The sequence below is a fragment of the Podarcis melisellensis genome (genome assembly GCF_964234715.1).
Source record: "Podarcis melisellensis genome assembly, chromosome: 3".
Lineage (NCBI taxonomy): Eukaryota > Metazoa > Chordata > Lepidosauria > Squamata > Lacertidae > Podarcis > Podarcis melisellensis.
The window spans coordinates 63,418,376-63,562,554 of record NC_138530.1 but is presented as its reverse complement, the minus strand read 5'-3'; the positions used below and the strand labels follow the sequence as shown (position 1 = coordinate 63,562,554).

The window sequence follows — 144,179 nt, the reverse complement described above, 5'->3', positions numbered from 1 at the left end:
GACCTCAACACGCAACAACAAAATAGCTCACCTTTTGGGGGCAGAATTAACTTACACAGAGGCTACAAACAAGGGATGGCTAGATTGCTAAACAAACAGTGCCCTTGTGTGATTTAATGTAACACATGAAATAACCACAAGCTCAAGAGAAGGAAATGTACCGGTATTTGATTTTCTTCAACAGAGAGGGGGAGATCATTCTGTCTGGCAAGCTGAAGTGCCTGCCCAGTTGGAATTATCACCTTAGCATGGTGTCAGATTCCTCTCTAACCACAAACATTACAGTGCCAATAATACAATATCAAATATAATTTACCAAGAACACCAACCTACCAAGAAGACAGAAAGCTGTAACTGGAATTAGTCAAACTTAATAGGTGACCCTTTGGGAGGAAGGTTGGGTTACAAATCTAAGCCAGGGGTTCCCAAAATGTGAGCTTAATTCAGATGGTCAGCAACATGTCTTTGGATTTGTGGTTGAAGATGATAGATGGCGCATTTATTGCATTAAATAGTCACATGCATTTTAATTGCAGTTTTATTGCTTCTTTTATTGTATATTAGGAAGCAATTAAAAATACAACAAAAAACCATACTGGGTGGTATTCACTGTAACTCCAATTCAGAGTAGACCCATTGAAAGTGATAAATATTCATTTCAGTGGGTCTGCTTTGAATCAAACTTAGTCAAAATTCTATAATCAACAATCCAAATAATATTCTAAAAACCAACAGCTACCTTAATAAAATCCTATTAATGAGAAGTCAACTGGAATAGGTGGGTCTTCAGAGCCATAAAAGAAACAAAAAAGATGTCTTATTATCTCAGCCATTTTGAAAGCTGTATGTGTTCATTAATAAGCAAGTTTTGCATCTACCATTTTAGGGCCAGGACATAACATAATTAGAGTTCTTTTGACTGTGTTCTTGCAGGCTGCACATATTGGCAGAGTCCTACTGGCACACTGGTTTTGTTGGACTGGTTTCTATTTTCCTATGAAGCTTCAGAAATGTTTTCCGGGTGTGATGAAATATTTTGAACACAAAGCATCTGCTGCCTGTGAACTTTTTTTAAAAGAAGGACTTCTAAGTCAATACACTTTTTAAACACAACTTTTAAAATTTGTGTTGTAAACCCTCTGTGACTTTAATAATTTCCTACTAACCTTGGAGAAAACACAGACTGCCAGCAGCTTTCTTGTGGCACAGGGCTCTTCCTAGTAGATTTATAAATGTTGCAGTAGTCAGCTAATGATGTGACCAATCATGGTAGTTTTTCATTCCTCTTTAAAAGTCCTTTATGAAACCCAGGCTTTTCTTCTATAGCAGTCAAAAAACATTCTTCTCCAAACTGTGTTGTGCCATTTAACACCTTGCCAGAATGGATGACTCACAAGCATCAAATTGCAGCCAAACCCTAACCCTCACATTTTCCTGTTCACATCAGACATGAGTATATACTTTAAATGTGTACATTGTTAGATGGTTATTAATGCTGCTATAGGATCTTTATAGTGTTGAGTACAATCATGAATGAATGCCTGCCTTGGACAGAGCACTCTGGATATCATTTAAACCTGCACCAGTGACTGAATATATTATTGAGATAACCAAATCTGCTGCTCCACAATTCACCAGCCTAGGAGATGAGTGATCAGGCAGTCAGCAAGTGACTCAGCTTCATTTATCCACACCTGAAGAGCTGGCTCACCTTTCTCCTGCACAACAAAATAGGTGCTGACTAAAAAGTTGGCAAGGGTGGGTGAGCACCTGTTGATAAGAGTACATGACACAGGTCACATTCAACCTACCTGTTGCTGTTGTATTAGCTATTCTTTGGCATATATTTGCAGGCACATCTGACATGGTATGCTTTCCTTCCACGTGATTTTTAATATGCAAGTCCTATATAACTCTTATGCCTGAATATGGAATGTAAACACAAATAAACGGCCTCGGCCCAGTATACCTGAAGGAGCTTCTCCATCCCCATTGTTCAGCCCGGACACTGAGGTCCAGCGCCAAGGGCCTTCTGGCGGTTCCCTCACTGTGAGGAGTGAGGTTGCAGGGAACCAGGCAGAGGGCCTTCTCAGTAGTGGCTCCCGCCCTGTGAACACTCTCCCATCAGATGTCAAGGAAATAAACAACTATCTGACTTTCAGAAGACATCTGAAGGCAACCCTGTATAGAGAAATGTTTAATGTCTAATGTTTTACGATTTTTTAATGTGCTGTAAGCCGCCCAGAAACCCAGCCAGATGGGCGGTGTATAAATAAAATTAATAATAATAATAATAATAATAATAATAATAATAATAATAAGAAGAAGAAGAAGAAGAAGAAGAAGAAGAAGAAGAAGACGACGACGACACTGGGAGAGGAGTGAATTTCAGACCCATCCCATCACACACACCCCTTCATCTGCTTGCACCTGGAACAGAGCCTTGTTGCTCAGAGAATTCTAAGTCTGCTCAGCCAAACATAGGTAGTTTCTGGCAAGAGATGGCCATGGGCCATACTTTCTTATACCACCTACCCAATGCAAAATTTGATTTTTAAAATAATCAAAGAAACATGAAAATTATATTTGAATATGTGTAATCCATGATATTATAATTATTTTAAGCTAGACTCCACTGGCAGCAACCAATCTTTGTGGGGCACCCACCCCAGAACTTGTGCCTGTGTTGGGACACCACCGGCACCTCCCTAGTTACCACTTATAATTTTTGCAAGTGTCTCTTACCCAACAGATTACCCTGAGGGGATGTAGCCCTTAAGAAAGAGAGAAATCCCCAACCTTGGTTTACTGAGAATTTCTCCATGTACACCAATTGTAATCTGAGCCAAATCTGCCCTCTAAAGGGTCAGTCCTTCTTCACAGCAAATTGTGCCTTTCCATCATCAGTTTGTAACAGAAAATCACCATTCGTTTTCTGTTTCAGTCTCTGAAGACAAATAGTGTAGGTAGAATGTGTAATTCCATTCAAATGTCATTGCTGCTATTCTCATCCTCAACATTGAGCTATGCACCTCAGTTTCCCAGTACAGTGTACGCTTGGGTTGCGAACGTGATCCGTGCGGGATGCACGTTCGCAACCCGCAGCATCCGCAACCCGCAGTGGCACGTCTGTGCACCTGCGGGTCACGATTTAGCTCTTCTGTGCATGCGCGACCGCCGAAACCCGGTATTAACTTGTTCCGGTACTTCCTGGTTTCTGCGGTTCGTAACCCAAAAAACCCGCAACCTGAAGCATCTGTAACCCGAGCTATGAGTGTAATGCCAATGGACTTCAGCACAGTGCTACATCGCATGTAATTGTAATTGTGTAGTGATACCTCGATTTAAGAACAGCCCTGTTTATGAACTCTTCAGTAGACGAACTCTGCAAAACCAGAAGTAGCGTTCCAGTTAGTGAACTTTACCTCAGACTAAGAACGGAATCCGAATGGTGGAAGGGCACCGGCGGCAGGAGGCCTCATTAGGGAAAGCGCGCCTCAGTTTAAGAACAGCTTTGGTTTAAGAACGGACTTCTGGAACAGATTAAATTCATAAACCGAGGCACTACTGTATTGGTGGATGCAACTGATATAAGAAAGCACAATTTTCTGATAGGTCAATTTCTTCTCAAGGCAATCAATTTTATGAGTTTTCTTCTTACTTGTTTAGTTGTTTGTTTTCAAAAAACCTTTCAGCACCCGTTTCTTGAATTTCTGCACTGCATCGCTGGATTAATCTCTCACACAAAGTCACCCAATATTAACAGTGACATGACGTGCTAGAAAGAGAATCGTGTTGACCTTTTCAAAGCATTAATCAGCTCTGCTTTCGAACAAAGGATGTTGAAAGATGCTGTTTTAAAAATGTGACTTCTGGAAGAGCTTTTGAACAGAAAGGAAATTGTACAAGATAATTTAACTGGTCAATAAACCTAGCGATGCGCTTGCTTTGCTCTTGAGGGATATCCATCTAAATGCTTTTGGAGTGGAAATGGTGTCAGGGGACACTTTTGTAGCTGTCTATGTGAAAAAGTGCCCTGCGATGCTTCATGCTTTATTCATCAGCTGAGACTTAACACCTCAGGATTCTATAAATTAAATATTAATTGTTTTTATAGGATCCCTAAAAACATGGTGTATTCATTAAGTCAGCTTGCACGTATCTAGTCTCCAAGGGGGAAACAATCTATCCCAATTCAGGATACTTTTGGGCCAGTTTAATCAGGCCAATCACTTTAGAATGGTAAGGCTAAAACCAATTAATGACAGAGATGGAGTCATGGGGAAAACACAGATACTCTAGTTAGTATAACAGGAGAAAACTTTTACAATTGGGGCTTAAGGTGGCTGTGTGTACTTTGTTTTGGAGGGCCGTGCTACAGTTAAAGAGCTGTCTGGTCCATGTCCTGTTTAAAGACATTGGGTGGCATCCAGTCTTAGTCATACTTCATTTCAATGGGCCTACTCTAACATTTCATTGGGTTTATTCTTGGCTTGACTAAGACTGGATCAAACCCAAGGAACCATAAGGGAGAGCACGGGCCTTGAACTTGTTAATCAGCAGTCACCTGGACAAGAGACTAGGCAGACACACAGGTGACCTTGTCTCAATCTTCATCACTATGGTTATATTTCTTCTATTTCTATTTGAATTTTAGTAATCATTTCTAAATGTTCATCTAGGCATATAAATTAGCATATGCAAACTTTATGCAAAATTTGCCCTATTTTGGTGGTATGTACCATCCTGTTGGTACTGCATGTGTTGAAAATAAAAATCCAGGAACACTTAAGTACAGCTTTGGATTTTATGGAGAACTATGACATAGTTCTGACTGGACAAGCTTCGTTAACTTCTGTTCTGTTTTCAAGCCCTGTTGAAAATATTAATAGCATCAATCCATCAGTAAAAGCCCAGAGAGATGTGGAAAAATAACTTGTATCTAGATGAACTTCCAGGCATAAATCTGATGCTAAAGAGAGAGACACAGCAGTGTCTTGTGAGGTGTTTATGTGTCTCTCTCTTTGGCTCTGTGTGTGGTCAGAGAATTGTGAAGAGATAGTCATCTCTATCCCTTACAAACTAGTTTGTAAGAGTGAGAATCTCCCACCTACAGTATGTGCTCTAAAAAGCTATTTCTCTCTCTCTTGACTAGTGTCAGGGAATACAAACTGTGGTAGTTTCATGTGGGTCCACTATGGAAGTGTACACTGAGCTCTAGTTCCATAAATCTCTTCCAAGATGGAAATGTCACTATGCATTTCTTTGAAATCTGGGGGGCAGGGGGTGGTACCATACACCATTGGCTCTGAAAGAATCTCTGTGAATGAGGGCAGAATCATGCTCACTGTAACATGCAACTGCTTTTTATTCTTCTGTCTGGAGTTTGGATTATAGCTCATCCAATTTCATTTTGAAAGGGCACTATGTTCTTTCCCTCTCACAAAAAAATTAATACTAGATAAGCCTGCTCATATTGAAAAACTGGTAATGCTTAAAAATAATAAAACAGAAGAAGAAAATGTTAAGTTCATGTCTCAGGGCAGGAGTAGGTATTTGAAACTTGTGGCTGTGGTTGACAAATGTACTCAGCATTTGCCAGCAGGGATGCTAAAAAAGAAGGGCTGTAGCTCATTGGTAGAGCAGCATCTGCTTATCATCATCATCATCATCATCATCATCATTATTACTATTACCCCTCCCATCTGACTGGGTGGCTTCCAACAGATATAAAAACATAATAAAACATCTATCATTAAATGCTTCCCTGTACAGAGAAAATGCTGCCTTCTGATGTCTTCTAAAAGTTGTCATTCTTTATCTTGTTGACATCTGATGGCAGGGTGTTCCACAGGATGGGTGCCACTACTGAGAAGGCCCTCTGCCTGTTTCTCTGTAACTCACTTCTAGCAGTGAGAGAACAACCAGAAGGTCCTCAGAGGTGGACCTCAGTGTTTGGGTTGAACAATGGGGGTGGAGACACTCCTTCAAGTATACAGGGCTGAGGCATGCAGAAGATTCCCAGTTCAGGTATGGCTGGGAAAGACTGCACTGACTCCACTGAGCAAGATGGATAAATAAGATTTTGTAAGATCATTTTGTAAGTTCAAGCTCTTTGTGTTCTTTGTCTCTGTGGCAAGCCAGCAAGCGACTGGACAAAGTAATGTGGGTGAAAGACGAGAGAATCAAGACAAGAGTGGAAATGCTGGTTCAAAATGTCATGATCAATCACACTGACCAAAACATTACTCAAGAAATAAAGCTGGCCATTGTCAATCCCAGGACACCTTTCAAATATTCTGAAGAAAGAGTGTGTTCTAAATAAATGAGAGTGCCAATCAATAGAAAAGCAAACAGAGACACTTCTTGAAAGGCAGGGGTTGAATGTGCAAAGAGAGAACATACATTTCAAACAGTGTAGAATCAGATGGAGGGCAAGATCTGACCTTTGGTAAAGGTTTTTCTGCTGTATGTTGGGAAGTAAATTAAATTTCCTTTGCTCTCCTGTACAACAGAACAAGATGGTCCAGCAGCAAAGATGCACAAATATTTATTGCCATTGGTAGACCTTTCCAGTGGCAATTTGCTTTGTTTACCAAAAATTAGAAGAGCATGAGAAAACAGCTTATCGGACTACCCTTCATACTTGCAAAGGTTACTAATTCTGGGGGGAGATGAAAATAAAACCAGAATTCATGTAGAAAGAAAGACAATTGTTTATCTCAAAAATGTTTGTGGAGAAAATATATTTATGCTTGTTGAACCTGAAATGCATCCGTAAAATGAAAGGTGTGGATTGATATTTGGGGGAAAGTTGATATAAGGCCAGAGTATTCTGTGCCATGTCATTGTTGCCGTAATAGTGTGTTACTGGTGAATACATACTAGATCATACCCACATCATTCCACCTTATTAGTTGTTCTGTGATGCTTCCTCAGTGTTTCCACATTACTGCCATCTTGTGAGCTACTCTTGTACTATAGCACAACAAAAGCAGGACAAAAATAATCTGGAACAAAATAAAAGTTACTGGGGTGGCGGAGTTTAACTGGAGATCCCAGTGCCAGCCATAGACTGAAAGAGTGGGAGGATGTGCTCATGTTCTGGAAGAGCTTTCCAGCAACTGAAAGGACCACAAGATCTCTGCTTTTTATGCTATCCTTGTATTCTAGTCTAGCAAAGAAATCCTGTTAAAATATCAACTTGGAATTTCTTTTATTGCCTACATTAATAATAATAATAATAATAATAATAATAATAATAATAATAATACCCTTGTCAAGAAAGATGCTGCTGTGGTTTACCATCCCATACTATACCAAATGTATTTGGGAGGGTGTTTTTAAGTTGTAGGAATACAGTCATGTATCCTAGTGTTTCACTTTTCTTGCAGCCACGGTCTTCCTTTGAGCAAGCTTAGAAGAACACAATCCTGTATTACGTCTTCCCCACTGGTTATGGGGGGCCCTCGGGCTGTTGTTGAACTATAACTCCCATCATCCCTAGTCATTGGCCATGCTTGCTGGGCTTATGGGAGTTGTAGCTCAGCAAAATTGGGCAGGCCCACTGTTTCCCCACACCTGCATTAAATTATGCTACCTGTCTGCTTCTTGTTCTTGTTCTTGTTATGCGCAAATACATTAGGGATAGTGTTTGTTTATAACCACAGGCAACTTGTTTACTGGCCCAGATGCAGCTTTAACTGAGATGAAAAGAAATTAAGATGATCTGGAGAAAGATACAGCAGAGGAGGAGCGGTGGGGAATCATCAGACTGAATCAGATCCTTCATTACAGGCTTCTCTAAAATAGTTTTGGAACATAATGCTGCACTAATCTTCTCCCTACAATCATATTTAAATTGCTTTTGATGTGACCAGAAAACATAATCAAAAGATTCCCTTTTCCTGTTCTTTTGACAAGCGCAGTAAAAAAATACAGCCTAGAAGCCCATGACGTACCATTAGCAAACAAGAAGTAATAAAAGCAATCAGCAATGCAGTCCTACAAAAGTCTACTCAGAAGTAAGTCCCACTGAGCTCAATGGGGCTTATATCCCATTGCAGGCTAAATGAATCCTCTTTATAAATGAAAAGCCTGATTCTGCATTGTCCAATAGACAATATCCTATGTTAGTCATATCAGAGGAGACACACCGAAATCAATGGACCTAAATGACAAGCTACAAAATAGTGAGCAAGCTTTTCGGTCCACCAAAATGCTTCATCAGGAAGGATGTTAACCAAAACAAGGGTTTTAAGACAGAAAAAAACAAAGAATTCTAGGCCCTGCAGTTTACCTTTCACAGATTTACAATTCCCAGTAACCCTTAACAAACTGCAGTATCCATAATTATTATTTTTTGGAAATGGACTTTAAAGCTATTGTGTGTTCAGTCTGTTCACACAATGTTGGACACAAGCCTATGTCTTTTACATATCGTATTTCCTGTGTGCATTTAAAGCACACAAACACAAAGAGAATCCTTGGAATTGTAGTTTTCTCCTGACAGAGATACAGTTCCCATGATTTGTGTGTGTGTGTGTGCGCGCGCGCTTTAAATGTATGGTGTGTACAGAGCCACTGTGAAAGTGTTGCATGGAATAGATATGTCACACTTACCATTCAGTTTTCTTGAATGGTCCCAGAACCACTGTTTCCTGTTTGGAATCACCTTCCAGTTTGTGTTGGTGTGCATTCACAGCAGTCTGAAACAAGTCCAGCTGATCTGGATTACAGCTTAATATTGTGACTGCAATGAAGCTGCTCAGACAGCACTACCCAGTCTGCCACTTTATTAATTTCTATCAGTTGAACTGGTTCATTTGGATTGTTTCCAGGTCAGCTGGAGAACCGAAAACAACCAACAAGATTATCTGTGGCTTGCAGGGATGAAAAGATGGATGAGCAGCCGTTTAAAGGATCCCCACACCGTAGAGTCATCATCTGCTGCAGGGAGCATATAGAAGTGTTTCTAAAAAGACTGTTAAGCATTCCACATGTGTTAATAGCAACTTCAGGGGGCAGTTTCCATGGGGACTCCAGCAGTATAAAGCCCCTATCCTGTGTTTCTGAGTCCTGATCCTGATCTTATTGGTGCTGCTGCTATTTATGAAGCAGAATCCTTAACTCATTAAATTGGTACTTGTGCATTTCAAATCACATCTAGCTTGAGCCTCACAACTACTTCTTGTGACTGCAACATTATCATTTGTAAGTATTTAAAGGCAGAGAGATACTGTTCTGCCAAAGATCACTCTATGAGCTATGTGGCTGAGAAGGAATCGGGTCTCATGGCCCAGCACCATCACTTGTATCTGTTGCTCAAAGCTGGATCCCAACTGGAAATAATATCTTAGATTATCCAATAACTCAGTAAATGTACAGGGGCTGGCACCTGATAAGAGAGTTCACTCCATCAAACCAACTAAAAGACAGAGAAAGTGGAAGGCCAAGGTAGGGCACATGAGACAGTCTGTGTACACATTACTATTTACTCTGACTCCAGTACACTCCCACTGCTGTTTGCAGATCACTAAACATGGTATTGATCACAATCGATACGTATCTTGTAGTTTATTGAGAAATACTGTGATCTGATGCTTTCCCCTCAAACCAGCTTCCAATCAATTTGAAAAGCAACCCATGAGGAAGCAGAAGTGTGTACATTTCAAATATATATTGTTTTGTGCAATGCCCTGATAGGTTATGAACCGTCCTGAGATCTGTGGATGAAGGATGGTATAATACTACTACTACTACTAATAGAAGGCTCTACTGAACAGGAGTTTGGAGGGTTGTAGGTCCAGGAAAACAACTCAGGTAATTGGGTAGTGGCATGCACAGCAATGTAAAACACTACAGTACTTGAAATGTACAGTGCTGGGGGAAGCAACCTTGCTCGTATCAATGATGATCTGGTTTATGTGGCAGTGTAAAACACTGTGTGTGTGTGTGTGTGTGTGTGTGTGTGAGAGAGAGAGAGAGAGAGAGAGAGAGAGAGAGAGAGAGAGAGAATATATAACTGTGGTACTAAAGGAACAAAAACATTAATAATGCCCTTTTGGTTGAGCTTTAAAAACCAGTTATTTCAAACCTCTGAGGTTTTCTAGATCTCAGCGGGCTAATCATGCTTAGTTTCTAGGAGGATACAGGCTCCCCTAGGATCCTAGGATCAGGAAATGTGTTTCAGTTTGTTGGAGTTTGTAAAATAGAAATTGTGTAAATTTCTGATTGAGTCCCCTGTGGGTTTCAGGGAATAGCAGGCTCTGATATCCCTAGTCTGCACTTACACATCAAATACCTGTGAATTAGAAGTCAGGTGCAGTGATGGTGCAGCTAATTTTAGACCCTGGATTCTGTGGTCAGGGGCGGGGTTTTGGACAGCCATCCCTATTAATTCTGTTGCAAAGAGCAAGAAAATGGCTTGCCAGTTCTATTGCATCTCAGTACCTTTGCACTTATTGGCCAGGACACTGAAAGGTAGGAACATAGGAAGCTGCTTTATACTGAGTCAGATCACTGTTCCACGTAGGTTAGTATTGTGAGGAATCTTCGGTCCTGCGGATGTTGCCATACGACAACTTCCATGAGCTCCACCAACAAGGCCAATTACCAGGGGTGATGTAGTCCAGTAACATCCAGAGGGCCAAATATTTCCCACATCTAGTCTACAGTACTGGTAGCAGATCTCCAGAGTTTCAGACAGGGGGCATTCCCAGTCCTAGCAGGAGATGATGGGGACTGCATTGGGTACCTTTGCAAGACAAAAATATGCTCTGTGGCTTAGCTCTGCCACTGTCGCCCTGAGCTGGTCAGGCCACCCTAGCCTCCCTTGTAGCTTGAGCCCTGGGTGGAACTTTTGATCACAGCTGCTGTCCTGCATGCACAAAAACAAGGGAGTTCTAAAGCATACAACATGCCAACCGTTTCTACAGTATTATATGCTTAGCAGCTGCAGGTCATTCAAGAATAAAAACAAGTAAGTCACTATGTATATTAGAGGAGAATTTTTTTAAAGAAAATGGTTTTGATTTCCCATCTCATCTGACAGCGGAAATGTGTTCACTGATGCAATATATTTCTGTTAAGTCTTTCCAAAACACCCTCCCCCTTCTATAAGGACTTAGGTGTCACCCAACTTAATTATTCCCTCCAAGCTCGGTTTCCATTGTAGGGCAAAGGGATAAAATGCATTTACTGATCACATCCCCAGTCATAGCAATTTAACACTTTCAACTTATCAAGGTAGGATTATGATGAAAGATACAAATTAACTGCAAACAGTTCTATTGCAATATGCGTTTATACTTTCAATATTTCTCTCTCCCCCCCCCCCTTGAAGATCTCAGAAAAGCATTATGTTTTCCATGAATCTAGAGGTGGGGAGGCTTAAACAGAACTGTCACCATTCCAGATCACTGTGGTTCACCACAAAAGCTCAGCTCCCTGCAGCCCAATCTGTTTTTCCACATTGGCAAAGATGACCAAGGAAACCCAAATCCGGTGCAAAAAGAAGTTGGCCTGGGAAGTTAGACACATTTGCATGCCCTTTTGTATTTTGCTATTTTTATTCCTTTGGACCAACCTTGGGCACATAGCCTATGAAACCAAGACTGACTCTACCTTTAGTTCAAGGGTGGCTAACCTTTTTTGGGCCAAAGGACTTATATGTCACTGGTGGATGTGGCCAAAAGTGGTAAGGATGTGGACACAGAGATACACAGCTGTTTCCTTAATTGATCCATGCAGAGCAGCTGAGGAAGGAGATTATTGCCCCCTCTCCACTCATCCATGGTTAATATAATTATCAGGGGTCCCTCCCCCATTTCACTTGCATCCCACCCCTAAAACTCTCACTACCTCCTTCCCTCCCTCCTTTTTGCTATATACATATAGCCATTCCACCCAAATCAGTGGAGTCTTGGGTGGCAGATCAGGCCCCATAACTGGTGGTTGGCCCCACCTTTTTAGTCAATAGGTAAAATAAATCTATCACCCAATGCTTTTAAAATATCTCTGGCTATTCTTTGAATCTAAGAGTTGGTCTCGGACCTTGTTTAATGTCTCTCCCACCCCTCCCAAAATAATTTATGCCCCTGTTTGTTTGGAGAGAGGGAGAAAAATCCATATATGGCAGATTAACCACCACTGCTGTGTTTACTTTGGAAAGACATTTAGGAGTTGCAGATCTCATTAGCATTTTCATTTGTTGTGGATCTGATCTGATCTTATTATCTCTGTCTCATATAATACTTGCAGCTTTTCCTTTAGAGAAAACTGTGGGGGTGTTAACCGAGTTTTGCCTTTTTAATACTTCCAAGGCATAATTGCCACAAGCTTTTCAGAGATCTGTGTGTCTGACTATTTCAAAAACACCAACACTAATATTCTGTTCATACTGGCCCTCATGTGTGAGAATCACATTGATCAGAAAGGAAAGTCTTTTGGTCTAAGCCTTCGTACACAGCTTGCTACAGCTTCCTTAGCAACAGAGTTCTGGTGCAGAATGGGGCCAGGATAAAATTTATAATGCTCAAATCCTCCCTGACATTTTGAAATGTTGTCCGCCTCATTGTGCACCGTACGACCTATGTGCTGGCACCAAGGGGTGCTGTTTTGTGCTTTCGCAGAACTCAATGTGAATTTTGCCATTGAAGTTTAATGGCACCACTAAAGCTTTGATTGGAAACAAGGTGAAAATACATGCTCCCACTGGTTTTCTATAGGGATAGGAAGGCTTGTTCTCCTTTTAAAGGTTCCCCCATTGTATCCTTTGTGAACTAACCATCCTTTTTATACCAGCTGAACCTTTTCCCGTGAAGTTTAGCACAATGCACTCACTGGCCTGACAATTAATGTTACACATTTAGAAGCACTCAAGTGGTTTTTCTCCTGCCATTTTGATAATGAACTATGGATGTTTCTGTATGGCGCCTTCCTTGGTTAGCTGTAAATAGCTAGCATGCTGAGCCACATCTCCTGGAGTCTCAGGCGGAAGTGGCTATAGTAACCTTCTAGTGTGTCGGTTGTTCCCAGTTGTCACAGCAAATGGAGCAGGGGCTTGCCAATCAGAAGGTCGGCGGTTCGAATCCCCGCAATGGGGTGAGCTCTCATTGCTCTGTCCCAGCTCCTGCCAACCTAGCAGCTCGAAAGCACATCAGTGCAAGTAGATAAATAGGTACTGCTGTGGCAGGAAGGTAAACAGCATTTCTGTGTGCTCTGGTTTTCATCACGGTGCACCATAAGCGATTTCGTCATGCTGGCCACATGACCCAGAAAGCTGTCTGTGGACAAATGCCGGCTCGCTCGGCCTGAAAAGCGAGATGAGCGCTGCAACCCCATAGTCACCTTTGACTGGACTTAACCGTCCAGGGGTCCTTTACCTTTTTTTTTACCCTGCCTTTGTTGTTGTTAAATCATTTAGTCGTGTCCGAATCTTTGTGTATTATACCTTGCCTTGGGTACACTCAAATACAGTGAGGTTCTCCACTGCATGTATACTAAATTGTTCTGGGTATGGATGAGTACCAATTTGCCTTCTTGGGCCTTTTCACACTTGCCATTTATAGTGGAATAGTTGCTATTTTTTCTGGATGTTTTTGCATGCTGCCACTCCAAAAATTGCTTTTTATTCTACTACTACAAAAAAGGAAAGCAACCACCCACCAGCATTTTCATTTGTGTGGCACGTGTACAAGCAGCGGCTTGGTTTCTGTGTGGAAGAGGTAGGAGTCGGTGGGCACACCCTGGGAGACATGCTTTTTTTGCACCACTTCCCTCCTCTGGTTGGCGTAAGCTGCCAGTGTGCAAGTTTAGTTCAGAGGAAAGGATATGGCAGATAGAGATCATGACATTGAGTCAAGGTACTGTATAGGCATTAAATTGGGCATTAAATTGGGGGCAGCCAATAAAGGGCTATCCCCATGCACATGCTCATAACTCTGACATTTACTTGTTTAAGGAACACAAGGATACTTAAGGGTGGTGAACTTTTCTCAGTCAAGGCACAACTTGCCACCAGTGTGGAAAGGAAAACCCCCCATTCACTCTCAGATAACAATGCCATGTGGCCAAACATCGACAAATGCATGCATAAGAATGTCAGGTCAAATAGAAACTATACCGATATAAATTGTAAGTGCAAAATAATTTGTAGCATTTATTCATAGTTCAGGGAAGCTGAGAAAGTCTGAGGGTCACAAATATCTCTTGGGGAGAAGGGACACTAAATTATTTTCGGTTAAAATAGTTTTTGCACATTTAGTATTCTTGGAGTTGCAGGTTTAAAAGGAAAGAAAATTGACAAAGAATGTGATGTTCCCAGACAGGGACTGAAGTATCGAGCGTTGCTGATTCACCGACTGGACAGTATGCTAATGCAATTAAAAATAATTTGAATAGCTTCTAAATCACAACCTCAATAAGTCCTTAACTAATCTTAATTCAAGGGTACTTCCAGGCAAGTCTTCTGTTATCTGGCTATATTAAGCTGGAAAGAAACCCTGGTCTAAAGAATGTTCCACAACGTGATATATAGATTCCTAATTAAAGGATCCTCTTAAAGATCATCTATATCTATGATTTAAGGTTTGTAGATGTAGGCCGTCCAGTGATGGTGAGCAATAGAGAGTTTTCTCTCTATGTTACTTCACCAGCTAACTATATTCTCCTGCATTTTTCAGAGAGAGGGAGACAGATAACCTGTTACAAAATATTGCAATACATCCCCAGTCCCTTCCAGGATTCATCTCTGTGTACAGCACTCCAGGGAATGGAGTTCCCCTGATCCCACTGATACTTATTACAAGCTGTTAGAGGCTTAAAGAAGACCATGTCCTCCTACTCCTGTTTTTCTGCCAGCTGTCATACTTCAGCATTCCAAGCAACCTCAGAGTTGACAGACGGTGGTTTTTTTAAATGTTTGTGTGTGTTTACAAAAGCCTTTTCCATTTAATTCACATACTTCTATCTTTCTTTATATCTAAGGTTTATTCTCAGTATGTGGGGGGGATGGGACGAGACACACACTACCTTATCTACTATTGTATAATATATTTGCCTAAGGCTGTCGTCATGCAGCAGTTTGTTTGGCTGTCAACAGTTGGTTCTGTGAACAGAACACTGCAGCAGCATCAGACAGCGTTGGCGGGTGGCTCCGTGAGCCATGGAGGAACAAACCAGAGCAGCTCCTCAGGAACCAAGGAGGGAAGCAGCAGGCAGCAGGAGAGAAGGAAATAGCTCCCTCAGCTTGTCATGCATATTCCTCCACAGCTTGCCTTGGCTGACTGCCACCAAGTGCCATAATGTCTTTCTTGTGGGAGAAGTTATGAGAGGAAGGGATAGGAGGCCTCGTAAACTCTAAGGGGAGTGGTGGGTGACTTGACAAGGTCTGGGGAAAACTGCAAGCAGCACGATCTCAAAAGTCTGAAAGAATCAACCCTTCTCACATTTCCCCCTTTGAATCTCTAATGTTGAGATTTGGACTGGTGGACCGGGTGACCCATTGCCAATTGGTGATTGACCAGTGGGCTGTCCTGCACATCTATCAAAAGGTGATCCAGAGTGTGGGCAACAAAAAGTTCTCCACCTCTAGTCTGATAGGTTATTAGGGAGGGCCATAGGAAATCCACACGCAGGGTTTGAGTATTTGGAGGACTCCCAATAGTCAGAGTCTTCCATGGGCAGCACCTGGAAAAGTCGGCCTGCATAGAGGTTGCATTGCTCAGTGGTAGAATTCAAGCTTTGCCTCCAAAAAGTCCCAAATTCAAACTCTGGCATCTCTAGGAAGAGCTGGGAAATATCCCTGCCTGAAATCCTGGGCAGCCTCTGCCATTCAGGGTGTGGGCAATACTCAGCTGGGTGGACCAAAAGTCTGAGTCTGTATAAGACAGCTTTCTATGTTACATTTTCCAGCTCCCTGCTGCTTTCCACTGTCTTGAGGCTCCCCTGCCTTTAATGAATGGTTTCCCTGTGGTATGGCTCCATTCCTGTCTCTCTTTCTGACCAAAGTCCTGTCCATTTTGGAAAAAGGTGCCAATATTACATTCACCCCAGTGATATAATGGGACATGACATCTCTTCCAGGTGTCTCTTTACCAGACTCACGCTAGCCATGCCAGGCCTGATATATACCTACCGTAATCTATGTGAGGCTACAAAGACATTGAGCTTAAAGTGAAAATCCAGGCAAGGCGACTCACTCAGTTTATCTGTTTTTCTTAAACATATAGACACAGGCAGGCAGGCAGGCAGGCACGCACACACACACACACACAGCAGCTCTTTAGGTCAGTCCATTTTCCTGTGGCATCATCTGTTCTGCCTGGTCAGTGTATTTCCTTATAATTACATTTGGCAGAGTTGCCTCAGATTGTGGAAGGCCTAAATATTAGGCAGGTCACGATTTCTCCAGGTTCCTAACATTAAATGGCTGAATACAGGTAATTTAGATGAACGGTTCTCAATTGATTTCAGTTTTGAATTCAATTCCTGCAAAAACTAAAGTGAACAAGCAGAGAAAGCTTCCATTCCAAGGAACATAATGTCCTCTCTTAAAAGTCCATTGTTCTCTACCACTGATGTGAAACGATCAAACTTGGCAGCACGGCACCTTTAAACAAACAGAAAATGAAGCATTGATATCCATTTAATATTTTTTGCTATTTAAAGCTTCAACAACAGCATAGCATCAGTAGCTCGCAGACTATGCTATGGGCTATTTATAGCTATTTATTCCTATCTATTTTTGATCCTATTGAGAACCATTCAAAAATCAAGCATGAGCAGAATTCAGTAGTCTACATCACAAATGTGTGTACACACACACATACATTGTTGGCAGAGCTGCTAGATGCTGGCAGCATTGGCAACAATTCATATATCGTTGAATAAAGGCTTAAAATAGATCTAGGAGCTTACACGTCAAGAGAATAAGAATTCTCTAAAATCGGAACCTGCGTAATCAGCAGGTCGCTTACCTGGAACATGTCTTTAGAAGCTGGATGTACCCTAATGGCATGAATGGCAATGACTGCTGCTTAATTAAGGCAGTTATTAGCATAAGCACTACTTAAAGAGAATACATTCAAATGGCGAGGCTATTAAGTGATGCTTCTCCAGGTGTACAGTTCTGAACTCTGATCTTTTCCATTAGTAAATTGCTAAAGTTTAAAGCTTATAGAAAGTCAGAGGCATGGGCAGTGAATCCCATGTAACTATCTGTGTTTGGTTACACAAAAACTAGTATAGGTACATCTTCATTGTGCAGGAGTTACTGATTCTGAGAAACCTGCTCAGTCTGTACTGTTGAGTACAGTGTTCACAGCCAGACTGTATGAAGTCTTTAAAATGCCCGTTCTGAATCACGGAATCTCAGGCACACATTCTCACACTCCTTTAGAATGAAAAGTGTGAAATTTCCTCTGAAAAGGAAACATGGTCACCATTTGCCTTATACAGTGGTACCTGGGGTTAAGTACTTAATTCGTTCTGGAGGTCCGTTCTTAACCTGGAACTGTTCTTAACCTGAAGCACCACTTTAGCTAATGGGACCTCCTGCTGCCACCGCGCCGCCGGAGCAGAATTTCTGTACTTATCCTGAAGCAAAGTTCTTAACCTGAAGCACTAACGGCGTCTGTAACCTGAAGCCTATGTAACCCGAGGTACCATTGTATATGAGTGAAACTGGCACCATAAGTTCATGGTTCTGAACTTTAGCAGTGCATATGTATCTTTAGGAGTGCCCAGAAGTAGATGCTAATTTATTTCTTATGATGTAATATGTGTATTCTAAAATAATAACAAAAACCCACATATTTTCTGAAGTGAAAGGTTTAAAAAAACCCTGTTTAAATTAAACATATTAATTATTTCAGTGGCATGGAATTTTAACAGAACTCCATTTCTACAAACCTTTCTTAGAGAAGTAGTATGACATGGCCCTGCTAATATTACCTTAGAAGTAATGTTGCTACAGGACGCAGGTGGTGCTGTGGTCTAAACCACAGAGCCTAGGGCTTGCCAATCAGAAGGTCGGCGGTTCAAATCCCCACAACAGGGTAAGCGCCCGTTGCTCGGTCCCAGCTCCTGCCCACCTAGCAGTTCAAAAGCATGTCAAAGTGCAAGTAGATAAATAGGTACCGCTCCCGCGGGAAAGTAAACAGCATTTCTGTGTGCTGCTCTGGTTCTCCAGAAGCAGCTTAGTCATGCTGGCCACATGACCCGGAAGCTGTACACTGGCTCCCTCGGCCAATAAAGCGAGATGAGCGCTGCAACCCCAGAGTCGGACACGACTGGACCTAATGGTCAGGGGTCCCTTTACCTTTAAGTGTTGCTACACTCAATGGGATTTGAGCTTTAGAAAATGAGCTTCGGATTGCTGTCTTTGCTTTGAATCTATCCTCCCAGTTCCTCATTCATTCTCTCCCCCCTCTTCTCTGGGGCTCATAAAAACATATTTACACACTGGAACATTTATTATGGAGACATGCCTTTCCCCCCTCTAGCTATTACACAAACTGACTCCAGTGTATCTTTATAGCTGCACCATGTTTTGACATTTTCAGAGCTTTCTGTGCCATTCTGCATATTATCTGATTCTCCAGGTTACTGCCTGTCAAGTGTGATGGACGGCATAATTAAAAATCCAAAGGCAGATATAAACTGACAAGCCTTTCCTGCCGGTATCTATTCTATCATATATATTAAATCTGTATCTTGCAGCATCATATGCAACAAGGAACCTTTTGCTTCAAATGTAGTACAAGGCAAAACTCTACAAAAAGGGTGATGCAAAGGAATTGCTTCGTGACAGAAGCCTGTCACTTGCTCCTGCTTTTACACCATCTTAATCAGCTTGTCTGTCATGACAGGCTATGGATGTTGCAATAAAGTGAGGGTTGTGACTTTCTGCTGTTCAGACATTGCCTGGAAAAGTTATACTGTGGCCCTGATCTAGAAATGTTTACAGCAGTAAACTATGTGCACATATTTCATACACTTACCTGCCAGTCAAATAGTTATTGTGGTCAGGTTTTTTTTATGAAACCAGTTCACCAGGGGTGGGAGGAGATATAGATTGTGTCTCCTTACTCCCCAAAGCCATTGATCAGTGCATAGGTATTTTGGAGGGCGACACAAGGGGTATTTGCCCACCCTAGAGAGGGCTGGTGCTATCTTTAGGCCAACAAGGCAGCAGCAGCCCAGGGCACAGACATATAAAAATATGTATATATGTATGTATGAATCCCAACTCACATAGCAATATACACAGTGTTACCTTAGCACTGCTGCTAAATGAAAACCAATGCTGCACTGTGGGATGAGAAAGGAAGGAGCATGTGGTTAGCTAGAAATATGTATCTTATTAAAAATTGGCTCATGCCTTTTGCCTGCCACGTTGCAATACTTGTGGAATTGATAAAATGAGCATCCATCTCATCAGAATGCATGCTATTCCAGACACGCAGGCAGTGCTCCTTTAGTCCAGTCAGTTTAAGCTAGAATAAAATAAAAAAATAATAATAGTAATAATAGCAATTTATTATTTATACCCCACCCATCTGGCTGGGTTTCCCCAGCCACTCTGGGCTGCTTCCAACAAAATATTAAAAATACAATAAAACATCAGACACTCCCTGTTTAGGGAAGCTTTTAATGTTTGATGGACTATTGTATTTTAATATTTTGTTGGAAGCCACCCAGAATAGCTGGGGGAACCCAGCAAGATGGGTGGGGTATAAATAATAATATATTTTATTATTATTATTATTATTATTATTATTATTATTATTATTATTATTATTATTATTTTCCTAAGCAGGGCTGCCTTCAGATGTCTTCTAAAAGTCAGATAGTTGCTTATTTTCTTGACATCTGATGGGAGGGCGTTCCACAGGGTAGTAGCAGCATTGCTGCAACCCACCTGGTGTGATCTTGTGACTCAGCTGTGGGTCCATATCCACTGGGTGAAGACCTATGCATTAGCCCGCTGAAATCCATAAGCTCAAATATGCCTAGCTCAGGGCTGCATAGTTCAGTTATTACACAGTATATAATATCTCTTATTAAAGGAAAAGGTCTAGACCTATTCTTTAATTCATGGAAATATTAATGAAATTATTTTTCAGTCAAAACTAATCAATATCTCAAACATCCAGTGTCATGGTAGAGAGCTGTTTTCTCCCCCTTATGAAATTGTAACTCGTGTATCTAATGAATGCATTTCAAACTAGGAAAGGAAAGAGGTACTTCATAATTACATGAATACTAAATTACATTTCTAGGAAAAATAATAATTCACTATTCAGAACTGGAACCATAAGCAAGGCATTATCATGGATGGCATAATTATTGTACCAGTCCTATGATCCTTCAACATTATTAAATTCAAAAAGTGAAAGAAAGCCTAGACATTAGCAAATGCCACAAAATTAACTAGATTAACTAGATACAAAGAATGAGATGTCTCTGTTTTAATTAACAAGAGGTGATTAAGTGAAAGATGCATCATAAGAGACATTTGTTATTTACAGGATGGGAGAAACTGGTGTAAAGAAGGTTTATCAACAGGTAGCAACTCTCAGTTGATGGAATGGCTCAGCAACGTGTTTTTAGGAAATGCACTGGTAACTTTCTGGGGTTTCTTATTAAATAACCAGACCACATTTTCCCCATCAGACCACTTAGCTCAGGGGTAGGGAATTTTGCCTGGTCAGAGGGTCATCTTAATCTCCTTAACCCAGGCAGGCCAAATTTGACAAGTGGGCATGTCAATCACCTGATGCCTTAGTGATATCAGATGATGCTGTGTTTTAAAGCCTCCAGATCTGGAGGCTTAAAGAGCCTCATGGGGATGCTTGGGAAAGAACTTTCAAACAAGCCTGTGCTCCTTTTTGAAACTCTGGTTTATGGAAGTTCAAATTGCTGCACCAAGAAGGCAAAGTGGTTTCCTTTGAATTTAACTCTGCTCTCCCCACCTTGACCAAAGAATGCTCCCACTGCCCACCAGCTGACAGGCGGGTCAGCATGCACCTTGCTCCAGCAAAGGAACAATCTGGACCTCTTGATGGTTCCTCAGATGGCCTTGAGGGCCAAATGGGCAGGTCTGGCAGGTCATGTTTGGCAGGTCATGATCTGGTCAACATGATCTGGCAGGTCATGTTTGGTCATCAGGCCAGAGGCTTTGCATCCCTGATCTAGTCTAGCACTTTGGTCCACCTGATCCTATATTCTGGGTTGACTCCAACTAAGAGTAGATTCATTGAAATTAATGGACCTATGTCCATTAATTTCACTGGATCTACTCAGAGTACAACTAACTGGATACAGGCCTGGGTTTCCAACTTCATTTCCCAATAGGGTGACCACTTACAAATTGATGATGTATATCCTTTTTTGGCAAACAGAAGACACTGGTTTGTATAAAGTTTGCATAGGCTGATATCTATTTATAGATGTACATATGGAAAAATTACTATAACTTAATCAGAGATACAGTACAATAGAGGGGAACAGTGTGATCAGTTGACTTGTGTATTTGCTGAGCCTGGTGTCAAGGTACCATCACTGGGCAACTTCAGGGCTCCTGATTTCCCTTCCTAGGGGTGTGCATCTTCCAGACTTCAAACAGAAGACACCTTCAAGTAAAGGACTCTCCTCTATAATGCATGGCGATGCTAGCACCCAGAAGTCACAAAGTATGAAGATAACAGCCAACTCCAGTTTTCCTACTACACAGCTTCTGTTACTTGAAAGTATATGGTTTTTCTGCATGCATTTTTCCACGTGTTCACCCTATGGTGCTAGCATAACTTCTAAGACTTGCAACCATGTGGTTGCATCTGATCTTATGGTTCTTTCTTAGCACCCTTACCAGGAAGGACAGTGCAGATTTTGTGTGAAAGATCCTAGGCAGCTGTGCTTGTCCATATGGTTTGGGGCCTCTAAAAGTTATACTACCTTTCCTTGAGCCCATAGAAAATGGTCTCTTCCTATAGGGCTAAGGTAATAGTTGAAGGATCTCCTATCATATTTAACACAACTAATGCAATATGCCCGTTTTCTTTTATTCCAGAAGATAAAACAGGGCATAAAGTGGGGAAAATGGATGAGGAAATTCACTTACAGTGTTTATAATGTTGTTATTCTGTTAATGGGGAGTGAGGGAATAAATAACTAGGATAAGCATTAAAAGAAAGGCATCAGGTAACATCAGACTTACAGAACATTTTTGCAGTCCCATGCAGGCATAACAAAGCTAGAGGTTCAGTGCTTGGTGGGTGTCAAATCTGTCCCCTTTCAAAAACATCCATGTTCCAGTTTAAATCAGTGTCCCTTGGCAGTACTTTGTAGTTTAAAGAAAGCCTGTTGGGAGATCCCTCTTGGCTCTCCTGCCACAATTAATAGCTCAGCTCCAAGCATTAGAGTAACAAGGGAGAGGAAACCTAAAACCTTTTAGCGCTATTCCTTACATTGTGAATAAATCACACTTACCATCCCACTGCCCTACAAAGCGACCCACATTTTCGCAAGTAATGATATACCACACACCTCCATCAAACTAGGCTGTTCTGATTTATTCCAGCTGACTCTCAGTTTCTACATTAAAACTGTGGGTTGGTTTTGTTTTGTTTGTTATATTTTGGATTTAACTTCAGTCTCAAAGGATTTGCCACAAAGGATTTCTAGTCTTACACCAGTTCTGATTTGCACAGTCTGTGAATTATTTCGCATTTCTCCTCTCTGATATATCACTAGATAATTATGAAAGTAAAAAGGAAATTATGCCAAGCATGACAGGTGTTTTCAAATACAAAATGAAGCATGTATTATAAAGCTTTTTCAGGCTATGCTATTCAATTACCCATGTTTCTGATTTTAGTGTGATGAACTTCTGGTGTTTACATGGGTAACAGCAGTGGAGACCAACTACCACATAAAACGTGAAGCCAGAAAATCTGTGTAACTTTTCAGGGATTTATTAGAATGTATGTAACTTAAGAACAGTAACATTATTTCAGGTTTTCCTTCTATGCTCACAGCAAAAAAAGGGAGGGGGGGAGAAATCCGAGAAGTAGTGAGTTCTGATCCTATGCAGACCTGGGGGGAAAGTCTGTGCCTCAACATTGTTCAGTCTCAGATTATTGACCTCCACTGCATTCAGGCACTTGTTCAGGGCAGTAATGACCTTTCCTGATTCAGATGTAACAACAGAGAAATATAGCTTGATTTCATCAACATACTGCTGATAGTGCATGGCAGATCTTCAAATGGCTTCTCCCAAAATCTTCATGTAGATTTTGAATAGCAGTGGAGACAAAATTTTAGGGGCCACAGGTGAGAGCTGAGTGCAGGCCAAAGGTGGACAAATTACCCCAGAGGCCCCCACCAGAGGTACTGCTTCTCCTCTAACACCAGATGGGGCTCATCAGCCTGAGAAGGTAGCCTATCTAGGAGACGAGCTAATGCACTCCATTTCTCAGGACAGATGTCTCACCACTCATAATAGCTCTGTTGAACAGCTACTTGAAGATGCAACACAAGCCACAAAGTAAACCTTCTTCATCACCATGCAGTAGATGTGACTGTGCACTCTAAGCACATGTCTGGTTGACTTCACATTAAGTCTTATGGCAGTTGTATTTTAGTCACCATCTAACCTGTTTCATAGCTCCATTCCTGGAGAACCAGGAAGCACTCATGCCAATGTGGTTGTAGTTCCATAGTGAGATTGTATTTATTTGGCCGATTCCTTTCTCATACCATCTCCAAAATAAAATCTAGATAAGTTGGTCTGTGATTTGAATTTTGGATCAAGAACTTTATGCAACAAATCTCAGACCAGAAACAAATCATTCTAAGGCAACTGAGGCTGCAGTCCTATACATATCTTCCTGGGAGTAAGCCCCACAAAACCCAATGCGGCTTACTTCCAACGAACCATGGGTATGATTCACTCTTAATCATTAATATTTCTCCAGCTCAGAAAAGTATTGTTGCATTTTTCCAGTACCAAATGTCAAGGTGCTTAATCTAGGTAAAAATAAAAGAGCTTTTCAAAAGGCAGCAGATTTATATTAATGTTGATTTAGTGACATTTCTAGTTCAGAATTTCATTACTCCTCTTTCATCTCTAGTTTTAAAATTGCCTTTCCAACTTTTTGGCGAGACACAATGTACATTCCAATCTCTGAAAAAATAACATCTTTCAGATAAAATACTTCACTCTAAATGTACATTTTACTTCCAAGCATTATCCATTCTAGACATTGCATTTGAAAGAGATCAGTATGGTTGCTTTCTGCATAATATAAATTCAGCCTATCCTCCTTAAAACAGGAAAATACTAAATCCAGGAACCAATGATAAATCAACCATCACTCTATTCCAGGGATGGGGAAGAAATCTGATTCCATTCAGTATTTAAAGCCAAAGCTTATCAAATTCGCACTTTTTGAAACAATACAAGAACTGAAACACAGCCATCCTTTGAAATTCACACTTATTTGAATTTGTGATTCCCAACCCAACAATGCTTACAACTGCATAAAAATGCATAAAAACGAATGTATTACGGATCATACAGAAATGCATTCTATTAGGAGGAGAAATTGCTTGCAAAAATGTGAACGTTGCATTCAAAAATGTATTTGTTAGGAGAAATTTGCACTAAAAGGTTAAATAATTTTCACGAGGACTTAAAAAAAATATAAATTCACAGATTGCTGCTGGAATGTGGAGAACTGAACTTAAGACTGGAAAAATGAAAAAGTGACAGAATCGAGATTGGAAGTTCCTTCCATCCTCCTCATGTACAGACCTTAGTTGCAAACTAAGATACACTGCAGGGGCACTGCCTCAGTCTCTACTAATGGCAAAGGCAGCAGAAATATGAAGTATTCTAGAACAAAAATAAGGAGTCTGGCTAAGACAGAATCAGGCCATTCCTCTAGACCTGCCTCTACCACACTGTGCTTCTGCCTGCTTCCTGGCTCTGAAGACCATAGGGTGAAAATGCCCCATCAGAGTAGGAATAAGCCCACACTATGCTTGGCTGCTGAAATGCTTACAAAACATGGCTGGCCACATAGGAAGGTGAAGGTGAATAGCAGAGAAAGGTTCCCAGCATTCTACAACTAATCATTCTGCAGCTTATAAAAAGAGCACCTGTTGAGCTAATAATTTGAAATTTGGCATATGAGAGCTACCTGCTGAGGTCTACAAATGTGCACATGTAAAAATGTTTTTATATATTTTTATCATGAGTTGAATAGGTGTCTTTGGGGGGGGGGGACTGAAGAACATAACACTTGCCACGGCAATGCAATTTCCATTCAGTGAATGTGTTCAAGAGGACTTTCAGAAGAGGAGGGCACACCTAAGACTTTTGTCAACAGACTTTCAACTAAGACTTGACCAACACAGTTAAAATAAAATCCCTCAGTTTATGAAATAGCTGTATGAAATGCAAACAGATGATATTTATAGTATTTTCAGAGGAAAGAGGCTTGGATTCTTGAAAGAATAACAAATTAGGGTTTTTTCCAAGGAAAATCTCCCCTCTGGCCCTGGGGGTGGGAGAAGTACCAATGGATAGCTGTCCAGACTGTCTGGAGCATTAGGGGAGAGTTTGTTTCATCATTACCTCTACTAGGCAAGTCTGGTGGCTGCTGATGTTTCTCAGTTCCCTCCATTTTCTGTGAACCAAAACCAATTCATTCTATGTGGCTCAAGTGTTTGCGACATGTGCCTTGTTAAAATTACCAAATTAAAATGCTCAGCAATTGGGAGGTGCCTATCTCTTTCCATCAAAGTAATCCCTTTTAAGTGGAAGTGCAATTTGTGCAGAGCATAAGGTCTCAAACTGTGTATTAGTGAACCTCTCAGACTATTTTGACCTTAGGCATTTTCAGACCAGAAAAAAAAAATTCCAGGCAGTGCTCCTGGTTATAGACCTTATTGTCTCCTCTTTTTTAAAAAATGAGTCACAGAAACGGAGGTGAACACCTGGGAAATTAAATCCTTTCTAGAACCTTCATGTCATGGTAGAAGTAGACAAAGCTCAAATGGCCCCAAAGTTACCCATTTCTAATGTCTGAAAGCAAGGGAATCTAGGATATCTAGCAACAGAAGGGAATCAGTTCTTTTTTTCAAAAGATTTGATGAAATCATGTCTGGAGTGTTGACAAAGATATATAAAGAGAATCAAAATTATATAAAGAGAATTCAAAGTTAATTTTGGTACAGGAACACTCTTCTTTATGTTCCTTCCAATGTTTATCTTTGAAATTTTATTTTTTTATTTTAGAATTTATATCTTGGCCATCACCATTGTATGGTGCCAGGATAGTTCACAATGTATGCATTACATAAAGACCAATTTATCACATTTAAATGCATTTAACATTCCGATTTAAAAGCTAATGTGCATGCTCCTGTACCTGTCACAATCCTAATAAATTAAAGCTTATTTTCAAAAGCCTTGCAGAAAAGAAGTGTTGTCAATGGGAAGTAAAACTTATCAGAAGTATTTCATGCGCTGTGTCAAGAGCTGCAGTGCTTTTGACCCAAGTGCTCCAATATTACAAAATATCGTGTCTTTAGACATTTTCTTTCCAATTCCCAGTCCTGAATAAATTAAAATGAGAAAGTAATAGCAGAAAGTAATAGCAAGATAGGTCCTTGGGCAAGGAGAAAAGAAAACTGTTTGAGTATGCATGAGAGTAGCTGACATTTTAAAGACTACGTTGGTTGTGACGTGATTGCAACAGGTTCGGTTTCCAAGATTAAGGTAAGCTGTGAGGGCTCCAACTATCACTTGGAAGCTACTTAATGTATAATTTAGCACCCACCAGAATGCAAGCGGCATTCCTTCAGGAAGCTGCAAGAAGCCACTTATTCTCTTCCAAGTCTAGGGAAACACATTTTCCTGAAGAATGTCTAGTGGAATGGGGAGATATGATGCAGTTTCATGTCTGAAGGTCAGGAGTTTCAGACAGGTGTTCTGCCAGCAGCCCCCACCCACTGCCTCCTTCACTTGCCTGAAAGATAAAACTATGTTTGACAACACTGAAACTGTAATGGATACAAAGCACCATCTCCCACACCAGTTCCTTAGCAACCCCAACTGCCGGCTTCAAAGATCTGCAAGCCTAATACTTGATAGCAGTAGTTGTTTTCTATCTAATGGGAGACACTAGTATGATCTAATGCAGTCCCTCAGACGCTGTACAGATTTATCCCTAGCAACTTTGTGGAGGTGCAAATTTGCGATCTCATCCGCCTACCTGTGCACCAGCATATTCAAGTACAGTGAATTAACTGTTCACCGTCGCTTCAGTATGCTGGCAGACTTTCTCCCCTTGGACTAGAATCATATAGCAGCAAGCCTGTGTTAAGAGAGCCCCTGCCAGTAAGCTGTATATAACCCCCTCTTTAATAAATCTCTGCAGAGCCTGAATGAGTAATCCAAGTTCAACTGACAATACTATGAAGGCTTCAGCTACATTGCCCTGAAAATTTAGGATAGCTGACTTTTTAGTTACAAGTCTCTTGAGAAAGCCTCCTTTTAGAAATAGGGCTGTTCTTGTTCTATATTTGAGACAGGGGGATTCTCTCTACCAAGCTATTTCCAGTGTTGTAAGGAAGCAGCATTACTTTTCTTGCGGGTAAGCAAGTTGTGAAAGTGCATTTCTGTGCTTGAAGGGTTTTCAGAAAGGGAAATGATCCTGCTTTTTAATTAACATCTGTCTCCCTAGATAGTTGTGCTTTCTCCGTCAATGTCTTTTTAATGTGCCTTGGAGTTAGCATTTGTAAGATGCACGAAGCAATCTCTTTTGCTGAGCTAAAGGCTCAGTGTTGCTATAGGGCTTATTTGAGCTGTGAAATAACTGAAATTAATTATAGGGGAAATGGTATCATTCTTGTTAACTTAAACCAATCAAATCTGAAGACAAATCTGGCAGATTTATTGAATGCATATAATGATGATGACCAGAAAAGACTAGGAAAAGGGGGAGAGGGGAATAGCTAGTAGGTTATTGACCCAATGGTGTCTGCCTGACCCAAGCTTGACTTCACAAGCCTTGCAAAGACACACTGCATTAACTGCCAGTCTTGCCTCCTCCCTATGATTCAAGTGGGCTGGCAACCTTTTTATTTATGGTACACATGCATCTTTATCCATATATATCCATACAATATTTTTTCCTCGGTAAATGTGTGGGCATGGGTGAATAGACGCAAACCACAGTGGTCCATTCTAGAGTGCCTGTATTTAGAAATCCTCTACCTTCACACTCAAAAACACAAAGGGCTTCAGAGGAACTTGCACACTTAGGGATGCTAATACACTGTGCAAGCATGTCCCTGCTTCCATCTTCCAGCTTGTGCATCCAAGTAAATTCCTGAACAGGGCTCTTGCTGAACCAGAATCTATTAGCTTCACAAGACATGGTAAAATGAAGGCGGTTTCTCTGTGCAAATCTCCAGTGATTTTGGTTTAACGATTGCTCAATTAAACGTTTCATAGCTATAAACCATCTTGTGTTGAAATCAATTCTCTGGTTTCTACAATCAAGCAGCAAGTCTCATTTCATGTGGCAAATGCTTGATAAAAAAGCAGCACGCTGTGGAAACCATTTGTATCTCTAAGTGAGCAGATTATTATTTTTTTTAAGTGAATGTCAAGTGTTACAAAGGTTTCCAGTGGAAAATATTTTGACATGCAAGATGCCATGAAACATCTGTTTAAATAACTAGCTGCCTCTCTTTCAAGTGTGTCTGCTCTTTAACTGGTTCTGATTATTGTGCACAGTTTGGGTGAGGACCGTAATATTTGGAGATGTGCCGTCCATTTTTATTTGTACTAAGGAGGGTTGCAGCTGTCTATTAATTGTTCTCACATTTCCTGGTGCATAAATTTCCAACTTATTTTTCAAAACAAAATTAACTGTGGAAGACGAACTGTGGCCTAGTTTGGGCTATAATTCAGTTCCAGTGACGTACATTGGACATGCCAAGATTTGAAACACGGTTGCCTTTAAACGTTTGGCTTTTTCAACCTGATGCTTATTGCTGATTGTAATTTAAAGTGACAGCGGTTCAAAATCTGGTCCCCTTAACATTTTATGAAGCCAGACATACTGAGACACCATCAGAAGCTCAAGGTTTTTCCCCCCATCTATGGAGCTCACATATCAAAATAATTCTTTACTTTGCTGAACCTTTATTTTCTAATGACTAATGTTCAATATTCACCAATTAATACTTTCATAATACAATACTTTATCTGTGTTAGGTTCAAGGAGAGTCTGCTACCCAGCTGATGCTGCACATAAAGTTAATTCTCATTGTTCCCCATTCAAGTTCAGGAGCAGCTGATGGTACAATGTCAAATACAACAGAGGAGAAACCATACTTTTGTGTTCACCCCTTTTAAAAATACTTATTATGTTGTTTCCTGCAGCAAGCCTTCTTTGTTGTACTCTGTTTTACTACAGATGAACCCAATGAAACTTTTAAACAGCTGTCACAAAGGACTAGTCACCCTGTGTAAATGCAATTTCAGTTGGACTTTTACTTGTCTTGCACACCTATATACCAACAATTCAACAGTTTCCATTTTCAAAGGCACGTAGATATTACAGGGACAGTGGGCAGCACTTGTGATATGACTGACCCAGGTGACCCCCATTCAAACATACACTCCCCCAAACTGCAGGACTGTTGTTGCTGTTGTTTTCCCCCAAAGCATGGCAGGAGACAGAAATGGGATTGAATGTGGCGAGGGCAACCACTGTTCTACAAATGCTACAGCCATCTCCAACCACAGATCTTCTTCTGAACTATAATGTATCTGGACTTGGGCATTTTTTCCTCTTTGCAAGTTTTCCTTTGGATGTTGCAGTGGAAACACAAGTCACTCACAGACTGAGGGGAGGTCCTTGAGCCACAACTTTCCTAGGAATACAGAAGCCCTGTGAAAAAAATAGAAGGACTATAACAGGGTTTGTTGTGGAGGAGTTGCTGTTTGTGCAGAGGTCTTTACAGAGTAATTTGCATAACATGTACAATTTAAAAAAAATGTACACAGATATTTTTAGATATTTTAAAAATATCTAAAATTAGGGACACAATATTGGAAAACTATAAAATAAGAATTGAAACATGGTGATAAATTGCTGGGTAAAGCTTGATAAACTTGGAACGCAGGAACGGGAGATGTGAGGAAGTCCAAAGAAGCGAAGAAAATATGGCTATTGTAAAGTTATATGTTATTTTGTCTTTTTTTTCCTTCTCTATTGTATTAAGAAAATCTTTAATAAATATCTTATAAAAAATATATTTAAAAATGTACACAAATGCAAAAGAAAGTTTCAAGATCCCACTGTCTGGGACTGTGATAAGATTACTATACATTACATACACTGCAAAAAAACCCCAAAAGGTGGGATAAGAACTGCTGGAAAGAGAAAATGATAATAGTAGGAGCTTTCAGACTGTATATTTATTGAGAATTCATCCTAATTCATCTGTATGGAGGTTATATGACATTCCCAGCTGTTGGGTTGCTATCCTGCACTTATCACTGAAGTTTCCCATCACTTTTCTTAGATAAACAAGGTGATAATTGCATTAGAAAGTGCAGGATGACAACCAAATTTTGTGCAAATAAACAGACTGTCTGGAAGTGCCCAGAATTTATTGAAAAAGCATTGCACTGGTTTTAAATGTAAGCTATCTGTATTTTTATAGGCTGCTGCATTTTTTTTAGCAAAATCAGCAGATATGCACAATATAGCTCAATTTCCGAGGAGACTTATATCCTTATGGGTTTCCTGAAAAGACAAATTAATGTATGTGAGCATTGAACAGATGGCATAGCAGATGCATAAGGGTTTGTCTTCCAGCCTTTGGCTGAATTGGGAACAATTAACAACAAAACATCCTTGGAGTTTCTTCATCCATTGAAGGACAGAATGATCAGAAAAAATACAATCCATTCGTCCTAGAAATTGTTTCCTTCACTGATGGGATGAGGGAGAAATATAAAATGCTCACTCTGCATTTTAATGTGAACCTATATTTCATTCACTTTTCCCAAAACAATATTTGAAACAAAACACGGTTATCTTTCCAAATTCAGATTTCTCCAAATTTTGCAGTGCAATTCTCCAAGCCCCCAAGAATCATTCAGAATGTATATTTTAGCGGGAGGTGTTTGTAAGAATGCCAATATTGCCAATATTAGTGAAAATGCATGTCCGGGAAATTGCTTGAACAAATGTCTATATTAGTAGAAATGCAAACAAAAATGCTGATAAAATTTCAGGAAAACTTATTTTTTTAGAAAAAAATCCAGACTGGTGCAAAAATGTGACAAGAGTGAAAGTATGAGAAATGAGAAAAATGGAAATTGACAGATTCATCCTCTCTGTTTATCACTGTCAGTGTACCCAGTGAGCAAGTGAGTGTGTGCGTCTAATTTCCTTAATAAGACGCAGCATCCTAACTACACTCTCTGAGGTTGAAACTGTCATTTTAAAATTCTGCAGGCAGTTAGCTGAAGCAGCTGAAAGTGTACAGGCAGAGGCAAGAACACAGCCATAAACAGGAAAATGTGTTATCAATCTTCATTCTCAGCATTAGGAGGAAAATAAGCTAGGCTGAACTGATCAACACTGATAGTCTACACTACTTGTCTCAATGTAGTTTGTGTAACTCTTAGTGCCACCAAGTGGCAAACACAAACAACAGTAATTTAAATAATATTTTGAGTGCCAATGTAGAATAGATTGAAGAGGGAAAAGCAGGTCCCTCTTGGAGTGTAATGCTGTAAACCCCCTCAGATTGTATAATTGTGTAAATAAACCATATATCTTAAAGACACTGCAGTTTCCATTATCCCTCATTCCAAGCAAACCAAACCCTGAACAATACCTGGAACCACCTGGGATCTCGCAGACTGGGAAGGGGTGCAAAAATATTATCAGAACACTTTCCCACATTACTTTGCCAATTTATGATTTAAGAAGATTGCCAGCTTAAGCTCTTTTAATAATCATTCCCTTCAGCCAAGGTTCCTGGGAACTGTAGTTTTAAGGACTATGGATCTGTAACGAAAATGGCCTTGGCTCAATATACCTGAAGAAGCATTTCCACCCTGGACACTGAGGTCCAGCTCCGAGGGTCTTCTGGCGGTTCCCTCCCTGCCAGAAGTGAGGTTACATGGAACCAGGCAGAGGTCCTTCTCGGTGGTGGCGCCTGCCCTGTGGAATGCCCTCCCATCAGATGTCAAGGAAAGAAACAACTACCTGACTTTTAGAAGACATGTGAAGGCAGCCCTGTTTAGGGAAGGTTTTAATGATGATGTGCTTTTATTTTATTGTGCTTTTAATTCTGTTAGGAGCCACCCAGAGTGGCTGGGGAAACCCAGCCATATGGACAAGGTATAAAAATTATTATAATAATTATTATTAATAATTATTATTTTAACAGAAGTGCTCCTAAACTAGAATTCCCTGGATTCCTCCAGGACACCGTGACAATTAGACTGCAACCACATAGACATCCACATTGGGGGGAAGAACAGTACAGTGGCCTTGCATTCAGACGTTCCCAGGTTCAATACAGTGGTACCTCTGGTTACAAACTAAATTCGTTCCAGAGGTCCGTTCTTAACCTGAAACTGTTCTTTACCTGAAGCACCACTTTAGCTAGTAGGGCCTCCAGCTGCCACCACACCACCGCCGTGCGATTTCTGTTCTCATCCTGAGGTAAAATTCTTAACCTGAGGTACTACTTCCGGGTTAGCGGAGTCTGTAACCCGAAGTGATTGTAACCCGAAGTACCACTGTATCTGGTATCAGCAGGTAGGGCTAGGAATGGCCCCTATCTGAAACCCTGAGAGCTGTAGTATTGTCAGTATAGACAATACTGAGCTAGATGGACCCAACAGTCTGACTCAGGATAAGGCAGCTTCCTATGTACCTGTAAATCCCATGGAGCATGGTTGGACTTCTTGTTAGACTAAGATTAGTATAAGCTTGCAGTGTTAAAAACATGCATAAGACAATGTGGATGTGTAGTGAATATCAGAATTAGAGATGCGAATAAAAATTGGGGGGGAAGGTGAATGGGGGGAGTGTTCCTAAATTTTTCCATATTCACACACACACACACACACACACACACAATATATAAATCTGGGTCTTCAGAATATCTAGTAAAATGAGTCTAAATCAGCCTTCTCCAACCCAGCACCCTCCAGTTGTTTTTGGCGAAAATGAATTTAATATAGCAAGGGGGAAAACAGCTATGGCTGAGAAAAGTTTGACTGTTTCCATGGAAACATATATAAGGTAACTAACACACACACACACACACACGTGTCACATCACAGTCTCTTCTGCAGTGTAACCACAAGACTGAAGAGAACGATGTTTTATAATTGTCAGAACTGGGAGCCTCTACCAGAAACTTTGTTGTTTATAAGGATTGATCATGCCGCTTTTGATTAAGTGTGGTGAAGTAGGAAGTGTTGCTTTGAAACAGAGCCTTTCTTCTTCTTGGATTCAAACAATAGAAGCCAAATCCTTGGGGAAATTGTGTTTTCCCTCTGCCTGGGAGCCTGATTATCGTGCAGTTTCTCCAAGGCCTTTCATATGCTGGTTGTTCAGGTTTGTCACGATGCCCACACATTATTTAGACACTGAATTTGCTGGTTGTAAGCAAGAACCTCAGCAGCAGGAAAACACTTAAAACCAGGATGAGGCTTCTTTTCTCCCTTTTTAGGGTTGCCACACATCCGGAATTTCCCAGACATATATGGAGCACAGCAGTCGGCAGCAGTGTCCTGGCAGAAATCAGGAAAAAATATCCAGGGAAATCTGGACATATGTCAGCTCATGTCGCAGTGTCATTGTTTTTCCTTTTTTAAAAAAAGGCTCAAAAATGGCAATTATGTTTGTGATTTCGCCAAAAAACTCAACAACTTTTCTGTCCAGATTTTCACTGTTTGAAATATGACAACCTAAACCAAATGTAGGACACACTGGTGCTTAACATAATTTTGGTATTTTTTATAAAACATACTGAACATACACAGCACCTCCCCCTCTGTTCTCCTGCTGTGTGCCCCCTAAATGTGTTCTAGGAGTTCCCCCAACCCTATGGAGCAGATTTGGAGGAGGTGTGAGGTGGGGAGGGGAGGAAAGGGGGAAAGCCGCATTGCGCAAGTGGAAATCCTTGCACCAACAGGACTTGTTACTGGAATACTGCACAAGATCTGCTGAAGGGGGCCAAGGAGAGCTCTGGTTCTTTAGAGAGTCCAGCCACACAGTGGCAACTTATCCATAGTCTAGGAAGTTGTGCTTTATTGTGCTGCTTTTGTTACAGACTCCTGTTTAAAAGGTAAAGGGATCCCTGACCATTAGGTCCAGTCATGGCCGACTCTGGGGTTGCGGCGCTCATCTCGCTTTATTGGCCAAGGGAGCTGGCGTATAGCTTCCAGATCATGTGGCCAGCATGACTAAGCTGCTACTGGTGAACCAGAGCAGCGCATCGAAACATTATTTACATTCCCACAGGAGCGATACCTATTTATCTACTAGCACTTTGACATGCTTTCAAACTGCTAGGTTGACAGGAGCTGGGACCGAGCAACGGGAGCTCACCCAATCGTGGGGATTCAAACCGCCAACCTTCTGATCAGCAAGTCCTAGGCTCTGTGGTTTAACCCACAGCACCACCCACGTCCCTTGCTTTTGATATAGGCTCCTGTTTGTGATCAGCTTATTAGTTAAACAAAATGTTGCACATTCTAAAGAAAAGAAATAAAACATTTCTTTTAGTGGTTTTGGGGAAAAACTAATGTTTATCTAGATGTTTCTGTTTAAAAAGTCTTTGCTGGAATGCTTTGACTCCCAGAAATCTAATTTTGAACCTGTGGCTCTCCAGGTCTTGTTGGACTCCACTGCCCATCATCCTTGACTCTTGGCCATCCTGGCTGGTACTGACGGGCACTGGAGTGCTACAACATCTGGTGGGCCACAGGTTCCTCATGTCTGTTGCAAATGCATGGCCACGGACATAGGTGCTGACTCCATGGGGCCTGAGGGGGCCCGAGCCCCCTCAAAAATTCGTTTGGGGGGGCTCTGCCCCCCCAATAATTTAAGAAAATTATTAGTTATATTATGCTTTGTAAAATCACAAAATTATGTTGGTATTTTTTATTTCCCTTGTTTGACGATAGTTACCTTTTAAAATACATTCAGTAATGAGTTAAAACAAAGCCACTCCCGATCTAGAGAGTGGGTGGGGTTGCGGGCTCTCGACCCATCAACAATCTCGCGGGGCTGGTGTCAGCCCCACGAGAAGCGGGGATTCCCCCTAGCTCATTAATATTCACCGCCCACGGCGGCAGCCAATCGGCTGCCGCAAAGGGCGGGCCCTCACAGGTTCACTTAAGGTCGGGGCAGCCCGGGGCTCGCCCCTTTCGTTCCCCCAGCAGCAGCGGTTTGGAGGTCTTGGGCCCCCCCAATATTTTTAATAAGTTGGTATGGGCCCCCGCCCCCCCAATATTTTTTATAAGTCGGCGCCCCTGGCCACGGAGGGTGGCAGTATGTGTTTATTTTGTAAGTTGGAGCTTTGCTTTCCTAATTGTATTCTTTTGAAAAACTCAACACTAACAAAGAAGAGGGCAAATGATGCTTGCAATTGTGCATTGGGAAAACAGCACTGAGCAAATATTTAATTATAGCACCCTATTGATTATTGTGATGGTACATTGTGCTCCCCTGCGCAAGCCACGTACACCTCAACTTTTCCTTATTACTGAAAGAAAAGGATAGGGGCATAGGGCTAATTCTCCAAAAATCCAAAGCTAGCCACAACATCTGTCCGCAATGACTTCTGTTGTATTATCTCCCAGTAAATGACTAGTCTACTGAAGCTCATGGGGAAAGTGTTCTTAACAAGGAAGAGATAATTTGCAGAATCTGTGAGAATTATAAAAAAAGTACAGTGGTACCTCAGGTTACAGATGCTTCTGGTTACAGACACTTTAGGTTACAGACTCCACTAACCCAGAAATAGTACCCCAGGTTAAGAACTTTGCTTCAGGATGAGAACAGAAATCGTGTGGTGGTGGCATGGCAGCAGTGGGAGGCTCCATTAGCTAAAGTGGTACCTCAGGTTAAGAACGGTTTCAGGTTAAGAATGGACCTCTGGAACGAATTACGGTAAGTTCTTAAGGCGAGGTACCACTGTACTTTGCATAAATGCTGCTTAGCTTGTGTGTGTGTGGGGGGGGTGTCTTTGAGGGAGAGGAATTGAAGTAAAACTTGTTCAGATAATTTCTGGATGACCAGAAGGATTTACTAATCTCTCTGATTCCCATGTCTTTGTTAATTGGTCTGCTTGTGATGCAAGGGAGAACTATGTTGGCTCATTAGGAAAAATGAAGCCATTATTACAATAATGCAGTAGTCACCTCAACTCAAATTGCTTAGCTCCTATCAGGGTATTAACAAGTAGCATGTTCACAGTCTGTGAGCAACTCATCTGCTCATCTGGTGTGTGACTCATCTGCTCTGATGTCTTAGTGGGGCTTGGAAGCTGGAGGTTCATCCTTCCTCTGGCTGCTATTGATTTAGTAGTCTGGTTCTTGTTATATGCCACCCCAATCATCACAGCAGTATGTGATTCCAGGTCCTTACCCAAGGTTTCTGTTTCCTTTGCAAATGAGGCACAGCAAAAACTGTGGTATCTTTAGGATATATGGGTTATTTACAAACATACACAGCATATATGCACATTTATTACAGCAAAACTGTAATCCTAGACCTCCTCTACCACTGGCCCTTGTCTCTGCTAACTAATGCAGAGCTCAGAGAGGAAGGGTCCTACCCCTCTGCCATCTTTGCTAGTGGTGCATTGGTCTGCCTTTGTTCCAGCAGATACTCTGGTGTCTTTTGGATATATGGCTTAATTTACCAAACAAATTGTTCTCTCGCACAAAGCCACTTCCTTGGTTACCCCAACAACCCATATTTATGGGGCCATTAACTCACCAAAAAGCTGGCCTGGCTTTTCCAACAATTGAATCCTTGCTGTATCCAGGAATCAGAAGGGACTCAAGCACACCATTTAATGCCACTCCCAAACTCACAATACTACATTGCCTTAATCGTGCCTATCTGATGAAAATCTTAGTTCAGGAATAGCTAATGCGGCACCCTCCAGATACTGCTCTGGACTACAGTTCCCATCATTCCTGACTATTGGCCATGCTAGCTGACACTGGTGGGAATTGTACAACAACATCTGACTGGTACTACTTTGGCTACCCTTGGGCTACTTAAAAAGTCTGACCCCGGAGTTTTGGCTTTTGTCCAAATAGGTCCAAAGTCTGCCAGAAAGGTTTACTTCTACTTGGCCATTACTTGAGAGAGACAGGAAGTGTTTTTGTGCACATCAGATCAAGTTGCTATTTTCAGAACATGAGGCAACAACAAAACAAGATTCCCCTTTCTTCACCTCCAGAGCACAACACAAGATTCATCTCTTCACTGGAGCACTACTGCTAATGGATTGGGGAGGTCATTCTGACACCTCTTAATAGAATTACTCTGGAAGAGCAAGGTTCTGGAAAGGGAGAGGAAGCTGTTTGCCTGGGCTCAGTAGCCATACACAAGGTCTTAGAGATTTTACCAAATGGGCTTCCTAAAACACCAAGGAAATACGATTCATAACTGCTGCCTTACATTATCCAGCATGCTGGAAACTAACATCGCAGGTCTAATGAACACAGGGATCTAAAACAGTGAGGATCAAAACTACCTGTGATGCTCAGCCTCATGAATGTTTCTCAAAGTTTTTTTTTTTTTTTTGCCAACTGTTTTGTTTGTTTCTTTGCCCTGTGCAAGCTAGATGAAGTGCAGTCTGGATTAGAGGTTTGAGACATGATAGGGAAAGAAGTTTCATTATCTCTTTCTTTCGAGCACATTTTTCTGATTAAAACTTTCCTTCTGAGCTGCTTTCTTGCCCCATGAGGGAAGAAGATGTAAATACATTTTCTTTTTTCCCCTTTAGGGGTCAGTTGGCAATCTCTCCAAGGGACACAGGTGGCGCTGTGGGTTAAAGCCTCAGCGCCTAGGACTTGCTGATCGAAAGGTCAGCGGTTCGAATCCCTGCTGCGGGGTGCGCTCCCGCTGCTCGGTCCCAGCGCCTGCCAACCTAGCAGTTCGAAAGCACCTCCGGGTGCAAGTAGATAAATAGGGACCGCTTACCAGCGGGAAGGTAAACGGCGTTTCCGTGTGCAGCTCTGGCTCGCCAGAGCAGCGATGTCACACTGGCCATGTGACCCGGAAGTGTCTCCGGACAGCGCTGGCCCCTGGCCTCTTAAGTGAGATGGGCGCACAACCCCAGAGTCTGTCAAGACTGGCCCGTACGGGCAGGGGTACCTTTACCTTTACCTTTATGGCAATCTCTCTGAGACCATGGCCATATTCATAAACCAGAGCTGTCACAGGCATCTCTCTCTCACTCACTCTCTCACACACACACACACCCCAAAGCACACATTTCAACCTAATATATTGGCTACAATAGAATGCTTATTTGAAATCTAAATTCTGGGCAGGGGGCATACAAAAGGGTCTCTGTGGGACCAAGGAAGGTCTGTGCTGGTGCTTGCTTCTACGACAAAAAAGGCAGCTGGAGGAGGACTTGATTTTCAAATCAAATCCCATAGGAAAGGAGAAAACACCCTATATGTGAGCTTTTAGATTTTAGTTTCTTTGTGGGAACACAATCATGGGGGAAATGTTTTTTGTGACTGGATTCATATAATGATGGACCCTTCATATAGGAAAACATTTATCTGTGCAATGTTAAGTTCCAATCATCAGTTTCTGTGCTGTCCCTCACCTAACCCCTCATTTTGAAATAAGACCTCAGATCAAAGAACAGAGGGATTTGCCTTTTGGGTGTTCAGGTAGAACTCCCTGAAGGACCGACATGCTAATTTCTGTCCTTTTAGTAGAACAGATCTCTGCAAACCTCAGTTGATCGGCTTAAGCATTAAATAGCCTTCAGGAAATCAAAGGGAATATTTAGCATAAAGCTGCTGCCTTATCAAAACTTATTAACCACCTGAAATCCCTTTGTAAAGCTAACTTTAGCCCTTGTCTACTTAATTGTGTGTGAACAACCTTGCTTGATCCAAAGTATGTGCTAGGAAGTAAGATACGCTATAAGAACAAATCCCAACAGCCTGATTTAAAGAAGTTCTATTAAGTGATTTTTGAAAAGAAACTTGATGAAACACAGTTCTGTGGGTACTAGTCTAAACCTTGTTAAATCAAGAAGTGCACATTGGGGGTTGTTTATTGATGATCCAGTTAGGTCTGTTAAGCCCACAAAGAAAGCAGCTTTTTTCCAATGAAATCAAAAGAGCATAACACATTTCTGAATCGTAACCTAAGTTGTGTTTTCAAAAGCAGGGATACAAACTGCATCACATGAATAAAAAACGCCTTTGCTACACCAATACAGACTTAAACATCAAGCACAAAGCATTTTCTACCTTCAGATCTACTACCCATCTCTTCACCTGGATGCAAACAATAAAATACATTTTATTATATTCCCCCCATCTGTGTTCAGACATGCACTGGTTTAGATCCCTGCACACAGCTGCTTATGGCTCTTCAAATGATGCCTGCCTCTGCCTCTGCAGTATCTGTTTAGCTCATCCATTTTGCCCCTTCCCTCATGTGAGTGGGCTGCCAGCCTTAAGTTTATTCATTTAAGTCCCATTTGTACAATTATGTAAAAATAAAAATAAACATAAACAATAGTTTAAAACAAGCAGCAGGAGAAGGTGCTATGTTAATAAAACATCGCCATGACCTTATGAATATGATTTCTATTTAAGAATGAAGTTAAGGAGGGAGGTTTAGAGGGAGAAGGAATCGACAAATGAATGTAAAAGAGTCTGTTTTACGCCAGTTTCACAGAGTGCCTCGGACCATCAAACTTACATTCTTATATGAGTAAGAATTAGTTTGGTGTCACCATAACAAATGGGGTGCCAAAGACCTAGGACTATTTATATATACACCAGATTGAAAAGCTGTTTATTCACAAGGCCTATTGCTAGCTTCATCTTTTACTTCCATCAGCATGCATGGTATGAAAGTGAGGAACAGAAAGTCCATGGAATACGACATTTGGAGGATGTGTTCTCCCTCCCCCCTCATGACAGGATTCTGTAAATGTGGTGCTCTTGGGTGAAACAGAGTGGCTGGAGGATGAGATGCCATCTATCTAAATGAATGAAGCCTTGACCTGAGAGGTCTCAGCACAATTCGTACCAGAAAGCCAGGCAGAACCCCAGTCTCATTTTACATTACAGCAGCTGGCTGAGCCTTACAGCTCTTGATTAGATGAAAAATGGGGAACTGTGAAGATGCACCTAAGTTTTCTGGAAACAGAAACTGAATGAATATCACTCACGGATACATACATATTTCATTGTCATATCCTGATGTTCACGGCTTTTGCTCTGAGCTTCCCCATGTCCAACTCTGCAGGGTAGAGCACATTATAACACTAAACAAATTGCCTGCAAAGCCACTGACAATCACGTCCTGCAGGGTTTTCATTTTCTCCAATGTCTCCATTTCTCTAAAGAGTGATAGCCCTGAAATTTATCTAATGGATAATAAGTTGCAGCAGTCACAAGGCATGGAATCTACCAAGCCGATGCGAAGCTGGTATAAAAACCTGCAAGCCCACAGCTGCTTAGCTTCCAGCACAAAACCCTAGAGCTGCAGCTGAATGCTGGTGCATAAGAAGAGCCCTTTGGTTCAGGCCAATCTAGTCCAGCAACCTTGTTCTCACAGTGGCCAACCAAATCCCTATGAGAAGCCCCAAAGCACAAAAGCACTCTGCCCACCTGCAATTCCCTTCTGCCTCAGGCTGTGGAGGGAGAACCTAGCCATCACAGCTAGTGGCTGTTGACAGCCTTATCTTCCATGGATTTGTCTAATCCTCTTCGAAAGCCATCAGGTCTGGCTTTTCATGTAAACAGGATGTACAAATAAAATATTGCAGGAGTCTGCAGCAACAGCCACCATTATCACAGGGACAGAGATTCTCTCATTAGGGAACAACACCTCTCTACTGAGCACACTATTTCTCAGGAATGACACTAGACAAAGAGTGGATACAAAGGGCATCAATTTATCGTGATGTTATGAATTTTATCACTGAAACTCTAAACTTCTGGCATGTGTGCTTTAAAAAGTTGGGGCTACAAATTGATAGTTTTGGGTGGTACTGGCATCAACCATTTGAGCTAGCCCAACAGGGAGGGAAGCTAATTCTATCAGTTCTAACTATATCGGTCTATACTGGTACCAGGTATGTCCAACCAGTCAACTGCAATCAACAGGTCAATCCCTGGGTGATTGTGATAGATCGTGGTGGATCACTGGCTCATTTTCCTCCATAGTGGAAAAAGAGCATCCGCATGCGTGCCATCCTGACCTGGCGTGAGTCGGTTGTTGCTGGGCCGCTGGCACCCTGGTACACTGGTGTTTAGGAAGCCCTGCTGGCAGGCTGTGGCAAGTTCACTTTATCAGGAGGCTTCTTGGATCCCCAACCATGCCGGTCTACCCATGGTATCGGCTATCATTAGACTGTTCTTGGAGTCCATCCTCTGCTTCCCTGCAATGGTCCCAGTGGAGCTGATCATGTAGTGGGAGTGTCGTTGGGGACGAAGCCGCGTCGTAAGTGAGAGCTGCGTAGTGTCTATTGGTTTGTGAGCAATTTATGGCGTCCCCCCAAAAAAGCAGAAGAACTATGTTGCTCCCCCCTAAAATAAAGCTCAACAACTTTGGCCTGCCCCCCCTAAAAAAGGCTCAACAACTTTGCCCCCCCCCACAAAAAAATTGGTAGATCACTGCCAGTTTTTTTATTCCAGGAGTACATTGCAGTCTCTTGGGTGTTGGATATTCCTGTGGTAGACAATAGACAACTCATTCCTTGGAACACCATTTTTAGACACTGGTAGAAGTGTGACCATCATCAGTTTTGTTGCCCAGATAAATATGATGTAGATTAGAATATACTGTGCTAGATGGATCTACAAACTGAGAATTTCCTTCAGTACTATTTCAAGCAACATCCTGGTTCATTGTTATGAACATTCTGTGCAGCTAATGAGGTTCAAAGAAAAACATGGAGCATAAAATTATTTTGAAGCATGGGCTGGTTTTCAAATGGGGAGGAGGGGCAGGGAAGTAAGCTCCGAGTTCATCTGGTCAGTCATAGCAAACTCACTGAAGGTTGCTCAGAAATACACAATTTGAAAATGGCACATTAAGCAGTGAAATCTACCAGTGTATACCAGAAAGGCTAAAAGCTATCAAAAATAATACATGCAGCATGTTTCAGTGGGCTTGCTAACAGAAACTTATGTTTCTAATATCTCTGTTTTTTAATAGCATACTTCTCCATAATACTGTATGTGAGAAGCACCACAGGTTTGTTTTCCACAGGGAAAATGTAGAAAATGTGTGCCAATGATATAAACTCGAAGTGGAACAGAGCCACAATTATAATGGACAACAGAGGGTTGCAACCCCAAGGCCTGATACATATTTAATGTATGAATTTTAACTTCATAACTTAGTGATGTATTCTGATGCTGTCACAGATTACACTTACATAAAATGGTTACATAAAATAAACACACTTAACTATTTTGTTTGACAGAGGCTTCTTAAACACTGTACTTGCAAATGCTGTGGGCTCCTGGAGATGGACCATTCCTGATCTCCTATCTATGGAAAGTTGTATGCTGCTCTCTCAGCCTCCCCTTTTCCCTTTTATGTGCAAAATCCTCTCCAATGCCTTTCTGGAATTAAGCATGATGACAAAGCATCACATCAGACCAAGATTAACACTAACCTTCGTCTACTTCAATCCAAAATTTGCACTCAGAATTTGAGGTGGATCGGCAAACCCTGGTATCTCACCCTTCCTCTTTTTGAGCTAACCATGGTACAGTATTGCTACAAGTCTGGTGGAGCGGGGAATAGGCTTTATGCTGAAACCCTTCCAGCCCCTGGATCCGGCAAGTATTAAAATATAAGCTATGCTAGCTTCCTGATGAAGTGGCCACCTGGGTGATGGGCCATTAAGGGGAGCTAAAGAAAGGTGCTCTGGCAGAATGGGAGAGGCCCATCCCTCAACCTGCAGATAGTTAGAAGGACAACACCAGAGTTGATAGTGGAAAGTTGCAGCGTTGTGGGCCAGAAGAAAAGCAGCAAGCTGGAGAGAGTCAGAGCAATGTTTGATTTCTGTTTGGAATCCTAAATATACCACAGTCTCCACTGTTCCTTATTCCTAAAGGAAACACAAAGAGCCAGGAACCCCTGGAATTTTACACTGTGCAACAATACTATCTCTGCAACTTTCATAGTTAACTCTAGAAAGAGAAGGGGTTATTTGTTTGCATGAGAGGTGAGGAAACCATGAGTTTACATTACACTCCCAGTCTGTTAATGATGGATAGGAGTTTGGTTTTTTTAATGCTTCCAGAAATATATTTTATTTATTCATTTAATTGCTAACATTTATGTGCCACTGGCAGGGCTCTGGCAAGCAGCTTACAGTAATGAGAAAGTTTAAAGAATGCGCTATGTAGAAACTATAAAACCCTGATACATGCTGCGGTTTTGCAGAATGCTATTTTTGTATGAATAAAAATAAATAAGGGGGTGGGGATAAGACCTGAATTAAATGTTGGAGCACTCTATGCTTTGGTGATTATTTGCATTTCATTAAGGACAGCCATATGCCCTGCCGGAAGCCCCATATGTGAGGCAATAACTTTCTCAGCAGATGGCATTACAGAGACAAAATAAATATTATGAGGAGAAGCGTAATGACTACACAGCCAGTGAAAAATGGAGGGGAAAATAAATAGTGAGTAGCTCGTTTCCGCTTTGTTTTCTGCTGTGACATACCTCCGTAATGCCCACAAGCACTAGTTCAGTTTAAGAAACTGATGTTGCCCTTTGTGGCCAAGATTCATTAGATGCCTGGGAAAATGTTTACCTGTTATATTTAAACACCATGTATTTTTGTGCAATATGACACACACACACACACACACACACACACACACACACAGCAACTTCTGTAGAGAGTTTTCAGGGGAAGGTGGTCAGATCCTAACCATTATTTTGATCCTTGTTAGCAAGCAACACCTTTGTTTCCTGCATCCAACACAAAGGTGACAAAAACCAGGTATAATTTGCCCGCCCCATACAGTAAATTGACCCCAGTCACACTCAGCAGAGGTAAACCAGGTCATCTCCCCATATTGCTTGAGGACTCAGTAAGCTTGGGCTCCAAATTGGTGGGTTCTGGGAACTGGGGAACTGGGAAAAATGGAGCCACTGATAAACAAGAAGGAGAAGGATGCTCAGAGGAACTTCCTTGCTATTCAGAGGAGCTGAGGGCGGTGACATGATTGTGATTGCAGATAGAGTGCCAATGTCACAAGACTTACAGGTGACAGCTCATTTTCAGTCCTATTCTTTGGGCAGTGATAGCAGCAAAAATAACTTGCTTCTGTATCAACAATGCAACTGTGCAATGTCAAAGGCCTTTTTCCAGATGTTGAAAGGTCTGGGGGGGGCAATAGGTCAAACTCTTGGGGAACCTGCTGTGAGCAGTTTGCCTTACAATTGCTGGCTAATTCAGTCGCATCTGTGCCAGCTTGGATGGAATAGTCCAGCAATGTCATTTTTTCATACTTTTCAACTTGTGCAGCTTGAGGAAGTGGATGAGCTACTTGGAACGTTAAAGAATTCACTGGGGGAGGAGTGGAATCTATGCTAAATACGCTGTAGTGGAAATATTTAATCTCTAAAATCTAAATAAATCATAAACCTTTGGAGCCCATCCTATGACTGAGTAATTTCTGGACTGCATTTCTTTTTAAAAAGAAACAGAAGTGAGAACGCACAGATGCGACACAGGAGACCAATTGCCAGGAGATCTATTTTAGTTTCAGAATTAAAGATTTTATCAAAGTAGTCTCATAGGTGTGTGTGTGTGTGTGTGTGAGAGAGAGAGAGAGAGAGAGAGAGAGAGAGAGAGAGAGAGAGAGAGTGTGCTGGAATTGGGATGAGATTATGGCAAAACAAAGTCACTATTTCCAGATGCATCCCAAGACCCCATTTACTTGTGCCATCTTTTGATTGTTTCCTGTGGGTCGGTGGGGAATCGCACTGCTCCACTGTATTTTGTTAAGACTTGATTTGTGTAACCCTGTCAAGCTTAGTATGGCACCTCAAGTCCTTGGTGTGGCTGTAAAGTGTGGAAATGCACCTCAAGTCCTTGGTGTGGCTGTAAAGTGTGGAAATGAGATACGTCTCTGAAGGCACAGTGGACACATGCCAGGGAGAAGGCATCCAATCAGAACTCCCTAGCAAATGTCCACAAGTGCTGGGGGGGGGGAGGACATGCCTCTTCTACACAATTATCCCCTTGGCTTCTGTGAAGTAGCTGCAATACAGCCTGCTGCTCTGGAATTCTTCCCAGATTGCTCCCTCATCCCCTAGTCGAGGACCTGCGTTAAAGAAACTGAGCCATTTCGTTCAGGAAAAAAATATCAGTGAAACAGCAAAAGCACAACAGTAAGGAGGAAGAAATTCCTCCTTAAGCTCTCATTAAACCTCACCATATGCACAGTACAGCAAAGAGCTCTTTGGTGCTACTCGGAATAAAGAGAAAGCAGCAGCAGCGAAAAGGAAGTTTCAAAGCCCTTCCTCTGCACCGACTGCTTTCAGAATACATTAAGGATAACACAGTTGCACATTCAGTTACAATTACTAATTCTCTGAGTAAATAAGGAGAATAAAAATAGGATTGAACAATAAAAGTTCTGAAACTGTAGCGATGAAAGAAATTGTACGGAAGAACTAGCTGTCTCCTGGCATGACAAGATTCTTGCAAATGGATTTCAACTCTCTGGGTGCCTCTTGGCCTCTCTCCACCCATCCTCCTCCTTCAGCTTCTGCCTCTGATTTTGGATTTCTCTCTGCCACAGTCTCTCCCTGCTCATTAAGCCCTGTTACCCCTTCAACTTCTGACACCACCTCATCCTAGTCTTCTCCCTCTTCTCCCTCTGACCACTCATTGTCCCACCACCAGTTCCCGGGCTCTGAGCCCTCTTCCCTTGGTGGTTCTCCAGCTGCTTCCTCCCACTATTCCTCTGCGTCCAGCCAGTTCATGACACCTGATTGATCTCAATGGACTGCATTGTTCAGTTTCCCTAAGCTGTCAGACTGTTGCTCAAGTCTGCTGAACCTCCATAGGACCTTCATGAGAGCATGCAGCTCTGAACCCATCTACCTCCTCTCCTTGCTTCTCTTACCTTGTCCCCCTTGTCTCTTCTCAATATTTCTAGTTTTCTTCAGGCTACTCAGGAACCTTAAAGAAACATAAGCCTTGACAAAATCTCTCTCTTTGGGGGGACCACTGAAATTCTTGATTGTACATCAGAATATTTGTATAATGATGTACTGGATGAAGCCAAGTCAACTGCAGCCTGCACACACAGAAAGCCAGACTGTGGAAGCATCCATAGATTCGTGCTTCATCCTCTCCAATAACTTCATCCTCTCCAATAATGTGACCCACGCCCCTGGGTCACATTAAGGTTCAAGAAATCCCTTTCCTCCTACCTTTCCTGGAACAGGTATTTATTAGCATTCCACCCCATCCTCCTGTCTTCTCCATCACCTCCATTTTAAACATCTGTATCTTTCTGCCTTCATGTGGCCCAGGCCCAAGTCATTTGCATTCATTTGTGTCTAGGCCTTAATTGCAGCCCAGTCAATAACTGGCATCAGTCTGCACTCCTTATTTGACAGCAGGAAACTTTCCTCTACCTCTGCCTATGTCTGTGGTAGAACAGTTAAGCTGTTAGTTCAGGCAATGCAGGTCTGGGTAGCCTGTGTACAATTTTGCTGTAACCAACCTTTTTACTCTTCCCCAAACATTGCATCATAGCAGTTGAAACACCAAAACGTTTTTATTCCGTTTTGGCACTTGTAATAGACGTCTTTCTCTTGAAAACCAAATTGGTAGAATCATAGAATCATAGAGTTGGAAGAGACCACAAGGGCCATTGAGTCCAACCCCCTGCCAAGCAGGAAACACCATCAGAGCACTCCTGACATATGGTTTTCAAGGCTCTGCTTAAAGACCTCCAAAGGAGACTCCACCACACTCCTTGGCAGCAAATTCCACTGTCGAACAGCTCTTACTGTCAGGAAGTTCTTCCTAATGTTTAGGTGGAATCTTCTTTCTTGTAGTTTGGATCCATTGCTCCGTGTCCGCTTCTCTGGAGCAGCAGAAAACAACCTTTCTCCGTCCTCTATGTGACATCCTTTTATATATTTGAACATGGCTACCATATCACCCCTTAACCTCCTCTTCTCCAGGCTAAACATACCCAGCTCCCTTAGCCGTTCCTCATAAGGCATCATTTCCAGGCCTTTGGCCATTTTGTTTGCCCTCCTCCAGACACATTCCAGTTTGTCAGTGTCCTTCTTGAACTCTGTGGTTTTTACTAATTCTCCCAGAGTAATTAAGGATATGGTTCAACCTTGCTTTTGGAGCATCGTGATTAAGGGCACATGTAGACTTGGTAACAAAGGAGCCCTGACAGTTAAGTCCAGTTGCAGACGACTCTGGGGTTGCAGCGCTCATCTCGCTCGAGGTTGAGGGAGCCAGCATTTGTCCACAGTCAGTTTTTCCGGGTCATGTGGCCAGCATGACTAAGCCACTTATGGCGCAATGGAACACCAAAACCAGAGCAGTGGACAGAAATGCTGTTTACCTTCCTACCGGAGCAGTACCTATTTATCTACTTGCACTTTGGGGGGGGCATGCTTTGGAACTGCTAGGTTGGCAGGAGCTAGGACTGAGCAATGGGAGCTCACCCCATCATGGGGATTTGAACTGCCAACCTTCTGATCGGCAAGCCCAAGAGGCTCAGTGGCTTAGACCAGTGTTTCCCAACCGGTGTTCCGCGGCACACGAGTGTGCCGTGAGACGTTGCCTCGTGTGCCGCGAGATGCCTGGAGGGAGGCGGGCGAGTCGGGCGGCGAGAGGCGGGGCGGCGGCGGCGAGGAGAGGCCGCGCCTCCTGCTGCTGCCTGGCGCTCCTCCTCGCAGCCGGCAGCGCTGCCTGGGCGCCTCCGCGCGACTCTGCCTCGCTGGGTTTGGTCTCCCAGCAGAGACGGGTCACACGCGCCCCTCCCTCCCTCCCTCAGCCTGCGCGGAGGGAGAGCCAGAGAGAGGCATCGCTCCTGCGCGGCGGGAGAGGGAGCAGCCGGAGCGATGCCCCAAACGAACGCATGGGACCGGAGGGGAAATCCTCTCCGAGGCGGATTGAGCGCAGCTGAGAGAAGCCTTTCGAGGAGCTGCCGTGTCCCCTGGAAACCCCCTTCCCAGCTCTGCCTCAGCCGCCGCCGCCTCAGTTGCCGCCGTCCCTCAGTCCCTCGCTCTGCTGCCTCCTCCCACCCCCAAAGCTTGGAGGTTCCCCAGCAAGGGGGAGGGAAAAAACTTTCACTTTTGTGCGTCCCTCCCGGCGTGACGCTGCGCGCTGACGTCACGGGGCGGGGCTTTAATGGTGGTGTGCCGCGAGATTTTTTTTCAGTAAACAGGTGTGCCGTTGCCCAAAAACGTTTGGGAAACACTGGCTTAGACCACAGGGCCACCCGTGTCACTCTTTACCAACAGCCAAAACCACCTAATCCTTACTAAATGTGCTGGACACTCTGCATCACTTGGCCAGCTTGTGGTATTCATGCTACACCTAGGAATGACATAGTTCCAGGTTATATTTCATTGCAGCCAGGTCAGATGTATCCAAAAATGATGCCCAAAAAGTTCCAGTATTTACTTGTTAAATACTCTGCTCTCTGGAGTGTTTCATGCATTAGGGAAATGTTGATCCTCTGGGATGCTCACAGGCCACCCATCCGCATTACCATGTGGGGAAATTATAAATGATAGGTTGCCTCTGAAAACTTGTTCTTAATGTGAGAAGGTAACTGGATGGAAAGGGGAGAAAGCTATCTCACCTTTTGACAAAACCGTTGCACAGCATCTTGAACTCCTTGTTAGGAAGAAGAGAAAGCAAAATCTATCTCTCAGGAGTGTTGCATCTGAATCGGCTCAGAAAGGGGTATGCTGAAAGGCTTAATTTAGAAATGTGCTTTGTAAAGCGAACAGAGGCTGCAAAGATCCATGATATGGCCATTGTACATCACTTTGCTTTTGAAAGCGCAAGCAAGGCCAGCAACATGTTGCCAAATGCAGCTTTCTTGTGAAATTGCAGCCTATTAGCATCGAACCCCCAAGCAGAGCTTCCCTCTGATGTTCTGTTGCTACCATCTCCAATGCGACGCGAATGTGTGCGTAGTGTCAGGGAGCAGGGCATCAGCAGGCTACTCTCATACACAAGGCTCACAAAAAGGAAATCCAGAAAGAACTCTAACAAACAAAGAAGGTGAAAGACAAAAGACTGGTACATACCCCTTAACAGTCCAAGCCTATGAATCATCACATCGCTACCAGTGATCAGTTCCTCAGACTATTTTCCTTGGTAAGAAATTCCAAATTTGCCGTGGAAATGTCATTTTTCATACAGTAAGGTGGCAATTCTCATCAAAATCACATTCTGGGCTTAGCTAGAGTAGTCTTCAACCTTTTCAGACATTCATTTGGGGACAGACACACACACACACACTTAGTGCTTCTATTTTGGCAGAAGATGTCACAATGCTGCTACTCTGGAGGCAAGTATGCTTCTGAATACCAGTTGCTGGAAAAAAACAGGGAAATAGAGTGCTCTTGTGCTCGGGTCCTGCTTGTGGGTTTCCCATGGGCATCTGGTTAGCAACCATGAGAACAGGATATAGGTCTGAATGGGCCATTGGCCTGATCCAGCAGGCTCTTCTTAATTTCTTCTATGATCTACCCTAGGTGAGGCTGCAAACTCTCAATATATCCTTAATAAATACTAGACTGTTGAAATGTCAAAACCCAGCATAGGCTGCATATACCTATAACCAGGGATGGACGAATATGTTAATTTTGGTTTCTCACAGTTCCTCATATTTCTCATGTCAGATCTCCACATTTTCACATCAATTTGCAAATTCTTTTTTCGAAAGTCCTCGTAAACAATTGTCCCAATATACACATTTTTGCAATGTAATGCCTTTTTGCACGCTATTTTCAATACTGTGTGCATTCTTATGCAAACTTTACATAGTATGTGGATTTTGCATACATTGTTTGGTTGCAGAACTACGCCGCATAATTCAGCGAAGCGCACTTTTCAAAGGATGAATGCATTTTGGTTCATACATGGTTTCAGGAAGTTTCAATTAAGTAGGTTCGCTTTTTCATGCGAAGTGAACTGAATTTTTCTCCCACAACACAAGAGCAAACCAGGAAAGTAGAAAGACACAACCTAGAAGAGCAGAGTGTTAAGCACTGATACCTGGGAAAGAGAAAGCATGAGCCAAACCTCAGAAAGAAGCTTTCATATGAGAGACAGAAATAAACACTAGAAGCCTCAAGTCCCGAAGAAAATGAGCAACAATAAAATCGGGATTCTTCATCGTCTGCCCACTGAAATGTTACAAGGTGGCTTGTTACCAGATTGATAAGCAAAGCAGGAAAATGGAAGGGATGCCTAAGGCTTTGGTAGACACCTGCTCTCATCATGTGTGTGTCAACAGAAGCCTATTGATATCAAAACAAGTCAAAGGGGTGGTTATTAAAAAATATATATTAGGAGGGCATGAGTCATCCATAGTCAAACTTGGAAGTGCCTGAAGCTCCAGAGACTGTGAGGAAGAAGCAAAATGAGATGCCATAGCTGACCCACAGAGCACTAGCAGGCTGGATTTCCTAAGCAGGGAGCTTTTGCCTCTAAGCAGTTTTCATTTTGATCCCTTCTTGCCTGATCTGTGGGCATTTGCTGTTCCATTCAGAAGCACCACATTGCACAGATCTATTCTGCTCCACCAGCACACCAGCCTTATTATAATGCATCTTGTTTCCAGGCTGCTTGCTAGCGTGTCCAGTTTTAATTAAATTTTGATTACATTTGCCTGACTATTTAAAGGCTTGCACACTGCATGCATCAGTCCATGCTTCATTTACAGTCTCCGCTCTCTCCAAACTCTGTTGGTTAATTTCTTTTTTTCCTTTTGCCCTGCTGACTTATAAGATGATGTTGGTGGGTCAGACCAGGGGAAGCTGCAGCCCTCCTGATGTTTCTGATGCATCACTCCAAGTCAGCATTGCTGGCCAATGATCAGTAATGATGGGAGCTATAATCCAACAATCTCTAGGGTGCCACTGTTTCCCTATCTGTGGCTTGGAAGGTTGTGTGAATTTGACAAATCGGTTGCTTAACATTTGTATCCTACTTTTGTTGAATTTTGACTGAATCTCCCCAAAAAACCAACATTTTGGAACCAACCCAGAGGTAAAACTTTCGTTTTTATAATATGTTTGGGAATTGCCTAAGGAATATGTCGAAGACATATTTGGGGTGCAGTATTCCTCTGGCAGAATTACAGTTTCCACCCAGTGTAAACTCAAAATCTGGACTGCAAATCACAAGAAGAAAGGCAGGCTGCAGTTGGGCATTCATTAATGCCAAGGTCACTGCGGAGGAGGAAGGTCCCCATAACGATGGTGGCATGGAACTCAAAGTGCATCTTTCCTGCCAGGTTAAGAACTGCGCTGAGCAGGCAGATGGCTGGACCTCATTATGAAGCCGAATTGCAGCACAAAAGGGTGAAATGGTGGTAAATTAAATTAGCCTGCCATTCATTCCTCGTGAATGCTATGATGAATGCCAAATGCCATTTTTATTTCATGCCACATTATACCTGGAAAGGATAAGTGCCAAAAAGCATTTTCCTCACTGAGACTAACAAGATGAGCCAAGTCTTGGACATATGCAAACAGTCACCTCTCATTGCTTTGCAGACACAGAAAGGAGGATTTGAAAGTTACAGTTACATGAGCAAAGAGAAAATGTAGAGTGCCCCCCCTCACTTTGCACAATCCACACTTGGACACCCTATCCAGAAACTGCCCAAGACAGTTTTGGCACCTGAGGCAGAAAATCCAAATGCTAGCCTTTTTAGGAGGATAAAACAAAACAAAAAAAGTAACAGAATAACAGTCCCTGTAATGGAACTCAGAAAGCTGCCACCCAAGATGGACCATGTCATCCTGCCTAACAATAAAGACAGTCTTGAGCACAATCCTGTTTGCGTGGTACACATAACCTCAAAAACTATTTGAGTTTGCTGCAGAGGCACATTCTTGATGCATTCCACTTCCTTTCCCAGATGAAACAAAACTGTTTGCTTTCTAGCTGTCCAAGAAGTTCTATAAGGACAAACAACTATAAGGATGAAAGACTGCCCCAAAAGTGGAAAGGTCCACTTAGCAAGCTATAGAAGACTAATAAATAAATTAATAATAATAATAATACTTTCATTACTTATACCCTGCCCATCTGGCTGGGTTGCCCCGGCCACTCTGGGCAGCTTCCAACAAATATAGAAACATAATATAACATAAAACATTAAAAACTTCCCAATACAATATTAATAATTTTTGGAGTCCTATGTGGAAACAGCCTCCCATTGCACTCAGGCAAGGTTCTTCAGTGCCTCAGATACAAATAAGCTATGCAGCACACACTTTACTTCTGCATAGACCTCCTGGAAAGCCACAGGTGAGTTTCAGAGTCTGAAAGGGTAAGGAAACCCACAGAATGCCATGAACTGGCAGGACAACAGAGGAAAGGGAAGAGGATTCTGGTGAGGGATGTAGCCGTGATTGGTACACATTGGGAGAAGCTGGAGACAGAGAAGGGGAGGTTGGGGACTTAGGAGGTACTCACAGGACATCAGAGAATGTTGCAGGAGAAGCTAACTGTTCAGGGCAGCTAGGGAAGGGTGACACATCACCAGAAGCAGAGGTGTCTCCATGGACATGCCGGGCTCTGAGGTGTTGGAAACAGCAGGAAGAGCACTCCAGGAGAATAAGGCAGGCAAGGGAAAACAACCCAGCTCACTAGTGGACCAGGTGGAGATCATGAGGCTCATTAGGTCAGAGAAGAATTTTGTGGTCACTCAGTTGGATGAGGCTCAGGGCAGGGGAAGATCACGTGCTTCATCAAGTGGAGAGACACAGCTGCTCAGCTGGAGCAAACTCAGGTGCAGCAATCAAGATTGGGAAGGGTAAAAAGGAAGCAAGTCAGAAGCTCTGTGTCTGCTTAGCTTTCTCTGGTGATGGGCCATAGTTTGGTTGCCTTGGGATGATCACTAGACTGGGACTTTGAGACTGACCCCCAGGTGTTCCAGCTCTGGATCATCTGCCAAGGCAGGAACCTGACCTTCAGGACTGACTTCAGACGTTGCTTGTTTTGGACCTGTACTGGCATTTGACCATTTGGATAGTCTGACTACTCTCTAGTGTTGTCCTTGGGACTGTGGACTATCAGGACTTACTTCCAGGTACACCAGAAGGATGGTGTACTATACTTCATATCTCCTACAAAGGCTGATGAAACAGATAAAAAACAAACTCAGGTTTAGCATTAGCTATTTCTTTGGAGCATTTTTTTTTTTTTTTTACCTCTGGTGGTCTGTCAGAAAAAAAGACTCCTGGTAATGAGACACTGCTTACTATCTGAAAGGCATGACACCAAAGGAAAAGGAGCAGGGAGGGAAGAGGAGTGAAGCAAACTCAAGCACTACTTCTTAGTTACAGGGTTCCTAAAACCATCAGCTGGAATGAAAAGTGTTCAAAAAAGAGAGGAACCAACAGTTGCTGGTCTCTGAGCTGGGCCGTTCTGTAGTCCCCTTTCTCCCGCTAGCGTGGGGTGGATAACCTCTGGTCCAGAGGCCAAATGCGGGCCTCCTAAGGCTACACCCCACCCCCAGGCACCTCTGGCCCTGCTTCACATGCTGGAGCATCTTTGCCTGCTTGGAATGTGTCCTTGGATTCTGATGATTACGCTTGCTTGCCTGGAGGATAATGAGGTTATGTGTTTAAGAATTTGCTGTGCAAAGGTGAACTGTATATTCACCGTTCACCCATTTTTGCTCCTGGCCCCACCCACCAGGGGCATATGCCCCAGAAGGTTGCTCAGAAGGGAATGCAAACCTCAGGCTGAACCAGGTGTTGTTTTGTACGGCATCCACAGGTCAGAACATATAGCTCAGATCCTTTGGCAGTTCTGTTTCCTTCCATTCCCAATTCAAAGTGCTGATTTTGGCCTTTAAAGCCTGAAATTGCCAAAGGCTAGTTTACTTTAATGATTACCTACTGCCATATAAGTATGCCTGCTTTATTTACTATGTAATTTTAGAACTTGCCACTGACCGTCTCACTGTGCTAATGTATTATTTGTTTGTAGTGTTAAATTGCTTGTTGGTACTGAATTATTTTTCTGGTGCTGCTGTGTGCATTTACTACTGTATGCTAAGATAACAAACTGGCAGCGGAGAAGCTCCCATATGGACACAACCCTAGATAACAACAACAACAACAGACAACACTTGTCCTAAAAGTTATCAAAGCCCTAAACACAGCATGCTTTCTTAATGATTCTTTGAAAGTGAAGGGCAGTCATTTTTAGTTTCGACCAATACGGAGTTGTTTATCGGATTTTGGGTGGATAAAATACTACACTATCCAAAAATAAAATCAATGTTATTGCCAAATCAGAAGGCCAAAGTAAACAGGAGAAATCTGTTTCATAGCACGGACTATCTGCACCAAGTAATGGAAGAATGTCAGATCATCTGTTATATGGCTGACTCAAACACACCAGCTTTTCACACTAATGGGGTGCTGTATTTTGTTGATGACCCACAATCCTTTCCTGCCAACTGGTATCACTCTCTTGTTTACTCTGGCTCAGTCTCAGGAAGCCAATAATGGATTACCCCACACAGTTGTGGATTGAAATGTGGGGAGCTTTCATGCCTTACCCAAACTCCACTGCAAAATCTAAAATTATTCTGAGCCCTGCAAACACCATCATTTCTGCAAACACCTGCTTTTATCACACACATCTTAGAGAGGCCACTGAGGACATGGTTGGATGCCCAGTTTTTCTTCATTTCTTCTTTTTTTTTTAAAGCCTGAAATTTCTGAATTGGCGGAACAATGCGCTCTGAACATGTGTAGAGGCACTCTGTATACGATTGTTCCACTGGTCCATAGTTGAACCCTGGCTTTTGAGAGTGCTGAGTGCTGACTGAACATTATGCAGTGCCAGATCTAAGGGGGGGGGGTGTTTCCCCTGTACAGGGCACCGAGCTAAATGGGGCTCATAATTATTTATATGAGTGCCTGCTGAGAAGATTCATAAAAGCAACTGTATTAAAAGGAATTATTGTGAAAATAAGAATTTATGAGGAGAGGGAAGGGAATTTTGTCCTTGCTCGGGGAGCCATATTACCTAAGTCCACCCGTGCTTTATGTTCATGCAAGTGAAATTCAGAGGGTTGCATCCAATGCTCTGTGTGTGTTCAGCTCCCCTGGCGCAATAGCACTTCTGTTTCCTCTTCTTCCCCTGCCCATCCCCTCATACTGCTCCAAAGGGTCCCTAATCCTCCAGAGCTGATTTTGGAAGCATTCACGGGGCTGGAAGGGGAGAAGCAGTTCTGTTGTGGGTGCAGAAGTCCATTGTGACAGCCAAGCTGCAGTGTTGGATACCACCCACAATATCCCAACTTTCTTATTAAAATCTCATAAAAAGGAAGGACAAATGCTTCCCCGCAGTTTGTTAATCTTTCCTGTTCACTGTTAGTATTGTTCCTTGCGCCCATGTTGTCATTTGATGACACTCATTTATTTTCTGGCCTTGTCTCCTCTGCCACCACCATTTTCATGTTCCAACACCTTTGCTACATACTTCTGAGCATTGTTCACTCAGTCGAGGATGCAACAACAATGTTGTTGTTGTTTAGTCGTTTAGTTGTGTCCGACTCTTCGTGACCCCATGGACCAGAGCACGCCAGGCACTCCTGTTTTCCACTGCCTCCCGCAGTTTGGTCAGACTCATGTTTGTAGCTTCGAGCACACTGTCCAACCATCTTGTCCTCTGTCGTCCCCTTCTCCTTGTGCCCTCAATCTTTCCCAGCATCAGGGTCTTTTCCAGGGAGTATTGGAGCCTCAGCTTCATGATCTGTCCTTCCAGTGAGCACTCAGGGCTGATTTCCTTAAGAATGGAGAGGTTTGATCTTCTTGCAGTCCATGGGACTCTCAAGAGTCTCCTCCAGCACCATAATTCAAAAGCATCAATTCTTCGGCGATCAGCCTTCTTTCTGGTCCAGCTCTCACTTCCATACATCACTACTGGGAAAACCATAGCTTTAACTGTACAGACCGTTGTTGGCAAGGTGATGTCTCTGCTTTTTAAGATGCTGTCTAGGTTTGTCACTGCTTTTCTCCCAAGAAGCAGGTGTCTTTTAACCTCGTGGCTGCTGTCACCATCTGCAGTGATCATGGAGCCCAAGAAACAACAATAGAAGAAGCCAAATAGACTATTATCCACAGAGTACTTTACAGAGTAATTTAAGAAAGCAGGGTGCTGCTCACTCAGAAAGCGTAAGTTATACGTAGATCACTGTATATATATGTGCATATGTTTGTTCAGTCCTAGCCCTCTTTATTAATATTCCCTCTGCAGCTTCCAGTGCCACCTTCTGTGTTGTTCCAGGGCTTCCCCAACCTGCCAGAGATTTTTCTTTTTTGGGTGGGTGTGGGTTATTGCTTCTGTCTGCAGGTTCTCACAGCTGGATCAGAGCCATCTGCAGATGGAAGGAGCCCTTCTGTTAGCCAGAGGCAAAGTCTAGACAGAGTTGAGTGCGAGGGTAGGAAGAAAGAGACAAATGCAGCAGCAGCAGCAGAGAGAGGGATAACAAGATGAACATGAGTAAATACAGTGGTGTATCCTCAGGCTTCATTTAGGTTGCAGGTGAGGCTTGAGTATCACAGAAAGCAGGTTTTGAGAAATGCTTTGAATAAAGGAGGATTCAGGAGTGTTCAGGAAAGGGGATTTTGTGTATAGAGGAGTAGCTTGCCAGCAACATTCATACACATGAGAATTCAGGTCCAATGCATCAAATCTATCACTTCTAAGTCTTCTATACATTCATTTGTGTGATCAGGAAGGGCATTATTCCTGACATGGCCAGATTGTTTTGTATTCTACAGTTTGAGAATTGGCAAAGAATTGATCTCAGCTTAGTAAGTAGGAGCAGGATTGATGTGATGATTTTTAATAGTTGCTCAGTGGAGAAAATGCACTTTACAAAATACAGACACCAGCTTGCATCATTTCTCATTGGCAAAGAGCCTTCAAGAAAGAGACTAGAGGAATTTAGAGGATGGGACACAAGAGATTTTATCCTGTTGTTGCTGGACTCCAACTCCCTAAGCATTGGCTGGAGACCAGCACCAAACCTTAAACTCACATCCTTGATAATATTCTAGGGCTGCAAGATCCCCACACTTCTGGAACCATGGGAGAGACAGACATCAGTACTCTCCCCACTTTCCTGTGCATCATGCAAAGCAAATTTAACACAACGCAAGTGCGGAAGAATAAAACAGAAATGCCTGAAATGCTTTATATATCATCTCTTAGCCTCCTGGCATGCAGGTATTTCAAATAAACAGTTGACTAGAGAAATTATAAAAGCCCCTTTTATTCTCAGTTTAGCTGCAGTCAAGGCCGTTATGTGCCATTTCAATCTGCCCTTCTAAATTTTGCAGCAGAGTTAGCTCTGCTAACCTGGTGGCCCTCACATTAGAAATCACAGGCTTGTGCAAACAAAGCAAAGTCCAGAAGGGAAAGAAGTTAATATGGGCCGAGCAAAGGCCATGCAGCAGGAGCAACAAAATACAGAGAACAAGGTACACAGCTACACAAAGCCTGCTTGCGATGGGCCAGGCTGTGGTGTACACCCTGACAGCTTTTGTCAGGGAGCTGCCTGGATGGCTTCTCTTCATGGGAATTTTCCTGCCAGTGATTCTGCTCCTGCTGCTGCTCATTGCCTACCTGAGGGTTATGCTACGACAGGGTGAGTCAGCCACTACAGGGCTCTGAAAGGTGGGCAGGTAGGCAGAACTAATAATAAAGCAGAACGCTCTGAATTTAACCTATACAGTAATTAGAACTAGTTGTTCCTTCGAAACAACACCTAATCTCCTGCTGTACTGTACGAAACTGATATTATCCTCAGCGCACTTCCCCAGGCAAAGGCCAGTAAATATATTTGATTTCCTACTGATAATGTATGGCGTAGATTGCCAGTATTGAAAGGGTACTGGTGGGTGGGATACAGCACTGCTTCAGAACCAGTCCCCCCCCAAAAAAAAACCCCAAATAGAGCTGAACAGATCTGAGCATCAAGCAGTAAGACAGTGGCAAGTAATAGCTGTGTGAGTGAGTGTGTGTGTTTAAGCAAGGTGGAGGATTTCTATGTCTTGGGTCTCCCACTCAGCCTGGCTTGTCCAGCTCTATTTCAAGTTTGGCAAATAATTTTATTGATGCATTTGAAATGAAATTGCTTTGGGAAAAGTCCATAAAGCAGCACCAAAAGCTATCCGGCTCTTGCCCAATTTCACTGTTGCATTTAGATATGGCTATTTCTTTCTTTCTTGTACTTACATATTGCTCCTCAGGAGGCCCCCACAAAGTGGTTCTCCGAAGTTTATGACAATAAGCATCCGGTTTTTTAAGTTACAGAAGAATGTAAAAGGCAGCTTGCTTAGACAAGCCTGTGACAGTTTCTCCTTAGCGCACAGTGATCAAGGTCTTTGTCCTAGGCAGTGAATCCCGCGAGTTTGCAAAGTTGGGATTTATTTATTTATATGCCCTGATTTCTTATCACTTGACGCTTGCTTAGATGGAATTTCATTTGCCGTTTTAGTATCTAGTCACCCAGCATGGAAAGATCTCTTACAAGAGCTCCTTACAATTCCCTTTTGTTTCTGCCATTCTGATAAATTGTGTGTCAGCAGCAAGCTTGGTTACTTCACTGCTCACCCTTAACTCCTGGCCACTGATGAAGTTAAAAAGCAGCTTCTGTTGGTTCAAATGGCATCACTGCCGTTGGCTTACTGCAACACATTATGCATAGGGTTGCCTCTGAAGACAGCTCAGAAACTTCAGCTGGTGTAGAATTTGGCAGGCTGGTTGCTCACCAGCCAAGACTGTTTGAGCCATGGGGGCTCAAACCTACCATGGGGGTAGGTAGGATTTGGGGGGGGGGGCAGGACCAATGTGACTGGTCAGTTGGTTAAGTATTTCTATTGTTTTACTGCCCCCCCCCCGGCTACATCCATGCATATAACACCAATCCTGGCCAAAGTGCACTGGCTGCCAATTAGTTTCCGGGCCCAATTCAAAGTGCTGGTGCTCAGGACCACAGGACCTCAAGAACTAGCGTATTACCTGACCGAGACCCCTGCGGTTATTATCTCAGGCCCTTCTTTGTGTGCCTCCTCCATGAGAGCGCCAGAGGACGGGGTATAAATAAATTTATAATAGTATGAAATTTATTTTTCATTTGTGTATAAAAAAAAATGAACACAAGCATGAAGCTCTACTGCTGAGAGGAATTTTTTATCTTGCTGGTCGCCTTTCAGCAGCTGCTGCAAACTAACACAGTGTGCTTATCCTTTTCAGTGGACCAGGAGCTCTACATAATGCATAATCCCCCTGATGCTGCTGCCATTGAAGCCTATGCCAAATACTACAAACGGGGAAACGGTAAAAGGAAACCAAGATCATCCTAAGAAATTGGTAACTTCCAGATACATAGTTTAACATTGGCTATTTGCTCCAGAAGTTTAATAGCTGTTTAATGTTATGCAAAAACTGGGGGTAGATGTGCGGAGGAAGTTGAAACAATTTGTTCTTTTAAAAAGGTATAAATGAATGGGCTTGTTATCTAAAAATTTGATTTTAACTTTATATTAGGAATCAAAATAATTAACAGCAGAAAATGTTTTCATGCAAAAATAATTGTGCACAAAATGGAAAACTGGACTTTTCTTCCATTTCTCTACCACTTAAAAAAAATCTCTCTGCAGTCACAAATGTTGGAAATACAGTGAAATGTTGTTCTTGTACAAGAGAGTATAATACTGCTTGTACCTGCTGACATTATTTAGACCTAATGCGTTTCTTAGGGCTTGTATAGGGTTTTGTGTTTGTTTTGGAAATTGCAGATTTACAACACTTTCAACTAAAGCAAAGAGGTTTGGTAGGAACCTTGTACTCAAAATGAATTGAAATTTGCTGGCGAAAGACAGTTCTTCTTGCTACTGAGATTTCGTCTATGATGTGACTATGGCATTGCTGCATTGAAGAACACTTGCTAATGGCATTACAGTAGCAAGATTGTTCTACGATTCTCTGTTGGGGACGCTGTAGTAGTGGAGTTTCAGGGAGCAGTTGGGGAGTTGGGGAACTTGACCTCTAGGGGGACATTCAGTTAACAGCATGACTCTTCCCCACTGGGCTGGATAGGCAGTGGGAACAAAACCAGGGTGCCTCTTGCTATAGGAATGTTATTAGGTTACATAAAATCAGGTTTTGTTTTAAAGACATCCCACCCTCCTGAAATGCTTTCAACCATGTTGAGAAAGAGGCTCAAAACTGATTTATTTTTTGAGGTGTCAAAATACAAAAGTGCTGAAACATTTAGAGAATAAACAAACTTTATTTTATAACAGTATTACAGAAAGCAAAATATCACTTAATACAACTTCAAGCTGCTATAAATTTAATATGGCATCTTAACTATACACAAGGTGAACAGTGAAGTATGTGGGAAAGAGACAGTTAGCAGGTTTTCATATAGACCTCCTCAGTGACTAGCAGCCTCACTCAGCAGTTGGTTCCCATACTACTTACAATGGGTCCTTGGCTGCCCCCCAGTCCCTCAATGTCCTGAAAACCTGTACACACAAGTACATCAGGCGAACTACTTAAAGACAACTGCTCAACAGACGTGTCAGTTATAACAGGTAGACAATGAGTTATGTAATGCAAGCATCCTGCACATGTATTCATATAATCAAAGTGTTTGACATTTAACATATTAAGAGAAAAGCACTAAGGTTTTAAGCTGCCTGGATTATCTTTGCCAGAAGGGAAGAGAGCAAAGTCCTTCCTATCCTGTCTGGAATGTTGCAGACCAAAGTGTCCACGAAGAAATTGAACAATGGCACTGAAGTGCGGAGAAGTTACTAAAACAGTGCTCAGTCAGTAGAAACATCTTTATAACTATCTCTTCTATAGTATACCAGCACCAGTTCCCTTCAGAAAGTGGGAGATCCTCAGAACAGACTATAAGGAGTTTGTACAACATCCATACAAATCTTAATTTATTTTCCCCACCAGGTCATAGGAAAGCTTTGTGTTTTCTTTTAATACAAGATAATGTATTTCTTATATTATTTTATGTTTTATTTACCTGAATAATCTGAAAAAAGCTGTTATCCCATTAAGAGGCTTTATTTGGAAACATTTTGAAAAGATTTAGTGAAAGATTCTTTCCTTCCTGCACTTGCTAAAGTGAAAAGTGCTTACTAAATATTTTTGTTCACTTTCATGCAATCAAGAAATCAGTTATATAAAATGTCAGGGAAACGTGGAAAAAATAATAAATCTCTAAACCTCATAAAAAGCCAAGAATGTTAAGAAGTGGTTATAAAAATAAAAGACATATATGGTAAAGGACCAGAGAAGATAAGTTTTGGTGTTGGCAGTTTGTTCTGGAAATGTCTGGTCATTGTCACCAGGCTTGGTGAAGTAGCGGTGGGGACACCGACTTGAATGATCAAAGTTCTTCGGTCACAAATCAGTCTTCAAAATTCTAAAGAAAGGCAAGCAGTTTAATGTCATTCTTTACATTTAGTCACAGATTTTGAATACTATTAAAAACACTCTCAACCATATTACAGCTTTCTTCTAGTAATGTTCCTTTTTCAAGTCAGTCACATGCTACGTTTTTCTTATTTTAAGTGGCATCAGACCTCCCTCTTCAGAAGAGCAGTTTTCCTTCATTTTTCAAGGAGGTAACTAAAGAACTCTCTCTCTCTCTCTCTCTCTCTCTCTCTCTCTCTCTCTCTCATAATGCAAATAGCTCCTAATGCATCACCATTAGCATTCAAAAGGCCTACAGTCTCAGCCATTGCCTTTCTGCTTTCCCTTTGTGCTCTTCTTCCGAACAAAACTCCAAACTGGAAGGTCCAAAACATTATACCCTAGATCTGATTCCAGACAGAATCACAAAAGATGCATTTATTTGTGGTAAAGAACATTCAAATAGGGCTTCCAGGTGCTTGGTAGCAGCCGCCAGGGCAGTCTTACAATGGCTGTGCTCTTTCCTTTCAGGTCGGGGACAGAGGGTGGCGCTAAGGGAGGAATTGTCATCGCGGAACCCCTTGGGTCTGTGGAGTGCCGCAGGGTACAATCCTCTCCCCGATGCTTTTTAATATCTCTCTGTATCTGCTTGCCCAACTTGTTCAGAGCTTCGGGCTGGGCTGTCATCAATACGCTGACGACACCCAACTTTATCTGCTGATGGGTGGCCATTCTGACTCAGCCCCAGACACACTGACCAGATGTTTGGATGCGGTGGCTGGATGGCTGCGTTGGAGCCAGTTGAAGTTAAATCCTTCGAAGACAGAGGTCCTCTGGTTGGGTTGGGACGACATGGGGTTGGAACGCCAACTCCCATCCCTTGCAGGGGCACAATTAGTACCAGCACCTTCAGTCAAGAGTCTGAGCGTAAGCTTCGACGCCTCCCTCTCCATGGAGGCACAGGTCGCAGCTACAGCAAAAGCGGCATTTTTCCATCTCCGCCGTGCCAAGCAGTTGGTCCCTTACCTTTCCTGCCCTGATCTTGCCACTGTGAGCCATGTGATGATTACCTCCAGGCTCAATTATTGTAATTCACTTTATGCAGGCTGGCCCAGAAACTCCAGCGGGTGCAGAATGCCACGGCGAGGCTCCTTACGGGGTCCTCGCCATGGGATCACATTCATCCAGTGCTACACCAGCTGTACTGGCTCCCGGTGGACTATAGGGCCAGGTTTAAGGTGCCGGTTTTAACCTTTAAAGCCCTATACGGCCTAGGACCCTCGTACCTACAGGACCGCCTCTCCTGGTATGTCCTGTGGAGGACCTTATGGTCCACAACACCTTGGCAGTCCCAGGCCTCAAGGAGGTTAGGCTGGCCTCGACCAGGGCAAGGGCGTTTTCGGCCCTGCCCCAGTCTGGTGGAACGCTCTGCCGCAAGGGACCAGGGCCCTGCGGGATTTGACATCTTTCTGCAGGGCCTGAAAGATGGAGCTGTTCCACACGGTCTTTGGCCCAGATCCAGTCTGGGACCTTTTTTACAAGACCTTGCATGTAAAGGGCCCCTCTAACCCTTCTCACTGGCTCATATGATCAGCACAAATAGCTGGGCCTGGTGAACACTTAATGTTCCCAACCCCATAGTTATAGTTTTAATTTGTGGGTTGCCATCTGATTTTAAGCTGTATTTCAACCAATTGTTTGATCTTATGTTTTAATGTATTATATATTTGATGTTAGCCGCCCTGAGCCCAGTCTTGGCCGGGGAGGGCGGGATATAAATAATTTTTATTATTATTATTAACCTGGGAGGATAATAGTTTAGTATCAGGTCTTGTCTCAGGCTCTTACCTTATTCTCCTCCTTCCGGAAGATCTGTTTCCTTATGCACCACAACTCTTGTTACAGACATGTCAGGATGCTGTTCTTTGGCTTCTTTAATGGCTTGTGCCAATGCCTACGTAAGTATTAAAAAGGACCCATTAAATAAAAATTATGAGGTAGTTTGGCCAGCAATGACTACACTTCCTGGACTGATTTTGTTCAGAAGTGACAACTGAACAGAGGAAGAATGCTGCTCCTCCATTACTGAGACACCCAAATAAAAAGCCTAGAGAGGATGGTGCTTAATGTTTCCCTTATTCATCAATTCTGCTTTCAAATGCCCTAACTGGCTTTTAAAATCCCCTCCTTCCCACAGAAAACCAGCTGGACCCAGAAAAGAAACCCAAACCAAGCGAAAATGACCAAGGATGGAGAAAACAATCAGTGGGCACCGGATTCCCCATCAAGTCTCCTTGACAACTGATTCTCACCCCCACCACTACCACAGTTGCTACAGCAATTGTAGGATTGGGAATATATGTTTCGCAAGGTAATGGATAGTTCTGCCAGGAGGCACCTGTCAGCTTCCTTCCACACCTTGTTGATGTGGGATGTGGAAAGTGTAAGCACTGGGCAATTAGCAACTTTTCCCTAAAGATCTTTTCAAAACACAGTTCAGAGGTAAACAAAATGAGTGGCGATTTTGCCTTGACAGATGCACACTGGAAACTCAAGACATAAACCAAAATAAATAGCGATCAGTTTTTAAATATATAACCTTCAGGGCTTAACAATAAATGGCTAAGTAAATGCATACACTATTTTGCTTTGCCTATACTTTATTTAGTACTTGAGCATGGAAGAGTTATTCTTCAGAATACAGAGAAATAAAATTGAAAACAAGACTGGATAGGCAAGAAAAAAATGGTTTTAAGGAATAATGCTTTCAAGGTTCCTATATACGGTTTCAGCTTTGACAAATACTTTATTTCTAAGCTGTATTGAACATCATTTAGATTATATAATGAAGAATGACATATCAGCGTTGTTCAAATTGAAGAATTCAGGGGTTCAAATATGAAAAATAAAAGTATTTTATTCTTATCAAGTGTATTTTCCATTTTAAAGGGTTACTACAAATCCTAATTTTACTGAAATAATGCTGGAATTTACATCTGAATACAAGAACATGTTTTACATAAATTAAAAACTTAGACATTTACAAAGCTGAACAAGATCTTGTGTTACAAACAGAAGCATACAATCTATCTCTAAAAAGTTTACTTTAAGGCTTTATAATATTTATCCTAAGTGGGGTATACTGAGATATGAATTTTATTAAAGCAATTCTGTTGTCTGACCTTTCCAGATTCCCCAGCTGTATGTTTTTTGTTTTTTATTTTAGCATGTGCTGGGACAGACATCCCTCATGCCTAATGCTAAACAGCTCTGTCATTTAATTTCAGGCTTCAAGGAGAGATTGAACTTGTCACAAGCCACTTGCTACAGGCACATCAAAATCTGAAATTAAATTTACTCAGAGTCCTTGGTACATTACAATTAAGAAATGAAAATTAAATCCCTGTTCTGTTAAATTGTGAACCTACCATCAATTAAGAATCAGTGCAGCACCACATAGTAAAAACGGCAGATTATAATTACAGTAATTCAGTGATGGTTAGCGATTTGCATCATGAGGTGGCTGAGTTTTAAAAATATTGTTCGTGTTCTTATAACAGAACATTTTTGACAGGGGAAAAACCTCAACTGCCTCATGAGGGGCAAAATATTGGAAAGCAGAATATGATGTGTTCTGTCTCTCACCTGGTCGTGGTCAAGGTCCGCATCGCCAGTGATAACAATCCGCTTTTCAATTCTGGTTTCTGACACACCACCTTTTACTGTCTAAAGATTTCAAGAACAAGAAATGTTTTACTTAATCCTCCAATGTAAGTAGCAGCTTGTAACTGAACACAGGAAAGGCAGAAAACCTTTTTCTAGTTCTTCTAATGTTTACAGTTTAGTAACAATTCTTAAGATAAAAAAACACAGCACATTAGGGCCTTAAGACTTATTTCTATACTTTCATTATTCAAATGTGTAACAGAAAAAACACACCTGCAGCACAAAACTCAACGTTCTTCTTCACTATCTGGAAATACCAGTACCACTCAATCAAATGTGGGTCACAATTTAAACTCATTAAAATACAAATACGATCAACAATACTAAAAGAATATATAAAAGCCCCACCAGCACAAAATAATCAGCAGCATAAATCCACTATGCACTGCAACCTAGAGTGGCATCGAAAGACAAGGGGGGAGAAGGTTGATCAGACAGTACTAAATGGTAACTGTGTCCATGCAGAGTCATAACTGCTCTAAACATACTTAAAATAAATCATCCTAGGTTAAATATAATGAAAGTTCAAGGTTCCAGAAAATAAGCGAGTCACAAAATCTTGAATTCTGAATGTTTCAGTAGTACATATATAATGTGCCCAGAAACTTGGAATAATTTAACATTTCACAGCCGATTTTGATTAAGAGCAGTCTACTTCTGTCCTGTTTTGTTAAAACAGGTGAGAACAGCAAACCTCACTTTTACCTTTGTGATGTGTGTGGTTGTGGTTGTAGAAAGAGATTCTGAAGTGATCGTCTGTGCACTCAACAGCACACCAGCATCACCACTGCCATCAAACTGCATCATCAAAAAGAAAGAGCAATAGTCAATTTTGACAAAACAGGGAAGCCAAACTAGCAGCCTTCTTTTAAACAAAAGTTGCCTGTTTTAGAAATGAAGATGTCTAGATTATGTTTTTCATGCCACTCAAGTGCAGTAGACAATTCTGGAACACACAATGTACTAAATGTCATTTAACATGATTCAGTCATTATTAACCCCTTCTCAGGCAGGTGAGGTCAAGATGGCATCTCAATGATGTTCTCAGATAAAGAAGTCCATTAGTTCATTGTCCTAGTATAAGCAATGTATGTATATAGATATTACAGTGGTGCCCCGCAAGACGAATGCCTCGCAAGACGAAAAACCCGCAAGACGAAAGGGTTTTTCGGTTTTTGCGATGCTTCGCTAGACGATTTTCCCTATGGGCTTGCTTCGCAAGACGAAAGCCCATAGGGAAATCTCCGGGGACCTCTTTTAAATGCTGGCGGTGGGGAGCAAAGCCTTTCCCCCCCCCCCTCCGGACTTCAGAAGAGGTCCAGGAAGGCCGGCGGGGGCGAAAGGCTTTGCTCCCCACCGCCAGCATTTTAAAAGCGGTCCGGGATAGCAGGGAAGCGCTTCCCGCTATCCCGGACGGCTTTTGAAGGCAGGCGGGGGGAGCAAAGACTTTTGCCCCCCGCCAGCCTTCAGAAGAGGTCCAGGACCTCTTCCGAAGGCGGGCGGGGGGCAAAAGTCTTTGTCCCCCCTGCCTGCCTAACCGGGGGCTTTTAAATCGCCCCGGGACTGTCTGGGGCGATTTAAAAGCGCCCGAACGGCTTTTGAAGGCAGGCAGGGGGGAGCAAAGACTTTTGCCCCCCGCCAGCCTTCAGAAGAGGTCCAGGACCTCTTCCGAAGGCGGGCGGGGGGGGGGAGTCTTTGTCCCCCCTGCCTGCCTTCCCGGGAGAGTGGGAAGGCAGCGCTGCGTTTTCCGCTCTCCCGTGAAGACAGGCACGGGGGAGCAAAGACTTTCGCCCCCCGCCGGCCTTCAGAAGAGGTCGGGGGACAGACTGTCCCCGGACCTGGTCTGAAGGCGGTTTCCATAGGAACACATTAATTGATTTTTAATGCATTCCTATGGGAAACCGTGCTTCGCAAGACGAAAAACTCGCAAGACGAAAAGACTTGCGGAACGAATTAATTTCGTCTTGCGAGGCACCACTGTATTTCCACAAGGAGATACAGCAACTTTTCCTCTCCCAACAAGCTTACAATATTGTATCCCAAAAAGGCATTCTAAATTATACAACACCTGTACCTGGGGAGATTCATATGTGATCGTTTTAGTTTCTGTCTGAACAATTGGTACTTCCTTGGTGGATATTTCAGTTCTCTGTGAAGCATCTGAAATGGTCACCATCTCAGTTTTAACCACTGGAGGCTAGTGTTTAGAAAGACACAGAAGAGTATGAATTTTGAAGTACATGGTATACAGCAGTCTATGAACTGGCTTCAGGCAACAAGATCCCAGATTCACTTTTTAAACATTCCTTAGAAGAACTTCTAAACCCAAGTCTGAAAATCATGAACACACAAGAAATGTTAAGTGTTCTGTCTACTAAATATAAGAAAGCACTTGAAAATCACCATAGTATATTTCCTATGCTAGATAGGAATATAAATTTAAATCAGTAGCATATATAAAAATGGTTAATAAATTAACATACAATCAGATTGGGAAGATTTAAAGCTTTTAAAATATCAGGGTATACGAGCGATCTATACAGTGGTGAGCCCATGGCCAATCACAGCTTTCCATTGTTTGAACCCATAGCTTACATCTGATTTAAAAGCTGGCTTTTTAAAACTTCATGCACATAATATATACTCACTGTAGGTGAGCCACAAATGGCCACAGCATTTATGTGTTTCTGTCTTGTACACCATGTTAACAAGATATGTAACTACTTCAAACTTTATGGTTTGAGCAAGTACATCATAAAATTCTTCTGAAACAGCCCTTACGAACAGTTTGAATCATTATTTATTAAGCTTGTCAATATATCTTCAATGATCTCGTTGGTATGACCTACCCTTATAGAGCCAATAGATGTCACCCCAAAACCAACTCCATACACTACTTCCCGAGTGTCACAAACTTGCTACAACTCCTTATATGGCAATGTTAAATAAAATGCATAAATGCATTTTGAGACAGTTTAAAACTTGACAAATCCTGCCAATGGGGACAAGATTGACCTAGATGGCCCTGACCATCATTACAAATCTTCTGTTTCCATATTGAATAACCTTGGGGGTGGAAATGCCCTCAGCCACTCCAGTATAACTATGGTGCTCCACACACATTTCTCTAGCTGGATGAGGAATTCCACATGCAAGTGGCTCTGGGAATTCCCCTCCAGTCCAGCTGCTATGTGCACCATTCTGGTCTTTTTGAAACACACACACAACAACGACAACAGCAGCAGCAGCACAGATCAGCTTTGGGGGGGGGGGATGGATGGATGGAGGCGGAATGGGTTTAGTCTTTCCCTCCAGAAATATCAGCTGATTAACACAGTTGCTGTGCTCCCAAGTTGCTGTTTGCCAGGAACACACACACACACACACACACACACACACACTTGGATTGGAACCTTTAACCTGTGCTTCATTTACCATCTCTCAGGCTTTTCATTATGCTGCATGTTCTTAGAGAAAATAAATTTGATTTAGCATCTACTGAGTAAGTTCATGCCTCTCAAGGACTACAAGTGGCTAGCATAAAATAATAACTGTATCTGCAAAGGACTTTGGTTAAGAGTAGTAAATATGGTATGTGTGTCTCATGGTGATTTATAGAATGCACTAACTGTGCCTTCCTACAAATTCTGGCTATTTGTGTTTTAGTATTTAGATAGGAGGTTTCATAAAATAGGTAGGGTTTTTCAATTAAAAAAAGACTTGGGTTTTAAGACTATTACATCAAATGCAAAAATGCGTTTTCATCTCATGCCCAAGAAAGGTAACATCACAATTCCAATTAAAACTTATTGAAGGATAATAAAAATCAAACTAGACAGGACAAGACTCAAACAAATTAACACATGCAAAACAAACAGAACATGAGAAAGTAAAAAGATGGCATAATCCCAGGCAAGTTCGCTCTTCTGGGTAACCAAACTAGTAAAAAATTCAGAAGCCTTAACCAAAGGCAGAATTTGACTGCACATCCATTTTCCACTTTCCAGATCTGAATCTTTATGAAAACCTGAAGAGGACAGAGAAGAAGAAAGGCAGAGATATTGAACCCTAGGACGATGTGCCTGATAAAGGATCCCTTACTCTTCTACCATTTACCTCGGAGCAACAAATTATTTGCTGTGAAACATCAATGTCACTATGCGATGCCTCTCCATTTACTTTGAGCTGCTCTTCCACCCTCTCTTCTTTCAGGGCTTGCTTATCCAGTTTTGCCGGGTGTCCCTCTCCGGCTGTCTTGGTGGATACTTCATTCGCCTGGGCCAATGTTTCTGTCACTGGTATGTGCGTAACTGTTACTTGAACTGGACTGGCTTCTTGTGAAATTTGTGCACACACTGTTGTCTGGGCATTGTGTTCTTCCTCCTCTATAATAACTTCATTTTCTTCTATTTCTTCTTTTATGGCACCCTGAGTCATCCGTTGGTGTGGCTGATATTCTCCTACTTCATCTTCACTCTCACTACTGCTGCTACTTGATGACAGTGATGAAGAATCCTTCTTTGATAGGTGCTCCATCTTCTGAGTTTGCCCACCACCAGAGACAAGTTGTGTTTTGCCTCTGTTGGTATCGGCAGTGACTACTGTCTCTTCTATCCCAACCTCTGCCTGCTTCTTCTCCACTACGTTCAGAGTCTCATGCGAACTCTGCACAAAACAAATGGATGAGGAGAAACAAAAAGTAGAAAACATGAATAAATAAAATAGTGAACATAAAACTATGTGATGGGTGGTTCAGGTCACATGAAGAACAAAGATGACTGTAATGGTTAAATGAAAAAAGGAAGGAAGAATGAAGATTCTGAAATGTCAAAGCTCAATGGACTATGGCAAAATAGTAGAACCTTAATCGTCCTGCTGGCTCCAATGGAAGGCTCTTCTGTTTGGGGAGTAAATTTCTGTGAAACAAGAAGCAACCAGAAGACAAACATAAATACAAGTTTCAACATCTCTTGACACAAACATCTGATTTTATCATTTCACAAACAGCACAGAGGGACTGATTGCACACTCACACATGTACAGCACAATTTGTTAAATTAGCACAGATCAAGTGCACAGCAATAAGCACACTGAAAATATGCAATATTTTTTTAGTCCAGAGTGCTGTAAAACATTCTACTTATGAAAGCTCCAAAGTTGGCATTTGGTAAATCTGGATTCTTTAGGGGGTTTTATTTCACTTGATTTATCTGAACAGGATACATCTCTATTTGAAACTTGCACTCTCTTGGCTTGGGACAGGTTAAACTCTGAAATAAATATTCTACTTTAGAAACTATCACCATCATCATCATTATATTTGTAAAACAATGTTATGAAGTGCCAAACAAGGCTAACATTAACTGTCCAGCTATGTTCATGTACATGCAGATTTTTCTAACAAACCTAATGTATATCCGTGAATACTGACACCCTTGAAAGGGCTGCTACAAGTCCTGCCAGATGTTCCTATTTCACAGATATTAAATATCTGAACTCACATACATTTCCTTGTTTTAGACCCTTGATTAGCTGGACACCTTTGAGGATATATGAAATTTGCCTGTACATATGTAATATCTCAAATGGAGAAGTCTGTTTGGCATATAAGCATGTAAGGAACAGCATGTTAAAAGCCCATACTGTCATATGATCCTCAAGGAAATAGTACTGGGCCACTTGTTATGACCTAGAGTCAGGACAAACTGACGTATGTAGATCTTAAAAGCTAAGAGATGACACACATACACACAAAGGACAGTACAAAAAAGTGAAAGGAAAAATGTAACCGTACCATTACTATAATAATTAATCCTATGACAGCAGCTATGATTTAATTTTGGTTTCAAATTAAAGTTTAAGACTAGATTTATCTATGGCTGCCAGATAATTTCAAATATAAATGGAACAGAAAAACAATATATAGTACTATTTCTTTTGAAGAGCTATGTCTACAAAACATTTAGAATGGACAAGATAAGCTTTTAGCTTGCACTTGCCTTTCATTTTTTCATTCAAAATAATTTTACTTCTTTTAAGCTTTTAGCTTGCGCTTGCCTTTCATTTTTTCATTCAAAATAATTTTACTTCTAACTTTTAAAAAAGTGCAATGGTGCAATATATAACTGTCCGTTCCCACTTCCTGCATGGAGTTGGCACTTCTACGTGCAAGTCACTGGTAAAGCCAATTCATGCAGGCATTTTGCATACACACCAGCCATTTCAAATAGCTTTATTTTAGGCTCTGCATTTTTCTCTATCCTAATTTCATCTTACAATCTTTTAATCACTGGGACACAATTTCATGTGACATGAAACCCCACTGTCTTCATATATAGTTTTATGGTGGAAAAAGTAAATGTGGAAAAGCACCTCAGGCAGCTGAGAGAAGGGCGAGGCAGAAAGCTTTTCAGAAGGTACATTATCTTTCACAACAGTGCCCTCTGCTGTCCACAAGGTAGCTGAAGTGAAGGCAGATTTCATGCTAGTGGAAAAACCCTCTTTACTAAATAAAATTGATGCTATCTCCTCTTCTAGGCTCTAGACAAGTTAGAAAATGGAAAGTAACAAATTAAACAGCAGAAGACAAAACAGCAGTGACCTACAAAATAAAGGAAAGCATCAGGCAAGAAAAGAAAAAGGACAGGAAAGGAAAAAAGGCACACAAACACAAGAAAGAGTACATTCAAATGTGTTTCCCTACAAGGTACAGCTCCATCTATTTTCATAATATTCTTTTTTAAACCCATTACGGATAGGATTTGAAGATGATCAAGGGGTTTCCCTGGCTTCCCATGCCCCCCCCCATACTGCAGATCATGGCATCTTCCTAAATCCATTCCTGTAGGGCAACAGACCCTCTCAAAATGTGTGTGATGAAGCAGGTGGGGTGGCTAGAGTAGGATAAGAAATTCAAGGATTTCAGCAGAGCTGCCTTGGATAATTGGAAGGGCTTTCTGGCCCACGCAAGACATCTCTGGATCTAACCCATCCATCAAGAAAATTGTGCAGCTCTGTTCTCACAATCTTGCTCCTTCCTGAAACGTCCATTATTAAGTTGAAACCTACATGTACCCTCATGTGCAAACCTATTATGTATCGTGGCCATTAAAACTAGCTTATATTTCAAACTTTTATTTTCAGGCTTTTGTGCAATCCATTTTTTTCTTCATTAATATTCCATTTTCCCTAGGACATTAATTATGAAAGGAAGGTTAGGCAAGATAGCACATTTAAAGCTGAACTATAAAATGTGAGCAATAAACCCAAATTATAACCCAAATGTGGGCTAAATGATTTTGTGAGCTTACTTGGAGGAATTGTTGACTGTCAAAGCACATGGCTGTGAAGGCAAACACTCATTTTATAATATAAATTTATGCTTAAGTCCAATTTGGCACACAGGAATGTTGAAAAGGGGAGAAGTGCCCTCCACTTTTCAGTATCAATTGCTGCCTATAAAGCTACTTTTGTAGAAAACTCCCACCCACCCCAATCTATGTACATGAAGAGTTTCATACAGTCCAAAAGTCAGTAACAGTTGATCCCACAAGGCACCATGATTTTCTTTTCTGGCTGTTAAAATCCAGCACCTTCCACTAAGTAATATTCACAATAGTTACTGATAATGGCTTGTATTTAAAGCAGTGTTAGTGAAGTTCTGCTGGTGCCATGGCACCTCTGTTTCCTTCCCTCGCATGCTCACAAAATCTTCTCTATAGGGTCCCTCTGCCCTCCAGAGCTGATTCTGAGGACACATGGGGGGCTGCAGGGGTGAGAATGGGAAAGTTCCATTCCACTAGTGCAAGTCTCTTGGATAGCGGCCAATATTTCCCCAGCCTAAATGTTTCATTTGTGTCCTACTACTCTGCCCCTGCAGCAGTGAAGAACTTAAGGAAACAATTTATTAGTACTACTATTATGTCAAAACATAGCACTATTCTTAAATAGGCTGCTAGCTCTAACATGTTCAGAATGCGTACAAAAAAATGATGGGGAAAAGAAGGGAAAAAGCAAGACAGTGATGCATACTTAAACCTGTAGCATAGTGCTGAATCTGAAGGAACTAATACAACTTTCAAGAAATGACTAATTTCACTGATAAAATTTAAACTCTCTAGTACACAGGTATTATATAAATTGGCAAGGGCACTGTAACTATAATAACACTACTGTTATTCTCACTAATTTGAAGTGGATTATCAATTTCTTGCTCAGCTTGGCAAATATTTTGCTTATACAGTACCAACTATTGGAAACTTAAAACTGTGGCGTATTTCTTATTCTATTAACTAGTTATTATTGACAAGATGTCCTTGGACAATGACATGCAACACATTAAGGAATATGAAATTGGCTCCCTATGCTGTGCTAGGGAACAGTGGTATGAAAACTTAACTGAAGGTAACGCCAAAGGAAGCACATCCCTCTTTGAGGCTGAATTTGGAGAAAAGTCAAGCTCTATTCAAAAAGCACAAATCTGCCACTGCATAGGGTATATGACAGATACACCTTGAACTGGCACCTGAGCTTATAATACTCGATATGCGTATCAGGCAGCATCATTTAAAGCCTCATTTCTTAATACACAAAAAAGAATACAGCCTTATCAACAGCTAAATACCCTTTGGAACAAGAGAAGGCTCTATTTAGGAGAGTCCCATTCTTTGACATTACTGATCTGCAGAACAGTTTTAATTGATGTCAATATACATTCAGAGAAATATAGTTGAGTCTTCATTTTCAAATAGCTTGAGTGTGGCACATTCACTAGCTAATCCATTTTGTATTTTACTTTATATTTTACTGATGTTGGCTATGCTGAGCACATTTGATGAAAAGGCAGAATACAAATTTAATAAACTGCAGAAGAGATAACAGCCACAGTAAACAGCGAACATGACAGGCAGAATGCTAAAAGAAACAAATACATCCACGCAGTGCTTTTTATGCTAGGACAACTGGCATAAAAACAGGCAGAGAATTCCTGTGTCACTGGCATAATCAACAATGCTTTCTGCATATACACTTTCTGGTATACACTATCATGCATGGAGTACTCTCTGAATTATCTCTCCCCAAGTACACAGGATGGGAAATGCTACAGGTTCAGCTCTTCAGTGGACCCATGTCTATGTACTGGGTATTATTTGTGCTAAACAGAGATTAAAAACCACACATATGGTTGGGTCATTAAATACTGAAAAGCCCAAAAGTTGTTTTATTTTTAAGGCAAAAGCATTTTATGATGGAGTCTAGTCATGTCAGTGAGTTACTCTGGAGACACTGATTTCAGAATCTGCCTCAATACAGATAAAAACCACAAATAAATGTTCTGAAGTAAATACCTGGCCTACTGGCTCATTCTGGATTTCCGTAATTAATTTGTGTTGTTTGTATGGAAATGGTTCACAAAGCAACCTAAGAGGTAAACTTCAAAAGTGCTGAACAAAAAGTGCATTTCATTCCTGAAAGCATGCCATACATTGGCACATCTATGGCATTTGATTTTCTTTTTTTTAAAGGACACACACATTGAAAACTGTAAATAGAAGAGTGGAGCTTACTGATACTGGAATTTAAATCCTATTAGCATTCTCAATACTATATAAATACATTTGAATGTCATTTTAGCATTATACATTTTATGATAATGGCCAAGTTGAATTTTCTGAATCTGCTTTTTAGTTGCCTGACAGAGGTTCACTCAAAATGCATTAGGCTTAACACCACTAAATTGGAGTGCATTCAAGAATAACTTTTTCTGTAGTACCTTTTTTGGAGGGAGGGTTGTGAATTGTTTTTCCCTTACCCCTTTTCCTCCTGTTGAAGTACTTCCGCCTCCAAATTACTGTAAATGGTGAGGCAATGAAACGACTTAGGGACTTGGAGTGAATATACTTGGAGCTGCACTGTAAACTGACATTCCACACTCTTTATCTAAAACTCTCAAATTATATTATTAATAACTACTTCATTCTTGCTTTATTAACCTAAAAAGTAATGTAGTTACTTTGAATTTTTTGCAAACAGAAAGCAACAGATGCACACAATGTTAATGTGTTAGCAGCAAACAAATATCACATTAGCAACAAAAAAAAACACCCCATATCTTCTTTGTTAATACTGAAACACAATGTATACTTTAACTATTTTCTTAATTTTGTGGCTATGCATGCTGACAAGGGTCTTCAGTGACATACCCCTTGTGTCTGTAGAGACAGAGGTGTGATACGCCGCTTTTCCCATTCATTAGGGCGTGGCTCAGGAGTGGATTCCATAAAATTGCGCTTGAGTTCACTAATGCTAGCCTGATGCTTCAGTAATTCATCCTGGGTCTTATCCAGGTCCTAAGCAACGTGTAATGTAAAAAAGGTAGGACAACATGTGACAAACATAAACCATTTTTTTTAAAAAAACACCATGAAAAGTGCCTGGGATATCCAGATTGAGTAATTTACTTATTTAAAGTATTCTCTTTTATTACTATGATATTATGTGCTTTTTCTTTTCTTAATCTTTACAGTATTATCAAATTGAGTTACAAGGCAGTTTCTGAGATGTAGAACGCTTAGTCACAGAGCAAATGTTTATTTTTGTCACTATAAGGGCAAAATACCCATAATTATGACGCACTCCCTAAAAGTGAAGACCAGGCCACCCAGTCTCTAGATGAAAAGCAGGGTTTGCCTTCACCCCAATAATATCCAGGATAAACACGCCATCTTTTGCCCACAAAAGTACATGGCACTATTTACTGTGAGAGGATGGGGATCAAGCATTCTATTAATGTACACTTAGCTTTGAGAGCATAGTTCGCCCCCTCCCCGCCACCATGGACACCAGTGACTCTCACGTGAGAAGAGGGTAGGTAAAGAATTGTGGCTTCAACTGTTTCTGTGTTGCAAAGTACAGCAACCATGAGCTTACCCACTCTGTAGGGAAAAGCAGTACAACACACAGGAAATGCTGCGTGACCAGAAATAATTTAGGCATCTTGCTTTATAATTTATTTAAACAAACATAGTGAAAGCTTGCACTTCCCAATTCTCCAGCTACAATTCTCTGAAGTTCCTTTGAAGCAGTATGTCATTCTTAAGACATGGGTGTGGGTCTCTCTCTCTCTCTCTCTCTCTCTCTCTCTCTCTCTCTGTGTGTGTGTGTGTGTGTGTGTGTGTGTGCTGGGGCTAGAATCCACGCTGCAACTAATTTTCAAACCACATCTGAAGGCACCATAAAATAATATGCCATTATGCCCAATGACATAATTCAATCATGCTGAAAGCTGGCTTTCAGATATAACCTTGTACTAGAGGGGCAATAAGATAGCATGCATATCAGGAAGAGGGAAGGAAAAAAAAGAGTGTCTGGAATATTGGGTTGGGAAGCAGGCTCTGGGATAGAAGAAACACTGGCGGGGGGAGAGAGATAAGTGACAAGGACAGCATGGAGGAAGGACATTTTTCCATAGTCTGTTGGGGGAGGAGGAGAACTGGAGGTTTTTTGTGTTGGCATTTAATTAACCAAAATATTGTTCTCCAGACTTCCATGTGTATGGCACTATGAGCTTTGAAAGTGTACAAGCAGTAAAAACTTCCAAGGGGTACAACTAGTACCTTTAGTAACTAAGTAACAAAAAACAACAACAACCAATTGGTAGAGATTTATCACAGTTTGAGTCAATAGAGTATTTTCAAAAAGAATGTTGGGTTGAGACCAGGCACATTTCTTGGATTTGTTCAATGCAACGTTATGCAGTACACTTTACAGTGTTTAGTAAAATTATACAAAGTATGTATTTAGTTATTGGAAGCTGCCAAAAAGCAACATAACATATTAGTAAGGTTACTGTAAATCTGAAGATTTTAATGTAATGTTTTTGCATGTATACAAATAATTGACATCATCTAAATCTAACAGTGCAAATAGCCCAATTTGGATGACAAAGCTTGCACTTCTGGATCCAGAGTTTTGATACTTTGAATGACTATTTGGATGTAATAGATAAACAATATTTACTCAATATGGCTGCCAAAAGAATCTACCATTCATAATTTCATTCCAAAGGCAATATAGTGCCTCCTGGCATCACAACAAATAAAGCACGATTTACTTCACGGTGTATTATTTTACTATAGAATTAGATTCTCTAGGATTCCAGGAAGAGAACAAAGAACTTCCTGGTTCTAATTTGACTGCATCATTTTTTTTAATAGCATTCATTGCCTCACATTTCCAGTTATGCATAGGAAATGTAAAAGGAAACATGAATTTGAATTCTAGATGGTGCATTCTCAACCATTTTGGCAAGTCTTTAAAAAACCAATTTCCTCCAAATATTAACATCTAAACAGGGCTATAAGTTCTACTTGCCATTCCAATATGTATTAACAGCTGCATACTTAAATTCATTCATTTACAATGACTAAGATTGGTTTTCAACATGCATGTCCAAGTCGAACACCCCCATGCATTTCATGCACTGTGCCTAGAACAGCCTGCAAGTGACCTCCAATCTCATGCAGCCTGGCAGCCCATGAGGACAGAAAAGTACTCCTTAGATTATACAAACCTCCAACATTAAATTGCTATGTCTGACATAAATATTTTCCCCATCTATTCTCAAGGAAAAGGTCTGTAAAATTAAAGCACACACAAAAGAAGACACGGAAAAACAACAACCCATGATCATCAACACAACAAAAAAGTGTTTAAACGTTCAATAAACGGGGCTTTTAAAATAAAACAGGGGTAGCCACTATGCAAACATAATCAACAGCAGCCTCAAGCACTGATAATAGCAGGCAACAACCAGGTGTAATTGAAAATATCCACCTCCTTGTGAATTTCCTCCTCTTCTATCTCTGCCTATGTAGAGGAACCACCCAGAGGTCAGCAAAAGAAAACACTCATTAGTGTAGACACTGAAGTAGCACATGGTCTTTTGCTTAGAAATACTACAAACAATGTGCTCTATTTACAAACCTTTATTGTTTTTGCCTCGGATGCTGCTCAAGTTATTAAACCACTGCAGTCTTCCACCTACAACACTGTAGAAATGGCTGAAGTAATTTTTGGTATAGGTGAAATGGAAAATGGAAGATTTGTCTGTCTCTCTACAACCATCGTGTTCGCTTATTTTTCTCCACAGTTTGAAATAATTTTTTTTAATCTGAAGATCAGCTTGAATTCTGAACACTGAAGAAGAGCAATTGCAATACCAACACAGACTATATCTGTACTACATTCTTACTGTTAAAAACTATACAGGGGAAATTACATTTGTATTGTTAAATGCTGAAAGATACCAAGAGCTTTATTTGAATGGTTTGTTTTATGCTTTTCGGGATATCACATAAAAATATATATTGCAGACTTCAGGTATAACATTAAACCATCGTTTTGGGCTCTGTGAATGAGCCAAATGCTTGTGCACTCCCTTCTCCTCCCCCCACACTCCAGTTTAATAACTTGCTCTTTAGTTCAAACTAAAGTTTGCTGTTACTTACAAACCATCAGGATTATAAATCACAGTTTGTAGCTGAATGCTAGTTCTTGTTTGGAGGGAAAGCACAAACCACAGTTCAGTGCTCTGGATGCAACAGAAAATTATGATTTGCACTAAAGTGGAAGTAACAAACCCAAGTGAAGCATAAGATGAGAAGAGGAAATGCAGTACATGAGCAGAAGCTTTGTTCATGTAGTAACAAATTATGGCTTGGTGTTATAGGTTAGCTAACTAAGAGTGACTTGCAAGAGGCATCTGAAATACAATTTTAATCAAAGTATTTATGTCCCCACAAAATAAAAACAAATCAATATATGAATTGCCAGATATTAAACCAACATCTATTGGTTTAAGGTCATTGTTTTAATAACTATTTTACTTTTATCACACACATCTCTTACTAGTAACTATATGAAAGGGAAAGTATAGTGTGTACCAAATACATTATCAGGATATATTTATCCCAGTCCCACCTTTATCTGAGGTTTTTGGAATTCTTGCTGCAATGTAGTATCAAAAGTGTTTAATCGATTAAATGAGCAAATAGTCACCATAATAAACAAATTGGCATATTAGATTACAATGAAATTAGGGATACAAGTATCACACAGAACACAGCTGTATATAGCTGTCCTATGTAGAGTTGGACCACTGGTTTAACTGGCCCAGTCCTGTCTGTGCCTGGCTGGCAACAGGTCTCCAGGTTCTCAGTGCAGTTATGCACGCTATTTTGGGGTTTCTATAAATGTTTCCCATCTTGCTGTCTGACTTTCTTCAGAAACTGTACAATCATTTCTGTCTGATATATATTTACAATTCTTGTATTATCAACCACAGGCAGCTAGCTCACCGCAAGGATTTCCCTGCTTGAGAGGCTACAATTTTCTGCTTTAAATCTTCATAGTATGCTTTTTTAAATTACTGCAATTGCATTCGACCTATGGAATGCAGACAGTGTTACCCAGTCAAAGCATATGGACATAGTCAAGAGGTTTAACTTATCAACATTAACATTAAAGTATAGCTTTTTAAAAATCCATGCATATATAAATTGCATTCAAAGTCATCCTGACAATTTTAGCCAAGTAGGAGTATGCTAGACTAAGGTAGATTAAGATAATTTTGTACCTGACAATGTTAAAATTGTACTGGTTAAAATTCAACACCCTCGTTAAAAGCTAAAACAAAAAAACTTCTACCTACTACCCAAAAAGGTAAACTGAATTTCAGAACTGACACATGGTCAAGTTCAGATGTGATGAGAAACAAGGATTTTATTGAACGTATATAAGCCTTTGGCCTCCTATTCTCTCAATTAACCACAATTTATCATTATGCCCAAACCCTAAACCATTATTAACCCTAACTCAGACCTTGGAGCCGAAATTGCATCCCTGATGCACTTTTCTACTGCAAATTTTATGCAGAACTGAACACACTAGTAAACAACGGCCCCAAATTTCAATCACTTAATTTTTTCCCAACTATATCATTTACAGGTTTCTTTCAGTACATGCATGTACTGAAAAGGTACCACAAAGAGTTTATTGATTGAGCTATGTACTTTTTTCACCCACAAATCTTAAAATATTGGGGCACTTTCCTCCCTTCCCATTAAAATCTGATCCGGTGATGCAGATAAAAGTACCCCCAAAGTTTCATTTTTAAAAAATAATCATTGGGGCAAAAAATGCTTTTTTTGTTCCAGCTTATGTTAATACATGGGGGGGGGGGGTTAAATCTCATTTAAAGAGAAAAAAACTGACCCAGGGAAAGACATTTTTTTACATCAGAACTTTTGGCCGTGGAATATTTTACTTCATTGGAATGTAGGTTGGAGTAGAAAAGGCACCACTTAAAACATTTTGTTAAGTTTTATTATACATCTGGGTTACTAGTTCATGGAAATAAGCCAGCAAACCATGGTTTGAAGTTCATTTGCTTCTTTTCTACTATAGTTTTCTAACTTGGTTTGGATGTACCACCACTTAATCGTAGCTACCAAAAATGGAAATGAATGCTTTCAATATCTCTGTGGGTGTAGCAAATGACAAGTTCAAGGCTCACATACTTATTCTCAAAATGATAAACAGTTGCTGAACTTGTTCCTTGAACAAGGAATTTCAAGTACTTGTCAGTGCTAGAGAAGAACTAAAAAGTAGGAGAAGAATATGGATTATGGGAAGGCAATTAAGAAATCATTTTCTTCCCCTCAATAAATGCTAAGCTGTTCTGCAAAGTACTGTGTCTAACAGTTAGCTAATATTTTTGGCAGATCCCATGTGAGCGTGCCTATCCAGGACCGTACGTAAGGGTTAATGTTGGCCCATGCCAACTGTGTAGGCTGAGGCTTAGAATCTGCCTGCCCATCTGCATGCTCCCTGGGCCACTCCTCCACTGCTCTGGGCGGCCAAGCAAACACACAGGCTCCTCTGACAAGGGCACAAGGTACAGCGGGGGTGGGGTATACTTCTCCTTTCCATGGGGGGAAAGGAGCCTGAGATTGCCTCTGATCATATCCAGAAATGTGTGGACTCAGTGGGTTCTGACAGACATTTTGTAAGGAACAGCGCCTCCATATGAGGGATGTACACAGGGCTGTTGTGAGATCGCTCTATCCCTTTTTCAGAATGGCTGCAGTGAAACAGTACACAGCTCTTCGCAAAGATAGTACACTGGAACCTTGGTTCCCGAATGGCTTAGTTGCGGAACAAATCTGCTCCCAAATGCCACAAACCCAGAAATAACTGTTCTGGTTTGAGAACGTTTTTTGGAAGCTGAACATCCGATGCTGCTTCCGCTTGAGTGCAGGATTTTTGAACGGTTTCGGGAGTCAAATGGACTCCCGGGACAGATTAAGTTCAAGAACCTAGGTACCGCTGTATACAGCACCTAACTATGGTCACTCAATATCACTGGGATATAAGCAGTATATGTATGAGAAGGTCCTTTAAAGGACCGTATGAAGTGAAAAAATTGTGAATGCTTTTTAAAAACACTAGATTTTATGAAGATGCGTAAATATCTGCAGAAGGAATTCTTTTTTTCAAAAAAAAAAAAAAGGAGAGTCTGCAGCCTCATGCTGAAAGGATGAAGGTTGACCCTTCGCTCTTAGTACACCCAAACAAATCTACAGGCAAGTGGCAATTTAGACAACAAAGTTACACACCTCCTCTTCCTCAGCTTTGTCTTTTAGAGCAGTGTCATTAGAGGTGGTCAGAGAAATTGCCTTAGGCTCCAGGTAGCAGAGGGACAGAGCAACAGGAAGGGACAATGTGAGTGAGAAAGGAATAGAGTGGATGGTACAGAGAAGCAGCACAAAGATGAGGAAGAAGGAGGGAATGAATGAGGGAGAAGTAATGGGAATATAATGCTGAATATAAGGTGGGAGGAACGAGATGCAAACTTCTGGAAGGCTAGGAAAGCTAATGTAACCATTCTCATCAAGCAGAGAAGGGAAATTGAAAGGAAAAGGTTTGTTTGCACTAACTGGAAAATGAGACACAGAATCTTCATGATCAGTATTCTTATGAGCAGCTCTCTCTATAGCAAGAGGGAGACGATGGTCAGCCACCAAAAGATCCATAAGTTCCAAGTGATTAGTTGGGAACTTCTGTTCATTTATACCATGAACTGGTGTTTCTTTCACAGGGCTGCAGACTATGGTATCTGAGGGTGTATACATGGGTTTACCAAGATGATCATCCTCTGAAATGTCTGAAAATATGTCCATTTCAGGGATAGCAGGTAGGTTTTGGGAACAAAATGAATAAGAATGATTGGAAAGTGAAAGCTGATGCGTGTATGTTGACTGGAGGAGGGGGAGAGTCCAGTCCCAGATGCAGATGAGAGACCATGATATAAATGCACATTTGAGGGGCAGAAGGAATGCACAAAAGAGGGAGGAGGGAAGAAACTTGTTAGTGAGAACGTTTATTCAAAAGTAGGGACAGCACTACCATTACAATATGGATGCCACAAACATTCATTAGCCCCAATTGTATTCAAATACAACAACATATAATCCAAATACCTGGATTATATCAGCTCAAAAAAAAATTATTTTTATTTTTGCCACCTTGTAAGGCTGTGAAGAATTCTGTAGCTTGGAACTGTAGTAGTGCAGTCACAATAGATGAAAGCAGACAGACATTCAAAGCTTCTACAGAAGGTGGGCAGGGGAGAGACATCAGCATGAGGACAATGTTTCAAACTACAGGTTTTCCTTTGAAAGTGCTAAATTTAAAAGTGTAACCGTCAAAATACAAATATTCCACAGATAATTCAGTGGATTACAACCCCCCCCCCAAAAAGATTGAATCAAATCTCAAAGTATTTTTAGCAAAGTGATTCCACGCTGTGTGTGCCAGAAAAAGCTCAAATTAATGTATGTTTATAACCCGTCAATATGGAAATGAAAATAAAGTTTAAATGTCCATATCTCACATTGATTCCCCTCACATTATAAAATAAATTTCCTAGTATTGTGCTTCAAGCACACAAATGATAAAAGCTAGTATAAAACATGTGTGTTACACTTAATTATGTTTTCTTCTGCAGAGTTATTCATAGAAGATGGCAGCTGTGGTTGCATAATGTAACTATAGGTAGCACAAGTATGAATAAATCATAAAATGAATTATATATGCAAATTGATTTCACTTTCACACAACTGAATGGAGCTAGTTGCAGGGAGTTCTGAAGCAAATATATTAGCTCTGCTCCAGAGCAGCTTGTTACCAAATGAGATGCCCTTGGGCAAGATTGCAGGACTTTACCTGCTCTTTCCACAACTAGGAAGTGATGAACACAGTCCCTCTCTTTTTGGTGCCAGGTACACTAATCTAGGGAAGAGTAACTGCCTTCTAGAAAAACTGCTCTTTAGCAGCTTTCACCAGTTTATATGGGTGCCTTAAGACCTTCCCCTATATAGGTGGGTCATCCTGTGCAAAAAACCCAGCCACAAAATTATTAGCTGAAGTGCAGCTCCACTAGTGCAGCAGTTGGTTTTAATCCATTTCCAAAATCAATTATTCCCACAAAGCTGAAAAACATCAGCAATCTTACCTTTCCATCTCCTAATTGTGGCATTTTACTTATGCCTCCATCCTCATCTCTACCTTCCCCATCTTTTGATTTGAACTGTCCAGAAGCGTCAAAGATCCTATCACCAGCAGGCCCCACAGCTGTAGCAGAAAAGTCCTTAAGCAGGCTCTGGTCTGCAATACCCACTGGAGCTACAAAAAAATAGGTTTAGTTATTTCAACTATGTTTGAGAGAAATATTCCACAGTACCTTGCTCTTTATGAGACAAGTATTGTCTATTTTTTAAGATTCCAGTGTATTCTGGTTTTAGTCAGAAAATCAACGGAAAAAGAAACTGGGTACATGATATGCCAGTAAATCGTTTGGGTGAAAAAACCTTTGGAACATTTAAAAATATAGTGACTAAATGTTGAAGAAAGTGATTTGTTTGTTTGTTTGTTATAGAAAGTTGTGAGGTGCTAAAGGTCAGCTATAAAGGTATATTGGCAAATGCTAACATCAAACCAATATCACTGGACAATTTTCATACATTCAGGAATGAGGAGATAAATCAAATGATCATGCATAATGTTAATGCTATATTGGCACTATTTAGTGTCCACCAGGAGGAGGGGCTCTAAGACAAAGCAACTGTAGTATTGTAAAAATGAGACACATTCTAATAACTCAGGTCTATGAATGTGTTTCGATACAAAATGTTTCAATATATTAAATTCCATCCTGGTACATAAACATAATGGTTTTATACCCTCTGTAAGTGCTGGCCCTAAATGCCTTACTAACCATTATACACTAAGTTCAAACAAGAAGTTTATCTGAATATTCAGTTTTAATTTATCTGAAGAACCTATGTGAATATTAGGAGTTTACTAGTTTTGGTTAGACTCTTACCACCATCAAGACTCCTGGAAACACGTTTGCTTGAGGTACGTTCAAAGTACGGAGCAGGTCTGTCTATGAGAGTGCTAGCCTGCCGTGTCTGTGCTTGAGTACGCCCACTGTAGCGGAACTTGGAACCTAGTGTCAGGAACTTGGCCTTGGCAGGCTGCTCTGGAGATACAAGTCTATAACCCCCAAAAGAAAAAGGAAACAAGTCACCATATTGAAAGGTATTTCAAAACTATAAAAAGATCCATATTCCAAAAGCATGTCAGATACCTGCTCAGGCATTGTTGCTCTTAGAGCAATGTGGGGGCAGGGCCAAATAAGCAGCCTTGCACCTTATATTGCATATGCAAAGTAGTCCTTTACTCAGTGTCCACACATGGGCTCATGAGCCAAACTGGACTGCCTGGCAGGCCAAGAATGGCTAGTGGGCCAGTTTTCCTCCACCCCTGTCTAATAAACATGGGGTTAAAACATGGAGGTGGCCTTCAAGAAGTGGTACCTACAGCCATGCACTCGTCTGAGGTTAACCTTCTTGCAGGCCCACATAGGGCTAGTGGGAATAGCCAATCCCAGTATATAAAAAAAGGACCAAAGTTGTCCATGATTTTTGACTTTTGATCCTGTTGAAGAGATTAAGAACACTTTTCTTTTAAAAAAATGGGTTGAAGAGCATTTTAAAAAATGTTTCTTTTAGTACTGCACGGCTACATGCCACATGCACAGTGGAAAAATGTGAATCGTTTTTCATTTACAGACATAGCTCACCTCTTGCTATAGCAATATTTTCTGTTTTTAATTCTCTACCCTGCTGAGATAAACTTTTAATCTCTTAATAAGAGAAAAACCTAATTACTTCCTTATTTGGGATATTTTCAAGGATGCTTTAATTTACCAATCTTGGTTATACTAAGAACGGAAAAGTATGGGTACAGACCTCCAAAATATTCTCCAAATCGCACAGAATATTAGGTATCTCAGACATTTAAAACAATCACCAAGAAGCATTATATAAAAGTAAATTAAAACTTTCATAAAAATCTTATAGTACAACCCTTACAGACCAGTAGTTTTAGAATACAAATGAAAGACTGCATGTTTCCCAAGTCACACTACTTCCTGCAAAGGGAGATAACATATAAGAAAGAACATTTGAACCTAGTTTTTTCTTCCTAACAAGCTCACTGAAAATCTTAAATGCAAGTTTTGCATTAGATCTATGTTATTGACACCCTGTCTTCAGATGGCAAGCAAAAGGAAACGGATATGTAATATATATTTAATCATCTCTATTTACCCTAAAAATAGTGTATGCATACAAGCATCCAGCACATTACCCAAAACAAGAACAAAAAAGTTGGGTGCATACATACTAACCTCAAAATTCTGTGCTCCAACATCTGAAGCCAAACACAAGTACTAACCACAGGCCCAGCTTAAGCAGAAAAATGTAGCATCCGTCAGCTTTCCCCATCAACATGCCCTGTTAGACCCCATGCCTATTTTCTCCAGGTAAAGGAGGAAAACCACAGGGTTCTATAGATTCCATGAAACAGTTCCACCCAAGATTTCCCAGGCTAGGCAATCTTAACTGGCCCCATGAAGGTTAGTCAACTGCTACTACTAATAAGCTACTCCACTATGGGAACCTTCTGGTCTGAATCTCCTCCTACAATGGTAACAATGGCAGCTAAAACTGCTGCATTCTTTTGCCAATCAACTCCTTAGAGTCAGCTGGCAAAGCCATTAACTAGATGCCTATGGGGAGATGACTAACTAAAAGCAATGGGAAGATAAGCCCCTGACAGTGATGCTACCGAGCATCCATTTATTCAAAAGGGATCTGCATGGAACCCCTGCACAGTATTTCCAGTGAATTGAATGGCAGTGATAGAACAGTATTTGTCCTATCCCCATACCTCATCTAAGTTGTGTATGGGTGTAATAAATACGACCTTTCTAAAAAAAACAGCTTTAACTATTAGAATTACACTTGCTGCAAGTTATATTGCTCGTGTTTATGTGAATAGTCTTTCAAAGTCTTGCTGGCATAGCTTTTTTCTTGGAACACACAGAAGCCAGATTATTTTTAAATCAGGATGATTTAAATCTGCGGATTTTCTGCATGGTGACCATCAGTAGGAACAGGATTTGATACATGCAGTACATTCTCCCTCCTTACCCAAACAGCTATTTCTGATTGGAATAGAATCCAATTAAATTGTATTCTATGAAAATGTCACAGAATAAATCTGTAATTTGAAATGGTCTAAAAAGAGGCTGACCGGTCAGCAAATATTATTTTTTTCCTGTTTAGAGAGTGTTTTAAAAGTCAGATCATACTGTATTCATTTATTTAGAAGTAAAATGGAAATATATTCCTGAATAAATCTGTTTAGGATTACAGCAAAATCCATCGAAAGAATACAAAATCATCCTTCCCACTGCCAGCTATGAAAGGAGAACCACCACCTTGAAGGACTGCAGAGCCTCTTCTGCTACAGTCAGTAGCTGGAGGCTTTTGATTCATGACCAAAACATTAATCTAGCCTTTGGAAACCCAAAGACCATTTCACCAACTTTGGTTGATGCACTAGCGGGACCCCTTCCTGAATAACAAGTAAGTCCTATTCTGAGCATATTCATTGAGATTACTAAAATGTGCTGCATGTGGGGCTGCCTTTTAAAAGCATCAGATACGTCAGTTCAAAATACTGCAGTGAGATTACAGAGTTGTTGCAAAACCAGAATCATATACATGTTTAAACTACAGTGGCTTCCAGTCTGTTTCTAGACAGCATTCATACCACTGGCATAACCTAAAAAATCCTAAATGGCTTCTGTTCAGGGCATCTGAAGAATGGTTTTCACCTGGATTAACCTGGCAGTCTATGGAGAACATAAGCCCAATAAGTCTATTGGTGGATGACTACTGGAGACAGAGCATCTTGTTGTGACATTTTAATATAGAATACTTTTCAAAGATGTGGGTTGGCAACTGTGTTGCTTTCCTTCATGGACCAGGTAAAAACCTGGTCTATGTGCTTTCTATTCAGTTTGAGTTTTAATACTGTTACTTTTATTGCTTCTACTGTATGAGCTTTAAATTATGTTAAATTTTGCTGTTTTAATTACTCTTTTTAAATGAAGATAAGCAAATCAAGCAAATGAACGACCAAATTGCCATTATCAGTACAAAATGGCCTTTATCATCTAGGTATTGCTCCTGGTCCACTCAACTTCCTAGACCTGCATTAAATGCATTATTTATGTTTATTAATGAAGATACTTTCATCTTATTATGATATACATCCATAATCTGAGTGATGACCCTGCTGCAGAATCATTTTTATTTAAAACGTATATCCTGCCTTTAGTTCACAAAACACTTTCTTATGACTTCTTTCCCAACATCCCAATTTCCCCCCCTTAAGCATCACACTCAGAGAAAATCCATTACTCTTGTTTGCAGGTGAAGAGTTATGCACAACACTGAGATGACATGTACAAACTACATATAAAGATGTCATGTTGTTGTTTAGTCGTTTAGTCGTGTCCGACTCTTCGTGACCCCATGAACCAGAGAACGCCAGGCACCTCTGTCCTCCACTGCCTCCCGCATATGTCATAGGTACATACAATCAATCAATCTGAAATACTGTAGTTTCATATATGCCAGTTTGAGCTCTCTGAAAATACTACAGCAGTAACATGGTTCATGGTTAAAGAGATCATATAATCTCAACACTGTTGCAAGAAAACAAATATTCTAAGACAGAAGTGAGAAAAAAAATACTCTAAAAGTTGTTGTGTTTTTTAGTAATAGTGGAAAATTTGCAGAGTTGATTTTACTCAGCAAAGATAGTTAGAAATTTGATGGTTCATGTATTAGGATGCAGGATATTACCAAGGCAAAATAAAACAGAATGTGGGACTTCCTAACGTTTGTTTGCTTTTAACAGATTGCAAATTTCATTGAAACAGTGGCAGGGGAAGGGTGTCCTCAACCCACAGGCCATTTTCAATCAAAACTGCCCTCTCAAAGCTGCTATTCTCCCCATAGGATATGGTGACCCCATAACTAAGGAACATTTTAAAAATTACCTATAAAATGTATGATGCTCCACACAAACCTTCCATAATTTCTTCGCAGCCCGATGGTTTGGCAGCTTAAACCCAATAGTACTCTCAAACTGTTCCAACTATAAAGATTACAAACACCAAAATTAGCACAAATTCTATAAATAACTGTTGTCTAGTCTTACAATTTAAGAGTGCAGTTATTTCAACTACAGCATATCTCCCTTCTCAAGATTAGAAACACTCCGGAGTTTTCATATTTCTAACATAACAGCACTGCTTGAATTGCATACAGTAATAACTACACTTTTCCCCCAAAAAGAGAATGAATACATTCACAAGCAACTCTATAGGTAGTAGCCATATTTTTCCAAGATCCAAAAAAAGGTAAGCTCTTTCTAAACTAAAGCTTGCTTGCTGTGACAGCAGAAATTGTTGCATGTGTGCTTTGGCTATGTCTCCGTACATATATAACATACTAGCATCATGGTCTATTATAGTAAATTTCCATCAAAAACATGCAAATTGTTTTACTTGCAATATGAAATGCTGCTTACATAGGAATTAATGAAAAGCATGGCACTAGCACAAAGATTTAATTAAAAACCAGAGTAAATGAATGAACAGCAAGACTAGTTAAATATCAGACTAGATAGTAGGATTGTAATTTCCTTCAAGTATTGTCCAGAGTTTCTCAGTTTTGTACATAGTTCAAGCAGGCTCGAAACTACCATGCTATTTTTAAAGCTAAATGTTTACACATTTCTCAATGTTAGTTCCAAACGGAACTGACATTTGTTTTTGAAATCAGTAGCAGTTAACTCTCAGAAGCTGAAGTGCATGTTATGGGAAAAACCTACTCAAATGGTAGAGTGTTCTTAAACCACATCATGAGCTTCCCTAAATATAATTCAAACCACTCCAGTGAGACCAAGTCACATAAACTAAGAGCTGCATAATGGCATATGTGAGAACATGGCAACCATCCATTACAGTAAGGAAATTTACAGGCAGGAGTGTGTCCAATCATCAGAAAGCACACTGCGGACATACTGAAGCCTTAATTATCTACGCTACCAGGGATGAAACTGTATTTGCTAAAACACTATACCAAATGGACATATTCCTACATTATTCAAAATGCAAATCGCTGTAAGATTGGACCTATTTTCAAAGAACTTCTGAGCTGAAAGTTATAACAACAGAGTGGCAAATTATGCCAATCAAATGCTTACCTCAGTTGGTCGGACTTTAATATAGAAGTTACTGCGTTTGTAAGAAATCTTCAGTATTTTGGGCCAGGCAAAACGATTGATTCGGAGTCTGTCCTTGTAAATGAGAAGCCCATTGGCGCATACCCCTAACATGATGTCAACACCTTCAGAATCCTATCAAGACAATTGTAAAAGTAATTTCTATTGGAATATTGAAGGAATATGGAAAGAAGACGACAAAAGAGCAGGAAGGTATGCTAAGCTCATCCAAATAATACTTGGAAAATCAAGGAGCACTAAAAAAGACGATGTTGGTGATAAAGTGGATGTCTTTTCTTTTTATAATTTTATATTGGAATATATATATATATATATGGAAAATCAAGGAGCACTGTATCGTAGGCAGAAAAAAGTCTTAAATAAAGGCTTAAGAAAAAGAAGTTTAAAAACCAGAAAAGTATAATAGTGAACTAATACATTTTGAGGTTATGAGCTGAAAAATAACTTATTTCTGGAAATATAGAGATAAATAACAATATTTTATGAGAGGCTGGATACAAGAAAGTAATAAAAGCAGGTTTATCAAAGACTATTGTTGTTGTTGTTGTTATATTTAAATACTGCCTTTAATCCAAAGATCACAGGGCAGTGATCTTTGACAGAGCCCTTAAGACTAATGGAGTAGCAAAGACAAAATGTAACCTTTTAAAGAGTCAGCAGGAAGTGATGAGAGATTGAAGCTAAGAAAAAAACAGTGATAGAAAAATCTAAACTTTCTAAAGAATAAATCAGTGGTTTTCAACCAGTATGCCATGGCACCATGGGGTGCCTTGAATGATGATCAGGGGTACAGTGAGCAATACTGGCCTCTGTCCCTCTTTCCTTCCCTCCCTCCTCTGATGCCCTCTCGTGTGTCTGCCTCCCCAAGGCTTGCATAGCTGTTAGTTGCAGCCGCCCTGGCTACAAGCTTCTCAGGCAAATGGTGCCTCTGGGGCTGGCCAGTGGGTGCTTCCAGGGTCCTGTAGGGCAGTGTGAGAAGGAATCTTTCTTTGGGGCAGGAGGGGCAGCTCAAAGGCCAGGGTAGCAGCAGTGGCTGCCTAGAGGACTCCCAAGAAGAAGGGAGAAGAGGCTGAGGGAACACTACAAAAGGGAGGGTGTTCGAAAAGGGATAAAGGGCTGCCGGTTGTGCAGGCAAGGGGTGACATAATTGGGCCCCTGAGCCCCACAGGGGTGCCGCAGAAAAAATGTTGTTGCTCCAGGAAGCCGTGGACTTAGAAAGGTTGTAAAACTCTAGAATAAACAGAGGCTAGATGGATACTATCAGTATTAAATGCAAAAGAGAACAGAAACCTTAATAGTTCAACAGAAATCCCATTAAGGCATTGAGTTGTAGCACAACCCTATGCATGTTTAATCAGAAGTTCTTGAGTGTCATGTTTTCCCTCCTGTGGCTTAGCCTGCCTTTAACACATTCTAGAATCAGTTCTGGTTCTGGCTTCACGCAAGTGCATTATTCTGGGCACTGTATGATTCACAGAAGGAAAGAGAGGAGATGTAGAGATTAGGTTTGTATGCAGACAACAGAGAAATGACCAGGAGAAAGAAGGAGGCAAAAGTAAAACTGCAGTCTGAAAACTACAGCATGTTGCAGAGGTATGTGCACATGCATGGCAGAAAAGAAGAGAGGATGCACAGAGACCAGGGGAGGGGAAAGAGTGATTGAGATGGGGATAGAAAAAGTAAAGATATATAAACCGGCAGGAGTTTAAGCCCTATTTTCTAAAATACAAGCTGGGGAAAAGTCTGTATGGAGCATCTGTTTACTTAAGAGGATTTTTAAAAAGAAAAAAAGAAAAGGGAAAGGCTTATTTTTAAAATGCAATGCAATTGGTTCAATGCAAATGATGATTTTGTGTGAGGCATGTGCAACAGAAAGAAAATGAATGGTTGAATATGGTACATGCTTGCATGTAGATGTATGATAGGGCGTGAATAGGTGGAGTACGTGTGGATAGCTTGGTATAAATGGGATGTGTATGCTGCTTTGGTCCTGCACAATTTTGGCTTTGGTCCCATCAACTGATGCATGTGACCTCAGAAAGTTATTCAGCCTGAATGCCGCATTCCCTTGTGGATAAGGTTCCACACCCCTCTGTTCTAAATGAAATGTCATCTATAGAAATGCTGGCCAATACCTTAGCATGATGTAAATCCACTCCGTACATGGAAAGTCTCTTGGCATTTTCTAAGAATTGGGAATCTGCCTGTGCTGGAGTCAAGCCTCTGGAATGATTGATAGAAGAAAATTCACAGCAAAAATGAGTATCAAGAACAACATAAGCCTTCCTGCATCAGATCCATGTACCCACAACAGCCTGTTTCTAGCAGTAGCCTTTTGAGGGTTTAACTGTGATTGGTTATTCCATTTATCCCAAGCATCTGGCCCTCAACAGCATCTTGTTTCAGCTACACATTCAATCCTAGCAGTCACTGACCCACGCATCTATAGAAAAGCACTGAAACTAAATTACAGGATACTAGTTAAATGGCACGGCAGATATTATTTAAACACCGACACCGCACCAAGTCTCTCATAAACATTTTGGTTAAAAAAAATCAATGGCAGAAGCTCAAACTATGCAAGCCAAGGTCTTAGTGAGTCTGCCAAGTCTCCAAGTAAGTTAAGGAAGCAACAGAATCTGAATCTTCAAACAGTACTCTCTCATGTTTGGGTAAAGTAATCAGGGAGTTATCCTCACCTGGCATCTATCTCCTATGGAAAAGGCTGCAAAGGTGTAACATGTTATAGCAAAAGAGATTTGCTTTGTTGGAGATTGCTTTTAGAACTATTTTTAGTGGGGAGAAACCAGGAATTTTCTTAACACAAATGTCCTGTTCTGGAGAGAATGGGGGGGCATTTGGGAATCTTTGGGTTTCCCCCTCCCACCAGTATGTGACAGCAGCTCCATACTCTTTGGCCACAACCACTTCTAAAATTTACTAGCTGCTGTTGAACTACCTGAAAGGTACTGGTGGAGTGGTTGGGGCCAACATAATTTAGACCAGCATTTATCAACCTTAATCCCTAGACAACAACTCCCATCATTCCTATCCAGCATAGCTAGTAGTCAGAGATGATGGGAATTGGTGTTCAAGAATATCTGGGACCCAAGGTTGGGAAAGGCTGGTCTGGGCCAATGCAGTTCCTTCAACATATACTTCAAGCCCGACCACTATTCACCCCACAACACTCCTGCCCACACTTCAGCAGAGCCTTTCACAGACCCCACCTTCTACTAGTGGAAGGCGTAAACCTGAACACTCACCCTCTTTACCAGGGAACCCCCTAAATGTGGGAAGAGATTTTTATTTTTTTAATTTGGCTTAGAATGAACTTTCTTGAAAGATTTATCAAGCCTCCTTTCCAACATGAACCTTACAGAACAAAAGGGGCAACTTCTGCACACATGCGTATCTCAACTGCTTGCAGGAGCATTACACAATAAAGAAGAAAACAAATATTCTTTGAAGAACAGAGTATCGGGAAATTTGATCTAAACTTGTTGCTATTGCAGTGATATCGTTGCCTCTGTCAACAAAGAAATCTAGGTCATAAGCATTTGCTTGTGACATTCTTAAATGTTAAGCCGACAGTAGGAAACTCTTGCCCCAACTGTCACAAATTAGCTGTTACTCTCCTTCTTTTAGAACAAAGGTATATTACCCATAAGCGCTAAGGCTGGAATACATCTAATATCTGATATTTTTTATATTGCAATTTTAATGTTGTGAACCACCATGAGATCTACAGGCATAGGACAGTATAATAATTTTGGCTACAACTGTTACACAGTAGTTCACTGTTGCCTAAAACAGAAACATTTTGCCCAATCATGGCTTTTTCTATCTAGCAGTGCAAATGGCCAATTGAAGAGATTTAAATTTCCTTGCTGAGATTATAGATCGTATTGAAATGTATCTGTTTATGTTCTAATCACCATGGATTTGTGGGTGGGGAGAGGAGCAAAACAACTTGAATGCAAATAAATCACAGAGCAGGGAAGTCTTTTTAAAACACATATACACAAGGTTCCAATCACTTGCAAAATGTATGAGTCTGACTAATTATATTTTGTAGATTCCTTCTGTGAAACCTTCCTCTTCCCTCATGTGATACAAAATGTTCAGTTCCTCACAAAGCTAACTACGTGAAGTACCCAATGCGTTCAGCAAAACACACACTTCGCTGGGGGCACAGTCAGGTTAAAATTGCGTGCTTTAGTCCTACTAATTTCAATGACAAGTGAAGCGTATGCTACCCATCACTAGTCAGAACATAAATTGCTTGGTTTTGGCTGGATGATGCCCGGTGTTCAACAACGCAACCTTAAAATATGGATCACAAGAGTAAGCCTGTGCTGTTGCCACTGAGTGCAGTGGCGGGAGAGGATAAAGAAATTATCCCCTGTCACAACATACTAGCAAATACCACATACTAGCAGTAATAAAAAGGAGAGATAACCACAGAAGTTGCCTGCTCATTAATGGGGCCGCACACCTGAGTGGCGCAGCTCTAGCATTATATAATCTCACAAAACATTTTTTCCTGGATTAGAAAAATAATAAAAGTAATTTATGAGTGAAAAAATCTGATGATGTTTTTCTCTAGATGATTAAGCCTACACTGAAAACAATCTACCTCTCCCCACTACATCATTCTTGTACACAATCTCTGGGGAATATTGAGGATTTATTAGTTCAAAAAATGTTACCATACTATTCAAATATACTTGGATATTAACTCCAGAACAAGAGAAAAACAAAAACAAAAGTAGCTCAGATATGAAGCGCTGTAGTCATAACTGCAAAAGTTCATGATGAGGACAGCTGATCATCAACTGTGGTTTCAATTTACAAATGTAATTTCAATCTGATTTTTTCCATCAGAAGAGTTTGTTACTGTTTTTACTGGCTAAGTCAATGGACACACCTTTGGCTGATTTTCCAAATCTTTAAGAACAAAAAAGCTTGAGCTTGCTTGTGATATTCCAAATTAAGGTTATAAAGAAATACAAAGGCATTCTAGGTATTAGGATTCTGCATGAAATCCAATACTACCCACTACTAGGAAAGGGAACAGAACTCAAAGGTTCAGAAATGACCCACCTGTGTGATTTGTGCAACTCTACTACTTTCTCCTCCATTTCTTTTGTCTGGTTAGGTGCAAACTGAAATTCCCCTATGTAATCACTGTTGTGTTCCTCTGGATCATAGTCACCTAGTTCTGCTTGTAGAGTATATGAACCAAGGAGAGCATGGGTCACAAAAGAACATGGTAGGCGGCCAGAAGCAATATCCTGACGAAGCTGCAAACATAGGAAGTACCTGAACAGAGAAAATGTCATCAGACAAATATTTCTTATTCATTTTGACATGTTAAGAAAACTAAGAAGATAAATATCTTTATTAAAGCAAAGTTTTTGTTCTAAAAAAAAATGCCACAAAAATACCTTTTAAAGGACATAGGATTCCAAGTGCAACCTGTTCTTCATATATATCCACCAATAAATGTATGTGTGTAAATTGATATCCATTAACAGATACACACTTGTGAAATCCTAGCACCAATATTCTGATTTCTAGTACAAATGATTATAGTTAAAATTCACTGCAAAGATATTTTAGTTCACAATCAAAACATCCTTACTGAAACTTTATTTCGTATAAGAATTGGTTTACACCCAATTACTCGGGTGTTTGAATATTTCTTATTGATTCACTGCTAATTTTGTCCTGTCTCCTTGTCCCATATACCCTATAGCCCTCTCTCTACAACAGAAAGCTTCAGGTTATGTCAGTCCCTGCTCCCCAAAATTCATCTAAAGGAATCTATAAGCCATATACATTTTCACTTGTTATCTTAAATTTTACACTATCAGAGATCCAAGAGAAATATTTCAGAATCCAGATTCAGGATAAGTTGCTAGCAGCAAGCAGGTGCAAGGTGTCTCCAGACATTACCGAGCTCTGAGCCAGAAGCTATTTGTTGTCTTTTCTATCTTGGTCATGTTCTCCTAAGCTTACACTTAAACTTTGCATAGCATTCCAAGGAAATATGAAAAACACAGGATTCAAAGTCAGGTAGTAATGCTTCATGGCATACCTGGTGATGTCTTCTGTTAACTGTGAGGGATCCGGGGGATAAAACTTCACATTAAATGTAAATAGCCAGGGCAAATCTAAATTGGGAAATTCCAAAAGGCCGGGAAATGTATTGGTGGGAGGATAAGAAGACAAAGGCACGTACACTGAAGTCTACTACATATACATTTGGGGAATAGTGTACGCTAAAAACTAGACCATGATACTTTCAAAGCACTTTTAAAAGTTGAACATATTTTACATATTCTTCAGTTCTCTTGCAAAGCTACTACTGTACAGTAGTACCTCGGGTTACATACGCTTCAGGTTACATAAGCTTCAGGTTACAGACTCCGCTAACCCAGAAATAGTGCTTCAGCTTTAGAACTTTGCTTCAAGATGAGAACAGAAATCGTGCTCCAGCAGCACGGTAGCAGCAGGAGGCCCCATTAGCTAAAGTGGTGCTTCAGGTTAAGAACAGTTTTAGGTTAAGTACGGACCTCCGGAACGAATTAAATACGTAACGCAAGGTACCACTGTAACTCCTTCGGATCTTAACCATTTCTATTTTGTCCCTCGTGCTATTTAACATCTACATGAAACCACTGTGCAAAGTCAAGTCATCCAAAGATTTGAGGTGAGATGCCATCAACATATACATGAGGAACTGGTTGACCCTCCAGAAGATGTTGCACTACACTTCTGATATATGCATTCATGCAAACTTTTTTTAATTGGAGAATGGCATCACAGAACTCAGATAAGAGTGAATTTCAAAGGGTAACTGCATTTTGGAAGTGAGAATTAGGTAGGCTCACATCAAAATGTGAACCAAATTGAATTACTCTCCCATCCCGAAGCACAACTAAACCACTGCATTCAGCACAAAAGGGCAAGGCAGCAGGCAGTTGATATTAGGAACAGAACTCAGCGTCCTGGGAAATCTCAGCTCATTCTCTTCATCTCCTTTTTTATAAAGCTTACTTTTAGTCCCCTAGCTGTGAATATTGTCTTTAGCTTGTATGGACAATGAAATTAATAAAATATCAGAAGCCAAGGGTGGTGCGGCCAAGTAATATTCCTATTGGCCTATCTGCCCCTTTCATGATAAACAAGAATATATACACAACAAGTATATGCAAATTTGTACAACTATAGAATTTGGCTATTATGCTGACATAGAAGCCTGATTTAAAAAGAAAAAGAAATGCAAAACATGCTTATAAGTTACATGCATCTATTTTAAGAAATATGAGATTTAATCAACGTGCATAGAACCTTACCATTATAATTAGTGTTATTTAATTAAGCTTATTGTCTACATTTTAAAATTAAAACTATAAGTCCTACATTTGGTTTTTTTAATTATCAATTGAAACCATAAATAAGGTTGTCTATTTCTTCATTTAATTCTAAATTGCAGTGCAATCCCAGGCATGTTAACTCCAAGTAAATTTCAGATTTCTTGTAAAAGAGAGATAATGTGTAAGTAACCCTGAACGTACAAATAGTTGAAACATTTGATGAGCTCTTGCAAAGTGTATATTATCAAGTAGGTAGAAAATAATCAACTAGATTTCTTGTATGAATGCAAAAATAAGTTTAGTTTTAGTTATGATCTGGAATCCAGCATTGTAGGCCGCACAGTAGCTTTTATAGGCATTCTTCATTCTATTCATGAATCTTTGTTATGTATAGGCTGCAAATCTGACCTTTTACGACTGTAGGTTGCATGTCAAATGAATAATTGTTTAGTGTAAAGTGCAAATCTCTGCAATGTTGCACTTCAGACTCAAACATTACTGTTCTTTGAAGGAATATTCTGGCTATCATGAACACAAGCCACCAATACATTTGGAGAAGCTAACATAATGCTGCTGAATAAAATTCATAGAATCATAAAATTGTATGGTACTGATCTTTGTGGTACCATACTGAAGCAAAGGACTTCACAAAACTTAAATGTAGCCTGAGAATTTCCTCATGTATCAAATTACTAAGAAGCTACTTCCCAATTTTAGTGAGCATGTCTCATCAGAAATACTTCATTGTCTCTCATCCACTGATCCTCCTCCCGCCCCACTTCCCTGTTTTTCTCTGTAAAAATGAAAAGGTGACACCCTATGAACACAATGAGGAAGTACTTGTAGAACTTTTTTCCAGCTTCTATTTAAGCTAACTCACCAAGGCCCTTAACCATGTGTGGAGTAGAAAGAAAGAAAGAAAGAAAGAGAGAGAGAGAGAGAGAGAGAGAGAGAGAGAGAGAGAGAGAGAGAGAAGCATTTAATAGAGTATAGAGAAGAGGATTACCTATCTACCAAGGGTGTTATACAAAAACATGCCCTTTCAGGGCCTTGAAAACTGTAATGAGCCTTTCTGTAATGATTATATACTGTTTGGCCATACAAATCTACGAAGAGATGTGTTTTACCATACCTGACACTGTTCAAAATCTCTTGCTACTGATACTAAAGTCAAACAAAAAGAACAAGCATATTTGCAAATGCCAAAGAAGGGAAGCAAGGCTACTTGATCTGCTATGCTCAAAAAACTAGCTGTCTTTGGTTCCCATCTCTCTGAACTATTTCCATCCCAGCTGGTTGGTATAATAACTTAGAAACTTTAAAACTACTGTCCAGGTTTGTCATTTTCCTCCTCCCATCCTATCCTTTTCCTTTTTGTGCTGGGTATTTTAAATTGCAAGTTTTGTGAGGGCAGAAATCTAAGTGCATTTTGGGAAGCCTTTCCAGCAGAAAAATGGGATGGTGGTGCTTAAAATGAATAAAAGTTGCACACTGCTTGGTGGCAAAGGTTACTCTTAAAAACAGCAGTGTGTGAGAAAATTTCTGAAGTGGATATACATAGTCTTAGACACTAAGGAGATAGTGCTGCCTGCAGTTGACAAGTATCCAACCTTCTTGGGTTTCAGTCTGATGCAGACAAATACATTGCAATTAGTTTCTGAAAGACTAACCAAATGAAACTCAAGAACCAACAGAATGTGCTCAGTTGTGAAATAATTTTAAAACCTGCTTAATACTTACTGCGAATTTGCCTCTTTATTTCCTTTGAAGGATCAAGCCAATTCTAAAAAAAGAAAAAGAAAAAAGGAATAATAAGGAATTGCACAAGATTGATGCAGTTGGAAGAAAAGCACGGGATACTTAAAGACGCATTTTATATACAGCTCTGTGAAACTGTAAGTTATTGCTATTCTTTCAAAATCGGCCTGCAGTTTCTTTGACAGTAAGTCTACTTCAGAGATCAAGCTATAGTGATTTTCTTCCTTCTCTTTGCATATATTTGCACCTGACAGGAAGATGACAACTTTAGTAAAAATAGATAATAATAACAATAATATAATAAATGCTTTTGAAAAACTATCCCGGGCCATCTATCTCATTCACCTGCATTTAAAGAAGGCAAAGATCAGCATGGATTACAATATCTCTCACTATATATTTACCTACCACTCAAGAAAAGGCTACTGGATATGCAAAATACCTTCGTCTTATTCCACACAAGAGACAGACTGTCTCTTCATTATACAGCAGTTGTAAATGATACCAAAAAAAAAAGGAATCTAATCAGAAAGCTGAACATATTCTACATCTTATCCTCAGTGTGATTTTGTTCACAAAATCTATGGTCTGGTGTTTCAAAACAGAGAGGACTAAGCTGTCTACAAGGATATGTAAGGTGCTTCCCCACAAATATTTAGATGCTTTAATGTTGGAATCAGAGAAGCACTACTTGCCACTACTCATAATGCAATCAGAGTTGAATGGTGCAAATAAATCACTTGTGCATTTATGATAGCATGTAAACTTTTCAACAAAATATTTTTGCGCTGTCTGTAAATATCATTAAGTTGTCAAAAATCGTGTAGACTTATGCCACAGTTAACTACCTAGATTTCCTTTCCAAAGTACCTTGGAGCTTCATTAGGGACCATATCTAAATCTCTGCTGAGAAGAAAGAGCCTGGCATTCAGATTCTACATTCTGCAGCTGCAGTCTAGTACAACAGCTGGCTCATAAATGGGTGGCTATGATGAGTGTACAAGAATAAAAAAAAACACACATCATTCAGCATTTAGCATTTACTGGGCTGTAGGTCAGAATTTTTTGTGGCATTTTAATCTGAGGAGGCAATGGCCACAGTAGGAAAAAATGAATTAGGTTACGTGGGTGCCAAGATGAGAACTATTCCATCTTAAGCTTTTTAAATTTGAGGTACAGCAGAGGTAATAGTAGCAAAGCTCAGTTGATAAAATCTGTGAGAGGCTTCAGTAATGTGTATTCCTTATTATAAGATTCAAAAAACAACATGGCAAGGTAAAGAGAAACAATATAAACAAATATGATTTCTATGTCCATTTGTGTCACCATTACAAGCTGTCATTTTATATATTTATCATTTTCTTTGGTGAAATAGCTTTTTAAAACTGTTGTTGAATGTCTTGAGCATAATGTCAAAATTAAGTTCAATTATTGACATTTTGCCTCAGAGCCTAGCTGCTGATAAACGGCTACATAAAATATCCAGGAGTTCTCATGCCAACACCCTGGTTAGCAGAATTCTTCTTGATTTGATGTCATATTCCATGAGCTTGGTATGGCTTTGCTCTTTCCTATCTCTTTGTTTTTGTCTTTCATGTAAATGCAGACAAGACCCTCCTCAGAAAAAGAGAAAGACTGTGTCTTGTCAACAGATGATCCTTATTAGTCCCCAATGCAAAAAATATTGCTCTGTTTCTCTCCTTAGTAAACGGGAAAACAATAAAGCGGGGTGATGAATGTTTGAGCTGAACCGCCAAATGCAGGAGAAGTCCTCACAGCTTTAAATCAAGTCTTGCTGCAGTGTTGTAGGCTATCATGGGGAAAACACCAATGGATGTTGTATTTTTGGGTTATCATGACGGAGCCATCCCCTTGCTGTTGATGTTTTACCTGGCATTGTTGTAATTTTTCCTAGGTTTTGTAACTTCTAGGCATTCTTAGAAAATTGCTTTACATGCATATTTGTCCACTAGGAACAGAAGAGCAGGAAGGACAAGAGTGAGCATGGCTTGTGTGCTGAATCTCATGACAGTGAGATTGGCCATAGAGAATCACCCTAACCATGACAGCAAGCCTCAGGCATGAGTGTTCCATCATACCTTTCTCGCCTCCTTCACATTCAAGGGGAGATTATGATTTGCTGCTAAGTAGCTTCTAATCTTCTCCCCTCACATGGAGAAGAGAAGGACTGCACATGAATCTGAGGTTCCCCACTGCTCATTTCAAATCCTTCAGGAGAATTATCTGAATGAACCTAGGGAATGGAGCCAATGCTACTGGCACTGATATTCTTCAATATGTTACTTGTTAAAAGTTTACCACCAAACTAGGACCAAACATGCTAGTCATAAGAGCTCTCTGAAGTTTGAGGCTCTGAAGTAGGATGGAAAAGATTGAAAACATTAAACAAATGTTATTAATGCAAAATTTAGTACTTGCCTTCTGATCAGCATGGTCTTGAAACAGTAAACCAAAGTAATCCTTTTCCAATAAGTTAAGCTGTCCACACACCTTATCAAATAGCACATGGCCTTTAGCCTTTTTCTAAGGAGAAAGAACACTACTGTCAAGTAACAGGATAGACTATTAAAACATTTATTTCAAACTATAAAAATGTTAAAACTTTTAAAGGCGTCTCACTTCAACATACTAACAAAGAAAAATTTTTCAATATTAGTTCCTCCTTATTTTCCTTTATTTATTAGAAGAAAGAACCCAACAGCTGAACTTGAGCCTGCAATTGGTAAATAGGAAACCCCTGTTAATAAATGAGGTCCCCCACCCTAGTATTTAAGTAATTGAAATATATTCTTAAACAGAACAAAAAGTTACACAAAATTCCTAATAGTAAGCTTGAAGTCTTCCAATAATAGCATTGTGTCACACAAAAACATCAAAGAGTAAGCAATGTAATTTAAGATTTGCATCCTTTAATTCAAGAACATAAAGGTTTTAAAAGAGGAATCTGTTTGAATTTAGTAAGATGGTTCCACAACAGAAATGTCAATCTGGAACACAGATTCATTGGGTTGTGTCCATTACTAGTCCTACTCAGAGGAAACCCATTGAAATAAATTAACATGACAAATTTAATTCCATTAATTTTAGTGGGTCTACCCTGAGTAGGACTAGCACTGAATGCAACCAGTCTTTGCTAGACAGCCACATAATACTTGGAATCACTGCTAGTCTTTTACCAAAATGCCAGGCCCAGGGAATGGGGACAAGTGACTCCAGCACCAACACATAGTAATGTTAACATCCAAAGAGTGTTTTATGCGTTCCACTTCACCAGAACCTAGGGAAGTTCCACTCCAGGTTTACAAAAGAAGTTGCAAGTCACACAACAACCATTACTGGCCCAAAGGAAATACATGGTCCAGCATGTCAAGAAAGAAAATGAAAGAAATAATGTCTTTTCTCTTCTCTTCTCTTCTCTTCTCTTCTCTTCTCTTCCTTCTCTTCTCCTCCCCTTCCCTCAACCCTTAGCATAATTATGCTATTTTCTTATTTCTATTAGCTTTTAATGAGGGTGAACTCTTCCCCATCAATTTAAAAACTAGTATAAGTAAAATAAACAAACAACACCCCCCTTTCTTATACAAACAAGAGACTCACAATGTGTCCAGTGTAGCTTTCTCACATAAATAGTGGGTGGGGAGGGGATTAGAATTAAACAACAAAGCTAATCAGGAACCTTGGGCCCTAAGCTTTGCTGCGCCCTGACCAAAGGCCTGGTGGAACAACTCTGTCTTGCAGGCCCTGCAGAAAGATGTCAGGTCCCGCAGGGCCCTAGTCTCTTGTGACAGAGCGTTCCACCAGATTGGAGCCGCAGCCAAGAAGGCCCTGGCTCTAGTTGAGGCCAGCCTAACCTCTCTGAGGCCTGGGACCTTGAGGATGTTATTATTTGCAGACCGTAGGTTTCTCTGTGGGGCATACCAGGAGAGGCGGTCCCGTAGGTACGAGGGTCCTAGGCCGTATAGGGCTTTAAACATGCTAACAGAAAAGAGGGGCAAACTGTACAACCAGGGCTAAAAGTACTGGAAGTTCCATTAACATACAAATTTACTATCACAATGTTTTTCGGTATGGAGACAGATGGGTAGGACCTCCTGGCCATAGCAATATTTTTGGACTAAGATTGGCTGTGTGGTGCAGAGAGCTGGCCAGAGAATGGAAGATTGACAGATCAGTCTCCCCAAGTTTCTCAAATGGATTGGGACTGTGGAAGGATGTATGGCTTTGAGATGTTAGGGAAATTTTTGCATTTTACTTGGTAGGGATAAGCACTGGATGGTCTAAGGACCAGCCTCCGCTGACTTTAATCAGGAAGTAGGAGGAATGAAAAGCAGAAACAGCAACAGCTAATCACCATCATCAACAACATCATCAGCAATGGCAATCCATTGTTTGTAGTCACGTTTCAAAAGGATCTTCTCAGATAACAATATATGCTAATAATTTGGGGGGCCCTCTGTCACATAGGGCCCTAATTCTGTGCATACTGTGCAGACCTATCAATTTGCCACTGACTACACTTGGTTCAGCTGAGGCCATTCTGCTGTGCTCCTCTCTCCCATCATGCAGATGAATTAGTGCTCCATCCTGTTCCTTCTAGCACAGGTGGAGCCTCAAGGTAAATGCCCACACATGGTCTCCTCAGGAGTCACTGCCTGGCGGTAGAGACTGGAGCTCACTTAAGCTGCAAGGTGTTAGCAAAGGACCCAAAAGCCCCTGAGGCTCATCACACTGATATTTGGAAATTCTTTCAGAAACTGCAATTTCTCTTTGGCACAATTGGAGAGGATCAGCATGCTGCCTTATACTTCAAGCAAGTCCCACATCCTTACTCTGCTATTTATGGCATTTGGTAAAGCAGCCATAATATGACATTTTTGAGACCTGGCAGTTGAAAGGCATTTTTGCAATTGCTTATCCTGCAGATTTCACTAGACGCCACTGCAATTCCAAAGGAACTCCATCAACTGCCTATGTGTAGGCTCTTGCGACACTGAAGTTATTGTGCCTAGCAGCCAGAGATAGAAAGCTCAAAACTGAACAAGCCTGCTATGCTCTGTGAGCTATGCACTACACAGTAGTTGTGAGCTATACTGTACAAATACAAAGGACAAGGGGGCAAAGGTATGCAGTGCAACTACCAAGCACAATAAATACATTGTTTGTTTGTTTCAAAAGGAATCAAAGCACATTCATACAGGACTGAACTGTTCAATTTAGATCCCAGTATTTACAGTTTTAGCTAGATCCTTCAATGCAGCATCTCATCCGTTGAAACACAAGGAACAATATGTAGTTAACGTATATCAACAAATACATCAGAGAATAAGCAAGATTATGGGAAAATATATATTCAGGTACAACACACACACATTTCCTAACTTGTGGCTGATATTATGGGAGGCCTTTACTAACTGCCTCCTGCCCAAGGTAGCTTAAAAAACAACTTAAAAAAAAACTTTTAACCAAATAATAAAAAATGCAGTTATAACAAGCTCCTTTCACAAACAGCCTGATTTAAAATGAAATTGAAATAAAATACAATTTTCCATTTTATATACATTTCTTTAAAATGAGTCATGACCATCTATCAAACAGACTGAGTTGAAGGAAGGTTATGTAAAAGAAAAGGACACATGAGGATAGGAATAGCTCATTTCAGTAGTTAAGTACTATAAAAGGACACAAATTGTGTATTGTACTTATTGTTGTGCTTTACTACTGGGCTTAAGGAGTAGTAAATTCTCAAAAGGAGTATAAACCCAGATGTTATTGAGCATTCTATCAGGTTCATCCATGATGTGATGTCCATGAATGAACCTCTATCTTCAGTGCTCAGATTTTGAATAAGGAAGACTTTACTGATCAGATCTGATTGTTTACTAGTTTGCACAGTGATGTCTAATAAAACATTCCTGTCCAATCCTATTAATATTTATTCAGAACTGCTAGTAGACTCTTGGTATAGTGGAGGGGGTCTGGGGAATTTTTTAGGCTGTGATTTTATTTTATTATAAAACTAATGAAATAAAAATATTTACTCAAAAGTAAATCCCACTCTGTTCAGACTAACTCCCAAGTAAGCATGAACTGTATTCTAACCTTATTTCATTTATAAATTGTTTCCTATGGAGCACCTCTAAGCAATTCCACAATACAATAAAAACATATATAAAAGAACTGCACATATAAAAATAATTTAAAATCCAATTCAGATAACAACTGCAGCCTTAGTTTCAAGTAAGTAATCTCATTTAGCATGTTGGTCACAAAATCTGCCTCTTGTCTCTAAGCAGTCATTCTGTAGTATACATGGGCTACATGACCATTACTCCCATGCTGTATAAAAGCTTATACCAACTGATTATTTGTATTAGTATAATTTCTATACCAGTCTTCATTCAAAAATTACATAGTTTACAATATAAAAAGACAAAAGTACATACATATACAATGCATCCCCCAACACAGTACTATTGGTTGGCATGCACACCTGTATGGGAAGTATCAATCTTTGTTTTTAGTAATTTACATTATCTACTATGTATCTTAGAAAGTTGTTTGTCTATTCACTATGCATTTGGACTTAAAATACTGTAACCTAATTTTGTGAGGCAATTCCTGAGATTAAGGAGCAGGTTTTTGTATATGTTTGGATTCAATCTGATGCCATTTTGAATCAAGATAATGAACTGAAACTTTCAAAAAATGCATTGATTTTAACTATTTCAAAAACAAACTGATTTTTTCGTTTCTAAGGTAACAGCCTGCTAATGATTTATAATCAAATATACCCCTCTACATCCATCCAGCATCATGGCCCAGATATAATCATCCATATATTTCCCTGTGGGGTGGGGAGGTGATTTTTAATTAAGAAATTGAAGGAAAGAATTATCAGCTTCGATAACATGCATGCCTTTTACTCACACCAAATCTCCAGAGCTGCATTTTGTTAAAAAAGTAAAAGTCACGTGTAGCTTGTGTCTTTATTTTGTTTTCTGCCCTTCTTTGGGAAAGGGTCCAGGGGCCCTCAGTCTAAACTAGACTAGTATAATAAGTTTTGCTTCTAAATCTAAGTGTCTGATCAGAAATCAATAGAATAAACATGCAGCTTAGGGAACAATTCTAAGCTCCCTGCGAGGATGGCTCATTAGCCATTGATGTTGCAAACTTCCCCTCCTGCCAGTTGAGAGGGAGGCCTGAAATCTTGGCGAGCTGCTACCGGTTAGTGTAGACCAGGCACGTCTAACAGGTAGATTGTGATCTACCGGTAGATCACTGGGTGTCTGTGGTAGATTACTGGTAGATCACTGGCTCCCCCCAAAGAAGCTCAACAACTTTGGCTCCCCTAAAAGAAGCTCTGCATTTTTGCCCTGCCCCCCCCCCAAAACAGGACTTTCCTTCCTTAAAAAAGCTCAATAACTTTGACCTGAAGCCCCAAAAGGGGGTAGATCACTGCCAGCTTTTAACTCAGAGTAGATTGCAGTCTCTTGGGTGCTGGTCACCCCTGGTGTAGACTATACTGAGCTAGATGGGCCAGTGGTCTGGCTCAGTGTAAATCAGCTTCCTATGAGGTCCACCACAAGATGCCTCCTCAGTGTGGTGGTGGAAAGTGCCATTGTTAGTGCTCTGACAGAGGTGGGAAAATAAATGGGGAGTCTTAGGGTTATTGTCAGGGTGGACTAGGGACAGCATAACATTTGCAGGATCCAGTGCCTTTTGATTTCCCCAACATGGGAAAAACCTATGCTATTCTGGGAGCTGGTATAGTTCTCTTCCCTCCCTTTAAGCAAATGGGAGGGGGCAAAGTGAACAATGAAGAGGAGGAATGCATCCCACCACATTCCGGCCTAGCAAGCAAAAGTCCAGCAGGATGTAGCAAAGTGGTGATTTATTTATTTACATTTATATCTCATCTTTCTTCTATTAGGGAACCCAAGGCAGCATATACATGGGACACAGACTGTCATTCATCTAAGGCACTGACCAGACCTGCTTAGGGAGCCTTCACATGCCTTCTGACCACACCCTGGGACTGCTGCAGGCTGTCCCCTACCCCCATAGCATTAATCTTTGTTATTAATATAATTTTGGAGTGTTTCTTTGAAACAGATAGACAAGATGGACAATATGCACAGCTTTTGTTACAACAACTGATTTAAGTAAATATTGTTCATGGTTCAAAACACACTTTCCTACATTTTAGAAATATCATGAGTTCACTAATAAATCATAGGTCATGTGGTATTTGAAAGTTTAATAGCAAGTGCACACATCTATTTCATCTAAGCAAACTGTACAAAACCATTAAAAACTTATGTCAGCTTCAATATGCTTCAGTTGTTCAGACGTGCATAAAATATGGTCATGCAGTCATCTTTTAAATGCCTTTTGTCATAAAAGTTTAATTAGAACAGCACCCTGCGTAGAAAGCCTCCAATGTAATTCTCATTTGTGCTGTATGAAGAGGAAGTACTAAGCCAGCTTTTTATATCATTTGCATTATTTAGACAAGATAAGTATTCAAACAGCAATTAAAGCTGTTAAAATTATTCACAATACAGCTTCTCTCTTTTTCTACACCAGAACTACATCAACTGAAACATATACTTAGACGTTTTAATTAAGGTAGCAGAATGTGTACTTTATATGTGTGTAGTTCAACAAAATATTGTTACTCATTTGGAGAGACTATGCCTAGTATTCCACTGAAATCCAAATGTGAGCAGTGAAACTCTTTTTTATTCTCTTAACATAGTATTTACTCCCCCTTCCATGAGACTGGTGGAAGACAGCTTTCAGGGGGTGGGGGTGGGAAAAAGCTGTGGATAGAGGGCTCATTAGGCACAGCATAAGAAGTTAAGGCAAGACTGAGAAAGCACACCTGTGCAATCCCTTATCAGTAATGAGATCCTTGCCCATTTCTAATGCACCATCCTCTTATAGCTCTCAGGGGACCAGCAGGAGAGTACTTTAAGGTTCCCCTGGCATGAGGAAGAAGAGAAAGATAGTACTCACCTCAAACCCAATAAAACTTGGTAGACGGCAACGCTACACAAGATGGAAAACATAAAAAATGCTACCAAGATGAATTATTTCTTTGCTTTCAGTTACAGAATTTGGATGAGAAAAGACCTGTTTTGTTAGATAGCTGTTCAGTGACCATAAATTACCCCTCTTACACTTTTCAGCATTCACAGAAGATATCCTGAGTATCATATTCTAAAGGCATTTTAAGACGTTATATAACAGCAGTAGGTCAGACTTAAAACTATACATAACTACTTGATGCACTTCACTATGTGAAGTTCAAATACCTGCATGCAAAGAAATAAATAAACAAAATCAAACTTTGGCACCACTGGCACTATGGCCAAAAGAAACTGGTTTTGAAATGAAGCAATTTTAGCTGTTGCTATTGTCAAACAGCAAAATCTACGAGTCTACTGAAATTCATTGAGAGATCTACCAGTAGGTCCCAATCTGCCTTTGATCTACATAATTTAGTAAAATGTTTCTGTTCATAAATGGACAAACTTTTGACCGTTCTATGCAAACAGAACAATGCCAAACAGGATTTAGGAAGCCAGCTTCAAAACATCAATATTCTAAGTAGAACGTTTAGAGTCTTTAAACAAATTCTAAAATAAGATTTTATGCATACTGCAATCAAGCTACATTAACATAGTTACAACTGTTTAATAATTTATATGACTGCATCAAACTACTTTCTACTATTGCTATTTCTCCTGTTAATTTTCATGGGAAACAGTTATTTTTGCAAGCAAAGTCCTGTCATAATATACAGCACATCAAATTCTGTTCTCATAGTAGCTATTTTATATAAACACAGTCTCTGGCAAATTTGAGGTAAAATTACTTTTGACTCCATTGCTTTGTTTAATGAATACAGTGTGTAACATTGTACACTCTCAATGTAACAGCTACTGTTGAAGACCATCAAGATAGGTCACTTAACATATTTGGCAGCACATAGTAGCATATCTAGCACAAGCCTCATGATATGTATCCATCCAGCAAGTCCAGTCTCCATAAGATAATACAATCCATATTTCTTAGTTTGTTCAACTTTTAAACCACTCTTCATGCAGGATCCCGTGGCTATTTACAAAATACTAATTAAGACACCAACCATAAAAGCAAGTTAAACATGATAAAATATTAAAATAATCAAAAAAATTAAATCAGTACACGGTATAAATACAGCAGCATTTGGACCTTGAACAATTAATTTCCTCCAATTGTCACAGTGACATCAGAAGCCCAGTAAATCAGCACCCATCTCACTTCAGGCCAAGGGAGCCGGCGTTTGTCTGCAGACAGCTATCTGGGTCATGTGGCCAACATGACTAAACTGCTTCTGGCACAATGGAACACCGTGATGGAAACCAGAGCGCACAGAAACGCTGTTTACCTTCCCGCCACAGCGGTACCTATTTATCTACTTGCACTGATATGCTTTCAAACTGCTAGGTTAGCAGAAACCGGGAAAGAGCAGTGGGAGCTCACCCCATGGCGTGGATTCAAACTGCTCCGATCAGAAAGCCCAAGAAGCTCAGTGGTTTAGACCACAGCGCCATGCAGCTAGTAGTTGTGTCTGAATCTAAAGACATCTTACCTTTAGATAGAAAGGTAATTGGGATGTGCTACTAATTCTCTGACACCATAAAATTTCCTCAGCCAACATGAGGTCGGTATTTGTACGATTCAGGAGACAATGGAGGAATGTGCCTTTGGGGTTGAAGTCAAACTGCTGGAAGGTTGCAGCACCTACTGTGCCTGTAGAGACCGATGCAGGAGTAACATGTTTTGTTGCAGTTGGGGCATATGAAGGCATCCAACATGAATTATATTCTTTGTAAGCAACAACTCAACTGCTAATACACAGCTTTACTTCAGACCTTGGGTTTAAAACTTCTACTCAGTGCTTATTATAAAGCATATGTTTTGACACCCAAACAGCACAATCCTATGCATGTATATTCAGAACCCCAAGGAACCATAACTTGAAGAACTATACTATGTTTGAGAACAGTGTATATTATAGTAATCAGAATAATTTATCTAACTACAAAGCTGAACAGAAAAAAATGTTGCGTAGTACAGAGTATTATTTTCTTCCATTCATTCATAAACCCACCTCCTCAGGCCTTTTTTTCCCCACACACCAACCATTCATTGATGAGCACTGGCTCAACCTAGAAACACTAAAAGCTTTTCTGACTGCAAAAGGGTATATATTGATAATAATGTCCCTGAGCTCTGGCAGAGAACAGTGCTAGTCCACCTAGTATTCAACCAGCACACACTCCAAATTCAGCCACTCTATTTTTGCAAAATTTTAAGCAGTATAGTTACAGTATGCCCTGTTCTAAAAAAAAATATAATAACTAAACCATTTAAAATCTATGTAATAAAAAAAAGGAGAGGGAGGAATTACAGCTGTTTTAATCCAGAGTACATCAATTCTAATCTCTTAGTCATAGTTAAGGGCTTGGGAGCCAGCTTAGAGCAGCACAATCCCTTCATCTCCCAGTTTCCCCATTCCTCCTATGATCTTCCAACCAGTCTTATGTGTAATGTAAGTGTTGCATCAGCACCGTGGTTAACAATGGTTAGCATCAACTAGTCAGTGCAAATCATTATTGGGTGTGAATGAATTTCCCACTATTACAGATAACACTACTTTTTCTTCAAGTACAATGCTATTGGAGGATAATTTTGAAGAGGAACAGCTACAAGGGGACAACGTAGCAGTCTATTTACTTCTAAACATTAAGATTTCTCTGTTTTATTTGCAGAAAGCTGTCCCATCTATCTCTAGTAGGTACAATACTGGCAAAAAACATATCTAGACAATGTGGGAGGTGTCAAGGATTAAAGCAGAGAAAATATAGAAAAAATGAAAATATATGATCCACTCAAGTCAGTGAAAAAACTGGCCTACAACTGCCATTTCCTAGCAGATGAGAGCTACCTTGGCATATGTCCTGAATTAGGAAAAATGTAAAAATCAGGCTGACCCTGGCTCTGTTATTTGATCACCAGATGGCATCTATGATCAAGAGTACTTCTTCCAACTTTAGTTGGTTCACCAGCTGCCCAGTCTTTTCTAAAGATGATCTGGTGACAGGTGTACAAGTAGCTTCTAAACTGGACTATTAAGGTCAGTGTGTGGAACTGACCTTGAGAACATTTTGAAACTAGTATTAACATTTTCTGAGCACAGCAGGGGTAGCTAACTGGCACTCTATAAGCAATATCTGCCCCCCCCAAAAAAAACTGACTCTCAAAATGGGTCCTACACTGTGATGCCGTGATGTCAAAATTTGAGCCACCCCACAATCCATTTTAATATTTTAATTTTTTTTTCTGACTGCTCCCATAGATACCTCACTATTGATTTAGTAATAGCAAAGGATTTTTATTAGCCCCCTAAAATTCTCCAAAATTTGTACTTAAACAAAAAACAAAAAAACTTAAACATCAGCCACACAAACGTTTACTTTAACCATGCCTACTTTGACATGGATCCCCAGGAAGTTTAGTAATTGCTCAATGGGGCCCATGATTACCCACCCTTACTAAAGTCTTGGGTCACTGAAGAACTGTCTCCTCCCATACAAACAGCCCAGATGCCTAATGGCCATCAGGGAACCCTGCTCCAGATACCTGGTTCTGCAAAACTCTGCATCTTGTTTCTGAATTCCAAATAGTGATGACTAACAGGAAAATGGTATTCTCATGTGCCCCGCTTCCTAGAGACATTTCATTACATTCCTCCAGAAGCTCATGCTTTTCATGCATCAGTTTTGTCCTGCTCACAACCCTTTGATGTGTATAAGCTTCACCAGCATCTCCTCCCTCCTATCACTGTGCTGCCCCTCCTGGCTCCCATCACTCACTGCCCCCAACTTACCAAGCACAGGCAAGAAGAGTTTCCATTTTTATATTTTTGCTTAGAGGACAGCTGAGAGCACCACAGAGTAGAGCACCAGAGGAACTCTAGCCATCCACTATCTTAAATTTTCCATAATTTTCTCTGGGCAAATTCAGGTGACTTGGGTCTCACCAGCATTGCAAGTGGTAGTGTCCCCAGCTTCCCTTAAAGCAGAGTTTTAAAAATGTTAAAAGATTTAGGAACCAGAATAAAAGACCTGGGACTTGGGACATTGGATCAGTTCCACACAATGCAGTTGTACTGCTACTGAGAGGGGCCTATATCAGACTAAGTGGAGAGGGTGCATTGTGAGACTCATGAAGCCATGCATAAAATAGCTCCAATAGTGAACTTTATTTATGATCTGTAAACCAAGGGTTAAGACAGAAGATAATACATTTGCACTTGCAGTTTTGATAGTTATAGTAAAGTTCACAGTACACTTTAGGGATGTGTTGTAATAAGCTAAAGGCATGGCTCATTACTACCCATTAGCCATAGTGATGTGAATACCATAAAGAACACATTAGATTCATAAAAATGTGTTCATTAGCTTCCATTTCAATAAAAGCATACTGCACTCACTGCTTTCTTTCAACAGAAAGGTCTTAAGGCTCACCGGCTTACCTCAAGGTCACAGCTGTATTCTGTCCCATCCAAAAGAACCACTTTACACTGGACAGTTCTGGTCCTCTTAGGAGTTTTTGGAAGAACTCTCTCAATTCTTATTTCACCTGTCTGCACCTCTTTGGACTCCCTTTGGCCTTCCTCTAAATCTTGTTTGTCTTCTTTTACTTCAAAAACAATTTCTTTACTGTCTTCTTTAGCAGGCTGCACAAGAAGGTTGTAAATGGATATTAATGAACATCAAGGCAATTTTAATGCAATTCAAAGTAATAAAATGTGATATATTACAATAAAGGATTATCATCACCTACCCCATAAATTTAGAAGAAAAACCAATATATTCTTATGAATCAATACCCATTTAAGGAATCTAGTAGAAAGCCACTTAGCCCTCTGATCAGATGTCAAGGAAATAAACAACTATCCAACTTTTAGAAGACATCTGAAGGCAGCCCTGTTTAGGGAAGTTTTTAATGACTGATGTTTTAATGTATTTTTAATATTTTGTTGGCAGCCACCCAGAGTTGCTGGGGAAACCCAGCCAGATGGGCAGGATGATATTATTATTATTATTATTATTATTATTATTATTATTATTATTATTATTATTATTATTATTATTATTTCTACTACTACAGGTCGGCAATTGATATCTTAAGATCCAGCTTATATTTTTGAGACTCTTTGGGTTGATGGCTAGGCCCTCTATGCACATCTGCTCATTACATGGATCATTATCAGCAGAGAAGAAGACCTGCCCATCAGTTATTGAAATTAATTTAATTAGGTGCTTTATATTAGTCTTAAAGTGACTTACAACAATAAAACTCATACAAATACAACTTTTAAAATCAGTAACACAGAAAAAGTGATAATCCACAAATAAAAATTAATAAACCAAGACACATTTTCCCCATGTAACACAGTGAATTTTTTTTAAGTATTCATTTGGCTCCTTGAAGATGTCAGTGTTAGTGACAGCTACACTTCTCTGGGGAGAGCATTCAACTAATCGGGTGGAACTCGCACTAAAAAATCTAAGTTGCTCACTGCCACCTTCCCAGCTTCCCTTGAAGTGGGCACACAGAGAGGGACTTTGATGGCGAACTTAGGGTCTTTGTAGGCTTACACGGGGAAAGGTAAACTGTGTGGGCTTAGACTGGGGTCCTTAGAAGTTAGAATCAGCACTTTGGGTTCGGCTTAACAATGGATGAATACAGAATGGAGGGGTAGCTTCTATGAATTCACAGTAAGTGGGCTTTTTCTAGGCAAGAAAATGAATGGATATATGAATGTCAGACAAGCAAACATCTGTCACCTTCTTCTCTCTCCTCTCTTCTCTAAATTGCCCCCAGACAACTAGCAAAACTAACCTACAGCTTCCCATTTACTCTAGCAGGAGTATAGTCTTTAAAACAAATGAACTGCACATTATTTACTACAGGGCAAATCCTTGTACAGCATTTCCCAATAGCATCCTGCTTTATTTTACAAATGAGATTTTTCCATTTGTTTCTCTCACACTGTACTGGAAGCAAGAGTAGATCTGCTCTTAGCTGCTTTAATGTTGTTTACTTGCCAGAAGATTGAATCACTCACTGTGAAAGCCCTACATTAACTGCCCTTCTAAACGAAGAAGCTGCTGCTAGGAGGAAACTGGAATTTTGTGTACAGCTAATCCTAGAGTTTGAGCAGCCAGAGGGGGGAATACCTTGCTGTGCTTCAGGTGCTAGTCTAGTTGTGTTTTTTGTGAAAGAAAGGTTTTCTATGTAAATTGTAACATTTTGTGGATTATTGTTTTTTGGTAGGTGTAGCGGCCCTCCAGGTTTCACTGGGCTACAGTGGTCCCCATCCCTAACCAATGGTTGTACTGGTTGACAGTAGCTGTAGCCAAACAGCATCTGGAGGTCCACACATTTCCCATACACTGAAGAATTCTGCTGTAACAAAATGCAAACATATAAAAACAGAATTTTATGAAAGCAGCAGATGATGTCTGAATATGGAAAAAATATTAGGCTGGTCTCTGGAGGCATATTTCTTATAAACATAACAGCCCATTTAACACTTTGTTCTGTGCTGGGTATAGTGTTACGCAGCTAGGTAATTAACATGCATGGACTTTAAAGTGTTTCATTTTTCTTCCTTTCAAGAGCATACCTGTGTCTCAGCACTACTAACAGAATGTTTTTCCTCTCTGTCATCTGCTTTAGCTTCTTGCCGAATCTCAGCAATGTCCTCCAGCTTTCCCTTAGTCTGGGCTGTCTCCTCTGGAAGATGGCATTCACCTTCCCCTGCTCCCATTTCTTCTGCTGATGATGATGGCTGTTTTTTCTTTGTTTCATCTTTGGGATCTTCCAAGCTGTATGATTTTTGTTTCTTAAGCCAGGGGGGGATGAAGCGAGAAATTCCCTTTCCTCCGGAGCGACTGGGGCTACTTTGACTAGCTGGCACCTGTGAAGTGGAAGAACTCTCTTGCATTTCAGATGTCTGCTCTTTTTGACTATCTGATGCATCCCCAGCATCTTCCTTTGCTGTATTTGATCCCAGGTTCTCCGATTCCTTTACTTCCGTGTCTGAACCAACTTCAGTCGTCATGGTCACAGGATGCACTAGAAATAAGATACATATATTTGCTTTTAGAATGTACTTTTTAGACTGCTTGTGGACCTACCTAACTCCTAGCACAAGGTCTTATGCTTTAGCAACCACTGAAGTTGAAACTATTTGGCTTACTAAACTTACACTGTAGACATATTATTCAAAGTGACCAACAAAATTTTCAAACCCAAGCAGCCAACACAGCACAGAGCTAGAAAATATATCAAATTAATCAAATCTCTTTAAGTCTATGTGGTCATAGACTTTCTCAGGTGTAATTAAAAGAAGTACGGTAACTTCATCCTTTCAATTGGACATACTAGAATGACTTTCTAATTCCATCAGTACTGCAGTGAAGTCTGGAAGACAGACACTTATAAACCAATTTGCATTAACCATTTTGCTTTCAGGTCTGAGAGTTTGGGTGGCATAAAACTAGACTTCAATGGTTGGTTTCTACTGAACAGGTATAATAAATTTATATAGCAATTTATATCTTACAATAATAATTACTGAATAGTGAATTCAACACCCTGTTTTGAGTCCAGAATAAGATTTTGGAATAGCATATAAAAATAATTTCCTAATTTATTAGGATACGCTTCAATAATGTATCAAGTTCTATAAAACACTAACAAAAATATTTGCTTAATCTTAAAATAATTGGATGGTTTAAAGCAAATATTTAATTATTAAATTATGTTAGGTCAGCATTTAAGCTGCTACAAGTCAAGTCAAATTTTACTAATGATTCCTATTTTTGAAACAGGAAAGAATAATTTAAGGAGACTAAATCAGCCATTGTGGGATTCTTTCAAAAGTGGTGTTAGTGGAAGAGGTTTGTTCTCAAATTATAGCAATCCTGGAGTAGTCATTGCTCAAGCACATAACTTTCTTTGATGTTTAAAGGTAAAGGTAAAGGTACCCCTGCCCGTACGGGCCAGTCTTGACAGACTCTGGGGTTGTGCGCCCATCTCACTTAAGAGGCCAGGGGCCAGCGCTGTCCGGAGACACTTCCGGGTCACATGGCCAGTGTGACATCGCTGCTCTGGCGAGCCAGAGCTGCACACGGAAACGCCGTTTACCTTCCCGCTGGTAAGCGGTCCCTATTTATCTACTTGCACCCGGAGGTGCTTTCGAACTGCTAGGTTGGCAGGCGCTGGGACCAAGCAGCGGGAGCGCACCCCGCAGCAGGGATTCGAACCGCCGACCTTTCGATCAGCAAGTCCTAGGCGCTGAGGCTTTAACCCACAGCGCCACTGTTCAGTAAAATTTCTCTCCCAAAGAGGCAATCAGTCCCAAAGTATAGGTTTGTCTCTTCAGGAATGGGGGCTGCTGCAAAGACAGCTTTAACAGAAAGTCTAGCTATGCACACAATAACCTTACATGTAACGGAAATTACTTCTTTGTATAACAGTCTATATGAACTAAAGAATTAGAACTGAGTGCCTAGGAATCAACAGTGTAGCGTCACTATGACAAGCATTAATGCTTGTTTTGCTTGCCAGACTGAACAATCTCTCCTCCCCTCTGCCCCTCCATACAGTGTTCTGGAAGTTTGCCAAATTGCAGGTGAGGGCTCAGAGTGCAAATGGGGCGGGGGGGGGGGAGAGATGAGGAGAGAAACGCCTGTTGCACTGGCTCCCACTAGCACAACTATTTAGTTGTGTGAGTGGTAACTGTAGTACCCCTACTCCCAAAAAAATCAATGCTTAAATGTCAGGTTGTAAAGTTTTTGAGAGGGGTATTTCCATACAGATTACTCTCATGAAACAAATACTCTTTAATCATGCATTCTGCTATAATAGTAATACACCTGAATAGTTATGTCATCCCGAAATTTTCAAATTCCTGATAAATTATGTCAAAGGACACTATGCTTGATTCAGCATTTAAATCTGTAACCACAACAATGCTACTCTTTACTTTCCGCCAACAGAAAATATACAGAACAAGTACATAGGCTACTTAGTAATTTAGCTATCTGATTTTGATCAGTAATAACATTTCAAAAACTCCATCATTCTTCAAAAGCAGAAATGCTACATTAACCAATAGTCTTTAAGGTGTAGTACTTTTACAGCTCAGTCTTATGCAGAATTAGATGTACTCAAGCCTACTGAAATCAATGGATAAGATATAAATCATTCAGCACTGAATTGCAGCCTTAGTTTTGGAAAGTAATAAGTAGCAACACACTATCCAGATGGTGACAGTATTTTACAGAGCATTAGTATTCAACTAGTGAGTAACGCTCTAAGGAGAGTCACAACAGCAGCAACACCAACACCAACGAAATGTATAGTAAAAAAATAAGTATGTACCAAACTACTGTTACAAAAGGTACAAGACTAATAGAGGATTAGATAAAATGGCTATATGAACAATCTACATGTTTTCAGATACAATGTTTTGTCAAATGCACTCACCATTAGCACCTGTAACTGGAGATTTTCCATTTTTATAAACACAAAGCAAATATTTTCCACTACTAATATCTGTAGTATAAATTTTGTAACCCTACGGAAGAGGTGCAAAAGAACATACACTGCTTTACAATCCCTAAAAGTTTAAATACAGTTACAGAATGAAAGCACCACAAAAATTGTCTAACAGGTACAAAATAATACTCCTTGTTTAAAGGTAAATTAGATGCCATTATTGGGATAAAAAAATATAGCCACAAAAGTGTTGCAGTGAAAAGAGCCAGACAATCCCCTAAAAGCATTTCAACCAATACAACAAAATAGCAATGTCATCTACTTGAATGTTCGCAGCTACATACACCCACAAAATTGCCTAGTGTTATTCTTGCAGCATTAAAGTACAGAGCATCCCATTTCAGAGTTAAAAGTCCTTTTTATTGTCGCATTTTCTGAACTACTTGCTTCAATATTCACTCAGACCAACTAATGTGATTGTCATTTAGTACTTGGTGCCACTCATATACTGACACCAGTATATCAAACTATCCACATATTTTTCTACACACACATGTACTTGTTTTTATTTTCTAATAAACCGAAATCAACTCACCCTTTTCACTTGCTTGTCTAAGGCAATTGAATCTCATTTGCTTTTGCATATCATACTTTGCATATTGATGAGCAATTAAGGTCTACAACAGCAATTAAAAAGTTAAAGTTAAAGGTAAAGGTACCCCTGCCCGTACGGGCCAGTCGTGTCCGACTCTAAGGTTGTGCGCCCATCTCACTAAAGAGGCCGGGGGCCAGCGCTGTCCGGAGACACTTCCGGGTCACGTGGCCAGCGTGATGAAGCTGCTCTGGCGAGCCAGCACCACCACAGCACACGGAAACGCCGTTTACCTTCCCACTATAAAGTGGTACCTATTTATCTACTTGCACTTAGGGGTGCTTTCGAACTGCTAGGTGGGCAGGAGCTGAGACCGAAAGACGGGAGCTCACCCCGCCGTGGGGATTCGAACCGCCGACCATACGATCGGCAAGTCCTAGGCACCGAGGTTTTACCCACAGCGCCACCCGCGTCCCTAAAGAGAAGTTACATGCATATAATTTTTGTTATGCATATCAAACCAAAGCTATGCAGCCAGCTTATAAAAATCTAACAGGCTCTTTGTGCAGCTTAATGAATAAGTCTCGCCCCACCCAAGTCCCAACTCTGCTGGAGAAAGGCATGCCCAGTGGAAAAGTTGAACTTGGTTCCAACTCACTTCATTTTTGCAGCCAGAAAATGCAAATGAGTCAAAGAGACAGCTCTGTTTTCCTGTTATCGCTCCTACAAAGAGATGCATTGTAAAAGCTCTGCTAGGTTAGCATGAGACATCTGCCACTTTAGGATAGGGCTTTTATTTGAACTTATTGTTGAAGGTAGTATAATTTGTTCTGAGCAACTCAGAATATTAATACCACTTACATAGCTGGTTAGTCTTAGCTGTGGGTTCAGGGAGACCATATTTCACCATTAAAAGATAATGCTCATTTTATGGGAGATTGCTCTAACAGAACAGTTTCACCAAAACAAACAAAACAGATCAGTACAGCTACAAAAAATACAAAGGGGGAGGTGGTAAAAACTATATAGAAAAGGAATCTTAACATGGTTTGAGTAAAAAAGTTTTTAAGGGAAATTGCCTTTATAGACAATAAATGTTGTTAATCTCCTCAGTCTCTCAATGCTCATGGCTTAAAAAATGCTACTTTAAAATTTCTGGCACACCTTCCTGCCAAAGTGGTCTTAAGTGCTTTCACATTATTTCAAACACAAGGCAAAAATAACAAAACAAACAAGAACAAAATCTGTCATAAACACCTAACACTGCAGTAATAAATATCTATCAAAATGGAGAAGGGCATCCCTAGTTTCTGATAGAGCCTCCAGGAAACAAGGAAAAACATCTGGTACCTACATAATAGCATGCCGGGAGAGTATTTTCAACAGGTGGGCATCACAGCAGAGGTACCTGGAGCCAAGCCATATTTTACACCCTCCACAAATGGCCAGATTCATGTAGGATGAGGTGCTCCTTCACATACCCTGGCCATTTAAAGCTTCATGGGTTAACACAGGGCCACCAACAAGAGGTACAGGGGATACAAATGTGCCAGGCCTCGTGCCAACAAGGGTCACACATTATTAGTTTTCATTTTTTTTAAAAAAAGTCTGTTGGACATTTCTTAAGAAAGTCATAACAGAAATCTTGAAGACTAAGGCTTCAGCACTCAATGTGCAATGCTATTGCTAAGAAAGCTTAATCACTGTTGCTAACAAAGTCCGCTTTCTTTACAGAATAATGCACCATTAACTGGCTTTGGTATGGTACACCCAGAAGTAACTCCCTTGAAATCAAGGTAGTTTCCTTCCTACTGAGAAAAAATGTTGATACACCCAGGTCCCATTTAATGAACAAAATGCATTCCCTGGAAATCATTCGTTAGGCAAGCGTTCACATAATGAGTCCATGATTTCCATTATTTCCTAGTGAAATTTTTCTTATGTGGGATTTGTCCAATAACTTCCCCCTCTTTCTCCATGGTTTCTTCCTGGTCATGTCAAAATCATACACAACTGCAAGAAAGCAGAACAAGTAGACTGAAACAGCATATTTCCTATGAATGCCAATAGAAGGGCACATGTGTATTGCATCCCCACTCTAAAATTCATCTGCATCCACTGCTTAGCCCTGAAAATGCAGCAGTAAATCTAAACCAAACTACATCAAGTAGTGTCTGACAGAAAAACTGAACACACAGAGCAAATTGAAGAGAGTTCAAGGTCAGAAAGTGGGAAATGACTAACAGACTCCATTTGGTTTTGGTATTTCCCTCCTACTCAGTTCCACAAGGTTTTTTCATGAGACAAAGCTAAGCTTCCAAAGTACTATATGTTATTTCCAAATCAGTTTTGTCATGACAGACAAATGAGACTTAATTTTTAGATGTTCCTCAGTAAATGTTGTAATGGTGTCCAGAATTTACTACATTTGTTAACTGCCCTTTGAGGTAATTTGCATCTCATGCTTATTTAACATACACACTCGCAGCTTTACATGCGTCTCCAAAAAATAATTTAAAATGACACAAAAATGGTGAACACAGGGGAAACGGGGGCAGGAAACCAGGAAAAAAACAGCCAGTAATCCCAGCAGCCTTCATGAGAGTGGGTGGAGAAGAGGCCGTTGGAAAGGGTGATCAGAGGCCAGAGAGACTTGCAGATGGTTTGAAGAGACAACAGCATTCTATCGCAAAAATGCTGGAAGCAGGTACCCATCTCTGCTGTTCCTCCCTGCTATACTGCCATCTTTTTCTTTGTACCTTCAGAAAGAAGCTATGGGGCTGAAATTATGTATATGTATGCCTTTGCTAAACTTCAATAACACAATGAAACTGGGAGCAGTGAGTGTACCTTTTTTCAACTGCAGATTGGCCTGTGTGTCTAAAAGGCAGAAAGAATAAGCTTTCTGCATTTTGGAAAGGAACGCACAGTGCTCTTTACAATAATGACTTAGTAGTTCCTCGGGATTTTTTAAAGGGTTATGAGTACACAATGCACAGTTTTATCCCTTTAACCAAGGTGAATTTTTCCTAGTTGCCTGGAAGCATTTCTTTCTTGCCACAGTTGGCAAGACAAATAGTAGATTCTAATCCTTGTGGGGGGCTTTATGTAAAGTGGGGGACAGGGTATGGAAAAAACTGAAGGTACAGAAGCAAGCAAGAATGAAGTGAGTAAGGTTTAATGATGTTTTTCTTTTCTTTTAAGGATTTGCATGTTAAAAATGCAGATGACTTCCATAATATTGTTAAATTCTGAGTATTACTTTCTCAGCTGAATTTACTATAGCAACAAGTATGCTTTGTGTATTTAGCTGCTGCATCATCAATTGAAAATTGAGTTTTATGATACAAAATAAGTGGGTATAATGACTAAAATGGTGGTGCTGAAAGACAGCTTCTCTGTATATTGTAATGGGTTCGAGATGTTTTTATGCATGGGTAGGCAAACTAAGGCCCGGGGGCTGGTTCTGACCCAATCACCTTCTAAATCCGGCCCACGGACGGCCCGGGAATCAGCGTGTTTTTACATGAGTAGAATGTGTCCTTTTATTTAAAATGCATCTCTGAGTTATTTGTGGGGCATAGGAATTCATTCATTTTTTCCCCCAAAATATAGTCTGGCCCCCCACATGATCTGAGGGACAGTGGACCGGCCCCCTGCTGAAAATGTTTGCTGACCCCTGGTTTTTTGCAATATGTTCAGTACTGGACTTTTTATTTAGTATGCTCTCCACTTATCTTAAAGCAAAAAATATTAATAGCCATAATATGTCCATCATTTCTGCCTCCCTTACATGTTTACTGAATTCCTGAAAAGGACTACATTCAATCATATATCTAGGTTTCTTAAATGATGTAACAACCTGCGAACTGCCCTGAGACCCCCAGGTATAGGGTGGTATATAAATTCTATAAATAATAAATAATAATAACCCACATCACATATTTGTTCTGTTCAGATGCACCACTATCTCACGGCTTCATGCTTCATGGACAAATCTCAGATCCATGAATTTCCTCCTTCTCTTATGAAATGCAATCTTCTTTCTCCATCCCTGCTTTGTTATGTGAACTGGCAAATGACGAATTACATTTGCCCTGTAGATCAATGCAGCAAATAATTCAAAATTTGCAGGGCAAGCCCAAATGATACTTTGCCAGTTAGAGTATACTGCAATGACAAAATTGGAAAGAAGGGACCAAGTGCAGAAACTTAAAGCTCATTCTAGGTTCATTCATGTAGCATGAAACAAGTTTGATATTACAGCCATCACTGCCACAATAGTAGTGTGTCAATCATAGTCAGAACTATCAGAACTGTTTCAATCAAACTTATGTAAACTATAAATTCCTGCCTCCATAGAAAACAAGTTCTGTTATAACACAAGTGGAGGGGCAACAGGTTTTGTTTGGTCTTGGTAGCCAAAAAAAAGTTTGTGGTCACCTGGATCCTACTATTCCCTTAAGTTAGAGTCCTGGTCCCTGTGCTCCAAAGCTCAGTATAAAGTCAAGGATTATCCCTGCTCCTTTACCCAGACTGGGTCTGGGATGGGAGATATTGCTCACATACAGATTGCAAAGAATAATTTATTTGTAGTTCTTCTGCCATACAAGTCTTAGGAAGTCTGCCCTTAAAAGAAAGATCAAGTCTGACCCACTAATTAAATTCATATGGACTTTAATCACAACGTGCAAGATTCTATATCAGTTCCCCATAAAAGCCACAGGAGTGCCTTTTGCAGCTCCCAACATCAAACTAAAAACTTAGTTTTTGAATCCTTCCAGATCCAATGTGCCACAATGCCCCATATTTCCTTTTCAGAGAATATCTGTGGATATAAAGCAGACTTCTACATTTTCATTCATCACAGCAAGTATAATCAGCACCTAGACTTCCTTACACCTTTAAATTGGCAGAGGTGGATGAAAATCATACCAACAGCTGCCCTGTGATCTCCAACTCTAAGGATGAGAGGAAGTCTAAGGATTGCTTATGTGCATGGGATCTGCCTCGGCCCAGTATACCTGAAGGAGTGTCTCCACCCCCATCGTTCTGCCCAGACACTGAGGTCCAGCTCCGAGGGTCTTCTGGTGGTTCCCTCACTGTGAGAAGTGAGGTTACAGGGAACCAGGCAGAGGGCCTTCTCGGTAGTGGTGCCCGCCCTGGGGAATGCCCTCCCATCAGATGTCAAGGAAATAAACAACTATCCAACTTTTAGAAGACATCTGAAGGTAGCCCTGTTTAGGGAACTTTTTAATGTTTGAAGTTTCACTCTGTTTTTAATGTTCTGTTGAAAGCCGCCCAGAGTGGCTGGAGAAACCCCGCCAGATGGGCGGGGTATAAATAAATTAATTATTATTATTATTATTATTATTATTATTATTATTATTATTATTATTATTATTATTTCCTCCAAGCAGTCAAACTATTAAGCAATCTGGCTTCCTTCCTTTGAGTGGTGACCATGTAACTTCCTTGGTTGCTTGGAAGTGAGACACATTTAGGAAGACTACATCTTCTTGTTTTTGAGGTTGAAAGAATTTGAAGCTAATCTTGGGCATGACACTACTACCCAGATCCTCAGTTCTCTTGTATTATACACAATATAAAGGCAGCATGAATTAAGTCATATTATTAAACAGAAGATTAATTCCAGGACAGCTGTTACCTATGGTCACATTCTAAAATCCTAGGGTTACAGAACTCAAAAGAATAATCAGCATTGTAGCTTGATGGAATCTGAACAGATAATCCATTCTGAAAACACAGTAACAGAAAGAACAGACCAAATAAAAACCCACACTACAAAAATACTGGAGCAGCGGTTTATTCTTCTCTAACTGATCAGGAGCAAAGCAATAACTATTTAATTGCAACATTCAGAAAAAAAAGAGATAAATAGATTTATAGATCTAGGTAAAAATAAACAAGTTGCTACTACCCAGCAAAACTTTGCTACTGTATTGATTGCCCTTTTCCATAGTCAAAGAGATGCAAGCTAACGCATGTCGTCTGGAAAAATTACACAGGATGAAACAGTTTGGCTATTACTACTTAAAGATATCTGCAGAAATGAGGATGAGGAATGCCATGACGTCTGATGGTACAACTAGAGGAGCATACAGGTGTGTTTCAGATAAGCCTCAAGCCCTGACAAAACTCCTTTTCCATTTGCCCTCCATCAATAGTTTTATTTAATTACATTAGAGTGATACACTGAAGTTCACATTTATATACATTTACAATAACTTTACAATAACTACAGAGCGTCATATGATTGTACATGGACTTGACATTTGTTATTCCAAAATATTAGGAAAATAGTCAAAGTTTTATGGAAAAGTTTTCTGATTATTCAGTAAACAGGAGTGGAAAATATTTGTACCCCGAAGAACAGCAAACAGACACATTTCCTCCTCTCTCCATACCCCCATCAGTACACAAGGATGAGGAGCTGAAGCTTCCCTTCCTAATTCTCCCCCTTCTTTCTTCTCCCCTCTTACTGGCACTAGGAACAGCTAAGAACGATTTGATTGTAAAAAAGTCAGGGAGTTGCTTTTCTACAGTACATATAAGCGAGACAACTTAGAATCCAATGACAAAGCAGCTCTCTTCCTACAGAGAATTTCAGAATAAGACCTTGTGACTAATGAGGAATCCAAGCAATTTACAGACTTGCTCTTTAATTTTAAATTTAGAAACTGCTGATATCTTGGTACATTATGTCAAGTCATAACCATCACATGAGGAATGGTTAGAAACTACACTTAAGATTCTGATTATTAATTATCTTTATTGTAAAGCTTTGCTTTCAAGATATTGAGGAAGGAGAGTAAGTCTTTAGAAATGTGCCTCTCCTTCCACAATACCATGAAATCCAGAATCTAGATAGTCTTTGATCAGGACAGGAATTCAAGCAAAAGCAGAGCATTTCTTTAAATCAGACAACCTAGAGTTGCAATGGGAACTGTTAATTTAAGAAGGCATAGCATTTTAGCTATGAAGTACTGAAGATTGAGCTAATATTTTTTTAAAAAATATTAAATTATATCCCACCATTTTCTCCCAAAAAACACAGCATGGGACTCCTCAAAACTACCTGCTTATCCATACTTGCTTGCACAAAGTCTTTACTGAAAATTCATTGTGTTTTGTTTGGGGGCAGTTATATGACAATGTGGTTGGATAGTGTCTTCGAAGCTACAAACATGAGTCTGACCAAACTGCGGGAGGCAGTGGAAGACAGAAGTGCCTGGCATGCTCTGGTCCATGGGGTCACGAAGAGTCGGACACGACTAAACGACTAAACAACAACAATATAACAATGAGCATTCATCCTAATTTGTATACAAGGCGCTTGTATATCACAAAATCATAGAGTTAGAAAGGACCCAAGGGTCATCTAGTCCAACCCCCTGCAATGCAGGAATCTCAGTTAAAGCAACCATGACAGATAGATGGATCTTTCCACTAATCATTTGTTTACCCTACACTTTTCAGTGCATTACCCTGTTACTTTCCTAATTGCAAGAAGTCAAAATTTTAAAGTGGATTGGTTGTGCGAGGATGATAGAAAAGAAAAATGTAGCTGGCTGCTGCAGGAGGACTGCAGCAGGAGGACAAAAGCTTGTAAAAAATTCTGCAGGCCAGTAATTTTTATAAACCTACCCACAAGGCCGTTTTACTGACTTGCAGTTTGGCTGCATCTTCCTAATGTTACCACTATCAACAGAAAAGCCTCAAATGAAGGCTAAGAGTCAGACTTTAGAGCCAAACAAATATATTTCTCAAAAACAGTGCTAAAGTAATGTGAAATCCAAACAAAAGGCTAGGAGACAAAATCCAACATAGGGAAACATGGGGAAACAGGCTGTAAATGAGAATTCTTCAAGTAGACTATTGATATAAAACATATTACCTGCTTGGCTAGTATGGTGTGACAGATTTCATTTTAAGTTCTTAAGCTTCTTTGGGAACTCTATGAAGACAGCACAAGATTTTTGAAGTATATTTTGTACACAAGGCTAGCTTTCTACCGCTTACAAAATTTTAAATCAAGAACATAAGAACATACCAAAAACATAAGAGTTTAAGGTGAGCCTGCTGAATCAGTCCGATGGTCTGTCTGTCCAGCATCCATTCTTACAGTGGCCAATAAGATGCTTGTAGAAAGACTGCAAGCTGCTCCACCAGCGATTCCCAGCAACTGGTATTTGAGACATGACACCGCAAACAGTGGATGCAGAATATAGCACTAATCAATGACCACTAGCCACAATGGCTAGGTCCAGGGGTCAGCAAACTTTTTCATCAGGGGTCCGGTCCGCTGTCCCTCAGACCTTGTGGGGGGGCCGGACTATATTTTGAAAATTCTAAATACCATGCAAGCCGGTCCAACAGCTGCCTCCGGACCTAGCTGCCTCCGGACCTGCATGCACTCAGGAGCGCGTCTCGACACCGGCCACTCACTGGCATTGTTGACGAGCAGCAGCCACTCCATTGGCCCGTCGCTGCAGAGCTCCTAGGTGGCGCACACCATGCGCTGCGGCCCATCATTCGAGGTCAGGTCGGCAGGCAGGCACACACAGAGCGCTGGGCAGGCGGCGCACAGCTCGCCCTCCAACTGCTCCGGTGGCCGCCGAGCACGCCACCAGCAGCAGTGCTAAGCCGGGCACCAGGCTGAAGCCCCGCAACACACCTGTCACAATGCCCATGGCATGGCCCACACCCACCGCCCGCCTGCCTCTCCATCTGTGGCCATGCCAGGTTTACCACAGCACACGGATGGCGAGGAACTTCCTGCAGCCAATCCGAAGCCCCACCAGCGTCACCACATGCCCAGAGGCATCCGCGGCTTCGGATTGGCAGCAGGAGCTTCCCGCATCCAATCCGAAGTGGTGCCAGCGTCACAAAAGTCAGTCTCCACACGGCGAGGCATCCACAGATTCTTTTCAAGGAACCACTGTGCTGGTTTAGCTCAGCGCAGGGAACTGACCGAGTGGGCGGCAGGGTCTGTGGGCCGGATTTACAAGCCAGGTGGGCCGCATCCGGGCCCCGGACCATATTTTGCCGACCCCTGGCTAGGTCAAAAGTTTGAATTATGTTTCAATTGTAGCTTAAAATGAACTTAAGTATGTTCCAGTATTTTCAGAAGCAGTATTAAGGGGTGATACGAGGTCGTTTGACCACATGTCCATGTTTTCATACATCTTCCCCGAGTAAAGTTCCAGTCCTTGGATTTTGCTGTGTTGAGCTGCTGTTTTTTAATAGCTCTTTGTCCGATATTTAATAGCTCTTTGTCCGATATGGCCTTTCAGATCATGTTGTTGGATTCCAACTCTCATTAGCCCCTATTAGCATGGCCATTGATCAATGACATAGCACAGCTACATGTGGAGGGCCACATATTTCCTACTCTTGATCCAAGGGAAGCAAAAGTGACCATAGTGTTAGCAATTCCATCAACAAAATACGAACATGTCCCCATGAGTTCTGAAAGGAGTGAAGGTGTTTTAAGTAAAAATGGTTAACTCCTGATTTAGCTCCAGCATTTTGCCTTTATGGCGGAAGAGGCTCAGCACACCATACAGATAAACATTCATAGTATTTTCAACACTGGGCTCCCGGCAAAATGAAACCATACATTGGTAGTTACTCTAAAGCTCTCATATATAATACAATATCTAGGCATTTTCAAGACTTTTCCATGTATTTTATAATATATTACACCTTTGAAATGAGATGAACCAAAACTGTTTCCATCTAAGAATCAAGCATTTTTCTCCTCAAATATTTAGAACACAATCTCTTGCAAACCTATGAGAAAATATATCACTCCTGCAATTCAAAATCTTGCAATGTATCCTTATTTTTGCATATCAAAATGCAAACTGATCAGTAAGTTGTTTCTTTAGATGCTCTCAGACTTGCACATACACTGTCCAACATGCATTGTTACTTCCAACACTTACTGAACAGTAAAAATAAATAAAAAATAATCATGATGCATTAACAACATTTCTCAAGTGTTTGAGAAAAAACTACTTACGCAAGTAAAAGGAAATGAAAAAATTATTGACAGGAAACAAGAGAACAGTATACTGATCATACAGCACTATGCTGACAACTGTCTGATGCTGCAGTTTAGATAACACATGAAGAGTCAAAAGGTTGAATTGCAAACCCAGTGCTTTGTTTCCTGAAGCAACATGCTTTATCCTTGCATTCAGAGTCTATCTGCTTCACAGCCATGGGGAGGGATTAAAATTACACTCTCCATTTATCACAATGGTACATACAGAATGGGAAAGGATCATGCAAAAACTTGTAGTATAGCATATATACCTACTAGATTTGGAGTTGAGAAACCAAAGTTCAGGTTCCCTACACAAACATGACACACACTGGGTGACATCAGTCTACTCACTCTCAACCAGGTGGTGGTTGTTTTTTTAAGCTACCTAAAACAGTGTTCAGTGGAACTTGCTCCAGAATAAGTCTGAATAGGGCTGCAGCCTAAGTTACAACAAATACACTCTTAGCAGAACCCCCCTCCCTTTCTGAAGAGAACACGTGTTAAATAAAATTACTGTACTAAGGTGATTTAAATGTTATCAGATCTATTGAAGCTATGTAGGAAAATCCTATTTTATTACATTTACATGACATTTACTCTGCTACAAACAACTTCAACAAAGCACAGAACCTGAATACCAATATTCATTACTACTTGCTATTTTAGAAATCTAAAAAAAAACCACCAAAAACTTCTAAACTGCCACTTGACTTAACTGCAAAAGACAAGGAGTGTTGAGAAAGTAAGGGTTGGGTGAGAATTCATTTAATAATGATTTTTCTTTCAAACTGCTTCTCATACATATCAGGAGGTACACACAAATCTCTTATAGCATTCATTCACTACTAATTTATAAAGAAAATATTAAAGCAATTCCAAACAGTTATATATAAAACTGCTACATATATAACTTTACATGGTATGTAAGTTGCAGGACAATTTTATACATACCCCAATTTCCAGCAAAACCACCTAATGCCTGCACCACTAGGAGGTCTGATCCAGCTAAGCAACTTGAAGTCTTAAAGTGAGGGCCATTTAGTACAGATTAACTAAAATTGATTGCAATCGGTGGGCATCTACCCCCAAAGTAGATCCTGAAAAACTGAAATCAGTCTGCTAGTGTGAGGCACTCTAAAAGTATTGACTTTACTAATGCTGCATTAGCCAAAACACAAAGAAAAAAGGCTACCCCCGCATAAACAGCAAAGTGATTTTAATACTGCTCCCTAAGCATAAAGCTTTCAAATAGGAAGATAGCAGCATTGAAGTCTACAAAACATAAACCACTTTAAACATTACCTGGAGCACATGAAAACAATAAAGGTAAAAAATCACAAGCACTGAAGCTTTTTTCTCTTCCCAAAGCTCATGAGAAATATCCAGAGAGACGATAATAACACCAAGTCATGCAAGAATATGAAGTGGCTTTTATTAAAAGGATTTATTTAAGGGTAAAACAACCTATTGTGACTAAATTTCCACAGTAGCAAAACAGAAAACAATGGGTGTGCCACATTTTTTAACTATAAGAGAAGCATTTTTTAATATTCCACATGCACACTTTGAGACTTCCTAACAAACTTATATAGACTCAGATTGTATATTCATCAGTCATTTTAACCAATTTAAATCAGTTTTACTATTTTTTTCCTCAAAGCAGCAAAACAGAAAAAATGCCAAAGGATCCTTTCATTCTACTCAGTATCTAACGCAAAATATCTGCAGAGAAAAAATAACTCATTTCTATTAAATAACGTATTTTCAACACTGAAACATGAGTTTTTCCCAATTAAATAGCAAAGCAGCATTTTGATTTGAAACAGTAATCCAAATGGTACAGATTCATCAAATCATAGAGTTGGAATGAACCCAATGCAATGCAAGAATAACAGCTAAACAATCCCCAAGAGATGACCATCCAGCTGTTTAAAAACTTCCTGCTTCCAAGGCAGTATGTTCCACTGTCAAACAGCTCTTACTGTCAGAAGTTTCCTAATGTTTAGTAAGAAACTCCTTTCTTGTGCTGTAATTTGAATCCATTGGTTTGGGTGCTACCCTCTGGAGCAGCAGAAAACAAGCCTGCTCCATTTTACATGTGAAAGCACTTCAGATATTTGAAGACTGATAACCTAGCAGTTCGAAAGCACGTCAAAGTGCAAGTAGACAAATAGGTACCGCTCCGGTGGGAAGGTAAACGGCGTTTCCGTGCGCTGCTCTGGTTTTGCCAGAAGCAGCTTAGTCATGCTGGCCACATGACCTGGAAAAACTGTCTGCAGACAAACGCTGGCTCCCTCGGCCAGTAAAGCGAGATGAAAACCACAACCCCAGAGTCGTTCGCGACTGGACCTAACTGTCATGGGTCCTTTACCTTTAACATATCACCTCTACCTTCTCTTCCCCAAGCTAAGCCCACCCAGCTCCCTCAACTGTTCCTCATAAAGCTTGGTTTCCAGACCCTTAATCATCTTGGTTGCCCTCTTCTGCACACATTCTAGCTTGTTGATATCTTTTTTAAGCTGTGGTGCTCAGAGCTGGACACAGTACTCCAGGTGGGGTCCAACCAAGGCAGATTAGATTGGTACTATTACTTTCCTGGATATGGGCACTGCGCTTTTGCTGCTGCATCCTAGAATTGAATTAGCCTCTTTTCTTTTCTTTTCTTTTCTTTTTTTTTGCTGCTGCATAACACTGTAGCCTCATGTTAGGCTTATGGTCTACTAAGAGCCTTGGATCCTTTTCACATGTACTGTGTTAAGCCAGGTGTCTCCTATCCTATATTTGTGCATCTGATTATTCCTGCCTAAGTGCAGAACCTTACGTTTGTCCCAGGAGATATGATTAAGTATTCACTTTAAACAAACTGAAGTACAACAAAGCTACTTAACTGAAAAAAATACATTTATTACAATGTGGGCCTCAAGTAGAAAGATATTTCAAGTCTCTTTGTTTTTTAAGGAGTAGGGGAAACTACATCGCACTGCAGTCTAAATCATTGTCGTTCTGATATTTCTGTGTTCAAATACCATCTGAGCATGTAATGCACAAGAAGTTAATGTTTTAGACTTCAAAGAAATCGCAGCCTAAATTACAGCTAGAAATTTAGTGCCTCTGAAACTGAGCCACTAGGTCACATTCAATTGGTCACATTCCAGAAGCACTACACTGCCACGTATGCAGCATGTCTTATGTTCAATAACTCTTATTGTAAACAGAGTCAGCAGCTGGATAATTTTATAGTAAATTAGATGCTTCATGGCACTTGTTGCCTAGGTAATGTGCTTAAATATAAAGACTGTAAATAGATTTATTTTATTATGCATGGAAACCACGGGTATGTCAGAATTAGACATACTAATAAATGGCTTTTTTAAAAAAAAAAACCTCAATGGCCCATAATCCATTAAACACATTGAAACTGTTTCACTTTTAGTAAATGTAGTTGGGGGTGTTTGAATTTGCAAAAGGGCACCAGAACAACTTCAAAAAAGAGAAACAAAAATTGTGCTATAAAAAAAATGACAAAACTTCCTAGTTTTTCCTGGGATGTGCTGGCTTTAAAATTTGTTTTTGCTCATGGTTTTGCTAAACAAGAGAACAATCTTAATAATTCAGTGACTGACACAGAAATTTACAGAAGCTAAATCTCAAAGTATAGTGAGTGACTATGGACTCCCCTCTTCCAGGTTACCCATGTGTGAATGTGCACACTCTCCCTACTCTGAGGCAATGTCTTTTTTGCTAAAAAAAAAAGTGTTTAGGGGTACAGTGGTACCTCGGGTTAAGTACTTAATTCGTTCCAGAGGTGCGTTCTTAACCTGAAACTGTTCTTAACCTGAAGCACCACTTTAGCTAATGGGGCCTCCTGCTGCCGCAGCGCCACTGGAGCACGATTTCTGTTCTCATCCTGAAGCAAAGTTCTTAACCTGAAGCACTATTTCTGGGTTAGCGGAGTCTGTTACCTGAAGAGCATGTTACCTGAAGACTATGTTACCCAAGGTACCATTGTACTCACATTTTCCTACTCATATTGAAATGCTGCCCTTTAATGAGGCCAAACTTAGATTCACAAAATGTTTAGGGGTATGCGGACCCCTAGAAAAAAGCAATGCTTTGAGGTATGTGCAAAGCACAGAACTTGGGGAAAGGGGGAGTAGTAACATTTATGGTGGTTCATTTATGACCTAGCAGTCCCATTTGTTTATTTACGTACTGTACTTCTTGGCCCACATTTTTACATTAAACATATTTGAAGATGTTTACCATAGAACTCTAATACCATAGAAGTAAGTTCAAAGTCACAATCAGAAACTCAATTTCCTTTCTATGATATATATTAACACACAATTTATCATTAGCACATGGGCACACACACATATGTACTACTCTTATGAATGCAGTCAATAACTTTTAAAATAATTAGAGACATAATTGTAAAACTGTCATTCTCTGAACTACACATCCCTTTTTCTATTCCACATATTCTCTGGTCACACTAGTTTTGCAGGTTTCTACAGTGCTCCAAGATATACCTGAAAAAAGGGGAAACAGCTCCTAGCAATGTGAACAGCAATGCTGCAATGCATGTGTACATTTTGGTACGACTGTCATGACCATCCACTGAATAATGCCCCTGACAATTAACAACTTTTCCAGACCCACCCAAAGCAATTTTGGAAATGTTTATGCTAAGACTTCGACCTTTTTTCCAGTGCATACCAATTCATTCCAGAAGATATTACCTACACTGATCAAACTCAAAAACTGCAAAGTGAAAACACACAGATGAACAAGACCAAGCAAAGGCAAATATAGTTTATTCTGTACTTTTTAAATGTGTGAGCAATAAGACCATGGACACAAAACAACTACTATTACCCAGAAATGCATGGTGACTAATGATCAATAGATCTAGGCCAGGCCAATGTCTGGATGGATGACCAGATGGGAACAACATGTAAGGTGCCTTGCGTTCCATGACAGAAGGGAGGTGGTATACAAGTGTAAATGAAATGAAATGAAATGAAAAAACTAAAATAATATAATATGGCACAGTAACTGAAGTGTGGTATTGCTGACACTAGGAAGCTAGGGAAACAGGCTATCTCCTATCAAACCTTATCTATATTGATTTATAAGAGAACTTAATTTTTCAAGATCAGAAAATGTAGCTTAATTTCTGGCAGGGAAAGCCAATGTTGTATCTTCAGGTTTGTGCCTTACAACACCCTTCATCCATGAGCATGGGAATGCTGGCTGGGAATGGTGGAAGTTGTAGTACAAAATTATTTGGAGAGCCTGATTTATGGTATCCACCTTTAAACACATAATGCCTATATACAGAGATATTCACCCAAAAACCATTCTACTAGGCACCCACAACAGAAACCTCAGGCACTTATAAGCAAGAGTGACTATTCCACAGAGCATGAACCAGCAGATAAATGTGGGGTAGAAAACTGTGATGGGAAGGGGGTGGGACACTAGTTCTGTCCATGGTTCTCAGAAGCCCACCTTCTGAAATGAAATACCATTCGCTCCTCCTGGGCAAAAGCTTCACCTCTTAACTGCAGTGCACTTTGCCCACAGAAATTCTTTAAGATCATCTTTTCTACAGTCCCCTCTCACAGCCCGCCCAACTCCTTCCATGGAGTTGACCGGAATAGCAGACTTCATATGCCTGTCAAATATCTAAAGCACCAGCATTGTGATGTCTGGCAGTCATCTCTATCCCACTTCTCACCTCCTAGAGGGAAATGAGTGTTAGCCACCTCCAGCATCCTTGTCTAAGTCCCTCCTTCCTTAGTCTAGCTGTTAATCATTATCACCACAATCAAATTGCATAAAAAGTGATATTATGACCACATACTTTCTTCCTTGCCTTCCTACCAACTTCAGAGGTTACCCGGGGCAAAGATGACCATAAGAATAAGTTTTGCTATGTTAGGTTTTCCTAATACAGTATAGGATTAAATACAAAAATAATATTTAGTGTTTTCCTTTTGATTTCACCTACTTACGGTTCCTCCTCCAGCTTTTAATAAACACACTGCTCAATTGGATTTCTGTACTGCTTCCCAAACACACCCAAAGGCTGTTAGTTACACACACACACCATTGCTTGAACCACTTGAGCTACACTACTGGGCTAAACTGCATGAGAAACTAGGAGAGGGATCAAATAGAAATGTCAAGCAGCAGACTTTAACTAGCAGTCTCCTACTCCCAGTAGACTTCATAAGTCAGTGGGAATCACTCAGCTTCTGATCTAGGTAATAAGCAGGTGATGGCAAGAAAGAGAAGTAAGAGTGCACTCCTTGCCAGTAGGTTACATTCATTTTCCCACCATCCTCTCTAGAAGGTGGCACTAGCCTCTTTAGAACTGCCTCACTTTCGTTGTCAAGCTCCAAGCAAAGCTTCTTACTTACAGATCATACTATCCAGATCACCAGCAAAGCTACAAGTTTAACAAATCCACATGCAACTCTTATCTCAAACTCTTTATCCAAAATTACCCCTCACATGTTGGAGCATCCTAGCCTCAAAGACCTAACAAAACAAAACAAAATGTCAAAATCACATCCATATTTTTTAGCTTATCATGACCAATATTTTTTAAAAAGAGAATATGGCTATGCTATGCTATGCTAGGCAGACACTTAAGACAAGTGGAAATGAATTCTTTCCATAGTTGCCAAATCATATTCTAAAAAGCACATGGGCACTTGAGTTATGGTGAGCAGAAGTTAATAGTATTTTATAAACAGCCTTTTAGCATTTCCAATTTGTGGGAGATGAAGTGGACTTCTTCCTCAAATGTACAGCAGAGAAAACTTTACCACTCCACCTCTAGAATTAGATGAAAACTTACTACTGCTGAATGGAATGGTACTGTTTACATGAACAAGTATTGTCACAGCCCTATTGTAAAAGCCCTATTACAGCTTTTGGATTTGTCATAATGGGCCAACACAATATGTGTAAGTGTATATTGAGGAATACCAAATTTAGCCATCCAGCAATCTTAAAACTGAGGGAGGTGTGAGGAGTGTTTCTACCATATAAAGATAATACTTGAGGGGGGCATACACCCTAACTCCACCCTATTTTGCTTCAAGTGATCAATGAACATACTCAGCACACCTTAAAATTAGAGCATGATGTCTTTAGAACAGCTTTGAGTAACCATGACGTTTGTGGTGTTTTCAGAAGGGAATAGGGGTAAACGGGCTTCAATGCAAACATGTCAAAAGATCATTTTGGGGGGCCTAATCCGGCCCGTGGGTCAGTTTAATCCAGCCCCTGTGGCAGTTTATTTCCTGGGGTAAAAAACTCAACAACTTCAACCCTAATAAAAGCTCAACAACTTGGTTGGCCCTCACTTCATCAAATCTGGCCCTCTATGAAAAAAGTTTGGACACCACTGCTTTAATGCAACCCATTTGCAACCTACCACATTCTAATCTAATTAAGTCTGCATAATACCTCCTGCGTCCATTTTAAGCTTTTTCATCATGTCCACTTTCCCCACCCCACTCGCTACTTCGCTTCGCATCCCATTTGCTCTGAATAACCTTTCTCTGTATACCAAAATCAGTACGCTGTGACTTTTTAGTTGGTGCCGATAAAGCTATCACCCACCGGCAAGAGCTTTAGTTCATCCCACTAAATGGGCTAGGGCTCCCCCCACCAATCACCGCAAACACGGGAGACGAGGCTACACATAAACACATCGCGTTACGACGCAGGTCACAACAGTCCCGGCGGCCTGCAGGGGGCTTCCAGGACAGCGAATACGTCGGGACTCTCGGCCAGGAATCGGCACCCCAGAGCCTGGCGCTCATTCCCGCCCCCACGCGGATCACATTCCCGCGTCGTGGCGCGCGCGTGGGAGGGGATGTAAACGAGGGAAATTTGAACAAAAGGTGGAGACTGACGGCTTCCCGGGGGAGGGGGGCGGCTCAGCTGAACCCTCGGGCAGGAAGGAGGAGAAAGCCGCTGCTGGGATTAAAAACCTGCGGAGGGAAAGAGGGCTTCCCTCTCCCGCCCCGCACACACCCAAACCCCGCTAGGCAGGATGTCACACGCTGCACACGCTTTGGAGAGGGGCAGGAACACGCGGTGCAGCGCCGTTTCCCTGCTTTGCTTTTGCATCCTCCTCCCTCCTCAGCGCCACAGTCCCTTTCCCTCGCGCTGAGGGAGGGCAGCGGATTTCCCGAGGAGGAAGGCGGCGGCGGCAGCCCCAGCGGACGTGCATCTTCGCCTCAGAGCTGCTCTTCCCCCCACCCGCGCTATCGTCGTCGTCTTCGCCGCCGCCTCTCCTCCCTACCGGGTCTGCAGGCAGAGGAGGCTTCAAACCCCCCCCCCAAAAAAAATCCCCCCACCTACTCCAACCGCGAGGCGACTCCAGCTGGACCCCACATCCCCAGGGGCTGAGAGGAGGCGGCGGAGCGGGAAGAGCAGGAACCCGCGCCGTCGTAGCCGCCTCCCTGCCGGCCGCCCCTCGGGGAGCAACTCCGCCGGAACTGAAAGCCAAACGGCGGCTGGGAGAAGGGCGGCTCTCGGGGTGGGGGGCAGAGCAAAAGCCAGGCCGAGTGTCTATGAGGAGAAAACGGGGGAAAGGGGACCCGGCTCCGTCAAGAGAGCGGCTGCTGCGCTTCGCCTACTTCCCCCTCAGGCTCACTCCGCGTCCCTTTCGCTCGCTCGCAGCCGAGGAGAGGAAGGGAAGCGGCGGCGGCGGCTCCCCAGCGCCGCCTCACTCACTCTCGGTTACGACAGCGAAGCCCGCCAAAAACAACCCAGCGCTGCTACGTCCCGCACCAACTTTGCCGGCGGCGCCTGTAGGGCTTTCCTACCTCCTCGGCGGGCTTCCTCCTCCTCCTGCCTCTCGCTTCCCCGTCTGGCCGCTGCGCCACCGCCTCCCTCAGCCTCATTCGAAATTGAAATTCCCTGGCCAAGGCCGTCAGCGCGGCTCCAGCCCCCTCCCCGCGTCCCGGCCTCCGCCAGCAGCCCCGCCCCCGGTTTTGACCCTCGGCCAATCGCAGGCTCCAGAACGACGGCCAGCCCCACCTATTCCCTCTTGGGTGTTGTGTTTTTCCTCCCCTCTCGCGCTCTGCCCATCAATCGGCAGCCTCTGTTTCTCTTGCTCAGCCACCCTCCCTTCGTCCCGCTCTTTCTAGCCACGCCCACAATGGTCTTCAGGCGGCTTGTAGTTCGGAGCTGGCCCGCCTTCGCGCTCCTTCGCTGTTGCATAGACGAGGCTGGCCCAGGAAGAGAAATGAAAAGAAAAGAAAAACAACTGTGCGCGCTGATATGGGCAGGGATTGGTTTGGTGCATGTGAAATCAGTGTGTTTTTAGCGGCGCTAGAAATACGTTTCGTATTAAAGAAAAGCCGCAGACGGAGATTTGGATGGAAGTAAAAGGCTTCTTGTGTCGTTTATTTATGTGATCCATCATGTTACAGGTTAAGAATTTCCTGCTTGCCTGGCATTTTGAAGGAGCTGCCGTTTGCTGACCTGCAGTTTTTATTGTTTTATGATCGCTACTGCTCACTTTTTGGTTCTGGTGTTTTGCTTTTATTGTGGTTAGTGTACATCTCTCTGAGGTCTGTTTGCTGGACTTACTTTTATGTAAGCCTGCTATCTTATACATATTTAAGGCTAATTAAATTTAGTAGAGCTGCTGAGTGAACAGCATTGCCTAGGATTTCAGGCTGGAATCCAGTCCTAGATGAGGACAAACAATCAGCGGTGCTGTGGTTGAGCAGGGGAGGTTTAAGATTCTATTTTAATAGAGTGTTGTTTTATATAACATTAGCAGCCCAAACATTCAGTGGTGCCACAGGTTAAAACAAATTCATCATGCAAGTCATCACGTATTCACATCAATCCAAAAGATGGAGGGATAGCTTCATTGGTGACCTCCAGAATCCGAACCAGGAGGTCAGGGAATAATGAAATACAATTTAATATTAACTGTTTTTAAGCACTACATTCTATACAAAGGTGATGATATTTCAGACAGCCCCAGCCTTCCAATTCACAGTCTAAATCAGATGAGTGTTATGGGAAAGGGAAGGGAGATTAAAAACAGGATGTGATATGCTGAGTCCAAAAGAGCAGATATCAGCCAGGAAAAGCTTGATAAAAGTTCTATCTAGGAAGCAGGAATGCAGCTTTTAACAATTCTTGGTCCTCTGGACTCGCTATCACCAGGTTGCTTTCCCTTCACTTTTGCAGTCACAGAGCACTTTATAGCTGTAGAATTCACACTGCAGACAGTGGAAGCTCCAAGAACAGTTTATCCTCTGGCTGATAATCAGGAACAGGTTATCTTTCCCCATGTTTCTGTGTAATTTCAAGAGAATTGACCCTCATGGAAACTTGCTTGTATTTCACTTTGTCTTTACCCAGTCCATGAAATATAACCATACTTTACCCTGACCGTTAAGTCCAGTCGCGGACGAATCTGGGATTGTGGCGCTCATCTCGCTTTACTGGCCGTGGGAGCCAGCGCTTGTCCGCAGACAGTTTTGCCGGGTCATGTGGCCAGCATGACTAAGCCGCTTCTGGCGAAACCAGAGCAGCGCACGGAAACGCCGTTTACCTTTCCACCGGAGCAGTACCTATTTATCTACTTGCACTTTGATATGCTTTCAAACTTTTTGTCAGCAAACACCTTTGCTGAACCGAGTTAATGTTTTTAGATTAGGGCACACTGCTTAATGCCAATTTACTTCTCTGAGATTATAACCACAGCAAAACATGAAAACTGAGCTTATCTTTTTCACCTGAGGCAATATTTTGTTCTGTCATCATTTCACTAATGGGCAGGCTGATCCTAGGAAAAAGACAGCTGGGCTAATAGGATGCTCATGCTATTGGTTCCTGAAGGGGACTGTCAGTAGCCTAAAGGAACTGTTCGAGCAGCACTGTCCCTTTTAAGGAAATGCAGAAGATTCAGAAGATAAAGTATTTATTCACATAGCGCATAGCTAAACTATGAAACCTGCTCCCACAGGAGGCAGTGATGGCCACCAACTTGGATGGCTTTAAAAAAGAGGATTGGAAAAATGAATGGAGGATAAGGCTATCAATGGTTGCTAGCCATGCTGGATATGCTATGCCTTCATGGCTAGAGGCAGGTGCATTCCAAGGAACAGCCCATATTATTGCCCAATGAGTGTAGGGTCTCCAGTAGCCAAGGAGATCAACAAATGATGCCTATAGATACAAACTCTGGAGCATCTTCTGGGAGATAAAGCAGAAGAAACCTATTAGCAGCCCCTGTTTGCCAGGGAAATGTCAGATCCAGAATGGGAAGAAAGGACTGCAGTTCTACTCGCAAGAAGTGCCAAAAGAACATAAGAAGAGCCCTAGTGGATCTGACTACATGCACATGTGGTGACCAGCCATGAGAAGCCCACAAGCAGAGCCCTGAGTGCAACAACCTTCTGTTTCATCTTACCCGTGGCTGATGGGATATCATGGTGTACCCTCCAAAGCTACATGTCATTTCTCACAGTTGGCCTTGAAACTGAATTAAGTGCTGTGCTCTGCACATTAATCCTACTTTGAGCACAACTGTGTCTTTTGAATTGAAGAAGAGTCAAGTGATTGCTTCTGAATGGGCCGCCTACAGTAATACTTGGCACAGTTTGCGCTTGTGGTTGTGTCAACACAGCCTATGTGTTTTGTCTCCACATTTCTGTTTTCCCCAGAGCTTGAAGAAGCTCAGGAAAAATGGCAGGAATGTTCTACAGCTCTGGCCCTGATTGTCTCCAGAAGCAGCTCTTTCTCCTTCAGCGATCATGAACTTTTGAAGGTATGAAAGGAGAAAAGTCCCACCCTGATCTTTTCCTCTTATAGCTGCTTTGCTGCGCTGCTGCAGCTGCTGATGTTTTTAACAGCATCAGCCTGAGCAAGTTTAATTGGCGTAGGGTTATAAACAACTGGAGCTGGGGGACCCTTCTTTCAATTAAATCTCCCAAGCATAGTGACAAAAGCAAGATGTTTTTCCTGGATTAGGCAAGGCCAGAAAGAAAAGGAAGCATCTTTATAATTCTCTTCCCTCTCTTTCCTCAACCAACTGTCCTCCTTAACAGTGTGCAAAGAGTCTTGGGCTTCAGCTGTGCCTTCTACATCCAATAGCTGATTTTTACCTCCTTTCCTTGTGTTTTTTAGGCTGTTTGGCTAGGCTGCGACTGTGACCCCTGGCTTATGTAAAGGGAAAAAAGAACCACAGCAGAAAAGTAAACAGTCTAGCTGTCAGCCTTGTTGGTTTAAATGACAATGCTGTCTCCATTCTCTTCCACGGGTCTCATTTATGCTTCAAAAATGAGGAATTTATGAGCTGTAAAGGGAGTTTCTGGTGAATGCTCTTTCCTCACAACGCACACCACAAGAAAACATTTAAGCTGTAGCTCTATGAAATTGTTATCTGGACACATTTTGTTTGAATCCAGTGTGACTTTGTTCTTGAGTTTTCAGGGTGGACAAAATGGGAATAATAATTCCAAATGTCCTTGAGCTATGAAATTCTATTATTTTTTGAAACTATTGGGTTTTTAATGGATTATAAAAAAAATTTAACAGTGATATTCAACTAAATGGAGGATAGACCCACTGAAATTAATGAATATCACTAACTTAGATTTATTAATTTCAATAGGTATACTATGAGTAAAACTTTGTTGAATACAGCCCTATATTTATACCTCTGGGTTTTGTTTTAAATGTTCTTAAGCAGCTGGATTGTATGCTGTGCTTTATCCTTCGCTAACCTAGTACCCTCCCAACGTTTTGGACTACCAATTCCTGTCAGCTTCCATCCAGCAACAACCTATTTAATGGTTCCAAAAATTGGTAGGGCAAGCTGTCTGCTTACACAGCGAAAGGTGTGCTTTCCTTTCATAAGATCCGATTCCTTATTTTGTTTCTTATACTAGGTCAAGCAACCTCTGCCTGGGCTTAGATAGGCATTGCCCTCCATTAACCAACCATACAGGCTGGAGATATAAAGGGTGAGCAGACAAGTACTATTTTACCAGATGAATGCAAGAGCCTCAGTGTGTCTTTCCCAGCTCCGCCAGTTGTTCTGTGGGGTTCACCAGGAATTGGGGTGAAGTTCCCTCCAGTTCCAGTGGGAGTTTTATTTCTTTTTCAGCCCAATAGCTGGGTGAGGGGGGTGGGATTTTCATCTGGATCATAATCCCTCTCTGTGTGGTGGCAATCCACACCCACTCTTAAATAAATAAATGCAGCCGCAGTTGCATGCTACACGTTTAGCATTACACACATTTTGGCCCTCCGTCTCCTTTTGAGCGTCCACTTCTCTTGCTAGGCCATGGTGACCTGTACTCTTGCTCCCTGGGCTTCACCAGCTTGGAGCTGACAGCCCATCAACTATAGCTGAGCAAGGTGAATTACTTCTTGATATGGAGTCCAGCCCAGCCATTCCCATGGCTCCCAGCTACAATTTGCCTCTGTTGTCATATACAGTTTTACCTCAGTCATACAACCTACTCTTCCATTTTTCTCTCAGGTCTCGGAAAACTTTTGGGCAACCCTGGGTCAAATGTAACTGTCTTTATGGGACTCCTTCCCGTTTCCACACAGCTAATTATTATTAATAGCTGTACTTATATTATGACAGCAACAAATGAGCATTTGCAGCTATTAAGCGTTGCTCATGGCAGTGTTGGATGCTAGTAAATTGTGCACGAGAAGTTCAAGGTGCTGTTTTGACTTGTAAAGCCTGTGTAAGTGGTTTTTAAAACGGGTCATATGATACAGTGCTTTCTCCGAGCAAAGCTTAAAAGAGCCGATTTGTGGAGAGAGGGTTTTTTCTTAAAAGAGAAACAGATGGCAGGGTATCTTGATGTTAGAAATTCCATCCTATTCTTACCCATGTATTGAAGTCCAAGTTGTTAACCATCATAATATTCCACAGGATTGGAGGGAGTGTATGGAAATCAAAGGCATTTTAAAAGGGGAAAAAGTTTCCATTTTTGTCCTGTTTTAAGAATTTGCTTTTTTTCTTTTACAGACACCCAGAATAGTCACCAAATCAAATTGCAATAAAATGGTGGACCACAACTTAAAGCAGTTCTGTCAACAAGGCTCATAAAACAATACCACAAAATAAAAATTAACAATGAAATACTGTAGTTTTCCTTGTATTGGATGAAGTTTTTTGAAACAAAAATCATGTCAAAAAACTGGAGTCGTCCAATACACGGATAGTGGCATGGGCGGGAGGGAGATGCTGTTGCGCGCAGGGAGCGATCTGCAGAAAGCACTCCCTGGATCATTACCCGTTCACAGCGGTATGGGGGGAGAGGCTCAACAACTTTGGGCCATCTCCCCTCATTTTCTTAAAATTGAATCCCCAAAAACAGGGGGGGGGGTCTAATAGACGGAAAAGTACAGTACTTTACACTATTTGCAGCACCACATTGCCAACCCTGTAGCTCCCTGCAACCAACATTTTGAAGAGCTTCCAGCTACCATATTAGCTTAACTACTATTTAAAATCTTCAATAGATGTTGATTTCTCTCCCCCTCTCCACCTGCTGCAAGGTTAGATGGTTTCCCCAAAACCTGCACATTTTGGAGTCGTTTCCCAGAAGTCAATTGTTTGATGCCTGCTTTGTTAAGTTTTAGGCATCACATAAAACCAGTCCTATTTTCCTGAGTTATTGTTAATGCTAGTTAATGTTTGTATGGATATTACTGCTATTAATCATTGCCTTCCGTTAAGAGTTTGGGTGTAATCCTTAACGCCTCCCTTTCCATGGAGGCGCAAGTTACAGCAACAGCCAAGGCGACATTTTTCCACCTTCGCCGCATCAAGCAGTTGGTCCCTTACCTTTCGCGCCCCGACCTGGCCACAGTGATCCATGCGATGGTCATCTCCAGGCTTGACTACTGTAATTCGCTCTACGCGGGGCTGCCCTTGAAGCTGTCCCAGAAACTCCAGCGGGTGCAGAATGCTGCAGCGAGGCTCCTCACGGGGTCCCTGCCATGGGAGCATATTCACCCAGTGCTTTTCAAGCTGCACTGGCTCCCGGTGGAGTACAGGGTCAGATTTAAGGTGCTTTACAAAAACAAATACCTTTTACCATGCTTTCTTACCTTTTTTACAGCAAATGATTTGAAATTG

The 144,179-nt window shown here is 40.9% G+C and overlaps 2 protein-coding genes and 2 long non-coding RNA genes across 16 annotated transcripts; 2 read left to right on the top strand and 2 right to left on the bottom strand.

Annotated features, from left to right (window-relative positions):
• The first annotated feature begins 58,034 nt into the window (after positions 1-58,034).
• LOC309367675 lies at positions 58,035-69,907 on the top strand. Of its 3 annotated transcripts, XR_014167267.1 has the most exons (5): positions 58,035-58,240; positions 59,851-59,967; positions 64,235-64,408; positions 65,612-65,807; positions 69,771-69,879. It is a non-coding gene; the product is annotated as an uncharacterized lncRNA (long non-coding RNA). The 3 variants fall into 3 exon arrangements; XR_014167266.1 differs by lacking the exon at positions 65,612-65,807 and having other exon boundaries at positions 58,046-58,240; positions 69,771-69,907; XR_014167268.1 differs by lacking the exons at positions 65,612-65,807; positions 69,771-69,879 and having other exon boundaries at positions 58,049-58,240; positions 64,235-65,222.
• On the bottom strand, positions 60,870-138,013 carry EPB41L2 (erythrocyte membrane protein band 4.1 like 2). 11 transcript variants are annotated; one of them, XM_081907060.1, is made up of 22 exons: positions 137,872-138,012; positions 118,945-119,026; positions 115,468-115,919; positions 113,308-113,511; positions 102,138-102,242; positions 99,681-99,723; positions 96,659-96,734; positions 95,662-95,880; positions 92,691-92,778; positions 90,517-90,669; positions 89,306-89,403; positions 85,208-85,380; positions 84,338-84,507; positions 78,598-78,630; positions 75,966-76,112; positions 70,626-70,679; positions 69,880-70,428; positions 67,838-67,960; positions 66,469-66,561; positions 65,683-65,763; positions 63,886-63,991; positions 60,870-62,047 (listed from the first exon to the last, which is right to left on the bottom strand). In XM_081907060.1, the coding sequence occupies exons 1-21, from the start codon at positions 137,947-137,949 to the stop codon at positions 63,887-63,889; spliced, it is 3,126 nt and encodes a 1,041-aa protein (XP_081763186.1). In that variant the 5' UTR covers positions 137,950-138,012; the 3' UTR covers positions 60,870-62,047; position 63,886. The 11 variants fall into 11 exon arrangements, with proteins under 11 accessions (XP_081763186.1, XP_081763183.1, XP_081763189.1 ...); XM_081907057.1 differs by lacking the exon at positions 78,598-78,630 and adding an exon at positions 78,335-78,397; XM_081907063.1 differs by lacking the exons at positions 78,598-78,630; positions 137,872-138,012 and adding exons at positions 78,335-78,397; positions 127,714-127,764.
• Positions 81,482-83,207, bottom strand: LOC309366268 (uncharacterized protein; the record flags this gene model as incomplete). Its single annotated transcript, XM_081904723.1, has 1 exon — positions 81,482-83,207. A coding segment is annotated over one exon (789 nt), but the record flags the coding sequence as incomplete, so codon positions are not given.
• Positions 138,014-138,091: 78 nt separating the features above from the next.
• LOC309367683 lies at positions 138,092-142,004 on the top strand. The gene is made up of 3 exons (XR_014167276.1): positions 138,092-138,958; positions 140,737-140,840; positions 141,964-142,004. It is a non-coding gene; the product is annotated as an uncharacterized lncRNA (long non-coding RNA).
• The last annotated feature ends 2,175 nt before the right edge of the window (positions 142,005-144,179 follow it).

What these genes read in the sequence shown, in the direction of transcription:
- EPB41L2 (XM_081907057.1), bottom strand. Translation starts at nt 137,949, where the DNA reads ATGAGGCTGAGGGAGGCGGTGGCGCAGCGGCCAGACGGGGAAGCGAGA. An exon ending in AATAAAGAGGCAAATTCGCA is followed by an intron (nt 96,735 to 99,680) that starts GTAAGTATTAAG and finishes TTCCCAATTTAG; the next exon opens with ATTTGCCCTGGCTATTTACA. An exon ending in TCACATATGAATCTCCCCAG is followed by an intron (nt 66,562 to 67,837) that starts GTACAGGTGTTG and finishes TTGATGATGCAG; the next exon opens with TTTGATGGCAGTGGTGATGC.